Source organism: Cryptomeria japonica, chromosome 3, assembly GCF_030272615.1.
Source record: "Cryptomeria japonica chromosome 3, Sugi_1.0, whole genome shotgun sequence".
NCBI lineage: Eukaryota > Viridiplantae > Streptophyta > Pinopsida > Cupressales > Cupressaceae > Cryptomeria > Cryptomeria japonica.
This window is the reverse complement of record NC_081407.1, coordinates 16,396,552-16,540,730: the sequence shown is the minus strand read 5'-3', so window position 1 is coordinate 16,540,730 and position 144,179 is coordinate 16,396,552. Positions and strand designations below refer to the sequence as shown.

Sequence of the window (144,179 nt, the reverse complement as noted above, 5' to 3'; positions counted from 1 at the left end):
CATTTTCGACACTTTTCCAGGTTGTAAAATAGCAGTTTCAGGTGCAGTTTCAGGAGCAGAATCAGGACAGTGGCGCCCACGTCCCCGTCCCGAACATTTTCACTCAGATTTTAACTCTGGGTACACATCTACATTCTTGTCTTGTCCTTGTGTTTGCAGCTTTCCATTGTTTAACTTCAATTCTGCAGTTTTGTTATTAGTTCATACTTGCACTCTGAGGTTAGGAATTGAACTTGTATCATTTTATCTTTCAATTACAACAAAGGAATAGAAACCCTAATAGGTAGCCTGTGGCTCTCTCTTTCACAAAAAGAAGTAGCCAATTGTGTGATACCTCTAGGCTCTTTCGTATTCCATAATGTGTATCAAAAGGTAGGATTAGGACATGTTAGCTTAGTCTCACTTTTTCCCCTACACACTAATAATATTGTATTTTCAATAGTCCACACCTGCTTATATTTCAGTACATTTCAAGACTTTTGAAAAAACCTGAGTACTAAATTTGAAAAATAACAACTATAACGTCTTTTTAGCAATTTCCAAAGCCACAAAAGTCTCCAGCATTTGATGGCAGATTATAACGTATTTCTCTGGTAGATTGGAATGTTTCTAAATAGTAATTCTACACTATGATTGTAAATAAATAAATAAACATTCTTTAAAATAAAAATAAAAAATTAATAGATTACTCTTTTTTAATTTTTAATTTTTTCATAAATTATTTATATTGAGAATTGGATATCACTATTGTACAAAAGTTACATTAAAATTAATATAAGTGGCATTGAGATTGATTTGCCACATTTTTTTAATGATGATTCATAGTAAAAATTTTATATGAAAATTTTATATTTAATTGTTTTTAGATCAATTAACATTTTTAACATTAAAAAATGTTTTTTTATAGATGAGATGCACGTCTCATTTTATCATAACAAAATTTATGCTATAAAATATAAGCTATTTGGACCACAAACATAACAAGTTGGATACAAATGTTCTCTCAATGTTTCAAATAGAGAGATAATAATGTCATCCATGAATTTTAAGCATGGGACACTCCATGTTTTGTTGAGCCATAGAATTCCCATTACAATTGAAAAGCCAACTACATAACCTGTTGCCACTCCCACATCCCATCATATATCATCCTCTGAATCTTCATTATTTTCTTCATGTACCTTCGGAGAATTAGGAGGGCTACTTGAGCATGACACATAGATTTGTAGACCACGTAGGCCTAAATTGTTGGAGAAGTATTTTGAATCAAATGTCATCATCTACCCTCCTTGTGGTATCATCCCTGATAGATTATTATAGGACACATCAAAGTAACTTAAGGATGTGAGAAGTTGTAGCTCAATAGGAATAGCCCCTGACAAGTTATTTTGTGAAAGATCAAGTGATTCAAGTAGTGTCATCTCTCCAATAGATTTAGGAATCTCACCACTAAAATGATTTCTTGAAATGTTAAGGATAATCAAACCTTTGAGGGATCCAATGTTCTGAGGAATGTTAACTGACAAACTATTACTGGATAGATCAAGACATTTTACTAATCTCAAAAATTTCACAAACTCCATATCTTGTCCTTTATTGTAAACTGTTATTCCATCTATATAATATTTTGCTTCCAAGAGACCACCAGAAAAATGCTCAAGGATTTATATCTTTTAAGATTGATTTGTCATTGTGGTTAACTTCATAAAGTCCTTTGGAATGACCCCTGAAAATTTATTTTTTGACATATCCAAAATTTGAAGATTTTGCAATGAAATTGTACCCCTAAAACTATTATTTTTTAATATCAAATTTTGAAGATTGTGCAAGGTTTTAACCCAATTTTAAATATTCCCTTGCAAATTATTGTTTCTCAAGTCAAGGATCTGTAGATTTCTACATTTTCCAAGAGATAATGGAATATACCCTTCAAATGTGGTGTCCCCTAATTTCAATGTCTTGAGAGAATTCATTCCCTTACATATATTTGATATCATCCCTTATAAGTTATTTCTCTCTAGATTAAAGACAGACAACATAGAGCAATTCTTCAAACATTGGGGAATCCTACCACTAAACTTATTATCTGACAAATCTAAAATATCCAAATTCTGCAACTTAAAGATAGAATTTGGAATAGAGCCACTAAGATTATTTTTGGCTAATGAAAGAAAACGAAGACGTTGTGCATAATTTTTAATAGATTGTGAAATTGATCCATCAAATAAGTTATCTGAGAGATCTATGTACTCAATATTTGTGAGTCCCCAAAGCCAATTTGGAATAAGGCCGCTAAGAGAATTGTTTGACAAATCTAAATATTGAATGGAATATTGAGTTGAAATAAATGTAGGAAAATTTCCTCCAATATTACATTCATGTAAAGCTAAGTATGTAAGCTTAAATTTGGGGATGGTGGAGGCACTGACTTTTACGGTCAACATATTCGTAAAGAGATCCAAAATAGAAAGTTTAGGGCAATGGTTCAAAACAAAAAAATGAGAAATTTCTACTTAATCTATTGTTGGCTAAATCAAGCCACTCTAGCTTGGATAGCTTAGTAAAGAAAGTTGCGATTGGACCACTCAAAGAGTTATTCTGTAATTCAAGAACATTCAGGACTGAGAGATTGCCTAGCGTAAGCAAAATGCTACCATTTAATTTGTTCGAGTCGAGATAAAGATACTCTAGATTGGAAAGATAACTCAAAGAGTATGGAATAAAACCTTCCAAATTGTTCGAAGAAAGATCGAGATGTGACAAAGGGAGAACTCCAAGAAAGGCAGGAATCTTACCTCCGAATGAATTTCTCCACAATCCCAATTGTTGAAAGTGTGAAATATTTGTAAAGAGAGGAGGAATTTCTCCTGAAAGCCCACAATTGCTCATGTAGAGTGTGGTGAGATTGGTGAGAGAAAGCAAGTATCCTTCCAACCAAGTATCTTGTGCCATAGTGAGAGTCATGTTGTTGAGTCCAAGATGCTCCAACCCTCTCAAATGTGTTATCCACTCACCCAACTTGTTGCTCTGCAAATCATCATTCCAAGAGAGGTCAAGGAATTTCAAGGTGGAAATGTTACCCATCTCCCTTGGAATGCCACCATGGAGACGATTTTTACCGAGGTCCAAGTGCTCCAATTGATGTAGTTTAGTTAACTCTCTTGGAATTTGGCCACTAAATCCACAGAGAAATAACTTAAGGTACTTCAATCTCCTCAGCTCTCCAACTTGTGGACGGATGGACAGAGAATCGAAGTTATTGTGAGAGAGGTCGAAGTGCTCCAAATGTAGCAGTCAGAATAGCCCCCCTCGAACTTCACTCCAATGAATGGAATAGCCACTGAGAGCCAAGGTGATGACATGGGCAGTGTGTGGGTGGCAGCCCAATCCTTCCCAACTGCAGATCTCAGAGGTTTCTCTTCACTGCAGACAAAATGGGCTTGCAAAGTGAGGCAGATTTATAGCCCATTCAAAGTGCAAACATGCGGAAGGTTAACAAAATGTTTGGTCAAAGTTACTTGTCAGACACGACGTTAAAATAAGATACATCGTGCCATAATTTCTCATGCTTAAAGTGGAAAATGGGCTGAAGTTGTGCGATTTTTTAACATATTATTCAAGTGTAGAAAAATAAATCATGGCCGACAGACTGTAAATGAAAAATAGCAGTGTATTTTAATCTAAGAATATGTATACTAGTAGTTGCACGCTTTATTTTGTGCAGCATAAAGCTGATAGGTGATCGAGCATGCAAGGCTAAGGGTATTGATAGTGATTTGGTAACATAAAATAAAAAGCTTTTGAATTTTACGAAAATAATTTATATACAATAACAGTTTGCACTATCAAACATTTAAAAAAAACAAGCAAAAATATCAAATATCAATTGTCAATTGCAATTCTTTTATATCTATTGACAAAGCTATATTTTTGTAGCAATTCTTTTATATTTATTGACAAAATTACATTGATAAAAAATGTACAACATCAAAAGGCTCATCCACAATAACATGGTTTGTGAATAGATATGCACTATAGTTGCACAACTCAAAGCTAGATTTGTTAGTCTTCAAAATTTAAATGTTGTTATAAATAGATGACTAGTGTCATATGCAATTCAGTAATAGATATCAAGACACACAATGCTTGAAAAGAGATTTGTTAAAGTGATATAATATCCAATTATCATTTGATAGCCGAAAAGTGGCATGTTCGTAAGGGAACTTATATAGAATTCATTATTATGTACATTTCTCTAGGCAATTTGATATCAAAACTTCAAATATTTGGAAAAAGTAATTTGTCGTCAATAATTTGCAACATGTCATACAGCTAAGGGTCTTCAACGAATAGTCTTGCAACAGTAAAATTTCCTTACATAAAATATAAATGATCTACTAAGTATGATTAAATTCCATTGAAACCTAAAAATTAAGTTTTACAAAAAGAAATTCATCTGCTTCATTAATGAGTAGCATTGGATTGTATTGTGTTAGAAATTGCATTTTATTTATATATAAACACTACGAACAAATTTGTATCACACTAAGAGAAAAATGGTCTACTGAATTTTTATAAAGCCTAAATTTATATTTTGCATGTTCTTGGTTCATAAATATCACTCCAAAAGTATAGGTAAAGAAAAATATTTAATAGTTTAACTGCCAAGTTATGTATACCAAGCACTATGAAGGATCAAACATTGAAAAGTAATGCTTAACAGTTATAGTTTATTGCTTGTATCCAATCTAAGATACATTTCCTTCAAATCACTTCCTTACGAGAAGCGTAGAAGAATGCCTATAATTTTGAAGCAAAGCTAAAAAATAAGTCCAAAGATGATAGGTCCAAGTTATTTCAGAAAAATGCAAACAAGTTACTAAAAGCAATCTGAATTGATTAAGAGATAGCTACAAGAATGCATATAATATTTAAGTGAAGCTCAAAATTAAGTCCAAAATTTATAATTCCAAGTCATTTTACAAAAATGCGGACGAGTCTCAAAACACAAATTTTGAATTTGACCAAGGAAGTACAATGGAGAATTTTGATAGACCTTTGTAGAAAACAACTTTGACCCACCAGATGGCCCATTAAGAGCCTATTTATTGCAAATGTTTTACTTTCTTTTTATTTTCTTTACATATAAAATGATTAAATTATACAAAATTGCATTTACCAATATAAAGGTACAACAAACTGACATAGACATAAAACCTATGAACATAGCAAATACATGACTATCAAAACTCTTTATCACTCACACAAATACAAACAATTAACATTGAAGAAATTTATCAAATAATATTTCAGAGTCCCCCCTTCTTTGAATCAGATTCCCTTGAAGCATTTATCGCATGAAATGTAATGATTTTTTTATATTGCACTAGTGAATGAGAAAAATCTAATGAAATATTGAATCCACTCATATATCCACTTGTTTGAAGGTAGTGTTTCAATAGCTTTGTTCACTATGAAGTATTTTGTTACCTATGACTATCCAACATAGACGCTTCCTCGAAACATATCTTCCACCCTAGATCACATAGAACACAGATGTCAACAACTGTCTCCAATTTCTAATACGCTGACTATGATCACTGTTTTTATTAAATGCTACATAATGAACTATCCTACCTATTGTGGGAATATTGCCACCATCAACTAGGGCTTCATACCTATCCAAGTTTCTAGGTCTTTTTTCTTTCAAAAGTTGACATAGTCTTAGAGTCCTTTACATGCTTAGTACTATCTCTTTACTCTTTATATGCCTTACTAAATCTCTTTGCAAAAGCATTATTTTTTATTTTTTTCCTCACAGTCAACTCCCTTTGAGACTATATTCTCAATTCATTGCATGGTTCTTGTTGTCCTCTGTTGTGGGATTTAACGCATGCATTGCCACTATTTGTGTGTGAACGAACTAGTAGGCCATCAAGTATTTAATCTCAACAGTACTAATCTTTCCCATTTTGTCTATGAAATTCGTGTTATTTGATGTAGACCTTTTAACCAGTAATGTACTTTAATTTGAAACTGTCATCATGGGTTCAACAATGCACTTTGAAAATTAGACCTTACCAATATGATCAATATTTCTTCATATCAAGATTATGAAGTTTTTTGGCGAATCCTTCACAAAAAATTTCTCATGTGTAGCCAAGCACTTGTAGATAAGGAAAAATTCCAGTGTCTGCAGAGAAAATTTTTTAAAAACCTTACCGGAGCAGACATAATTTTAAAATAAGATGAACCAAAAAAGCAACGTCGTTGCAAGAAAAAATAAACTCTCGATGAACCCCAAGGCAACCCATGGCAAGTGACTTACCTCAAGGTTTTGTAGAAATTGTGTTCTACTGTCAACGACTTCGTTGAGAAAAAAATGAGCAGAGTTTGTAGGAAAATTAAGAATAAGGGTAAAATGGGGCGTTACCTTAGAGGGTGGAATGATAAACACAAATTTGGGGCAGAAGAACAAATTAAAACATATGAAAGAATCCAACCTTTATGTCAGGGGGCAAAACAAGGGCTATGCAAAGCAGAGAATATCCCTCCCAATAGTCTGGCATATAAGCATGGGTGAGGGGTCTTTTGGCAAGTGCATCCTCCTCCTCCTCGCTCGACTTAAAATAATAAAAATTAGAATATAAAAAATCTCTATTAGAGTTCATCAAGATAAGAAAATGGAGGCGTTTCCGTAATCACCAATGCTCTACTCGCTCATGAAGAGAATCTTGAACTTGTCTTTTCTCTGCATTTGTGATAAATGCAATCAAGTGGTACTACCGCCAACTGCGGGAAAACTTGGCATGCGTGAAAAAAATGTGAAAACGTGGATCGGAAAATGTGCCCAGAAAAAGTGTCGAAAAAGATTTCACCGGAAGGCTGACAATTTTCCGAGCTAAAAAGCCCATATTAAAAGTCTATCGGCTTAATTAAAAAAATTATAATTAAGTTAAATTAATTTTAATAATTGCACCTTATCTTGATTTAATAGGCGAGAGCTTGTGATAGTAGAGGGAATCTAACAATGGGAATGGTAGTTGAGAAAAAATGAGTTCTTTAGTGAAGCTTAAAGTGAAAAATGGACTAAAGTTGTATGATTTTTTAATATTTTTAAAGTAGAGAAAAATAAATCATGACGGACAGATTGTAAAGGAAAAATAATATAGTATATTTTAATCTAAGAATATGCATATAAACATTATAATTAATTTAAATTAATTTTAAAAATTGCACCCCATCTTAATTTAATAGGGGAGAGCTTGTGATAGTAGAGGGAATCTAATAGTGGGGATGGTAGTTGGGAAACAAATTAGTCTTTTAGTGGAACATAAAAAATGTCACTTGGATATAAAAATATTTTAGTTAATTGTAAAAAGCTATCAATTATGTGATGTCACATTAGTGTACCAATAAACATGACTTTGTGTACAACTATGGGTTTTACTTTTTTGGGGATCATTTTGGACATCTTAGCAAAATGAGATGGAGATTTATTATCAAAATGCTACAATGGCTTGGGTTTAGTCCTAAACTATGCAAGCATGTTCAAATGTTGTTTCAGGATGCGAATGTTGATCTTGTGATTAATAATTCACTCACTAATTCCTTCTTATTACAATGGTCTATCAGGAAAGGTTGTCCTCTATCACCTATCCTTTATGTCCTCACTGCAGATGCCTTGGGTTATTTATTGCACAAAATTAATCAAATGAATCTTATTAAGGGCATCCATATTCCTAATAATATGACAGTGATCAATTCCCATTTTGCTAATGACAGTTTGTTATTCATTCAAAACTCTGAAACTGAAATTGCTAATGTCATGTAAGCCTTAGATCTTTACCTGTTCAATTTCGGGATCTAAGCTTGCTTATCACAAAACAAAATTCCTTATGATTAGTTCTGATCCGGTTCCATCTAAGATCCCCAAACAGTGGAAGCAAATCAAACATGGACAAATCACTAGATACATGGGTATACCCTTTAGCTTGGGAGTTTCACTGGCAGATATGTGGAGTTAGTTCATTGTTAAACTAAAAAGCGAGATCCTTAATTGGGAAAACATATATTTATCACTTGTTGATAAAGTTCAAGTAGTTAACAAAATATTTTTGGTTTCCCATGTTTATTATTCCTCTTGTTGGATGCCCTTTAAAAATTGTTTTGAAGAGCTCAATAAATTGGTGCGGAAATTGGGATGGTCAATTCGATTTTAAAGCTTCATCTTGGATCCATTGTATACAACCAAAAAACAAAGGTGGGCTAGGGCTTCTAGATCCTAAGACTCAAGGTACTTTTTTATCAGCAAAGTGAATTATTACAGTGATAAATGGCGATGAATCGTGGAAAATCTTGGTTTATCATCGGATTGCTCTTGTTGTTGCAAACAATAAATGGCAAGGTGTGGGATGGATTAACAAGACATGGATGGTTGCTTTCTTTCATTTAAGAGCCTCATTTCCTTTGCAATCCATTTGGAAGGCTTGGCAACAAGTTTGTAATTTTCTAAAATGAAAAAATTCTCTGCAACATGGATTTAGCTTCGCTACTTCTTCTATTTGGTGGAATAGATTAGTATAATACCATGGACACCCCCTTGCAGTTATCTTTCCCAAACAAGCCTTATATTTTTTTAAGAAGGAGGTTCAACAATTTAGTGATAGATGGGACTTCAATTCATTTGATTGGGCTAGATGGCAGAACACTAGAATGTCCTTCAGGTTGAAGAATAAGTCTAAAGGGTTTCTTACATTTGTTAAATCATTGGTGCCTGCAAATTTGCTCATGAAACTTTTCTCTCCTCTTTAATGTAATGTTTCAAATGACTAGCTTTGGCTTGGGAAGACTCCCTTTTACTATTTCCCATTGATGAAGGTTTACTTAACTCTTCTTCCAAGCTTAAAGCTTAATCCCAGGTTGAACAATAAATGGGGTTGTAAATTCAAAGAGAAAAGATGGAGAAACTTTAGTGCTCAAATTTGGAAGACCAAAGCTAAATCAAACGCTCAAATCCTAACTTCGAAAATTTTGCATCACAAATTGCATGTAAGGGACAAATTGAGATATTTAAAGATTGCTCCAACTCATTGTCCTTTTTGCCAACGTTTTGAAACTATGAAACATATTTTTTGGGGCTGTTTTTGGGCTAAAATGAAATGAAATGCAATTTTTAAACATTTCCCTGCTATTTTTTATCACGAGCTTGGTTGGAAAGAAACATCTTTGGGTATTGGTTTGTGTAAGAATGTTATTGTTGATTCAATAAGACAATCTATTTTGCTCCACATCTGGAAAAGTAGGCGTTTAGCTATTTTTTCTAAGCAAATTACTTGTCAGGAAGTGGAAATGCTATAGTTTTACCGTGACATTATGTTACAAATAGTTTCTTTGTGCTCTCAGTTGGAGAAGAAGGTCGAGTACAGCAAGCTTTTAGAAGAGATGAAATATTAGTTTGTTCAAATGTGCGTTGATGATGTTCAATGCTCTAGACAGCTTCAAAAGCTCTTCAAACTCCAATTATAATTTATGAACAACATATGTACTTTCAGAGTAGATGATGTATTTTTCGAACAACTGATGTTAATGCTTTTGTACATGATAGTATTAGATTTTGGGCTTTTTTGTGTTGGTAATGTTATTAGGAACAACTGTTGTTTTTTATTGTACTTGTTGATACAAGTCACTTGTTGACTATGTTTCTTTTATTCTCAATCTTTTTCTTTTTCAGTTCCCTTTGAACTGCTTATTTTTTCATTGTAATTTGCTTTGTTCAATACAAAAAAAAAAGCATGTGTACTCAAAACCAATAATTTTAAGTATGGAACTTATAAGCAAGCAATTGTAATAAATTGAGAGTGATTTGAAATATCCACTATTTGGCAAATTTTGAGAGGTGAGAAGATAGGGTGCCCCACTATAGGACCCTCTCCTCCGATATGTATATAAATATATAATTCATTTAAATTAATCAATGCTAAGTATTTAGAAATTTCTCTCAATTAGCAAACCAAAATAAATATATAATTCATTTAAATTAATCAATGCTAAGTATTTATTGATTAATTAATGGTAAATATTTAAAATTAAGTATTTAAATATAATAAATTTTAAAAATTAAAAAATATGAAAATATAAAAATAAATGTATTGAGTTTTGTAATTAGAAATAAATGTAATTGGGTATGTTTTGAAATATAAATACTTTGAAATTAGAAAGAAATAATGATAATTTTTTGTGTTGTTTGTGCTTGCAAAAATATCGTGTACCTATGGAAATAATCTGGTAATCTATATAATCTTACTTTTAGTGTTGTTTGTGCTTGCAAAAATGTCATGCACCTATGGAAATAATCTGGTAATCTATATAATCTTACTTTTTGTTTCGCTTGATTTGTCTTTGTTTCTTCTACCTTTTTGAATATTTGGAGACTAACTGTTAGGACCCAGAGGCAACTAAGAGGGGGGGGGGGGTGAATCAGTTGTCTATTAATTTCAACCCAAATATAGCTTAACCAAACTTAATGCATACTATCGGTAAACCAAACTTAATGTCAGTTGACAATTTAACAGTTAATAACAATACCGGTAAAGTTTAATGCATGAAATAGAAAGACAAATAACATCCACAACACATAACACACATATTTGTACGTGGAAACCCTGTAAGGGGAAAAACCACGATGGGAAACCTTACCCACAATCAGATGATACTACTGCAGATATGTGAGACATGGACCAGCTCTGATACCATGTGAGATTTTGCCAAGATCAAGAGGCAATGGAAAGCACAAATAAGAGAGAACAAAATAGATGATAGAAATAAACTGTATTCTATCAAGATGAAAAATATGATCAACTGGATCATTAAGCATTCGTTTACATACAATGAATATGAGCCTGCTTATATAGGCAAGGCTATATGGATATGTGAGCACACAAACATGACATGTGGCTCAATAAGAAACAAGGGTAGGTAGGAAATAGGTGTGGATAGGTAGGAGAAACATTATAATAGTCCACATGAGGTGGATCACCCACTGAATGTGGAGTGTAACAACAAGATCAACACCATAAAAGGTGGAAATTCTCCTACACACACTATCCCAATATGGCACAAACACCCAAGTGTCTCATACCCAAACTACTGTGAAATGCATGTACCTAAGTAAACTTAAGTAAGGTGTAATAATATGCAAGATGAATAATTATTTACACCAACACCCGCCCTTAAGTGCAACTTAGGGGAATGTACTTAAGTCTACAATGCAACTAAGCAATGCAAGATGGGTCCGGGCTACTAGGCCATGTTAGTTACCCATATACAAATGCAAATGCATGAAAACCAATGCAATGAAATCTCTCACAAAGTGGGGAAAGAGAGAAAAACCCAATGGGAAAAAAACCTCCCCCAAAAGAGAGATGAAAAACATACAAGAGAACTCTCATAAAAGAATGTGAAGAACAAAACCCCATGTGAGGAAAAAGTCCCCCCCATATGAGAGAAGAAGAGAAGCTAGGAAGCCCCCCCTCAATGTGGAATTTGCACCAATGAGAGAAGCTTGATGTATGAAGAAATTGCTCCACGAACGTCGAACAACATTCCTCCCCTTAGGAAGAAACAAAACCAAAGGTGTATCCATGAAGTCTCCCCAATCATGAAGGGAAGATGTATGAAGAAAACTCATGATGAAAGGAATCTCTAAAAAACGCTCAAGTGTCCCCATGTCGATGCTGAAAGATACCCCCTCCAAAGGTGGTAAACTGTGCCACACTACTGAAAAAGGCACTCCAAGATCTACTGGAGATGGATGTAGAACATGTCCCAAAGACTCACATGTCTCCTCAAAAGATAAAGAGACCTCCTCCAACTGTTGTACATAAGTATCCATAATCATGTCAACCTCGAAAGAATGATCATGTAGAGAATGAACAAGAGGGTCAGAGTGTTCCCTCGCAACAATTGAAGAAGGATCATCTTCATCAAAGAGAAGATGAATGTCATCAATGATGTCTCCCAAATCTGCAATGTAGGATTCCATAAACAAACTTGCAATGTCTGTCAAGTAACCATCCCATGAATTTGAAGCTGGAAGACAATGAATATCCTGTTGCACTAAATCACATGAAGGCAAAACTGTCGCACTATCTGTATCATTGGGTGCAATAGGTGATGTGATATCAATACGAGGAGATGAAATGCAAGGCTCAAGAACGGGTTCACATGTGAGAATCCCCATGTTCAAGTGCCCAAAGTTCTCCTCAAAATTTGAACCATCACAAGAAGTCTAATCATCATGTGTAGAATCATCAAATGTGAAATCATCATCATCAACAAAATCTGAAAAGGAGTATAACCGAGATGCATGATCAACCACCCCACTCGCAATGATAGCTCTAGTCTCCAAGTCTCTAATGAAAACTGACTCAGGTGTGAACTCCACAACTCTCTTAGTTGCGCCATGTGTGATTTGATAGATAGAAAGGAGATTGTTTGTCAAGTGGGGTACACACAACACATCATTGAAGGATTTATCCCCAATGTCAATATATCCTTTCCCAATCACGTCCATGTATGTATGATTGTCCATCAAAATTTGTGGCATGGTGCAAGGCTCAAATGTAGAGAACATAGACTACGAAGATGCCATATGATGAGAAGCCCCTGAATCTAGAAGCTATCTCTCTGAATCATGACTGTTAGTAGCACAAAGAGCTTTTCCTTTTCTTGTCCCAAAAGAGTGATTCTTCCCACTTATAGAAGCCATGAATGCTTGCCCTTTTCCTTTTGAATGTGAGGAAGTGGAAGTTGATGAATCATCCTTCTTGTAGACATTAGGCAAATCAATGTTATGCTTTTTGATGATATGTGTAAGCTCATCAATCTTTTTAAAATGGCAAAAACGCTCCTCATGACCAACCTTTTTACAATAGGCACAAGTAGGTCTCTCCCTCTTTGGTGAATTATCCCTCTTGGAAGAGGATGAATCTCCTTGTTGTGGAGAAGATGGTGCTTTGTCCTTAGGCTTTGATTGCAATTTCTTCTTATTTGAGTTGTCCTTTCCTTGATTTCCTACGTTCCCTTGATTTGCCACTAATGCTTGAGACTTAGAAGCCTTAAGAATTCCCATGCTTATCAACTTAGTTTGTTCCATCATCAGCATTTCATTGAAAGCATCAAAAGTAGGCATTGTGTAGCTTGAACCCATTGTCATCCTATGGGTTTGGAAACTAGAAACAAATGTTGCATATTCTTGTGGAAGCTTGCCTATCAAGTTGAATATCAATTGAGTATCCTTCTTATCAATGCCACAATCTTTGAGTTGTGCCTTCAACTCATTTTCCTTAGTGACATAATCTTGTATAGTATCAAAGTTCTTGGGATCTAACATGGTGAGATCACTATCAATTTGATATCCCCTAATCTCATCAACTTGACCATACAAGTCTTGAAACTTTTTCCAAGCATTTTTTATTAGAGTACATTTCTCAATATGAAAAATGAGATCCTTTGATACATACTTTCTTAAGGTACCAATTGCCATGATATTTTTAGTAAGCCAATCCAAGTGACCAACTGGATCAACCTTAGGATCAGCGGGAGCAACAATAGTTCCATCAATGTAATGAGTGAGTCCTTTTTCCATAAGTTTACTCCATGCATCAATTTTCCAAGTAGCATAATTATGAGGAGTTAAGAGAGGAAACTTAGAAGAACCCATAGCAGCAAAAAGGAAGGAACACAAAAGTACAAAAGAACAAGAGACACCCCCCAAATTCACTCAATCAAAGTACCCCCCAAAATAATGATTTTGGCACTTTATATGTAGTGCATGTACAATAGGCCACTTGCAAAACAAGGCAAAGTGGACTTCTGATTTCAATTTACAACTTCTCAAAATGAGATCTAAGAGACTTCAACAAATACTGCTAGTGATCTAAGCTGAGATCCAAGCAAAATGCAAGTAACAAATATGCCAAAAATGGCCAAATAATGAAAGTACAATTTCTACTTAAAATTACTGCAAACAAATGGCAGATTATAAAAGTAGATGAAAAAATATGCACTTTAAAAAAAATGGCACCTGAAAAGGAGTCCATATGAGCCCAAACGAAGCCTCAAAAGTTGTAAAAATTGGGATTTCGTGATTTCCAAAAAACCTGTATCCGAAAATTAGAAAACTCCTGCACCACTGTATAGATCACAAAATTATACCCCAAAACAAAAAAAATTGCTCGAGAAAACGAGTCCAGATGAGTGAAATATCGCTATTTGAAAAATGCCTGCAAAATTATAATTTCTGGAAAATTTCCATCGCGGCTTCAAACTTCAAATGCCTCTAGATTTGGCCTCCGAAGTCCGATTTGGATGAAACAAAAGGTAAAACTGACTTTCTTGGACCTCCTCAATCCAATGATAACCTCATATTTGACCTATCAAGCTTCAATAAAAACCTGCAATAGAAAGATCCAAAATGCAAACCCCAAATAGCATCAAATTTCTCTCAATTGGCAAACCAATGACACTCTAATGGATCTGATACCATGTGAGACATGGACCAGCTCTGATACCATGTGAGATTTTGCCAAGATCAAGAGGCAATGGAAAGCACAAATAAGAGAGAACAAAATAGATGATAGAAATAAACTGTATTCTATCAAGATGAAAAATATGATCAACTGGATCATTAAGCATTCGTTTACATACAATGAATATGAGAATGCTTATATAAGCAAGGCTATATGGATATGTGAGCACACAAACATGACATGTGACTCAATAGGAAACAAGGGTAGGTAGGAAATAGGTGTGGGTAGGTAGGAGAAACATTATAATAGTCCACATGAGGTGGATCACCCATTGAAAGTGGAGTGTAACAACAAGATCAACACCATAAAAAGTGGAAATTCTCCTACACACACTATCCCAATATGACACAAACACCCAATTGTCTCATACCCAAACTACTATGAAATGCATGTACCTAAGTAAACTTAAGTAAGGTGTAATAATATCCAAGATGAATAATTATTTACACCAACATATGTGTGTACAAATGGGGTCTGCACATGCAGAAATGCCAACTGCCTAGAGCTCACTGTTCAATCACAAAATGGGAGTCACACTGACTACAATTGGATGGTTAGATCCAATGATAATGTACTGCTCAAAATAGCATCTTCATATGATGGATTCATTGTAGGTTAAGCTCTGATTGTCTTCTTCATACCTTCCTTGAATCTTCAAATGATGTCTGTATTTATAGCTCTGCTTATATTCGCATATACCTTATTACATCCCCTTTCACACCTTCTACATAATCTCACAAATGAGATCTTACATATATACCAAAACCTAAGACCAAATATGTAGGTCGGCTTACTAAGAATATTGCAATTAAATCAATTACAAATGAATCAATATGTGATGCATCATGTCAGCTCAATGTATTTACAATAATATCCAATCAATAAATCATCTCCATAACGTGTCGTGCTGATCTGGAATAGATAACGTTTGCCGGTCCATAACCTAGACCTATTTGCTGGTAACAACAAATACACAAACTTGATTAGACCAATAACTAAATCACCAAAACCAAGTGTCCAAACAATGTCTTCTACATAGCCAAGTAATCTCCAGATGATAACAGATCATCCTCAGTGTTGGTGAACATATAACCTGCCGATGAACCAGATACCGGTGACTGTGCATTAGTCACTAAACATGCCGATGAACATAACCAAAGATCTCCAGTGTTGATAAGTGTTCACAAGTGTTGATAGGTGTTGACATCAATGACAAAACCAATGCAACACATCCATAATACCAACACTAACACTATTTAAAAGTACCTTTAGAAGATTAGCAATATCTAAACATAAGAATATGAGCAAGTTATCATGTGAAATATAAGCAATAATAAATGCATCATGTAGTTAGCATGTAAACATATAGGATAACAAATTATTCAAAATGCATATGTGCTAAAGAGAGCATTGGAGAATGTAGGTTGCCCCAAAAATGGGTAAAAGAAATTGGTAAGGTAACCATCAATGTTCATAAACACCTATATAAGTTTGAAAAATAATAGAGCAACATATGGCCCAATGTAACATCCAAAAGGGAAAAACGTAACTTTAGACACACAATGCATATTTTATATGTAAGAATATAAAACTTAGGATGCAAATAAATCACATGGGCACAATAGTGCAAAATGGGAAGGTATAACTTTAGACACTCCCTAGTGTGGAAACAAGACCACAACACAAAATATATGTGAAGAAAACCCTTTTGAGAGAAAAACCCCACACTTCAATGGTTTGCTCAATGTATTAAGATTAAACAATGTTTTTTCAATCACTTATAGAGCAAGTCTTCTTCACAAGAGTTTATATTGTTGATTCCTAAAGCTATTCGGGTAGCATAACAATACCTACAAAATACACTCCAAGACATCCAACATATAAAGAATACAAGTGTGGAGGTAGCTTCTAGAGGAATCTACAAAAGATGGCCATCCAAAGCACTTGGTATATTTTCTAACCACCTCCAATCATGCAAATGGCACTTGTACGAGATTCTTTGACTTCTCAGTCAAACCTCCAAACTTGGGCACCTTATTTTTTGCACACCTTACAACTATCATAAAATCTATCATAAGTGAGAACACTTACAATTTTAGGAGAATTTGTCATAACTAAATGTTAATATTTGATTTTCTTACAACCTATCACTACCCAATTTGGGCACACACGTTCTCCATACAAAGATGTTCCTTAGCTCTTGTCCAACTTCTAATAGAATATGATTTTTATGCATCATAACTTATCATACAATAATTACAAGATGTTAACACATGGTAGATAATCTCTACCACAAAGTGGGATTCCTTCCTTCGCATGTGAGGGCAAAGACATTCCTGTCACCTCTCGGCATGATGAAAACTCAATGCCAAGTCATAGTAGATGACAAAATAAGATGAGCAAGTAAATACAAAATAAGCATAAATAAATACATTAATTAATTAAATCAATGGTAGGAAATACTAAGGTTGAGACACGTCAATTCCCAACACTTTTTGGATACCTAAGGGTGCAGTTTCTTTAAAGACCAATTTATATGCAAAAAAGATAATAGTATGTCACTATAGAATGGACTACATAGGTGAGAAGGGTCTTGGTACCCTTAAAAATAAAAATCATGTTGAAGGTTTGAATGATTGTGCTCTTAGTTTAATTTTTTGTGAAAAATGCATATATAGTAGATAAAACCACATTCAATTCTACTCAAGTTCTCATAAATCTTGAGGCATTAGATCTAAATCAATTTGATATTTTTGGTCCTATAATTATTCATTCAATTTTAGAATCTTTATATTTTTATCTTTCATAGATGAATACTCAAGACAGACGAAGGTGTATTTCCCTAGATGTAAATATAAACTTTTATGTGATTTCAAAAAGTTTAAGACTCTTGTAGAAAATTAGATTGATTAAAAGATTAAGGTTTTGAAAAATCCCAAAGGCAACAGGTTTTATTTAGTAAATTTTGACAAATTTTGTAAGAAGAATATGATAGAGAGACAAAACAAATCCATATACCTAGCCATACAATAAATTTGTAAAGAAAATGAACAAGACTTTGATGGAGAGGGATAAGAGTATGTTTAGTGGAGCTAGCTTAGAATTTGAAATTTTGGACAAAGCAATTTTGGATTAATAGTTCTTCTACACCAAGTCTTCAGGATAAGACTCCTATAGAGGCTTTGTCAAGCCAAAAAAAATCATTACAACGTCTTCATGTTTTTTTTATGAGGTAGTTGTGTTGGTTGAAAATTTTATAAACTTGTGAGGTTTACAAATTGATGGTTTCAGCCACAGCACGTGAGATTGAATCTCTCCTAATTGTAAGGGAAGGCTCCTCCTTTACTTATTGTAGCGTTGTAAATTGTCACTGACCCAATTTACACCTTATATTTGTGCCCCTACTTTAGCGCGTCTCCCTCTCATCTCCTTTCCAGGTCCACTCGGTGCCTTAACTCCAATTTTGATGCCATATACAACTACCAAATGACTCTTTGGAGGGGTATGTGAGATTTTGCAAAGATCTAGAGGCAATAGAAAACACAAATAAGAGAGAACAAAATGGATGATAGGAATAAATTGTATTCTATCAAGATGAAAATACTGATCAACTAGATCATCAATCGTTACATACAATGAATATGAGCCTGCTTATATAGGCAAGGCTATACGGATATGTGAGCACACAAACATGACATGTGGCTCAATAAGAAACAAGGGTAGGTAGGAAATAAGTGTGGATAGGTAGGAGAAACAATATAATATTCCACATGAGGTGGATTACCCACTAAATGTGGAATGTAACAACAAGATAAGTCCACAAAAGGTGGAAATTATCCTACACACACTATCCCAATGTGGCACAAACACCCAAGTGTCTCATACCTAAACTACTATGAAATGCATTTCCTAAGTAAACTTAAGTAAGGTGTAATAATTTCCAACATGAATAATTATTTACACCAACACCCCCCCTTAAGTGCAACTTAGGGGAATGCACTTAAGTCTACAATGCAACTAAGAAATGCAAGATGGGTCCCAGCTACTAGGCCATGTTAGGTATGTTGGCATTATAACAGACATTAAGAGATTGTTGGCATTTCAATTAGGATATTGAGAAGGTTGTTGATAATTATGGATATAACATATTTAGGATGTTTACTGTCTTCACAATATTATTTTGTCATTGATGTCAAGAAATTGATTTTCTGATTTAGTGCAATGTTGCCATATCTTAAGAAGTATGTTTTGAAGAGAATTAAGATGTCGGTAAAAGACACAAAAAGAATGTGATGAATAAGGGGAGGAATAAGTTATTCAATGGGCAACTATTACCGAGTTAGACAATGATGAGATCATGTTGTTTAGATTGTTTGATATCCTACATATGTTATTGTTTGTAAGGTTAATACTATACTATGTTACTGAGCAAGGAACCTAGTCGGTAAACCCCAAGGTTATCTCTATCGGTTAATGAAGGCAAAATGTCTACCGAGTGAAGTTTAGTATTTACCGAGTTGCAACCGAGTAATAACAGAATGCATTGGATGTATACATGCATTATTTAATGATGGAAGCTGATGAGCTGGATATGATTAAATGATTGATACAATGTGTATGAAGTTTGTTAAGGATCTATGGTAATGGAAGATCGACAGGAAGATCTATAGCTTAGATTGAACCACAATACCCTAACACAAGTGCCAAGAAATGTATGCAAGTTCCAAGGTGATGTAAAACGTTTTCAGATCGAAGGATACATTAAACCTGGTCAAGATTGAAGATCTGATGGCTATGATTGATCATGGGAAATGTGATCAAAGAGATTAAGCGGTTAGCAAATTGTTTATAAATAAGGAACTATTGATAAACAATGCATGCGGGAAAGTGTAAGTACAGAGATGCTACATAGTGATTACCGAGCACAAAAGCTTGAAGACCTGTTTGAATAACAGAGTAAGGAGCCCAGCAGAGGGACAAGATAAGTCCTATGACTATATTGTATTGAGCAAATAAGAATCTTCTTTAGCATTTTAGATGCAAAGTTGCAGACATACTCATTACTGTTGTTTATTTGTAAGTGACAGAAAATCTCTTAACCGAGTGGACTTAACAGTCTTATTTGTAAATCCTCTAGCAAGGTTACATTCGGATTGAGTGTTTGAAACCCTTTAACAAGGTCACTTCTAACAAGGTGAAGATCCTAATAGAACTGAGGGAAATCCCTTAACCGGGTCACATCTAGCAATGTGTTTGTAATCTTTAACAAGATTTGCTTTTAACCGAGCATACTCTAGAAGAGTATATTTCTTAGTGGGTCCGAAATACCACAGTGGTTTTTCCCTATTTGGGTTTCCACATTAAATCTGGTGTTGAATGTGTTGTGATGTTATCTGTTTATGAGTTTGCATGTTTTATAGTTTTGGTTACATATATCTGTTAAAGCTACTGAGGTTGAATCTGTTGATTTCATGGAAGTTTATGTTTGTATGATTCACCCCCCCCCCCTCTCATCTTATTATCTTGACATCTGTACTTAACAATTAGTATCAGAACTATCAATTGGTATCAGAGCTTTGGACTCCGGAAGAAAAGTTTAAAGGTACTTGAGGAAAAGATCCAAAGATGTATAAGAGGGATGCACCGAAGCTGAATAAGTCAAGTTTCTCTACATGGCAGAAAAGGATGAAGTTGCACCTATCAGGAGTTGGAGAATATGTTGTATATTATCTGGAGAATGATTTCATTACACCTATCACCTATCCATTGACAATGGAAGAGATAAAGGCAAAGCAAGAACATATTCAAGCAATGATTGAAATAACATCTGCATTGACCGACTCAGAGTTTAATGATCTAGAAGACTGCAATGATGCCAAGGCAATGTGGGACAAGCTCATATCTATGTATGGTGGTGATGAACATGTTCAAAGAGCAAAAGTGGATAGTCTAAGAGAACAACTTGAATCTATGAGAATGAATGAAGGTGAGAATATAACCCAGTATAGTACAAGGTTAAAAGAGATTGTCAATCAAATCAAAGGAGCGGGAGGAACCATTGAAGAGTAGGATGTCACAAGTAAGTTATTAAGAACCCTTCTACCTGCTTATGCAATCCGAGTCTCTGCAATCAATGAATTGAGGTTTGTACCCAATATGCCATTTTCTTTGGATGCTACTATTGGTAAGCTACATGCATTTGAGTTAAGTAACTTTGATAGCAATGGGTCTTCGGTAAATAAAATTGAGTCTGCATTTAGTTCTTTTCATATTGATGAATCTAATAATTACAATGATAGAAAGTATAAGTACTCTGAAGGGAATCACAGTGGAGCAAGTGAAAGATTTCGCAAAAACATGGAGGAGGTACACAAACTTTATGAAGAAATCAGAAAACAAGAAGAGTTTGAAGCACTATTAGCCAAAAGGCTACCGAGAGGAAAAGGTAAGTACAAAGGAAAGTTGCCTTTGAAATGTTTTAACTGTGATAGAATAGGACATATGGCTTCTAATTGTCCTGACAAAGAATCCAGTGAAAAGAGAGATTACCGAGATGACAGACAAAAAGATAATCATTACAGAGGACACCAAGACTTCAGAAGAAGAGATAAAAAGACATGTCTAATAGCTGATGAGGAATCTAATGATGATAAATCAGATGAAACTGATACAGAAGAAGTTGTTTATGTCGCTATCAAAGATGGATCAAATGAAGAAAGGTACGAAGAAAAAGCTTTAATATCTCACATAAATACTAATGATTCTTGGATCATAGATAGTGGATACTCACATCACATGACAGGTGATAAACACAAGTTTGTTATGTTAGAAGATTATGATGGAGGTTATGTAAGATTTGGTAATGATGCACCATGTCCAGTGAGAGGTAAAGGATCTATAACACTTCTTGACAATGCCAAATGTATGTTTTTTGGGTTGAAGGTTTGAAATACAATTTATTGAGTGTAGCACAGCTAAACAATACAGGTTATCGAATAGAGTTTCAGAAAGGAATTGTCAAAGTTCATGACAAGCATGGGAAGTTAGCAGCTGCCGAGACACAAACAAAAAGTAACACATTTCACCTTGACTCAACTCGGAATAAGTGTCTATATGCAAAGATAGATGATACCTAGTTATGGCATAAAAGGTTTTGTCATGTAAATTTTGATAATCTGATCAAAATAAGTAAGAAGCACCGAGTAAGAGGACTACCGAGTCTTGAGAAACCTGAGAATGCTATATGTCGAGGATGCCAGATGGGTAAGATGACAAGATCAAGCTTTACAAGTAAGTCCTACACTTCTAAGGGAATTTTAGATCTTGTGCACACTGATCTTTGTGGTCCTATGAAAGTCCAGAGTTATTATGGTGATAAGTACTTCATATTATTTGTGGATGATTACTCAAGGATGATGTCAGTAATGTTTTTAAAAGAAAAATCAGAAGCTTTTCAAATATTTAAATGGTACAAGGCAAGAGTTGAAAATGAAACAGGAAGACAACTGAAATGTCTTAGATTTGATAGAGCAGGAGAGTTCACCTTTGACGAGTTCAACTTATTCTGCAATGATCATGGTATAAAAAGGCAAGTCTCTGCACCAAGAACTCCACAACAAAATGGAATTGCTGAGAGAAGAAACAAATCAATTGTGGATTGTGCAAGAACCTTGATGATAGAAAAGAAGGTACCTCAAACATTTTGGAGAGAAGCAATAAGCACTGCAGTTTATACCCTGAACCAAGTACAACTGAAGAAAGGAACCTTGAAGACACCATATGAAATCTGGTATGAAAATAAACCTAATGTAAGTTATTTTAAAATCTTTGGAACTAGATGCTATGTTCACAAAGATGACAGAAATGGTAAGTTTGATCAGAAAAGTGAAGAAGGAACATTTCTTGGTTATTCTTCTAGAAGCAAAGCATTTAAATGTCTAATCAAATCCTCTAACAAAATAGTAGAAAGTGCAAATGTGAAAATTGATGAATTTGCAGAAAGAAATGATGAAGGAAACTCCAAAGAACCAGAAGATTATGAAGGATTTGTATATGTTCAACCGAGAAGTCTTACCGAGAAAACTATTGAAAGAAATGAAGAGAATATCCAGTTACCGAGTGATGAAGAAGATCATACAGAGTCTACCGAGCCTGTATTAGCTAAGTATGTCAGAAGGAATCATGCATCAAGTTAGATTATAAGAGATAAAAATGATTCAGTGATGACAAGGAATAAACTGAGACAGAAAACATGCCTGATATCTGAATTTGAACCGTGAATAGTAAAAGAGGCATTTAACAGTGAAGATTGGATGAATGCAATGACAGGAGAGATTGATCAAATCAATAAGAATGACACATGGACAATGGTCCCAAGACCGAAGGACAAAAATGTAATCGGTACAAAGTGGATTTTCATAAACAAGTTGAATGAAAAAGGTGAGGTCATTCGAAATAAAGAAAGACTAGTTTGCAAAGGTTATGCTCAAGAAGAGGGAATTGATTATGGTGAGACTTTTGCACTTGTGGCAAGACTTGAAGGAGTAAGAACATTGTTGGCATGCGCTGCTTACAAGAATTTCAAAGTATATCAAATGGATGTCAAATCTGCATTTCTGAATGGTATATTAGAAGAAGAAGTTTTTATTGAACAACCTGAAGGATTTGTTGAAGGAGAGAATAAAGATCAGGTATGTAAATTGAACAATGCTTTATATGGTCTGAAACAAGCACCCAGAGCATGGTATGAAAGATTGCACTCTTATTTAATCAAGATTGGTTTTATAAGGACAAGTGAAAACAACAATATGTACATGAAGAATGATGAAAATGGAATACTGATCTCAGCCATATTTGTTGATGATATTATCTTTTGTGGAAATGACTCTTTATGCAAGAACTTTGGAAATGAAATGAGCAAAGAATTTGAGATGTCATTAATCGGCGAGATAAAATATTTTATAGGTCTACAAATACTGCAAATGAAAGATGAGATTTTCATTACTCAATCCAAGTACATAAAGGAAATCTTGAAGAAATTTGGAATGGAGGATTCAAAACCAACAAGTACTCCTATGACTACCCACTGTAAACTATCAAAGAATGATGAATCTGCATCTGTTGATGAGACACTTTACTGATCTATGATTGGAAAGTTGCAATATGTTGTTCACAGCAGGCCAGACACAACACATGCAGTAGGTATTGTAGACACCTAAAATTGTCATGTCTAATTAAATAAATATTTTATTTATTTAATTATCTAAGCCTAATTCTTCTATTAATTAAATAAATTTTTATTTATTTAATTAATTCATTTATCCTCTTCTAGCCTTATTTCTCATTTAAATAAATACATTTATTTATTTAAATTATCCCTTTCCTAAATTAAATAAATACTTTTATTTATTAATTAAATAAATCTTTATTTATTTAATTAATTCATTATCTTTTTCTACACATGACACATGTCATTCATCTCTTATTTCCTACACTACCTACCTCTTTCATTATTTTGGTATTTCTTATACCTACCCTCTAATCCTAGCCGACCTCTCTTTTTACACCTCTCAATCTTAACCCTCCATTTCTTATTGTGTCTTCTATTTAAGGAGATGCTTTCTTCATTGTCAAACCCTAACTACTTGATCAATTGACTACACTACAATTCCACTTGCAACCACATTCCGTTCTTTGTTGAGCTCTTGTGCATATAAAAATCTGAGAGCAAGTATATCAAGCAAGATCAATGGAGATAGGAAGAATGGAGATCAAAACCCTATTGGACATGTGATGGTATAATCTTTGTGATTTTTGAGTTATTTACATTGTCTTAGGTTATCTTCATATGTTATGGTGGATCTTTGTTCATTGTTAGGCTAGGGTTTGGTGGTTGAATCCATTTTAGTCTTTCAATATTGTTGTTTATTGTTGTCCATTTTCACCATATACAGGTATACTTGTAAGATTTTCTGCAGATCCCAAGGAAACACACATGACAACAATCAAGAGAACTTTTAGATACTTGAAAGGTACTGAGGATTATAGCTTAGTATATTAGAAAGGAAATGACTTTGATTTAAAAGTTTATACTGATGCTGATTGGGCAGGCAACATAGATGGCAGGAAAAACACAAGTGGTGGAGCTTTCTTTTTAGGAGAAAGACTAGTGAGTTGGCTTAGCAAGAAACAAGGATGTGTTTCACAGTCAACAACAGAAGCTGAATATGTTGCTGCAGCATTAAATTGTACCAATATAACATAAATCAAACAACTGTTGGAAGGCATAAATGAGAAATTTACCAAGCCAGTAACTATATTCTGTGATAATACTAGTGCCATTAACATTTCAAAGAATCTTGTTATGCACTCTAAGACAAAACACATCTCTATCAAATATCATTATCAGAGAGAAGAAGCTCAAGAGAAGAAAGTGGTGTTGGAGTATGTTAATTCAAAGGAACAAATAGTGGATATTTTCACCAAGCCACTGCCAAGGGACACTTTTGAGTATCTCAGAAGTAAGTTAGGGGTCCTACCCCTATCTTCTACTCACTGACTGACTTCGGTGAAAGCATCAATTCGATGACTCTAAAGAATATCTTTTAGGAGTTGATGCTGATTTACAGACTTTAAGATGTTTTCTAAAGGTGTACAGGAAACAAAAACAGGGAACAGGAATTGAAGATAAAATGCTCCAACCAAGATAGTTGATACCGAACAACAAAGGAATTACTTCACACAAGAAGAAATTATGTATTAGTTTTCTTTTGGCATTGTTGTCAAAGGGGGAGAAGACTAATGACAGGGGGAGAGCATTTCAACAATCTGAGCAATCACAATCACAACAATCTGAATTCAAATCTTTTAGGTCAAATCAATTGGTTTTGCCATCAATGCCAAAGGGGGAGATTGTTGGCATTATAACAAACATTAAGAGATTGTTGGCATTTCAATTAGGATATTGAGAAGCTTGTTGATAATTATGGATATAACTGATTTAAGATGTTTACTGTCTTCACAATATTATTTTGTCATTGATGTCAAGAAATTGATTTTCTGATTTAGTAGGATGTTGCCATATCTTAAGAAGTATGTTTTGAAAAGAATTAAGATGTCGGTAAAAGACATAGAAAGAATGTGATGAATAAGGGGAGGAAAAAGTTATTCAATGGGCAACTATTAGTGAGTTAGACAATGATGAGATCATGTTGTTTAGATTGTTTTGATATCCTACATATGTTATTGTTTGTAAGGTTAATACTATATTATGTTACCGAGCAAGGAACCTAGTCGGTAAACCCTAAGGTTATCGCTATCGGTTAATGAAGGCGGAATGTCTACCGAGTGAAGTTTAGTATTTACCAAGTTGCAACCGAGTAATAACAGAATGCATTGGATGTATACATGCATTATTTAATGATGGAAGCTGATGAGCTGGATATGATTAAATGATTGATACAACGTGTATGAAGTTTGTTAAGGATCTATGGCAATGGAAGATCGGCAGGAAGATCTATAGCTCAGATTGAACTGCAATACCCTACCACAAGTTCCAAGAAATGTATGCAAGTTCCAAGGTGAGGTAAAATGTTTTCAGATTGAAGGATACATTGAACCTGGTCAAGATTGAAGATCTAATGGCTATGATTGATAATGGGAAATGTGATCAAAGAGATTAAGCGGTTAGCAAATTGTTTATAAATAAGGAACTGTTGATAAACAATGCATGTGGGCAAGTGTAAGCACAAAGATGCTACATAGTGATTACCGAGCACAAAACCTTGAAGACCTGTTTGAATAACAGAGTAAGGAGCCCAGAAGAGGGACAAGATAAGTCCTATGACTATATTGTATCGAGCAAATAAGAATCTGCTTTAGCATTTTAGATGCAAAGTTGCAGACATACTCATTACTATTGTTTATTTGTAAGTGACAGAAAATCTCTTAACCGAGTGGACTTAACAGTCTTATTTGTAAATCCTCTAGCAAGGTGACATTCTGATTGAGTGTTTGAAACCCTTTAACAAGGTCACTTCTAACAAGGTGAAGATCCTAACAGATCTGAGGGAAATCCCTTAACCGGGTCACATCTAGCAATGTGTTTGTAATCTTTAATAGGATTTGCTTTTAACCGAGCATACTCTAGAAGAGTATATTTCTTAGTGGGGCCGAAAACCCACAGTGGTTTTTCCCTATTTGGGTTTCCACGTTAAATCTGGTGTTGAATGTGTTGTGATGTTATCTGTTTATGAGTTTGCACGTTTTACAGTTTTGGTTACATATATCTGTTAAAGCTACCGAGGTTGAATTTGTTAATTTCATGGAAGTTTAAGTTTGTATGATTCACCCCCCCCTCTCATCTTGTTAGCTTGGCATCTGTACTTAACAATTAGTATCAGAACTATCAAGGTACCCATGTACAAATATAAATGCATGAAAACCAATGCAATGAAATCTCTCACAAAGAGGGGAAAGAGAGAAAAACCCAATGGGAAAAAAACCCTCCCCCAAAAGACAGATGAAAACTAGATACAAAGAACTCTCATAGAAGTATGTGAAGGACAAAACCCCATGTGAGGAAAAAGTCCCCCCATATGAGAGAAGAAGAAGAGAAGCTAGCTAGCCCCCCCTCAATGTGGAATCTGCACCAATGATAGAAGCTTGATGATAAATGAAGAAACTGCTCCACGAACATCGAACCATGTTCCTCCCCTTAGGAAGAAACAAAACCAAAGGTATATCCATGAATTCTCCCCAATCATGAAGGGAAGATGAAGCAAAAATACTCATGATGAAAGGAATATCTGAAAAAATGCTCAAGTGTCCCCATGTCGATGCTGAAAGTTACCCCCTCCAAAGGTGGTAAATTGCTCCACACTGCTGAAAAAGGAACTCCAAGATCTAGTGGAGAAGAATATAGAGCAATATCCAAAGACTCATATGTCTCCTCAAAAGATAAAGAGACCTCCTCCAATTGCTGGACAAAAGTATCCACAATCATGTCAACCTCTAAAGATTGATCATGTAGAGAATGCACAAGAGGGTCAGAGTGATCCCTCGCAACAATCGAAGAAGGATCATCTTCATCAAAGAGAAGATGAATGTCATCAATGATGTCTCCCAAATCTGCAATATAGGAGTCCACAAACAAACCTGCAATGTCTGTCAAGTAGGCATTCCAATCAATTGAATCCGGAAGACATGAAATATCCTACTGCACTGAATCACAAGAAGGCAAAATTGTTGCACTAGTTGCATCATCAGGTGCAATAGGTGATGTGATATCAAGAGAAGGAGATAAAATGCAAGGCTTAAGAACGGGGTCACAAGTGAATCCCCAAGTTCAAATGCCCAAAGTTCTCAAAATCTAAATCATCAACATAGGAAGAATCAACCTCATCAATAGGACCAAAATGTGAAAAAGAGTACAACTGAGATGCATGATCAACCACCCCAGTCGCAATGATGGCTCCACTCTCCAAGTCTCTAATGATAACTGAATCAGGTGTGAACTCCACAGTTTTCCTAGTTGCCCCATGTGTGATTTGATAGATGGAAAGAAGATTGTTTATCAATTGGGGTACACACAACACATCATTGAAGGAGTTACCCCAATGGCAATAGATCCTTTCCCAATCACATCCATGTATGTATGATTTCCCATCAAAATTTGTGGCATGTGGCAAAGCTCAAATGTAGAAAACATAGACTGCGAAGATGCCATATGATGAGAAGCCCTGAATCTAGAAGCCATCTCCCTGAATCATGACTTGTAGTAGCACAAAGAGCTTGTCCCTTTCCTTTATCTATCCCAAAAGAGTGATCCTTTCCTTTATCCTTGGAAGAAGCCGATGTAGACATTCTAGAAGGTAGGTTGATTTTGTTCTTCTCAAGAAGATTCTTCAACTCGTCAATATCCTTCTTATAACAATGATGTTCATCGTGTCCTGCCTTCTTGCAGTATCCACAAAAATGATTGTCCTTATATGATTTCCTCTTAGGTGAGAATGGTGAATCACCTTGTTGTGGAGAGGAAGATTGTGCTCCATCTTGTTGTGGTTTTGACTTAGGTTGCTTTTTATTCTTGTTTTTTCCTTGATTGCTTTGATTCCCTTTATTAGCCACCAAAGCTTGTGACTTTGAAGATTTGAGAATCCCCATCGTGGTCAACTTAGATTGCTCAAGTATCAACATCTCCGTGAATGAATCAAATGAGGGAGAAGTGTATGAAAAACCTTGAGCTAACCTATGGGTGTGAAAGCTAGATACAAAGGTTGCATACTCTGAAGGAAGCTTGTCCAACAAGTTATAAACCAATTGAGCATCCTTTTTGTCAATTCCACAATCCTTTAGCTTTGCTCTTAGCTCATTTGCTTTTGTGACATAATCTTGGATTGTATCAAAATCCTTGGGATCCAAAGTTATGAGTTCCCTATCAAGCTTGTAGCCCTTAATCTCATCAACTTCACCATACAATTTCTGAGAAATATCCCAAGCCTCTTTAATTGTAGTACACTTATCAATGTGAAAAAAGAGGTCATCTGATACACACTCTCTAAGAGTTCCAAGTGCCATAGCATTCTTAGTAAGCCGATCAATTTGAGCATTAGGATCAGCCTTAGGATCAAGTGGTGTTGTTATAGTTTCATTTACATAATGAACGAGTCCTTTTTCCACTAGTTTACTATATGCCTTAATCTTCCATGATGCATAATTATGAGTTAAAAGTGGAAATTTAGGAGAACCCATAGCACCAAAATGAAAAAACACAAGATAGAGAGTGGCACAATCACACAAGACACCCCCCCAAAAAAATACTCAATCAAGAACCCCCCCCCCCCCCAAAAAAAAAAGGTGATTTGGCACTTTATACTTAGTGTGTATACATTGGGCCACTTGTAAAACAAGGCAAAGTGGACTTCTAATTTCAATTTACAACTTCTCAAAATGAGATATAAGAGACTTCAATAAATACTGCTAGTGATGTAAACTAAGATCCAAGCAAAATACTAGTACCAAATAGGCCAAAAAATGACCAAATACTGAAAGTACAATTTCTACTAACAATCACTACAAACAAATGGCAGATTATGAAAGTAGACAAAAAATTATGCACTCTAAAAAAAACAACAGCTGAAAAGGAGTCCATATGAGCCCAAACAAAGCCTCCAATGTTGTAAAAAATCGGGATTTCATGATTTCCAAAGAAATTGTATCCGAAAAATAGAAAACTCCTGCAACACTGTACGGATCACAAAATTCTACCCCAAAACAAAAAAAATTACTCAAAAAAAGTTGTCCGGATGAGTGAGATATCACTATTTGAAAATTGTCTGCAAAATTATAATTTTTGGAAAATTTCATCGCAGCTTCAAACTTCAAATGCCTCTAGATTTGGCCTCCCAAGTCCGATTTGGATGAAACAAAAGGCAAAACTGAATTTCTTGGACCTCCTCAATCCAATGGTGACCCCAGATTTGGTGACTCCAGATTTGACCTAACAAGCTCCAATAAAAACCTGCAATAAAAAGCTCCAAAATGCAAACCCCAAATTTCTCTCAATTAGCAAACCAATGGCACTCTAATGGCTCTGATACCATGCGAGATTTTGCCAAGATCTAGAGGCAATGGAAAGCACAAATAAGAGAGAACAAAATGGATGATCGAAATAAACTATATTCTATCAAGATGAAAATACTGATCAATTGGATCATCAATCGTTACATACAATGAATATGAGCCTGCTTATATAGGCAAGGCTATATGGATATGTGAGCACACAAACATGACACATGGCTCAATAAGAAACAAGGGTAGGTAGGAAATAGGTGTGGGTAGGTAGGAGAAATAATATAATATTTCAGATGAGGTGGATTACCCACTGAATGTAGAGTGTAACAACAAGATAAGTCCACAAAATGTGGAAATTCTCCTACACACGCTATCTCAATGTGGCACAAACACCCAAGTGTCTCATACCCAAACTACTATGAAATGCATTTCCTAAGTAAACTTAAGTAAGGTGTAATAATATCCAACATGAATAATTATTTACACCAACAGGGTATCCTCCTCTCTGGTCCTAAAATTTAGTCCTTGATTGGACCTAGATGATAGTGCTCTGGTCCCCCTCAATGGGGCCCAATTTTCAGGAGAGGGAAGAGACCTATCTCTCAGATGAGAAATAAAATTGCTAGCTCTATATGACCATTGGAGGTTAGCCTAATCGGTAAATTGACCTTGGATCTCATATATAAAGACATTAATCAATTTATTTCAATCCTAAGTCTCCATATCCAAGTAATCAAGCACTCAAGCATTGAAGCATTCATCATCAAACATTTTCAAAGATCTTCAAGGTTGCATATTCTTCATTCAACCATTGTGGAGCAAATCTACATCATTCATATGTAAGCATGTGTGTGTGATTAGGGTTTTGTCATGTTCATGTCATTTCATACAACATATGTGATTACATTCAAGAAGCAAATAATCATTATCAGTCATTACAGATCTAAGATACATATTTCTATTGTTTATTTCAATATTTGCAATATTTCATTCAAGGTTAATTCCTAAACCGAGATTTGACTTAGGCAAACCCTATTTCCAACATATTTTCCCTTCTCTAGTGTGCGCAAGAACAGGTACAGAGTTGTGATCTTCAGAATTGGCTTTATTTATAGTGACAAACATATTCTCATTTGGACGACGAAAAGTGCGGAGGACTAGTGCAACAAGCATATCGGTCCCGACATTTCAGGAGCTCCTTCTAGGAACAAATCCAAATACACTTACATTTCTCAAATCCAAGTGTTTTGCTTGATCTGACGACTATAGCTCACTATTCATGCATAATTACTTCAATTTTGACACATTTACCCTAATTTCAACATTTTATAATTCAACTCAAAAGAGAGAAATCAATCCAAATCCAGTAAATCTAATAGAATTCTCAGCCCTATCCTTGTTGATTTGTGGCTAGATCTATTGGGTTTATTCCTATTTAATGTAATGGTCCCTAAGTCTAAATATTAGTGGTTTTCATATATATAATGGTGGAAACCCTAATATTTTTCACCATTACACTCATTTCTCTAACTTTCTTTAAAAAAAATTCCACTTACTAATCCTATTCTAAGCTTGGGTGTTACTTCATTTCATTCTCTTTTTTCAGAATAGATGTTTATCCTTTTCTCTCTTTTCAGAAAGGATATTACATTTTAGATCGGTAATAATTTAAACAACTTCTAAGTTCCTAAGAAATAACCTAGGAGCACAAATATGAAATTTACAAATAAAGAAGCAAAGTTTCAATGAAAGCACAAAGTCTTTCATTGCTTCTTGGGACGAGAAAATAATGTTGAAGCTCAAAGTCTTCAACTCACTATTATCTTAACCTTTTCCAATAACTTTTTTAGCCCAAAACAATATTTTTCTGAAATGCCAAAATAAAGTTCAAAGTCTTTATGGTGCTATTTTTCATACAAATTCAATACAGAAACTTAAATTCATATACTAGCTATAAGACAACAAGATGAAGCTGAAAGTCTTTATGATGCTATCCTCCAAAAATTTATATTGTATAAATTTTGAAATTTAGCACAAAGTCTACACACCAATTTTATTCTACTCTTTCACAATATTTCTACAAACTGCTTTTACTCAATAAATTCAATTTCCATACTTGAATTGACATAAGAACACTCTAACAATAGAACATAATGAACTTAACACAAAGTTTGAGTGCCAAAGACGGTGTCTTTGTTGATTGAATTAGCAAAACCACAAATGAACTCAAAGTTTCACTTTGCCAGAGTCTAGTTGCATATATATAAAAGATGAAAATTACAATGAGCTCCCTCATATATATAGGAAAGGGACTATGAGAAAAATTAGGAAAAGCTCAAGTAACTATGACTAAGTCAAAAGAAGAGTTCTATTTGAGTTAGGACTTGTGCAAACCTACATGTCAAACTGTATATACAAAACGACACCTGAAGTGTCGATTGTCCACTACAAAAATGCAGCTATAGCTAGAAAGCGTGAAATATGATTGTGTTTGGATCTCCATCTTGAGTATCATCATCTCCATTTTTCTTCAAGAAATATTCAAACTTTTGGAGATCATCTTGTACTCTTGAATCCAATGGTTCATCAGCATGGCCTAAGATGAATTGAGCTCGTGTGATTGAATCTGTCAAACTGGAGTAATTTTCTTTGCATTTCTTCAAGATCGATTCCAGACTATCCAAGATCACTTGGATTACTATCAATTTGTCAATCCATGAGAGTGAAATCTACTCTCTCAACCTCAGCATGAACAAGGAAGTTGAACTCTTATATGGCTGAATCTAGAGGTAATAATTCATGATCATGATCAAATAAATCACAAGGAAGTTCATCAATCTTGTCAGTGATCCTTTTCACTGTCTTCTCACCTAGGCCTTTTGCTCCTTCTAGGTCTTTAATTGGTTGTTCTATAAATTCCATGTGATGCTTTAGTAGTTCCTTATGTTGAACATACCTTTTCTTAGAAGGGATCACATCATTGTCAACCAAAACATCTACGAAGAAGTCCCTGAGCTTCATCCAGGCATCAAAATTATTTTCATGTGTACACATTTCCTCCAAGAAGACATTTAGTGTTGCACCTAAGTCAAATTTAACACTTTCCTCATGACTAATCAATTTAGAAGTAGAGCTTAGAAGGTGTGTTCCTTGACTAAGCATTTTGTCCATCTACTCACCCATTTCTCTATCTCGTGAGGTAACTCGCTCGGCATGTTTTATGACATGCTCATCAACCAATGAATTCACTAGCTCAATAAATTTTGAAGACTTTGTTATCTTAATTAACACATTGGTGAGTTGTTCCACTTGTGCCTTAAGTTTATATTTCTTGACCTTCTCTTCATTGTATCTTGCCACAAGAGCATCAAAAGATGACTGAGCATCTTCCATTGTACCTTCATGAGTTTGTTTCCAAACCTCAATCTTTCTTATCACATAGTCCTCTGATTGGACTTCTACACTCTTGTTTTTAGCACTACCTAAAAACAAGAAAAATGTTTCTTTCTACACTCTTCTTTTTGGCACTGCCTACCTTATCCCTTGAGAAGGTTTTGGCTTTTTTTAAGGTCTTTGGTTTGACAAACACCATTTGACTAAAATCAAAATCATCAGGTGAAATAGCTTGCTTCTTCCTCTTGGGAGTGTTAGAAAGTAACTAATGTGGTAAGATGGAGTCATCATCAATACCTATAGCCAATAATTGGGAAGAAGTTCCTTGACCTTGAACAACAGTGGTTACAATTGGGGGAATGGAATTCATAACAAAAGATGGGTTTTATGCAATTGACACATAGGATAAGGTACCCATATCCGACATGAACTTATCAAAATCTTCAAATATGGTCATGGATACTTCAGATAAATTTGAAAAAGTGAAAAACACATTCTCAAAGATATCCTGAGGGGTAGCCAAGACAACTTCATTTGTAGCAGAAGAAGAGATAATAGGAATGGTCACACCAGGAGAATTTGACACATATGAAATAGTGGACCCAAATGGTATTGATTCAGAAACATGAGTCTGTGAAGATGTAGTAATTGAAACAAGACTTGATACCTGGGAAACATGTCCCTATGTGTCTTAAGTTTTTGTGCTCCCGTGGATTTTTCGGTAGACCCTCTTCATCAAATTCCTCTTCTTCTTGTTCTTGTTGTTCTTCAAGATGATCTACATCAATAGGCTCATCCTCACACTCCACTTCTTCCAGTTCTTGTTCTTTCTCTTGTTGAGAACCGGAAGTAGAAGATTTTTCTTGTTCCTTCCCTTTCCTCGTTCCTACAGTGAACTTGTATTTAGGAGCTTTAGGCGAAGCAACAGGATCTTGCTCGTTCTTTGTCCTTAGTTCTGATCTTTTTCCAACAAGTCCAAAAGTATTATCCTTTGATCCAGTAGTAAATGGTTTCAACAAGATTCCTTTCTATGTTAGCCAAACATTTGTATTTGCAAGAATCCTTTGAAATTTGGCTCTTATAGAAATCGCCTCCTTATGAGACCATTGGATAAACGAAAGAGGAGTATTTGCAATCTTCCTGCTTTCATAAACAGGATCTAGGATATTACCATCATCAACCAAGTCATCATGAACATCTATCAAGTTGAGATTGACCACTTGGTCTTTGGTGAGGTGACATTAATCAAGTCTCCTGATATCTTCCTTGGTTTTGCATTCTGCCCAAATATCCTCAATTCTATGAGCATGCGTGTAGCTCTTTTTCAATTTGTTCTTCATACCTCTGTAGTCAAAGTCATTCCTAGACTTGAATTGTTTCATTATCACTCCTCATTTCATCTTCCATAGCCCTTTCTTTGAAAATTGAATTGATAGAGTACCTTCTGATAGATAATAAAAATTTGAAACCTATTCTATGAGAACCTGATTGTTTCTCATGTACCACCACCATTTGCCTTGTCAATTCCACTAGAACATTCTTGTCATATGGATACCTTGGGAGCATGAAAGGTTGTTCATCATAACATCTTATCCTTAGATAGGTGAAGGTAGGAAATTGCAAGAACATACACCCATATTGATTGACGACCTCCCAGGATTCATCAGAAACTCCATTCTTCTCAAGACCCCTGTCAAATATACACAAATAGGAGTCAAAGAAGGAATCATTAACTCTTCTAAAATGATGTAAACTCTCCTTAAGAGTTAACTGGGAATAGTGTTTCCAAATTGGGACTTGTCCTCTATCTCCTTCTGAAGATAAACTTGTGAAATTCCTCATAGCGACAACAACATACACCAAGTAAGAAGTCATAAAGAATTTCAAGGTGGTAGGTACCTTAGTGAGTTGTTCTCACAAGGCATCACTAATATACTTACCCTAGAAGATATTATTGTTGTTTAGTCTAATGATATGAATGTATAGATACATCATTCATAATAAGTATTGGAAGTAGGAAGCCCTTTTACTCTGCTGAGAAGAGTAATGAAGTCATTCACTTCCTCCTTGAAGTCACTTTGAGGGAAGGTCTTGGGCCATCTAGAAATTGTAGGCCTAGGAGTCTTCAACCTATTATCATTAATGTTCCTCATGCACTTCTCTGAATGTTTCTCATAATAGGCCTCAACGGACTTTATATCTATATCTGCATATTGCCGTATACTCGGACACTTGAACAAAGAATCAATGAAATCCTCATTCAACAGTCACCTTCTTACGATCTACATCTTTCACATTTCGACTTACAAGATCAAAATGATTAGCCACTGCAAGCACCAACTCTAGATTTTGAGTTGACATAGGAAAAACTACAACCATATAAATACTACTATTGATGGTGGGTTCCATTAGATAGTAGTGTGGAGGTTTCTCGACTCATCTTAGAAACTCATCCATATCCACGTGGCCTATTTCAGTGTCCCTGATGTTTGTGATGTTTGATGCCAATGCAACTGGTGGAAAGACTGGATAGGGATCTTGCTTCTTGAACTTCATTGTCTTCTTTCTTGGAGATGGCTCTAACATTTGTAAACAACTTGAACTGCATTAGAGTTCAAAAAGGCCCCCAAAATTAGATGAAATCACCATCATGGAAAAACACCCTCAATATTGATAGATCTTCAATATTAGTGCAATTTGTATACCTAGAAAAAATTCTAAGTATCAAGTGTAAATCGGGTATACAAACTCGAAATGTACATGACAAACTTGGGCACTCATTGTTTAAATGCAAATCGAGCCTATGAACTTGATTTACACCTAATAATGAGGGGTGTATGTATTATGTATATTGGGTTTTGTAGTGTCATAAAATTGTGACCCTAGCAATTTTCAACCATATTGGGGTTATCACGCATGCGAGTTCGAATCCCCTAGCCTAATCGGAGACCGTAGATTGCTCAACCCTCGAAAATAACTTCTCACTTGCCCTTCGCACCACCCTGTATGCACTCTGTCCTAGAGAAAAGGGCAAGACAGGGGCATGGCGCCCCTATCCCTACCCTATTTTGGGGTAGGATCCTAAGTCTACATTGAAGGTTGTGCAATGAGCGGGAAAACTTCCCCGATGTCGGCCTGTGATGAAAAGCAGTTTCATTAACCCTAATTGACAAGTATTTTAAGTCGCATTTCCCCTTCCATTTTGGTATGAGACAGATACATGAGATCATGCATTCAAGCATTCAAGAGAATTCAAGCATTCAAGCATTTATTTCCAGCATTGAGCATTCTCAAATCTCCCTTCAAGGCTAGGTGTTGCATTCAAGTCAAGGATTCAACCATTGAAGAGGAGATTGATTCCAACATTCAATTCCACACAAGCATTTCTATCAACATTTCTATCACAACCTCCCTTGAGGTGATTTACATTACAGTCTTTCAATTACATTTACTTGCAAGTACTTTCTTTCATTACTTGGTTAATTCCAAAACTGGGGTTTGACCTGAAGGCCAACCCCCAATCCCAACCCCTTTTCCTCTCTTTTATGTGTGTAGGTTGCACGTGCACAGCTGTACTTTCGGATTTGGACTCCATTTGCAGAGGCGAAAAAATCATTTTCGTTTCACGGATTTTTCAGAGGACCATGTACACTTTCGCCACTGTCTGGGCAACTTTTCCTAAAATTTGCAGGGTGGCTTCATCTCGACATATTACTGCCAAATCCAAGTGCACAACTTCATCCCACACTTTGATCTCAATTTATAATCAGTTCTTTGTCACTTTTGCACTTAGTCTCTATACATAATTCAATCAATTCCTTTCCATTCTAAATAGAAGAGGGGATTGACTTATCATTCTCATTTCATTCAGAATTATATCTTCTACTTTGGAGATGGAATCCAGTCCAATGCAATGCGTGAAAACTGTTTGAAGGGAAATCCGTAATGAAACTCTCATCTCTCCTTGGAGGGAAAGGGTAGCTTTCCTCTTGATCTCTCATTCACACATTTTTCACCCACCATTACATTTTGGTGAACCCGACGTCTTGCATGCTTTCCTTTGAACAAAATTGCATATTTTTCATTTGCAAGTTTCAAATTTATGCAAACTTATTGGTTAACTCCTTAAAAACCCTAGTTTTAAAAATTAAAATTGAACTTGTGAATGGTAAAAATTGCTTCTGGTTATCTTAGATCTAAAAATTATTTTGTTTTTCAAATTCAATTTCCTCATTGTCTTGTTCAATTTGTAAATCAAATTTACAAAATTAAATGGTTACTTGTTAAAACCATAATTTTCAAAAATCATCTTGAACTTGTCCAAAAATTGGATTTCCATTTAATTTTCAGATTTCTAAGTCTTCTCGGACTTGTTTTCATTACTACAATTCAAATTTTCAATTTCCCTCCTTTTTCCTAAAATTTAAATTTCAAAATTATGTGGGTAAGTCATAAAACCCTATTTTTTACATTTAATTGGATTTTGTGCAAATTTCAATCAATTTCATCCAAATTAAGATAACTAAACATTTTCCAAGGTGTCCCTATCCATTAGGTTTGACATTTTTCAAATTTGCAATTCAATTCCTCTTTTTCTTCAAAACCCTAATAGGGTCCTATTTTTACATTTGAACCTTAATTTCGTCCATCTAGAAATCATAAAATTCGCCATTTTGGGGGGGTTGGCTTTGAAATCATCGTAATATTCATCACTGAAAATTTTGAAAAAAGTTGGTTGGACCATGTGCATTCTCGCCACGGTCCTTGGCTTTTTTCTCAAAATTTCGGGAGATTGTTATGACTATATTTAATAGCTTAAATCCAGAAGATTGGCTGATTTTATCGATTTTTTATCCCTCTAGAATTGAAAATACCTCCAAAATTCAACATTTCAAATTTCAAGAAAGTTTTTAAAATTAAGAGGTTAATTATAGTTTGCCTTGATTTTAAAAATTCTGATTTTAAAATTAAGTGGTATTCCCTTGGCCCTAATTTTAAAATTCCAATTTCCTTTCATTTTTGGAAATTGTGTCATCATCTTCTTCCAACAAAGTTCAAATTGTTTAATCAGTATTTTCTTAAATTTTGCATTAATCAATTTTGTAAGCTTTGTTCTAAATTCAAAATTTCAATTTTCCCTTTAGTGCATGAGTTTGACCACTATTAGTTCTACCTACACTATCGCCATTAGACAAAGCATTAGAATTATGGCCTCCCAAGGTTTAATTACCGAGGAGATGGAGCCTAATTTGGGTGACTTCTTTAATGAGGATTGTGTTAATTCTTCCCATCCTAATCATGTGCCTATTCACCCCATTGATGAATCCCATGATGAAGAAGAAACTTTAACTAGAGTCTCTATAGATCAACTTTCCACATTGGACAATCAATTTGATAACTTTCGACAATGGATGTCCCAAGAATACCCTAACAGTGAAGCTCTTCCATTAATTGAAGGCCTTAAGCGCATCATTCAAAGTGATAAGAATGGAATTGATATATTGCAAGCCATTGCACATATTATTGATTCTAATGTCATGCCTATCAAGAGTTGTGCTGAAACCCTAGGTTATTTAAAACCTTCAACACAAGTCAATCCTTCAATTCCTTTGACTACTCTTATGACTAGTATTCCTACTTTTACCTCTGACATCTTGGCTACATCAACTCAAAATGTCATTCCTACAACCATTGGTCATGGGGGCAATCCCTCTTTTTCATTTAATCCTCCATCTTTACCTATGTCTTCCATAAGTATTCCTATTATTCCTCAACCAATCAATGTGACACAAGGGGGCAATTCCTTCAACAACTTTGTTCCTCCTTTCAGTGTCCATTTTCCTACCCAATCATCACCTATGCCTACTTATCATAATGTCCCACCACCTTATTCTCGGTCCATGCCTTCTTTCAATAACATCACACCACCTTCTCAATCAACTATGTCTAACATCAATTCTTCTAACGAAGCGACAATTAACAATCTTGCTCAAATTGTATCTTCCTTACAACAACAAATTGCTTCTATGAGTCAATCCAAGATTAGTGTGCCCACCTTTGATGTTGTGAGCCCAATCTCTCTTGATATTGTTAAAGTTCTGCCACCTAAACATGTTGAGGTTCCTCAATTAGAACTCTATAATGGAAAAGGTGATCCTCTTACGCATGTCAAAACATTTCAAACCTTGTCTACCGATTTTGCTTATGATCAAAGATTGCTTACAAAATTGTTTACAAGAACGCTAAGAGATAAGGCTTTACAATGGTATTGCTCTTTGCCTTCTTATTCTATCACTTCCTTTCAACAACTGGCAGATGCTTTCATCCAACAATTTCAAAACAACATTGGTCCTAAAATCAATTTGACTGATTTAATGCATTGTAAACAAGGTGTTAAAGAAAAAGTGACTAATTTCATTGGTAGATATAAGAATTTATGTGCTCAAATTTATTTTCATGTACTTGATAATGACATTCAAAGAATTTTCATTTCTAATTTGCAAAAAGATATCAAGGAAAAGCTTATTTTGTCTGAGTTTACTTCCTTTCTGCAGTTGTGCGCAACACTACACAATTACCAACTGGTTGTGAGTCAAATGGAGCAATCCACTCCTATGGCTCCGAGTGATTAAGGGGAGAGTGTTTGACAACCGTTTGCAAAGTTCAAACCAACAAAAAGCTTCATCAAATTCAATGATACAATCAACAACAACAATGTGAATGCTACAATAGGTGTGCCTTCTATGTCTATTTTTTTCCAAAGAGAAAGACAATTTACTCCTTTGAATGAATCTTTACATAGTATTATGTCTCAGTTGTTGCAAAGAAATGTTATCAAACTTCCTCGTATAAAACTATTTGATCCTTCTAAACTTGCATCCCCTTTTTTTGATAACAATTCGTTTTGTCAATTTCATCGTCAACCTGGTCATGATACTGAGAAATGTTTTGCATTGAAAAATAAGATTCAAGATTTGATTGATAATAATACTATATATGTGGCAGGTGTGAATGATAAAGAGAATAAATCAGTAGCTCCTCCTAATCAAAATCTTAAGATTTTCACTGATCCCTTGCCTTCTCATACCTCTAACGTTATTGAGATTGTGCCTACTTCTTTCTCTTCTGAGGAATTCACCTCTATGGCTCCGAACTTGGTAAATCTGGTAGAAAAACAAGATACGCCTAAGGATCCTTGTATTACATTTGACCCTAGTGAGACCATTAGAGCACCCAATGGCCCTTTATACATAGTTGCAAAGGTTAAGGATATACCTTGTCGTGGTGCCCTTATTGATCCCTCTTGCGTGGTTAATGTCATAACTGAAGAGTATCTTTTCACTTTACGATTACACAAACCAATTTATGATGCTTCTTATGTAGTGGTGAAGTTATTTGATGGATGCTCTTGTCCTACCATTGGCTCTATCACCCTTCCTGTTGAAGTTCATACTAAATTTATGGATGTTGACTTTGTTATCATACCCTCTTCCGAGCAATTCCCTGTGAAGTTGGGCTATCCTTGGCTATCTTCCATGAAGGCTATTGCTTCTCTTATCCATAAGTGTTTGAAATTTCCTCACAATGGAGAAATCATAACTATGAACCATAGCTTATTTTGTCCATCCAAAAGATGTCATAGTGTTCCTATTGATTTATTTTGGCCTAAGCCATTTAAATCTCTTCCATCAAGGAGTGATGCTCTTTTTCAATCTTATCAAAAATGGAAGAAAGATATGATTTTATCCTTAAGTCAACCTAGATCCCCAACACTTGACATTCCTATCATACTTGAAGATAAAGTTATTCCCCACGGATAGAACTAATCTCCCTCCTAAGGAAGATTGTCAACCTATTCCTATGGATGTGACTATACCTTCTCCTAAGAAGAACAACAATATTCTTCCTAAGGTTAGACATGTACCTCCTCATGATGGACCTGGTCTCCTTCCTACACCTAATATTCCTCCTTTGTATGGCGCAGTTCCACCTCCTTCCTCTTATCAAGAGAAGAGGTTTGCTTCTCCTCTTGTTCAACCTAAAAGACCTCAACCTAAACCTTCAACTATCAAGGAGAGAAACATTCCTACTTTTTCAAGTGTTCCTCCTCCTTCTCAGCTTTCCACTAAGACTTGACGAAATCGTTGTGTGAGAGAACATCGACAAAGACGTCGTGTTCAATCTCGTGAAGCTATCCCTCAAACTATTCAATCTCCTAGAACTCCAACAGTTGACATGATTCCCTTTTCTCCTAAGCAAGATGTTCAACCTACATCTCCAAATCACAAGTTGCACAAAACATGTGATGGCTTTATTCCTATTCGTGTTCTTGCTCCTCTTTCTTTGAATTTTGATGAAGAAATGGGTGAAAATGTTATTCATGATGGCAATACAACTCCTAATGCTTCTGCTAGTGAGTATGAATATGTTGATGTGGACAAGCATTTATCAACTGAATTTTCACAAACCCTAATCCTACCTCCTAGAATCGAACAAAGTAACTTACAACATGAGCATAGTCCTTGTTTGGATCTTGTGATAGCTCCATCTACTGTGCTCGATGTCGCTCCTTTGGCATGTTGCTCACCTTCCCGAAATAGTGATCAGCAAGATCGGGAGGCGGATGTCATGCTAGATTAGCAATATTAGCACTATAGATCTTCTCTCTCTCTCTCTCTCTCTCTCTCTCTCTCTCTCTCTCTCTCTCTCTCTCTCTCTCTCTCTCTCTCCTTTCTTGCACTTTTGTGACCATTCTTCTATGTGTATCCATGTTCTTCTATTGTTCCCTTAATGTCTATTTGGGGATGATGCAAAGCATTGAGATCTTTTCTTGGTCTCTTTCATGTTGACTTGAAAGACATCCTCTCTTCCCTTTCCTCCAAGGTAGTGTCCTTTGGGGAATGACAATTATTATATGCACATACATATATGATATACATGAGTTATCATACAACATACTGACCCCAAGGAAAACGAAACTACCTCGTGTTTTGGGTTCATTATCCTTGGGTTTATTCCTCGATTGGGTGTTAAATCCTTGCGATAATGTGCTCCCTCTTTTCTCTCTCTCTTGGGTGTATCCTACCTTAAAGAAATCACCCCCGATAAGGCACACGTGATTGCTTTAACATGAGGGCATACACTCCGCTCATATTTTCCTTCTTGATACTTAGAATTACTTAGTGAACTTTGTTGCTTTGTAATCTTTGGTATCCTTGCTTTCATGAATCAGAGTGAGGGGAACTTTGCTACTTGCAGTCATGGTTCTCCCCTTCTCGATCTTCCCTTTTACTTTGTCAATCGAAGTCGTAAGATCCTAAATCCACTGGGGGCTTGGCGCATCTTGCCTCCTTGACGTGGTAAAAGTTTTTCAGTCTTGTTTCCTTGTACTTTACTGATAGTATTGGCATACACTTATACTCCCACTAAAGTGGGGGCTAAATATAGTGTCATAAAATTGCAACCCTAGCAATTTTCGACCACATTAGGGTCCTCACGCACGTGAGTTTGAATCCCCTAGTCTGATCGGAGACCGGAGAGTCAACCCCCGAAAACTGCTTCTCCCTTGCCCTCCACACCATCCTATCTGCACTATGTCCTGGAGAAAAGGGCAGGACAGGGGCATGGCGCCCCTGTCCCTGCCCTATTTTGGGGCAGGACCCTTCCTAAGTCTACATTGAAGGTTGTGTAGTGAGCGAGAAAACTTCCCTGATGTCAGCCTGTGACGAAAATTAGTTTCATTAACCCTAATTGACAAGTATTTAAGTTGCATTTCCCCTTCCATTTTGGCATGAGACAGATACATGAGATCACGCATTCAAGTATTCAAGAGCACTCAAGCATTCAAGCATTTATTTCCAGCATTGAGCATTCTCAAGTCTCCCTTCAAGGCTAGGTGTTGCTTTCAAGTCAAGTATTCAACCATTGAAGAGGAGATTGGTTCCAACATTCAATTCCACACAAGCATTTCTATCACAACCTCCCTTGAGGTGATTTACATTACAGACTTTCAGTTACGTTTACTTGCAAGTACTTTCTTTCATTACTTGGTTAATTCCAAAACTGGGGTTTGACATGAAGGCAAACCCCTAATCCCAACCCCCTTTCCTCTCTTTTCTATGTGTAGGTTGCAGGTGCATAGCTGTACTTTTGGATTTGGACTCCATTTGCAGAGGCGGAAAAACCCTTTTCGTTTTGCAGATTTTTCGAAGGACTATGTACACTTTCGCCCCGGTCCAAGCAACTTTTCCTCAAATTCGCAGGGTGGCTTCGTCTCGACATATTACTGCTAGATCTAGGTGCTTCATCCCACACTTCGATCTCATGTTATAATCAGTTCTTTGTCACTTTTGCAGTTAGTCCCTATACATAATTCAATCAATTCCTTTCCATTCCAAATAGAAGAGGGGATTAACTTATCATTCTCATTTCATTCAGAATTCTATCTTCTTCTTTGGAGGTTGAATCTAGTGAATGTCCCCCCCCCCCTCTTCCAATGTAATGCGTGGAAAGTGTTTGAAGGGAAATCTGTAGTGAGACTCTCATCTCTCCTTGGAGGGAAAGGGTAGCTTTCTTCTTGATCTCCCATTCACACATTTTTCACCCACCATTACATTTTGGTGACATTACAAGTTCGTAGACCAAATTTACACCTTGAAAAACAATGTAAAACATAACGTGGGTTCAGGTGTATAGGTCTGAACAACACTGAACATTTGGGTGTGTTTCGAGTCTATGGACTCGAACCACACATTTGTGTTAGAACTTTGCAAAAACTTTAACTTGTGTGGTTCGGATCCATTGATCCAAACTACACAAGAGAACAATATTTAGGTGTAGTTAGGGTCTATGGACTCGAACAACACCTAGAGTTTGAAGGTAGAACGATGGTGTGGATCAGGTCGACAAACTTGACCACAACACAAGAGACAACGATTGTGTGGTTCAGGTTTGTCAGCCTGATCCACACCTCATTAACATGACATGATGGTAAATGGTGGAAATTGTGTAGATAGGGTCGACCGACCCAAACTACACCACAAAATATGTACATTTTGGGCCGGTAGGCCCTAGCTACACATAACGACTGCCATGAACAGACAAACACAGCTTAGGTCCATGGATTCGAACCACACCTATGAATTATGGTGCGATTTGGAGCCATGGGCTCAAACGATTTGTGAAGGATTGCATTGTGAGATGAAGAAAAAAGGAAACCGAAGCCAAGGAAATTCAGAGCCATGAGCCCGAACTGAAAACAAATTCCCACACCAAAAACAAAGAAACAAAAATAAAAGAGAAAGAAAAAGACATACAAGAAGATGAACGATGAAAACCTTGACGAGAAATGCAATGAACAAAGCTCTGAAAATCGAATGGCAAGGGTGAAAATAAAAACAAAAAGCTTAAAAGACAAATTTAAAAGAGGAAAAAGAGACCTAATAAAACTTGAACTTGGAACATAAATGCTCACGTCATGGGAAAGAAATGAGATGCATATCGGGTTTGCAAACTTGATTTGCACTCAAATGTGCATTTCGGGTTTACAAACCCGATTTGCACATAAATGACAATCCAAGTGTAGAGTCGGGTTTAAAATCCGACAATACTCCTAAATGACCAAAAATAAAACTAACTTAAAATTTGATACCAAAGATGAATTAATTGCTTTGAATCAAAAAGAGCTTAGAGTTTATGGGCCACGATTTGGACAAAACTCTTGGGGGCTATCCCAAAATTTCGCTTAGCTGAAATTGGTATAACATGTTGAAATTGGAGAAGAAGGTAATTAAGTGTATCTTTATCAATTATTGTGTTGGTGTGGAAGGTACAAGTTTTAGGATCATATGCTAGAGATAGTTATGTACAACATTATTGTTATTCTTCAAGAGATCAAACCTTCTCCTATAACTTAGCAACTAAAAGAATATAAGAAGAAATATGTGTTTCAATTAACCTCCAAGACTAGGATGATTGAACTAAAAATTCATGATAGAACTAAAGAGAAGAACTTAGATAGTTCAAATAGTTCGTAAGAAGATGTAGAATATCCACATCAATTTTGAAAGAGGCCCACTCAACATAGATAGCAACCAAACAGATATAATTCTCCTAATTAGAGGTGTATTTTTATTTTGGTCACTAACATAGATGAGCTTAGAATTATGATAGATGCATTGAGTATAGATGATTACTAGTTCCAAAGTGTAACCATATATAAAGAAAGGTTGCATTGAAAAAATCACACATGGGACTTGGCACCTTTTCCTTATCATTGCAAACCTATTACTTATAAATGGGTATTCAAAAGGAAGATCAATTATGATGGCAATGTTGAGAAGTATGAAGCTTAACGTTGTGAAGGATATTCTCGAGCTAAGGGAATTGACTACGGAGATTTTTTTTCTAACTAACATCCAATTAATTCTTATTATCAATTGTGATAATCTTTGATATTGAGATTGAGCAAATGGATGTAAAGACAACTTCAATCCGTGTGATTTGAAAAGTTCTACATAATACAACCAAAATGTAAATAGAAGATTTAGAACAATAAATTAAATTAATAATAAATACTAATTCCTATAATAAACCAAGTGCAAATATTAAGAAGACAAAGGAATTTGATTCTACCTTCGATAAAATGTGGATGCACAATGAATGTGCAAGCTTTTCTAAAAAAATGTTGATAATTTTCACTATAGATAAATTCATGATCAAGAAGATTTTATGCTTTTTGGATCTTAAGGATGAATTTGTAGAATTTTTGGGTAAAAAAGGGAACGATTAAGATTGATTTGACCAAATTTAGAACTATTCATTGAATTAGATTTAATAAATTTGATTGATTAGTTAACTCAATTAATTAGTCAACTAACCTAGTTGACTCGTTAACTCAACTATTGGATTAGACAACTAACTTAACCAATTAGAACAAGTAGTTTAAATGACTAGCTAGCTAACTAGATTTTTTAATCAACTAATTTGATTTAGAGTTAACTCGATTGACTAATTAGTTCACAAATTTGACATGAAGTGGAATGCAGGTGAAAATAATTAGAATTGTTTGCTTATTTTAATTAGATAATGTGTGCATAGATTAATTAGGAATTAAATAATTAATTAATTGTGATTAATCTGGTAAATTAAAAATGATATGATATTATGCAAATTTAAATGAGACTAATTAATTAAACTAATCGACATGGTAAATTAAACATTAGCATGATGACATTAATAAGTCAACAAGATTAATAGGTGAGAAGACAATGGGATGATGACAGAATTAGTCTCCAAGAAGAGAGTAATTTGGAATTATGATATCAGGACGATAAAATCTAGTTCTCTACACTAATCACTAGGTGGAAGAAGGTAAAGAATCTTTGATTTGTGAGTCGAATTTGTTTTGTTATGATCTCAAACAATTTTCTAGAATGAGATACCAAAAGTTAAATTCATTAGTGTTGACATTGAAATTTTTAAGATTCAAATTGGATTATTGTATCTATAATAAGATGGATGATTACTGTTTTTTGGTAACATCATTTACATTGATGAAATGTTAGTCTGAAATCAAAAGGATGTGATTTGTGACTTGAAGCCTCATTGTTCAACATAATTTAAGATAAAGGACTTAGGAGATGCAAAATATATTTTGGGTATGAAGATTATAAGAGATAGATTGAATAGAAAGCTTTTGTTAAGATAGAGAAAACTCGAAGTTGAGGTGATTCGACTTGGCATCTTACAAACTATTATGTTCTTATCTCAATGGGACCCAAATTATCTATAGAGCAGTATTTGGCTTCATTTAGTAAGATACATGACATAGCTTAAGTATCTTTGCTGATGTTGTTGGGAGTTTGATGCATGTTGTGGTTTGTAATAGACCAAAGATTGCCCTAACAGTGGGAGTCCTTAAAAGTTTAATGCATAATCCTTGACCAAGTTCATTGGAATGTAGTTAAGAGGGTCTTAAAAAAATTGCTCTAATCTATTTATTATCATAGTGATTCTACATGGGACCAACATCCCATTAATATTTATAGATTTAAATGGGGCAGGCAGTATCAACAGCAGGAAATCCACTAGTGGTTACAGTTATACTCTTTATTCAGTGGTGCTATCAGTTGGATGAGCAAATGCCAGCTTGTGGTTGCCTTGTTCACTGTAGAAGTTGAATACATGTCAACTACCCATGCTTGTAAAAAACTAGCTCATCCACAAACATCAAAATTATGCCATTATGGTGTTTGATTCCTATATCCAACTCATATGATGCCTAAAAAGGTTCCATTCGATAGAATTTGAGATCGGTACAGCACTAAGATCCCTTTCAAGAAGAAAAAATAATAATTTAAGTCATGCAAAATGTTATGTAGAAGTGACTATCAAAACCTAATAATGCCATGAACTCCTTACAAACAATGATGGTCTATAATTTTGGCAGAGGGGGTGAAAATGGGATCTTAGATTTAAATTTCAAAGAGGGTTTATAGTACGAACTGTTATTACCTTCAGCTGAAATTTTGAAAGCATTTGAATCTCAGTATTGTTCACAATGGAACAAAATCATACTTATCTAATTATGCCTAATTGGCCTCTAGACTGAGAAAACCTATCTTCTGGCTTCAAGAATGTATAAAGAATAATCTTTTATTCTTGTGGATCTGGGTTGAGTGTTGCGAAACACATTCCCTTTGTTTTCAGATGCACAGTACCATTTGAAATGTAACTTTTCATCTATAGTAATTTTTTTAATTTAATCTTAAACAAGGATGATTTGCTTGTACTAGGCATCCATATTTATTCAATGATTGCAATCATCAAGCACTCTCAACTGTATGAATTAAATTCAACTTATTGTCCTAAGTGAGACAAAAAGCATGGCTCTTAAACCAAGCTGGAAACTCTTTTAAAACTCATTAACATCAGAGGAATATGTTTGAAAAGCTCAAAAGCATGGTGCTAGAGGGCAATCGATCAAAGCTTTGAGGCTTATCACTTCAATCATATTTGAGTTCTCTGCCATCTTTGACAGCTAATAATTCCTAGATGTCCTTATCATCTGGGCTCTTCTCAGCATTAATGATGCCACTGAATCGAGCGTCAAAATGCTTTTTTGAAGCAGTTTCTTATTCTCAATACTCAAGGTCTCTATTAATTCTCTCGTGTAAATTCATTTTTTATTATCAGAAGATGTACAATATATTTTAACTAATGATTGCATAAAGTCAACCATAAGAGTGTAAGCCAAAGGCAGTTAAAAAAGAGAAACAAGAGAAATTATGAAACCAGTCAAAGCTTTTCAGAAGAGTGAAAAATAAACTTCTGAGACAAGAAAGAGACACAAAGTGCCTTATGCCTCACCTGATTGTGCTTCCGTTAAGTGAAAAAACAAAATAAGCATATAAAGAAAATAAATGTTGCTAATATAAGGCCATGTACCTGCCATAAAGATCAATTCTATCACCTGCCTAATTGTGGATAATCAAGTACGAATTATTTAAAATTGCTTAACTGCGTGTAAGTCATTCAGGTCCAGGATAATATGACAACCCCCCAATCTTCTTCGACTACAACCAAAATATCATTTCGCAAGGCCTTAAATGATCATCTTTTAGAAGCATGCAATAGGTTGCCTAAGTCACTCTGAGTAAAGGGCACAAAATGGGCTGCTTTACCTTTTCTCTGTACACAAATATTATCCTTAAATTGTCATGCCACAGGCTTTGAAGTAAAGCCTGCATTAATTGATGTTGATGTTAAAGTTAGTATCTATCAAGTCTAGAACACTGCCCAGAAAAAATTTCTAGCAGTACTCTATTACATTGCTAAATCTCCATCCCTCATCGAATACAAAAATAGAAATAAAAAGAAAAAAAACCCCAAGCCCTCGTATACATGAACTTGAAAAGAATTGCAAAGGAATAGTAGAGGAAACGATGCTGGGCATGCACAAAGTTTCCTCTCAGCATCAATGATTTGACTCGTATAATTTGAATTTCTGTGTGAAATAAAACTCATGTCTAAGTTCACCTTTCTTTCGATTGATTGCTATGCACTTAACCCCATCTTACAATGGCGGAACCCCATGTAAGTCCAGCTCCAAAACCTGCAGTTGCCACGATATGACCACTTTGCACTTTTCCACTTCGAACAGCTTCATCAAGAGCCAAAGGAATAGATGCAGCACTTGTGTTACCATAATCAGCTAAATTTGAAATTACACGATCAGGTTCAATATGCAGCCGTTCAGATACAGCTGAAATAATCCTTTGGTTTGCCTACAGAAATCCCAAGAATTAGATGACTGCATTCTGTTTGCACATGCCTCATAATTCACAAATAAACAAAAAAGTCTGGGTCCAAAAAGTATTTTGAACCTCACCTGATGGAGCAGTAACCAATCTAAATGTGATGCAGTCAATCCAGCTTCTTCCATAGCTGCTTCAATTGTCTGTGGCACACAACGTACCGCAAAACGGAAGACCTCTTTTCCATTCATTTGAATACAAGAATAAGATGAATTGCTTGGGGGCACAAGTGCTGCACCATTTGAACTACTTGCATCCTTCACTGCACCACTTCCCTTGACAGCCACACTCAAGTGCCTGCACAAAATGATTAGAAATTTAGAAGGCCTTCAATAGTGATAACATTCAGGTAGTTGTATTTCATTAATAATTTGCTACTCCCAAATAGACCCAATAAATTGACAATAATCTTCAACACTATTAACCTAATATCTGCATCAATCAGCAAAAGTCATAAATAAACCTTTTCACAATACATTATTGATAACGACATAAAATGTTGTAAAGCAATATGATCATTACTTTTGGCCATGCCCATCACTGTGCAGATCAAACCCAAGCAAACCATCCTCATGTCCATCAGCTGCCTGTGGAATGTTCACACAAAAAAAAAACACATTAGATCAACCCCATGAACTTTTTTTGACTCGGTCCTATCCCTCACTCTTTCTACTCATTGTATCGCATGATGATATCTCAAGTACAACATAAAAAAGAAAACATAAGCATGGATTAAAGACTTGATATTTCCAAAGTCCATCACTTGTGAATTGGAAAGCTTCTGGTAGACAACTGTGTTAAAAAATTTGTTTAATGTTTTGGATCACAAAAATCTTTACACAGTTGTCTACCATAAGTACTTCAATTCACAACTATGAATTGGCTACCGTATCTAGGAAAGAAAGAAAAACGGATTGTGAATGGGTATGACAGAATGGTAGAAACAATACTTGACACTTAAAGCTAAAGAAACATTGAGACAATAAAGAAAAGTGGTTTGTGGATGGGTATGAGAGAATGGTAAGAAGTTAGAACAATATTGAAGATTTACGAATTTTACAAAGAAATGTTTTAGACTGTTTATGACAAGGAATACCACATGACAACAATACTGTAATGCAGTTGTTTTGTAGATATCTCAATGTATCCAGATAGGCAAATCCGTATCCAGCCATTAGTCTACTACTTCAAGAGCAAGTATTTAATCACATCTCAGTCACCATATTGTGTGTCTTCTCACAAAGTATTAAAATTTAGCCAGTTTTGGTTTTTCTGAACACATTAAGGTCTTCAAAAGAACTTTATAGTTATAAAATCAGTAAAACTTGATGTTCAATAGAGAATACAACAGTTAGAAAGTTATTCATTCCATTCATAGCAATGAGAATATCAAGATCTTAATACATTTGAAGCCATAACAGTTTTTGGCTTTGCAGTGATAACACTACCAAAATGGGATGGAGAGTTGTGACATTTTCACACATCACCCCATTGCAAATGGGGACCCCCCACATTTTCGCTTTTTAGGGTAGATGTTTTGCTTAGGTTGCCTTGGTTTAGCAGTAGTTCCCTATTTTTAGCCTTTGCTTATGAGAGGGTGTGATGTTGAGATGCAAAAAGGTGTTAAAATTGTTAAAATGATCTGAAGTGTTAGGTTGCCTTAGAGTTTTGATTATTCTTGCTAAGTGCTGAGTTTTGATTTTGCCTTGAAATGAGAGCATAAAATGATAAAATGTTGTAATGTGATTTTTGTGCTAGAGCATCAAAAGTCCCTATAGGAGTTGTTTTTTCACTCCTAGGGGGTAAAACAAGTTAAAAATGCACAAAATCCTAATGAACCCCTATTTTCCCCCACTCAAATCCAATTAAAATGATGCAAATCCCGATGCGAAATGATGAAATTTGATAAGTCTGGGCATTTTTAGTGCGAAAATCATCATAGTCCCGATGGAAAACATGAAATTAAGGCCTACAAATGAGTTGTCCCGATGGAACATGTTTTTCCGCACAATGTGTCCTGATGGACCACGTTTTTCCACTGGAGGAAAAATTGACTAAGTATGGTACCACAATGTGTCCCAATGAGGTGCAAATTTCCCCAAGGATAAAAATAAAGGATGCAGAGTTAATTGTGGACAAAATTACCTTGTCCTGATGATGTGCGTTTTTCCCTTGGACAAATTGAAGAAGTTTTGGCAAGTTTTATGTGTCTAGATAGAGGCCAATTTTCCCCAAGGATCAAATGTGTGGGCAAGATGAACAAATGAATGAATTTTAATTATCCTGATTGATGTCACTTTTCCCCAAGTTGAATTTTTGGGACAAAGTAAAGTGAATTGATGTGATTTTAAGTGTCCTAATAGGGTACGTTTTTCCCCAATGGCCATTTGTGATGAGTTATGATAAAATTTAATGCAAACTTTTGTCCCAATATGGATCGATTTTCCCCAAGAGGCCCAAATTGAATGCAAGTGAAAGATTTTAAATGACAAATGTGCCCAAATTTAATGATTTTTGCCTTGTTACAATTATTTAATGATCGGCAACAATTATTTAATGGCATATATGCAAGGTTACCGAGAGACGAGGTACTTGGAGACTGGTACCGGCACTCATACGGCTAATTTTCAAAAATAGGAGACGGGGCTACTTCAAGACACCAATTTTTTCTACTAATAATTTAATAATTTCTAGAAAATATCATGACATAGAACTTTGAAAACATAAACAATGGTAAAGTTTAACATTAAATTTAAAATTGAACAAAAATTGAAATTAAAATTGCTTATGATACTGGTACCATAGCCAATCTAAGTGGCTTGTGCATTGGGAAGTTTCCAGAGACATTTCCGGTACCGGAGACGCGTCTTCGGTACCAGTACACGTCTTAGGGGGTAGGAGATGGGTCTCCTAGTAACGTAGCACATATGTGATCCCAAGGCAAATCAATTTTCCACCGAGCTATTATGAATCAAGTTTTTTAATCCCACATTGCTTGTGTAGTGAAATATCAAGGTGAAACCATGAATAAGTATGCCCAGCCAGCATTATATTATTATTATATTGCCTTGATGTGACAGTTGGATGTGTGATTGAAGCCAAATTGAAGATTCCAACTGAGCGATTTATGTCTAAGTGTCATCTAGACACCATTGTTGAAGGCAAGCTACAGATTGAAAGGGGCGACTTTGCCCAATCATGCCTAGCGCCACCATTAGAGGGAAGTGACAACAATTTTTGTGTGGCTAATTGAGCCACAATTTTGGCAATTTGGAGGAACTTCATGTTTGGCATCATTGTGGGAGAGCTGCGACTTCATCCAGATTTGAGCTTGACGCCATAGCTGGGCACATTTATGACATTATCCATGGACACCATTGCTGGTCCTTACCTAGGACATTTCATTTCCAGTATCATTGCACAAAGGCGATTTTGTTTGGACACCATTTTTGAGGATTAAGGACATTAATGTGAAGACACCATTGCTGGTACAGGGCTGAAGCTACATTCCCAGCATTGTCTTCAAACTGATTTGACATTTCCAGCCACCTAGTTGTGCCCAGGCCTGGCCATTTTGGGGCTTGGAAGGGTGAAATAATTCAAGTACAAGTGTATGACATGGCTGTGACCACTTCCAGGCACTGATATTTATCATTTTCAGTGTCTTCAGACTTATGGAGGCCATTTTCAGACCTTAGAGGGGTGTACTGAGAACATTTTCTGAGTTTACAAGGGTGGCTTCAGACTTATTTATTGCAATCAGACTCATCCTAAATCTGAAAATTAGGTTTTATGAGGACAAATTTTCCAGATTTTGATCAAATCTCTTGTATTATCTAGAATTTGTGTTACCTAATGTTGAATTTCTGATTTTCATTAGCTTACAAGTCTAAAAACTATTTGAAATCAGAACCTTAATTATTTTTGGAAAATTATTTGTGAGGACAAAAAGAGGAACATTGAAGTGTCCTGATGGGGTTCAAATTTCCACCCCATCAAATGGTGATCAAATCAACAAAAAAATTTCAAGGACAATGAGTACTAATGGGGGTCGGATTTCCACTTGAGGTGCGAATTACAAAGCAAGGGACAAAGTAGTCCCTATAAGCATCATATTTCCACCGAGTGAAGAAATGGACAAAGATAATGCAGATGTTTTAGGAATTGAACTGTCCTTGTGATGATCGATTTTCCACCAAGGTTGAAATAAAGTTTATCCCATAGGTGTTTGATGCAATGTTTGTTTGTTTTACAGGTCTGTTAACAAATGCGGATGGGGAAGATCAACACTTCAAAGATTGGAAGAGGATTTCAAGACAACGATTCCAAAAGCAAAGATGTGGACTAGCTCAAACATGAAGAAGAGTTCACCTTGACGGCGAACAAATGAAGGAAAGCAAGTTCAAAACATAAGCACAAAGGCTTTCACGTTAAGGAATCGGGAACTACACCAAGGAATCTCAAAGCCAAAGAACGTTAAGGAGGAAATAGCTCAAGGAGAATTCCCTAACATAAGGGTGAAATGCAAAGTATCACAAGGAATTCTAAGCATCATGAAGAATGTTCAAGGCAAATTGATTAAGTCTACAAGGCAAGCTGAGGTGGTATCCCAGTCACCATTTGTTCAATCAAAGGGTACCAAGTCAGCATTCATTCAAGGAGGGAATAGGTGACACGTGGCGCTACATCAAATATTATTTATCTTACCTACCCTCATCTCTCATTAGCCAATGTAATGGTAGTTGTAACAAACCCTGATTAGGGTTTTATCTTGTAATCTTGGCCATTGATCTTAAATCAATCCGAGCCATTCATTGTAATGAGAAGTCTATATAAGGCTCGGTGCTCTCATTTGTAAAGGTTAATAGTTAGTAGTAGAAGAGTAGTTGCTAAGGCAATTAGGAATTAGAATTTAGAGTAGTAGGGTAGGAGAAGAAGAAATTGTTGCTAAGACTTGTAAATGAATATACTCTTTTCATTGAAAATATGGTGAAATGTGTTGTTTTAACAAGTTGCATGGTTTTCAATTCTCATTTGCTTTTATGTTGATTAGGTGAATGAAAGATTTTGTAAGTGATTAATGGTGAAATTCGTTTAGTCCATACCACTAGCTTCTTGTTGATTGTAAGTTCGCTTTGCATGGTCAACTGGAATTTTATGTGAACTTAACTTCAATTATTGTTTGTCCATGGGTATGCATTGCTTTGATGGTATTGATGTTGATGGTAGTAATTTGAACGTCATATATCTACCTTAGAAGATTGCACTAGCTTTGTGGAGTTGTTCATTGATGTCAAAACAAAGTCTAGTTGAGTCTCACCAAGTCATCCACTACATCCTACATTCTTATAATTTTTTTAATTTTTTTTTACTCCAGAGGTATCCCCGCGCCTAACCCACCTTACCTTGGTCTTACTTACTGCCAACCTAAATTCTTAGAATTAGATTAGACTCTCTACACCCTTTCCTTTTGATCTTTCTTTGTTAGATGAGTTAGTCCCACATTCTAGCAATGTCTAAGTATTCAAGCATTTATGTAGAACGTAAGTACCCTTGTGATTCCAGCAATATCACATCAACCATTGAGCTTATCCACAAGTAAAGACCTGACATTTCGGAACCTTGGAGTCTTCCAATTGATCACAAAGTTTAGCATTTGAGAGACTGTGTTCAAGAGAGGATAAGATACCTTGGTATTTTATTCTATGTTCGTATGTGCATAAAACATACATCAACAAGAGTAAAGGAAAGATCAAATACAATTAAGTATGTAAATTGAAAATCAAGAAAATAAAGAGCATAGAGTTTCAAATGGCACCTCTAAGATAATATGTTTTTAAACAAATACATCAAAAGGATAAATAACAAAATGTTAGAATTGTAACTAGGGATGCGTATGCCAAGAAATAAATTTGACATGTAAAGCAAACATCTTTCTTTCAGTATGTATGCATGTGTGTGTGTGTACTGGTATCATACATGCTTTTGGTAATTTCAGCTATTTTTGTTCTGTACATGTCATGGCATTCATTACTTGCACTTTAAGTCAGTGCAATGATTTTCATGAGTTTCAAAAGAAAGGTGAACTCATGTTTCATACCAAAATGAGAACAGATTTCATCAATTCTGTGTGTATTTATGTAATTCTACATGTCAATGAAAAATAACAAATAGGAATTGATCATGTATAAGTTATTACATCAAAATTTGTTTATGTGTTGATATTATCATCTAAGAATAAATGCTCCTCTCTCTACTTCTAAAGAATGAGATCAAAAAATGTAACCTTAAATTGGTCTGCGAAAATTCAGGAGGCCCAAGGGAACTATTAACAATGAAATGACTGTCATAAGAACTGATAGCATAAATTTCATGAAGGATGATAAACAAATCAGGTATGTGTTCCTCTATGGCATTCAAATGCAATTTAGTATACACATCTCCTTGTGTTTCTAACACTTTGACAACAGGTTTTAAATCCCTGATAGAGGAACAAAGTGAATTGTTTAACAAATGGACCTACGTCTTGAAAGTTTCTTGAGTTGTTTTTGTGCACAGGTTTCATGCAGGAAACCATGAAGAGAGCAGAAAATGTAGAATTTTTTTGTTTTGAGGCCACAGCAGATAAGTGCATATTTCCTAATGAAATCAGATATTTTTGTTTTAATGAATGAGCTGATAATTCTAAATTTTTATTCATCAGATCAAGTTGATATCAGAGAAATGTTATTTTGCATAAAAAGTGGCATAACTTGAAATCCTTTTAGCCACTAATTTGTATAGTGAAAACTAGTAAAGGCTACCTAAACAGAAGGACAAGTCAATATGGCAATTAACAGCAGAGATACATACTTAACTGGCTACTTTAATTTGTACAGCCTATGAGAATAGGTATTACCTAATCTCTGAGAGTAATATTGAACACTGTCAATATTAAATACCAAACAATAATCTGCAACTGAATGGTCCAAATTTGTGTAGTTTCAAACCAATTAAAACTAAAATTGGAGCATGTGTTGTTGACGGTCTAAATTCTGCCCAATGAGAATATCTGGCACATATCCATTAGTAATATGTTATTCTTACAATTGATTCAAAGACAGGCAGAGAATGATTATTAATGAATACAAGCATTTCCATGCAATAGAATGCCGATGGTCTATGGTAAATATAGATGAGTTTAAACAGGTAGCGAAGGGGGTGTTCTTCCTACCCATATGCAAAAGAAATCTGTTGCTCCAATGGGACCATCTGAGACATACGAAAAACAAGATGAAAGGCAGAATACATACCAATAGATTCCTTCAATTATCCATAGAGATTAATACATTAAAGAAATGTCCACTGAATGAACAGATCAAAGCTGCAATAAAAATTCTGTGGTAAAAAAGTACTTCAGCATCTCAATTAGCTGACTTGCATTACATAAATACCCCAATGTTGCCCTATGCAGCATTCCCACAAAAGACAAAATCAAAAGTGTATTTGGCTGCACAATGGTCTCAAAGGAGAAAACAAGAAGCTCCACATCCATGTTTAAAATTTACAAATATAACCAACAAATTATTAATGTTAATTATGCATCACCAAAATCATGAGAGATTTTGAAAAAGTTAGTGAAAACTACAAAAGAAAAAATATCAGAAAATACATAATTGTGGTGCAGTCCATTATCAATATAGTGATGTTGTGTATCGTGTCAAGTGCAAATTCTTGTGACCCATTACCTGTTTAGCTTGCGTATAACTTCATATTCTTACTAATCAGCACATTGGTAACCACACATGAGAATCATGTGTGCAATCTCCACACATAAGAAAATACATCAATGTGGAGCTGTCCATTATCAATATAGTAATGTTGTGTATCATATCAAGTGGAAATTTTGTGGCACGTTACCTATTTATCTTGCATATAACTTCGTATCCTTACTGATAAGCACATTCGTAACCACACAAGAGAATCACATGTACAATCTCCACTCAAAACACATCACTCTCACATGCAATGAATTCATTAAAGAATCCGTACGGAGGAAAAACAATAAAATGATGGCATGGTTGCCACCTTATCATAGTAACTTGTGATAGATTACATTTTGTTTTGTGTTTGTATGTCCCAATCTACAATTATCAAATAAATAACACCATGTTCAATGTAAAGCAGGAAAAAATGTGGTTGTAAACTTGCATACAATCAGTAATCATGCAATTTTGTGTGAAGATCTATACCTGCAATAACACAGCACCTGCCGCATCTCCAAACAAAATGCAAGTGCCACGGTCAGTCCAATCAACATATCTAGAAAGAGCATCTGCTCCAATCACCAAAATATTGTCGAAGCCACCACCTGTCATTATTCCAAGAATTTTCAGCAATAATAGAACAAAGAAGCTTAAAATAATCTGGAGGTGGCCAATTACAAGCACCAATCACCTTTTATAAAACGTGTGGCTGTTACAAGCCCCAACACAAATCCACTACAAGCAGCAGTGATGTCAAAAGCCAACGCATTTGTGCAACCTAGATCCCTTTGCACCTGATGCCAACATTTTGAAACATTTTAATTTGTCATTTATTATACCATGACTATGAATATAAGCATTAAGTCCATAAAAACTTTAGAAAAAAATACATTCTTAGTAAAAGATATACAGTATGCAGAATGATCAGGTCATTGGACAACTGTTTTGTTGCAGGAAAAAGAGAAATGGTTGTATACTTTGCAATATATTGAATCCAGGTTATCAAATCTTAATAGTCTCATGCAATTTCTTGATTATAGGGATCACTGGCACATCATCCCAGTTGTATCAAATTCATTTATCACATTTGACAACCTCTTGACAAAAGATAATACTGGAAAAGGAGAGGCTCACGAGATCTTCCTAAAAATTAAACCCCAAGATCATCACAAAATAACACGATCTTAATTAGGACTCCTAATTCCTTGAAAGAGGTAAAATTCCACTGAACCATGAGGATGCGTCTCCCCCTCCCCAATCCCCACATTTCTAGGACAAGGACATTTTCAAGACGTGGGGACTTTTGGGGAAACATCCCCCTGCTACACCATCACCATTGCTGAGACATCGGGGATGTCGGGGGTGGCAGGACATGCAAAGGACTTCCAAGAGTCTCCTAACCATCTCGGGGATTCCTAGGAGTCTCTTGTGGCCCTCAGACCCCATGAGGGTTGCTATCCCTTGACCCTGCTTGGGGTAGACCTCCAAACCCCCACAAGAGGCGTTGCCCCTTGACCTCACTAGGAGCTTTGCCCCCAAACCCTTGCAAGGGGCACTACCCCTTGACCCTGTTGGGGGTTATGGCCCAAACCCCCACAAGGGGCACTGCCCCTTGACCCCAAACCTCCACCCACCATTGTTATTGTTAATGCAATCATTGCCATGTTTTTTTAATGTTTATTAGTTTAAACTTAGTATGCCAAAATTTCATTTGTAATTCTTATACTTATTCTTGGTTTGCTACCAAAGGTCCAAAACTCTGCCCACCATTGTTAATGTTCAAATTTCAATGCAATCATCGTCATGTTTTTAATGTTTATTAGTTTAAACTTTACATAGTATGCCAAAGTTTCATTTGCAATTCTTATACTTATTCCTTACAGATCTTTTTATAACTAATTTTTCAAGTACTATATGTATTTGTGCCACCCCCTCGCCATCATCCCCAAACTTAGGCCCTTGGTCGCCCCATCGCCCTATCAAGAAACTTTGTGGAACTATGTAAAATTCTGTTTGAAAAAGAAAGGTGATATCTTTCCTAACCTGTATGGGTTTCCTATAATCTTTCATCCACAATTTTTTTTTAATGAATAATGTCTATATTATCATTTATAAAAGTGTTAAAAATATTCACAAAAAAAGGTGGGTGGAAATGGTCACACCCCTAGAATCCAAATGAGGCTACAACCAAAAATAGAGAACATCATAACAATAAGCACACAAAGTGGCGAGAGCAACAGCAAATGGGGGAGGAGGGTCTTGGTCATCCAATTTACCCCATACATCAAGGGGGTCCAAAGTGTCCACAAGAGGGTCCCATCCATCATTATCATCTTGTTTATCTTCAATGGCAATGCAAACAAGAAAAATAGCAATAGTCAACCAAGGAAGCTTACAGGCATCTAGCCAACCCTAAATTCCAACCACTGAGTGGTGGAGAAGTAGAGCAGTGGTTAAGAAATTATGACCAACTTCATTGAGCACAATCTCTTCTTACAAGAGGTGAAGAAGCCTAAGAATGAGTATTCTAATGTCCAAAATCTAACCAGCTGCAGCCTTGACAACACCCATGAGGCAGAGACTAGCCTGTAATAGAGGTGGGAAATCAAAGGAATCCTGACAATAGCACAAGGGGCATTACCCAGTGATTCAACAAAACCTGTAAGTGAGCAACCTCAAGTTCAAATTTATTGTGTTGCACTTGAATCTGCATAAAGACATTAGCACATGTAATAGCTTTAGTGTAAAGCAAAATATTATTTATTTCATTGCACTTGAATCTGCATACAGACATTAGCACATGCCATAGCTTTAGTGTAAAGCAAAAAATAATAATAAACTATATAGCTAGAGAAAATAGAAAAGTTTCATCTTTCCAAACGCAAAGAAAATCTCCACCTTGAAAGTATGCCAAATCTAAGTGTATCTGGAAGAAATCTAAGCAAGTCCCTTACTAACACCATATGCCAAGAGAAAGGCTTGGGCTTAAAAAGCTTGAGAAAATCATGAATCCAAGTCCAAGTAGCTTGAGATCTACGATAGAACCAAAAGAGATGTTTAAGAGACTCACGATGACCATAGAAAGGACATCAAGGATCTAGAATCCCCAAGTGAGCTAACCTAGAACAAATGGAAAGGCCTTAGAAAAAAATACACCAGGAAAAATGACTCAAGAATAGTGGACCAAATGGTGCAAAACCTACATTGCCAAACTAAAAACAACAATTGCAAGAGCTATCTCTAGTTCAAAGCCAGCACCTTGGGCAAATGAGGCAAAAGCCAAGAGTAGCCTTTATGAGGCCTGTACTTCTGAAATGTTGTATCGGGATACAATTTCCAATCCTTCCACCAAGATTTGTGACATTGAACTCCAATTTTGAGAACCATATCAATAGGGATGGTTTCAAGAATTGTTTCAAAAGTTTCACAATCCTAATTGGAAAGATGATAGTTTGCCTTGAGTTCATTCAAGGATAAGAAACTCCGAGCAACCTTGGAAAAAAGCTGAAGGAGGGTTTTGCCCCCCATTTTGAAAAGCCTCAAAGCACAGACCCAAGGGGTAAAATAGGAGACCAACAAATAGTTTGTTGATTGATAGAGAGACTAGTACAAAAACCAAAACAATTCCAAAAAGCCAAGATTGGTAGCTTCGCAAGCTTGCTAGATGCTTTTCATCACAAATGTCTCTTGGAATTGAACAAAGCTCTTTAATTGTAAGGAAGGTGTGAAGACCAATCCCCTTCCAAGCTAGTCTCCTATCAAGACGGCTAGAGGAAATGTATTGCCAAACTAAAATTTTCCAAGCCTCATTACCAAGTAGGGAACAAATGATTCATTTGGCACATAGAGCTAGGCCTCGACAGTGAGTGGAAAAAGCCTAGATCACCTAAATAATGAGGGAGACAACAGTACTCTCAATCCACCTAGTGAAAACCTCAATGATTCTTAGAGGAAGCCCAAAGAAAATATCTAAGAAGCTCATTTAGCTTCAAATAGAAGGCTATAGAAAGCACCCAACAACCACAAGAAGAATAAACATGAGAAGCTACAAGAATTATGAATAGATCTGAAATTTCCCTACCAGAGATAGAGGTTTAGTAGCCCAATATGTCAACTTATTCTCATTTTTGGCCAATACAGATTGCAACAAAGCAGCAAGAGAAGCTTGAAAGGCAAAAGGAATGCCCAAGAATCTCAATATTTCTCCATGCCCAAACCATTTCCACCTACAAGAGCTGAGCCAAGGAGGCTTAAGTAGGAATGATTGCCTATGACATTGATTTTTTTCCAATTGAATATCTAAACCCAAGGCTTTACCAAAGATATCCAAGCAATGGAGAGCTTAGCAAACATTATTTTCCTCTACTATGAGAGAAAAGGATCATCAACAACATGACCATTAACAAGTTGAGCAAAGGAATTAAATAAAGAAATATCTTTGACTAACCCATGAGAAATGAAATGAGCCAAAACGTATCTAAAGCCTTCAACAACAAGCACATACAATGCTAGAGCTAAAGGGCATCCTTGGTGAAAAGATCTGAAAGGGCCAAAAGCACTAGATTGTTGTGGCTATTGACATTGAGGCAAGCTGAAGTATTTGAAAAAAGCATACAACCCAAGTGAATGAATTGCAGACCAAATCCTAGAGCCTAAAGCATTGTGAGGATAAAAGGCCGCTCGATGCTGTCATAAGCTTTAGCAAAATTAATTTTGATGAAAATGGTATATTGATGGGATCATCAAACCCGTTTCATGCCTTCCCAAACATCAATGATATTGTCTAGGATTATTTAGACTAAATAAAACCAGTTTGCTCAAGCCACACAATATGAAGAGGAAGATGGCATAACTTAAACACTAGGGCTTTGGCAATGATTTTGTAGGAAACATTGAGTAAAAGTGGTTAGATGCCAATTACAGATATCTTCAAGATCACCAAACTTAGGTATGAATTTTATATTTCTTTGTTGATATTTTTTTGTAATGAATTAGAATGAAAGGCTTTAAGATAGACTTTATAAAGATCCCCCCCTACACAGTCCTAGACAGTTTTGTAAAATTCACAAGGAAAACCATTATAGCCAAGAGCTTTGTTATTGGCCATAGTAAACACTAATTCACAATGATTAGAATTGGAGAGCAATCAATCGTAGAAGGTTTGCTGAGAAGAAGAAAGCCAACAAAAAACAACCTTGAGGCATTCTTGCAAGGTGTGGTCTTTTTTAGAAGAGTTCTCCTAAGCTTTGAAAACCTACTCGTGTTCTTTCCCAAGGGTGTCCCCTACATCATTAATTGCTTGCCTTGACCTCTAGTTGTTCTTTGTTTGGTGAAGGAATTGTCGTTTATGCATACATAACCCTTGGTCACCCCTTCTCAACATTGTTTGTCCTTTTACCTTCTTTGTTGGAGGTTTTTTAACAAGAAATAAATGGCATTAAAATTTACAATGGTTGGCTTTATTGCCTCCTTTTTCTTGGACAATAAGCCCATCAACCGGTCAAGTGTGCTTTCCAATTTTAGCAATACTTCACTTCTCTAATGTTAAAACTTGTTGACAAGAGGTCACATCTATAGACTGCACAAGAGGCAATTGGTAAGATGAGGAGAAAACTAGGATAGTGTGAGAAGGAAGAGGAGATGAGACAACTAATGAGGAGAGGACAAAAATGGAGAATAATGAGGTGTAAGAGGACATGGAGGGAGTGTAGGTTGCTTTGGTCAGGGTGAAGGAAGAAGAGATGGATATTTTATTGGGCTTGTGGAAACAATGGCACTATTACAAAGATGGGGTACTGTTGTGACCTTTTCACACATTGCCCCATTGCAAACGAGGACCCCCTCTTTCCTGCTTTCCGCGTTGTTAGTTTAGGGTTTTTCGCAACGTAGCTGGCAAATTTGAGCTTCAGTGTCTGAGTCTAAAGTTTTGAAATGTGATCATGCCTAATTGCTATTGGGGTTTTGAGATTTTGTATAGGATCAAGTGTGTAACATGTTAGATGTTGTAAGAGATGCTAAACTGTCGGTGATATTTAGATGCCTTTAGGGGTTGTTTTCGCTCCTAGGAGGCAATTCAAGTTAAATTCGCACTTTATCCCGATAAAATTCCTTTTGTCTCACTCAATTTTTTGTAAATTTGCCCAAGTCTCGATGCGTTTTATTGAAAATTTGAAGTGTCTAGATGATTTTGAGTGGTTAAATCATTAAATTCCTAATGAAAATCCATGTTTTGAGGGTCTAAACATCAAAATTCCTTATGGGAGGCGCTTTTCCCCCCACATTTCCAATGACCCATGATTTTCCCCCACTCAAAACCCTGATGGGATATGAATTTCCACTAGATTTCTGATGGACCCCATTTTCCCCCCTTCAGATTCCTGATGGAGAGCGATTTCCACCAGGGAAGGTCAAATTTGACTAAGTGTTGGGAAATCCTCCTGATGACCCACGTTTTTCCCCTGGGAGTGCAGATGACTTTAATGCAGATAAAATTCATGTTCCTGATGCAGATCGATTTTCCCCCCAGAGCAAATTTTAATAATTTTAATAAGTTTTGATTGGGCTTTTCATCCCAATATGGGGCGATTTTCCACAAGGGGTTAAGATGAATTAAATTTTGAAAATTTTAATAAATCAGCCCCAATATGTTTTTGCAATTGTTGACGATTATTTAAAAATCAAAAACAATTTATTAATGATTAGATAATTTTAGAAGCAAATCGATTTTCCCCAGGCAAGTATAAAGGCAAAGTTTTATCCCACATTGCTTGTGTGGTGAAAACTCAAGGTGAGAACTAGTTTAAAGGAGGTTGGCCAGCATTATAATATTATTATATTTGCTGATGGTGATGGTTAAGTGGCTGAGTTGGGCGATTTTCTCTAGCTAGGCGATTTATTTATTTTGAAGTGTTTTTTGACACCATTGGAGCTGAAGATTGTTTTGAAGATCATTTTTATGCCCAATCAGACCTAGATGAATTTTTTTGAGGCCATTGGAGCAAGCTTGAAGGGAGAAATTTCTAAGTTGGGCAATTTTGGGAGATGGTGCCATTATTGGAGCAGGGCGATTTTGGTTTGGAGGCTGAATTAATCCATTTTTGTGACATTTCTTCCATTTTGGTTGGCTGCCATTATTGTTGCTTGCTGCAACTGTTCTCAGACCTACATTTCCCTTCATTGCTGAAGCTGATCGAAACTCCATTGCTCGCTGAAAACACATTTTCAGACCTATTTCTTCACATACCAGCGATTCCACATTAAGGCGATTTTGATTGCAGACTGTTTTAATGAATTTTTTTGTGGAGTTTTGGAGGCTGCCATTGATGTTGCAGGCCTGAAACACCATTGTTGCAGACCATCCTCAGACTTCACTTCATTTGCAGCCAATTTCTATGTTGGGCGATTTCATTTGGAGGACATTTTTATGCCATTTTATGATCATTTTCTGGGTTTATCATCATTGTTGAAGTGCTGGTAAGTCTGAAACTTCAATTTTCAGACTTGTCTTCAAACTAATTTTCTTTTACCAGCCCTACATTCATACCCAGAATTGATTGTTTTGACCTTGGGAAGGTTGTTTTCATCAAGTATTTGCATTCTTCATGGCTTCAACCTTGTTCAAATGACTGATTTTAAGTGTTGCAAGTTGTCTTCAGACTTATTGGCAACCATTAGAGGGCTTGGAAAGGTTTCTTGAGACATTCTTTGAGTTAAAATCAGACTTTTCACACCTTTCCTAATACATTTCCAGATTTGGTATACTCCTATGACCTAGATTTTCAATGAATTTTCTAAGTATCCTAGTGTCTTCAGACTTGGTTAAGTCTGAAAATGATGATTTTTAGAGGTTTTATGAGGGTTTTGACCCTATCCTTATCATACTTATGTTCTATTTTCAGAAATCGTTAAGAATGCAGATGAAATTCCTGATTTCCATTCCTAAAAGTATCTTAGTAATAAGAAATCAGAACTTGTCTAATTCTGAAAATAGCTATCAGGAGGATTTTCCGAAGTTATTGACTTCCAACTTCGTGCAGGTGCAATGTCGAAATACGGAATTGGAATTCGGAAGGAGCAACAGAAGATAGTTCAGGAGGGATTCTATCCAGAATCCAAGATGTCATCCAGATGGAAGGAGATTACCGACACAAATATGCATTTCCTGAACATGGACCAGATGCGGCAACGGATGTTCGGAGTTGGAAACCAGATTCCCTCTCCTACCTATGCAAATATCATGAGGAGTGGTATCTATCAGGCCACTGGATTTCCACAATGCAGCAAGTTAGTCCTGGAATGCGCAAGGCATTATGACCCTCTTTCCCGAATGATCAAGACTCCCAAAGGGATCACCATTGCCTTCCTCGCTGAGGATGCAGTTGCTGTGGTGTTTGGAATTCCACGCAGTCCAGACATGAAGGGCAAGACAAAGGATGAGTATGAAGCAAAGTACAAGTTGAAAGCGGATGCATGCAAAACCATAGTAAACAAGGAATGGATGATTGAGCCTAGGCCTCATCATTCCAAGGCACCCAAGACACTCGTACACAGATTTGAAAGAGGAATATAGCGACTTGGTATTCCTACTTAACTGAGTGATAGGAATGTCACAAGGTGCAATATATCATGGATGGATGTTCTATTTTATCCAAGATTGTTTGAGAGGAACGATGATCAATTGGTCAAAAATCATCAGTGACAATTTAGATTTTCAGTTGAGAAATGTGGAGAGATCCAAGTCATTCGCCATGACTTCTTACCTAGTGTATATACTTGCACGACTTCTCACATACAAAGGGTTGATATGCAGAGGTGAAGTCGAGAATGGACAAGGGCAATACAAAAGTTATGAATGTTATCCACAGTTGAATATGTATAGAGTTGAAGATTATAAGAGGGTGAACAACGCATTTACCATGTACATTACAAGGATGTTGCAAGGCGGAATCCACAAGAGGTTGACTAAGGAGACGACAGAGTTGATTGAGCAATACAGATTGCGGTACATACAATTTCCCACTTTCACATACCTTAGGATTCATGGATTTCAATCCGAACCTTACAAGCTTCCTAGGTATCCTCTAGACAGAATGATCCTGTTGGAGGTGGTGAGACAGCTTCTAGAATATGATTCCATCCAAAACAATAAGCATAGAACGGGGATGACATTTCCTATTTCCGTAGGAAAAATATTGGAAGTTTGCCATTTCGTTGTTGCAGCTAGTACGATGATTGAGGAACTTGCATTCTATCGCCTTGGAACATACAAGAAAAGAGAAAGGTTCACACGAGAAGGTTGGAAGGATCAGAGGAGATAGATGCATACACAAGGTGGACATTGAAGATTATTGAGCCAACTTGATGGACGAGCAAGCAGTAAAGAGAAGAATGTGGTCCAAAATGTCTGTGGATCATGAGAAAGTGTGAACTCTTTCTCATTCCTGATCAAGTGTTGGATGATCAAGACCATACCCATCCACAATATGAGAATGAAATGAAGAAGGATATCCTATTGCCTAATTTGTCAGAACAAGAAGTAATAGATTTGAATGAATTGATGAGAGAAGTCCTGAGTTTCTCCAGAGGTTGGGTAGATAAACAGATGAACAGGTTAGTTGATATGGGTGTTATCTTCACATATGATAAGATGAAATAGGAGGAATCCTCTTCCAAGGATGATCAGAGGACAATCAGTGACATAAAGATTCATGCAAATGAGGAGAGTCAAGCTCCAAAGCGAAGGAAGAGTACACCAGGAAAAACCAAGGCTAGAGGGAAGAAGATTGAAGAAGTAAAGAAGAAGAAGCAAAACCTATTATTCCTTTATCTCCCCTCAATGTCTCATCAATCAAGGAGATTAATATGCTAGAACCAAACAGGGATTTTGAGCACTGCTCAAACACAGTGATCTTACAAAAAAATACTCAGGAGTTGCTTGCCACAGCCACATCGACACCACCTAATGAAGATGATGATCAGCCAAGATCTCCCACTATCCTTTTGGAGGTTATCTTGGGGAAGAATGTGTATGATCTGACCAAGGACAATGATGATGATGATGATGATGATGATGTTATCTCAACATTGAAGGAACTTGATCGAGAGATGTGTCTTGATGATGGGATGGAGATCAATGCTATTCCCGATTGGCTGATGAAGAGCATGGAGAAAAGCAAGAAGATGGTAGAGGCCCAACCTATTGATGATATTGATGATTACTTAGCCAAGAGTAATAAGGATAAAGAACCTAAGAAAGCTAAGATTCTTTTGAATATAGCTAGAGATGAAACAGGAATGCGGATTGCATAGGTGGTTGTTCCTATTGGAGATGTTACTAGAGATGCTACTCCCATAGATTTTCAGATCACCTTGGTTGCCCTGGGTCGAACTACAAAAGAGAAAGAGTTCCAGGAACTCAATGATACAGTTTAGGTAATCAATGCGAGGGTGGACAGGGAAATTGAGAAGAAAGAAAAGTACAAAGAGGAGAATATCAGACTTAGAGAGTACATTACAAGGATAAGGCGCGAGAATCCCGCCTTTGTTTCCCCTATTGCAGTTGATCATGGGCTACATGCAGATTATGAGGCAACGAGAGACACCCTCTCGTAACTTGGGAAATGGATTGAAGATGTGAAGACACGGGCGAATGATTTCCTTACTCATTTTGTCCAGGTATTTGATAGGACAACGACACTCATATTCAAGATACAGTATTTGGTGGGAGTTTGGGATGAATTCCGGCCTATCAAGGATAAGACTATTCCCCTTCTCAGAGTTTTGAAGAGGATTCCTATGTCCACATTGATCAGGGAACAAGTTGTGCATGATGGAGACAGATATGATTTTCATGGCTGGTATTGTTCATTGGCCATGAAGAAATCCACTTATGAGCACGCACGCAAGGATTGTGAGGAGATGGAAGGATCAATTCAAGAGATACAATCAAAGATCCTTACATCTATTGAGGAGTTATTGGGAGCGCATGTCAGTGATGCCAACGGTTTACACTTAGCAAAGTTGAGAGATGAGATGAAGTTCATGTACTTCAATCAGTTGGATTCTTTGAAGAAGAATCAGATGGATGATTTGGTTTCCTTGTTGATCCATGTCCACAATTCGGAAAAGCTTATGCCAGATTGGGAGAACACCTTAGATGCTTGTTCCAATGCGTTAGACGTGATTGATTTGCAGTAGGATGCTTTGCCTAGCATTTCAATGGAGTTAGATTTTGTATTGGCTAGATTCCTAGAATATGTTGTGAGAGAAAGAGATGTAGGCCGAAATCTTCTAGAAGATTCCCTACTTGATGGTTAGGCATTGTTTCATTGGGCCATATGTTGGTGGCTCTTTTTTATGTAAACCCTAATTAGGGCAACTTTAGGGCATTGTTGGCATGATCTTGGCCCTTGATTTTGATTAAATCTTGGCCATTCATTTTATTTGAGACTCTATATAAACCCCATTGCCTCTCATTTGTAAAAGATTTTTGAGAATTGTCAATATATGCTGCAATTTTGAATACAAATCATTGTTTAACTTGATGGTGATTTTTGTTTAAGTGTTGTGTGCATTTGAAGTTCTCATTGCCTCCAAGTTAGATTAGAAATTTAGATTAGAATTTGCCTTCAAGTATTGTTAGATTGAATGAAAGGATTTGTTGAATGCATTTGTGTGGAATCCATTAGTCCATACCACTAGCCTCTTGCTGATTGTAAGTGTGCCTTGCGTGGTCAATTGGAATTTCTATATGAGTTTAACTTCAATTGTTATACGTCCATTGTTTATGCATTAACTTGAATGGTAATCAATGTTTGATGGTAATGATTTGAACATCTTTGAATTATACCTTAGATGATTGCACTGAGCTTGTGTCAAGTTGTTCGATTTGATGGTAAGACCTCGCGCAGCAGGATTCCATTACATCATTCACCCTTTTTTTGCATTCTAGGCTTTAGAATAGAATCCCTAAACCTTATTCCTTTTGCCATTTTTTTTAGAAATCCTTGTTTGAATAGATCAAGAGCTTAATTGCAAGATCCTAAGTCATCAGCATAGCCTATCCACATTCATGATAAGCTCAGCAAAGATTCGAACAATTATGTAAGTCCTCGAGTGAGAACAGCATATCACATTAAGCCATTGAGTTACCCACATGTCAAGAACTGACCGTAGAAACCTTGGAATCGCAATATGATCTTCCTCGCAATCATAGCATATTCAGTAATTTTGTTCAAGAGAGGGTAAAATACTTTGGTATTTTATTTTGTGCTCGTATGTGCATAAAACACACATCAACAGGTACAAGTAGATGTTGTGCCATTGGATGTAAGTGATGTGATTTTAGGCAGTCCTTATTTGTTTACTTTAGGTGCAAGAATCAGTAAAAGTCCAATTAAATGGAAGGACTTTACTCTGAATTCATATGTTGGTAGATCCAAAGTTGTTGCTACCACTTCAAAGACAAAGACACTAATCAGTGCATATAAAGGAGTTGATTGCCCTTTGCTTGTGGATCAGACTGTGCATGCAAAGGCTGTCGATGGGCCTGGTGTAGAGTCCCAAACCTATATGGAAAAGCAGGCAAAGGGGCAGCAGATCCAACCAGGTGCAGGGCTGTCACAAGAATGTAAGCACCTTCATTTTGAGAAAGATGAAAAGTATGAGTTCAAGGGAAACCCTTCACATGTGAGTAGTCCTTTTCCTTTCAATTTTGTAGATGTGATACAAGGATAAAAGTAAAGGGGCATGTTGGTGTCCATGATTGGTTCTCATATGCATAAACAGGTTGGCTTATGTGTTGCCAAGACTTGTGAAGAGTTCTTGTGTTGGTACGAGGACTCAAGATTTCTTCGTTTGGTACCAAAAGTCTCCTATTGGCAGATGTATGAACTGAAAAATTAGGTCTAGACTCTAAACAAACTAGAACACTAGGCTCAAGGTTTCTACATTAGTGAAAAAGTTGTAATGGGATAGGAGATGGATTTCATCATCAAAAACAGAGGAAAGCATTTGTGATGATGATTGAGAATGATGAGAGGTGGAATGGGACATCTCCAAACATCATCAATCAAAGTTGCAAACCTCAAAATGACCCAAAAAAAATGTTTTTATTTAAATTGCCACTTGTCTCGTGTGGCCAAAACAGCAAATGCCACAATGACTATGCAAGTGACCCTAGCGGAACTGGCAAATTTGCCACTATGCAGACTGTTAATGTGTTTTTTAGGCACAATCAAACACAGAATAAAATACCAAGGTATCTTATCCTCTCTTGATCAAAGACTCTCAAATGCTATGTTTCGCGATCAAATGAGACAACTCCAAGGTTCCTAATGTCGGGTCACGACGTGTGGATAAGCTCATTGGTTTGATGTGATAATGTTGGAATCACAAGGGGACTTACATTCGAATACTTGAACGCTTGAATTGCTGGAACTTAGATTCCTAACTACTTGCTTGGGGAATAAAAAAGGGCAAAATACATAGGGTTTAAGAAGTCTAAGAATGTAAGACCGATGGACAATCTTTGGTGTAACTCGACTAAGCCTTTCTTTGACATGCAAAGCAACAACTCCACAAAGCTTAGTGCGATCTTCTAAGGAAATTAGATGATTTTCAAATCATTATCAAGCATAGCCACCATCAATTGAATGCATATCAATGGTTGAACAACAATTGAACTTAAGCTCGTTCAAGTATTTCAGTCAACCACGCAAGGCGCACTTACAATCAGCAAGAGGCTAGTGGTATGGATTAGGAGTTTCACCATAAACCATACACAACGTTCTTTCATCCACCTAATTATCATTAGCTAATGTGAAGATCCATCAGGAAACCATGTAAGTGTAAAAGAAACAACACATTCCACCATAACTTCAATGAAAAGGAAGTTTATTTACAACTTAGGCAACAATTTCTGCCTTCTCCTCCTAGTCTACTCTAGCTGCTATTTGCTACTAAACTATTAACTATTCTCTATTCTATTCACCTTTACAAATGAAGAGCTTGAGCCTTATATAGAAGGCTTATTACGATTCAAAGGCTCAGATCAATTTGAGATCAATGGCCAAGATTTTGCAATGAAACCCTAATTAGGGTTTGTTACAAAAAAACTTTATTCTGGCCAAAGAAAAAATTACATTTAGGTTCAATGTTGAATGTGAACCAATAGAAAACGAGGGTAGTGTTGTGACATATTCACACATCGCCCCATTGCAAATGGGGACCCCTGCTTTTTGCTTTCTAGGGTTTGTTTTCTAGGTCTTTTAGGGTTTTGTCTGTTAGCCTTTGCAGGATGAGTGTTGTCGAGGGGATCGTTGGATTACAGGCTTTGCTTGAGCCAGGGTGAGTCCACTGGGCCCCAGAATTAGGGTTTCTTTGAGAGTCTTCCTTAGGGCCTGGTTTTGCTCTCGTTGCTAATTGTGTCTTGCTTTGTGAGTGGGTATCATTCTTGAAGGTCCGAGCTAGGTCGAGTTGGTGAGTGATGAAGTCTGAAATGTCATCCTGATCTTCAAATGCCCTGAAATTTGGCTAAGTCTGGAATGTCCTGATCCTGAAATTTGGCTAAGTTTGGAATGTCCTGATCCTGAAATTTGACTGTCTGGAAAACTGAAGAATCCTCCAAAAACTAGATTTTGCAATATAACTCCTGGAGGTCCGAAACCACTCTCAAACATCCTGAAAGTATATATGGAATATAACTTAAAGTATAAGAAAGAAGAATTCCTTATATCTTTCTTCTTTCTTATACTTAAATGTTATATTCCATAAAATGATCCTGACGGAGAGTCCAAAATGTCAAATTTCGCTCCTAACCCTTCCAAAGGGTCTAGAGCGAAATTCTCCATAAGACATTCTACTTTGACCAAAACCTAGAACTAACGCATTCCTAGGCTTGAATGAAGGCAAAAGCACTTGTTTGAATGAAGAAATGCAAAAAAATGAAGTCAGGATCATGGCCTAAGGTGAATTTCGCTCCTGACCCTTCCAAAGGGTCTAGAGCGAAATTCTTATTTCCTCTATTTTTCTCCTTAGCTTGACCAAGTTTGTAGACTTTTGAGGCATAATTGAGAAGGTTTGATGCAACTTTGCCTTGGAGAGGAGATTTTAGACCTTGGGATGATGGATTCTAGCCTGGGAGAGGAATTTCGCTCCCGACCCTTCCAAAGGGTCCAAAGCGAAAATCCTTATAACTCTCATTTTCCTTCCTTGTTTTGGATGGGCGTTGGTTTATTAGGCTTTGTGTGTGAGTCTTGATGTGTTCTTGCCTTGAGAAGTGTTTTGAAAAGTGAGGATCATGTCCAAAAATAGGAAATTCGCTCCTGACCCTTCCAAAGGGTCCAGAGCGAAATTCTTCATAAGCCTCATTTGCTCCCTTGTTTTGGATACCAACCTTGTTCCATGGGCGAATTTGGGAAGGAAATAACATGTCTCTTCCTTTTGAGGTGATGGAACGTAGAAATGTGAAGGATTTTGGCCAAGATTAGGAATTTCGCCCCTGACCCTTCCAAAGGGTCCAGAGCGAAATTCACTATAATCCTCATTTGCTACCTTGAATGGGCTTAAAACCTGGTTCCTCAAGTGGAAAACAATCTATATTTGCCTCCAGGAGAAGATTGAAGTTTGAAAAATGAGCAATTAAAGCCTAAATCAAGATTTTCGCTCCTGACCCTTCCAAAGGGTCCAGAGCGAAAATCAACCTAAGACTCATTTCTGGCCTTATTTGACCAAATTTTGATTTGCAAGGCATTTTGAAGGGAAGAGTAGACATGTTTGGACATTGGAAATGTTTAAAAGCTTTGAAAAAATGAAGGATTCTAGCCAAGAAGGTGAATTTCACTCCTGACCCTTCCAAAGGGTCCAGAGCGAAATTCCTTGCAAGCCTATTCTTTTGACCTTGTTTTGGCTTAAGACCTTATCCCTTGGGTGAAGGATGATGTTTAGTTACCTCTTGAGGTGATTTTGAGTTGGAAAAAGGAAGAATCAAGCCCAAATCATGATTTTCGCTCCTGACCCTTCCAAAGGGTCTAGAGCGAAAATCCTCCTAGACCTCATTTCCTTCCCTATTTGACCAAATTGTGATGCCCAAAGCATGTTGAAAGGGGAAATGGACATGATCTTGCCTTTGAGAGTGTCTGGAAGTTGTGAAAATGAAGGATTTTAGCCAAGAAAGGAAATTTCGCTCCTGACCCTTCCAAAGGGTCCAGAGCGAAATTCCTTATAAACCTACTTTTTAACCTTTCTTGGACATGAAACCTTGTTCCTAGGGCAATGAAGGATGAGATTCTACCTTGCAAAGAAGTTTCAAGTTGAAAGAATGATGATTTTGGGTCAAGAATGAGATTTTCGCTCCTAACCCTTCCAAAGGGTCCAGAGCGAATTTTCTCAAAACCTCTCTTTGCTATCAATGTTTTTGCTGGATCAAGTGTGGGCTAAGGTAAATTCAAGGAGAAGTTGCCCCTGAGAGTGACTTTAAGTTGCTAGAAACCATGAAAGACGAAGGAATTGAGCCTAAAAATGATTTTCGCTCCTAACCCTTCCAAAGGGTCTAGAGCGAAAATCCTAAAAACCATCTTTTCTTCCAAAATTTGGGCAAAGTCAAACCTGGACAAGGGTGAGAGAAGTCATTTGGATTGCCTTAAAGTGAATTTTGGTCGCCAAGAATGCAAATTTTGAAGCCAAACGAGAATTTCGCTCCTGACCCTTCCAAAGGGTCCAGAGCGAAATTCTTAAGATCACCCTTTTTCCTTGCAAATCAAGTCATGATTTTGGTTTTTATGACCTGGAGAGGAGTGAGGCAAGGTGTTCTAAGTCTTGGAGGTGAGTTGAAGTTGAAAGGATGGTGAAATAGCCCTAAAATAAGAAATTTGCTCCTGACCCTTCCAAAGGGTCCAGAGCGAAAATCCTAAAATCTACCTATTCCTTTCAAATTTATGCTAAGCTATGCCTAGACCAAGGTAAAAGATGCCCTTGTGATTGCCCTTAAGTCAATGGTTGTCTCCAGAAGTGATGATTTTAGGCCAAAAGAGGAAATTCGCTCCTGACCCTTCCAAAGGGTCTAGGGCGAAAATCCTTCAATCACCTATTTTGCCTTGCAAAATCAAGATAAACTTGGGTTGGATGAGAGAAGAAAAGTGTTTCCTTGCCTTGTGAGGTGGATTGAAGTTGAAATGATGAAAAAAAATGAGCTACAAACAAGAAATTCGCTCCTGACCCTTCCAAAGGGTCCAGAGCGAAAAACACTAAAACCATCCTTTTCTCCAAATTTTGTGCTAAGTCAGGCCTGGACTATGGTGAGAAAAGCTATTTGGAATGCCTTGGAAAGATGTTTGACCTTCAAAAATGTGAATTTTGAGCTAAAGTTGGAAATTCGCTCCTGACCCTTCCAAAGGGTCCAAGGCGAAATTCTTATAGGGTCTGTTCCTGGAGAAAATCTTGGGCAAGTTTCATGTTGATATCTTTTCGTTGATGATTTAAGTTGAAAATGCTATGTTGAAATGAATTTATCATGTGTCCTTAATCATCTTTTTGTTTGTCTTGCAGTTAAAAGGCGACCTTCTCTAGCCCAGCATCAACAAGGACGACCTTCTCCAGCCCAGCATCATCAAGGACGGCCTTCTCCGGTCCAGCATCAACAAGGACGACCTTCTCCAGCTCAGCATCATCAAGGACGGCCTTCTCCGGTCCAACATCATCAAGGACGACCTCTTCCAGTCCAGCATTCGAAGGAAAGGTACACCATCCATCCTCCACATCGAAGACAAAGGAAGTTAAAGCAAGGGTTCGTTGAAGAAGCAGACAGTTTTAGAAGAGTTAATTAAAGCTAGCTTCTCAGCAACATCAAATTGAATACTTACCAAGTTACAAGTGTCAGACAAGGTGGCATCCTAGTCATCACTCCTCTAGTCGGATTGGTCCACCTCAGCGTGTCCAGATTCAATGTACCTGATTCATGGGAGATGGCACAAACTTCGATGTACCTACCCCGGTTCTCTACTGGTCGAATATTCCAGAGAAGACATGTGTCCAAATAATGCAATTATTTCATTGGCCAGAATTGAGTTTGTTGTAACAAACCCTAATTAGGGTTTTCATTGTAAAATCTCGGCCATTGATCTCAAATTGATCTGAGCCATTGAATTGTATTGAGGGCGCTATATAAGCCCTGGCTCCTCATTTGTAAAGGCTAATAGTTAGTCAATAGTTGATAGTAGGTGAATAGTTAGCTAATAGTGAATAGTCAGTTGATAGAATAGCAAGAGAAGGCAAAGATTGTTGCCAAGATGTTGTTGTTAAAGACATGTAAAACTTCATTGAAGAAATGGTGAAATCTATGGGTCGATTCAACAATTTGCATGGTCTTTATACTTCTCAGATTTGATTTCATGTTATTAGATGAGTGGAAGAAATGTGTTTGATTGATGGTGAAATTTGTATATCCATACTACTAGCAGTTTGTTGATTGCAGACTTGCCTTGTGTAGTCAACTGGAATCATTCAGCTTAAGCTTAACTTCAATTGTCGCTTCTTCATTGATATGCATCAGCCTGATGGTGTCTATGCCTGTAGCGATGATCTGAACATCATAAAGCTTTCCTCCGAAGATCGCACTAACCTTGTGGAGATGGTCCTGGGATGTCAAGACAAGACTTAGTTAGAATTTCATCAAAGGTCATTCATTGTTCCTACATTCTTAGTGTCAGAATTAGATCCTTCCCTCGCCCTCATCCTTTTTTCCCTTTTTTCAAAAAATCTAGGCTAGTGAAATCTTGTGATTCCAACAAATCAGACGTTTAGGTCGTCAAGTGTAAGTCCCCTTGTGATTCCAGCAAAAATCACATCATACCACAAAGAGCTTATCCACGAGTAGAGATCCTACATAACAGGAACCTTGAAGCTTCTCTGATTGATCCTCTTGCGATATCTTCAGCATTCGGGAGCTTTATTCAAGAGAGGATAAGGTACCTTTAGATATTTTATTCTGTGTTTGGTCGTGTACAAAATACACATCAACAGGTAGGTACATTGGAGTTTGTGCCCTCATGGACAAGTTAGGTACATTGCATCTAGACATGTTGATGTGGAACCTTCTGATTGATGGAGTGGTGACTAGGATGCCACCTCAACTTGCACTCGTGGCCTAGATTCATCATCATGAATGAGTATTGAATAATATTTCTTGATACTCAACATTATCAAGCTTCAACAGTGATGATGATGGAGGCGTGTTTCCAAGTTGTATCATTTTGTTTGAGCTAATCTTCTAACTTTGATTAACTCTTCTGAAACTATCCTCTTGAATGTCTTGATGTTGAAAACCATGAAGGTACGAGGTGTATACGTTGACTTCCTCTTAGTCTTGAATCTTGATATTGCCTTGGAATGAACCCTTGATGTCATAGCTGTTTCTTCACTCCTTCGAAACTCTTTCTTTGTGATTCCCTTCATGCTGTTGATTCTCCCATACACATCCTTAGATGTGTGGATCATGTTCTTGTATAAGTGAATGCTTCTTGTGTAGTCACATTCCTTGATGCCCTTGTATTTGCCGATGAAATTTTCCTCTTGAAGACATCTTCCTTGTATCTTGACCTTGATGTTGAAATTTCCTCCTTGGGATACTTGTTCTGATCTTCCTCCAACCTGGTCCCTTTGATTTCTTTCTTTACCTCCTGCAAAACAAACAAATGGGTATCAAACACACATGATATATAACCTTTACATACTCTCAATTTGACATGATCTCCTATTTTATGTGTTGCAGGTCTGATAGGCACATCTATAGGGGAGATCGCTCCTAAGAAGGAGCAAAGGAAATTTAGTTCAAATCACCTTCCAATCTGCTCTTAGCCTTGTTTCATCAATTTGTCTCTCTTTTATTAATCATTCCTCAAGGTTTCTCATCCTACTAACATGAAAATGCTTCAAATGATCTCCAAAGTATGCCTTATAAGCCATTTCACTCTCATGAAGGAGCAAAGGAAGGCAAAATCGCTCCAATTGAGGAGCAAAGGAAGTGACATTAATTTCAACCCACTTGGTTATCAATTTACCCTCTTGTGCCTTGAAATGCTCTAAATCATCATTAAAGAGTGCCTAGGAAGGATTTTCGCTCTCATGAAGGAGCAAAGGCAGGTGATTTCGCTCCTGAGAAGGAGAAATGGAAGCACATTTTGCTCCTAAAGGCGAGCAATGGAAATTATTTCACATAGCCAAATTTTCATATTCTCTCTCCACTCCATCGACTCATCCCTTGAGTTTTTAATCCTCATGTGCAAATGTCATTGAATCACCTTCACCAAATGTCTTGGAGATGACTTCGCTCCTAGGATGGCGCAATAGAAGGCAAATTCGCTCCTAAGGAGGAGCAAGGGAAGCAAATTTCGCTCCTCGAGAAGAGCAAAGGAAATCACTCAAATTCACCCTTAGCTTGGTCTTATGAACTCATGCCTTGGTATTTTGCCCTCTATGCGTGTGAATGTGTCAAATTAACCTCAAGGGAGAATTTAGAATCAACTTCACTCCTAGGCAAAGGCAAAGAAAGGGAAATTTGCTCCCAAACGGGAGCAATGGAAGTGAAATTCGCTCCTAGAGAGGAGCAAAGGAAATGACCTTAAATTCGATACTTAACTTGATTTCTTCCATTTACCCTTCATTCCATCCACTTAAATGCATTAGATTACCTTCACGTGAGGGCCTAGAAGCAAATTCCCTCTCATGAAAGAGCAGAAGAAGAGTATTTCGCTCCAGATGAGGGGCAATGGAAGTGTTTTTCGCTCCTAAACCAAGGCAACGAAAGTAACCTCCAATTCACCCTCCGACTTGGTTTCATCACCTCATTCCTTAGGTTTTTTGGTTTCCATGCATAAAAGTCATCAAACAACCTCTCTATGAATGCCTTAGAAGTGAATTCGCTTTCATGAAGGAGCAAAGGAAAAAGGAATTCGCTCCAATTGAGGAGCAATGGAAGCATAATTCGCTCCAATCAGTGAGCAATGGAAGTAGGCTCAAATTTGTCATCTTGGTCCTTTCCTTTGTCAAAATCATGATGCACTTACCTCTTCCATGATCAAAACTGATGCTAAAGGCACTAAACTCGCTTCTTACCATCAAATATGCTCAAGAAGTTCAAATCACTCCAAGGTGAAGGCAAAGGAAGAGGATTTTGCTCCTGAGAGGGAGCAAAGGAAGTAGAGTTCGCTCCTGGAAGGGACCAAAGGAAGTGACCTCCACACTTAGCCTAATTCAAGATTGTTGATCAAAGATTGCATCCACTGCTCAAACAAAGACATCACATGGTGATCAAATGGGGTTTTGGATGTCATATGAGGCTTGGAGAGGAAATTTGCTAAGGAAGCAAAATTCGATCTAAAACTGGAGCAAAGGAAGTGAATTTTGCTCCTAGGAAGGAGCAATGGAAATTTTCGCACAATTAGCCAAATTCTGCCCCTATAACTTACCTCTCACTGAAATATGATCAGATCACTTTGAGGACGAAGGAAATACTTGCATAGTTGACTAGGCTTGAACTCCACCATCAAACTCTTGTTTATGCCATGCAACCACTCCACTTTGATGGTCAAGGAAGAAATTTGCTCCAATGTCTAGGCAATGGAAGTGAATTTTGCTCCAATTGAGGAGCAAAGGAAATGACTCAAAGAACATCGCTCCGAAACACAACCAATAGAAATTTGCTCCTGTGGAGAGGCAAAGGAAGTGCATTTCGCTCCTCAGAGGGAGCAAAGGAAATTTTCATGTACTTAGTCAAATTTTGCTCCTGTAACTGACCTTCCTTACCTACCATGCTCAGATTGACATCACGTAACCTCTTTCCAACCCAAGGAGGGAGAAATGACTCTACCATTGCCTAGCCACCTGAGAAAGTACACTTCTTCAAACGAAAGGCTAATAGCAAAAGAACTTACTACTACCAACAGCTAAGCCGAGACAACTAACCTAGAAAGCGAAAAAGTGGGGGACCCCATTTGCAATGGGGTGATGTGTGAATACGTCACAACACAGACAAAACGTGAAATACTAAGAATTTCCATAATTTGATCTTTCAAATGTCAATTTCACACAACTTGTGTGGATTGGTTCTCATTCTATGGTGGTTTTGGTCCATCTCTTTGACTATTGCAAGTATGTTTATGAGATTATTGAAGATGGAATCGCTGTGACAGATGCTTAAGGAGCTTCAACTTTTGTTGTGTAAGCTCATGGATGTTGTGAGGCAATGTAACATCTGTACGTAATCAATTTTCATAGTGGAAAGGGGATTATTTGCTCTCTAGTGCTGGAGGTTTTTGCCCAATCAAGCTTTCTCCAAGGAAAATTGTGTTTCAGTTTGTTGTGTTTCTCAGTTGTTTTTATTGGTTTGATGAGATCATATGCATAATCCTTCGATATGCACCATTGTCATGTTATTTTGATAGCCACTAAAGGTTGTTTTTAGAGTGTATAGAAGGTTCCTGCTTGGTTTGGTGAGTATTTGTTGTTGAATAACAGTGTGTAAGAGACACGCTCCCTTTTTATGGATGAAGTGGTGTCAAAGCAGTGAATCCTTTGGGTAGTTGTTTGTTGCAAGGGTTGCAACTTGCAAACATACACCATCCACAAATCAAGTGGAGACAAGAATATGCTACCCTTTGAGACTGAAATTGGAACAAAAGAGAGGTTAAGAACAGCAAGAATGACGAGAAGATGATAGAGAAGTGAGGTTCTAGCAACTTGAAAAGGATGTTTCAAAAATTCTTAGCATAGAAGAGGTAGATCAATTGGAGAGAATGATGCAGGTCCTAATCTCCAGTTTAGGATTTCCAAAAGAGAACATAGAAGGAGAAGAACGAGAAAGAAGAGAGATAGAGCAAGGTGAGTTCTCTAAGGGAAGATTCTTCAAAGCAGTGACAAAAATGGATATACAACCCTACAATGGTGAGAAGTTGGACCAATGGGTGTCCCAAATGAAGGAATACTCATTCTTCACAAGTTATCTCTTCGCCAAGACGAATATTTTTGCAAGGTTAAATTTTTATGGGCATGCTCTCACTTGGTTAGTATGAGAGCCATGCTCGCTCTGTGCAGGTTTAGAAAGTGCCACCAATTATTAAGTGCAATGACTTCAAGAGGCTGCTCCATAGGCAATTTTAACCTATATGCCATGAAGAGGAACAAACTATACAATAGCGAAGGCAGGGACACAAAGTGTGCAAGCTTACACAAATAAGTTTAGAAAGAGGGCAGTTCAAATGGTTAAGGATGTCATAGATAAACAAGTTCTTATGAAATACAATGGAAGATTGTTCGAAGACTTGAAGAGGCAAGTCCTCATGGCCAAACCCCAATGTATCAATGAGGTGTGTGCCCAAGCGCACTATATATAGTGGTGCAGTTTGGTGGTAGCAGAAGTAAGGACAGTGGCAAAGGCAAAAGCAAGACAAAGCTATTTCCACTATTAAATTCTAATACAAAGGACAGTAAGAAATGTACAATTGCTCACATTCTGCCAAAGACGTCATTCAAAGGAGAGGTGCTGGAAGCACCTTCTAATGAAAAGAAGGGTAAAAGTGCTGCTTATGTAAATGGGGGCATTAAAGTCAATGTTGACTCTGATGAAAATGAGCATATATCATGTGCCATGCTCAGAAAAGAAATCCAAAAAATTACTGATAGCTCACTTAGAGAAGAAGAACCCGTCCAAATATTTCAAGCAAAGATATGAGGTATAAAGATAAATGCATTGTTTGGCTCTTGTTTGTAGTCTAACCTTGTTTCTTCTAGGCTGGTTAGTGAGTTGAGTTTAGAGATCATTAATCACCCATGTCCATACTCTTTGGGATGGTTGCAACATATAGTAGATATGAAGGTAACGGAGAAATGCAAATTAATGCTTGGTCTACATCCAAAGTTCAAGGAAGAGGTAACGGTAGATGTTGTGCCATTGGATGTAAGTGATGATTTTTGACAGTCCTTATTTGTACATGATGGATACAATTTACTTTAGACAAAAGAATCAGAACATGCTTTAGTTGAATGGTAAGGATTTTACTTTGAGTTCATATGTTAGTAGATCAAAATTTACAATTGCTAGTACTTCAAAGACTAAGAGACCAATCAATACACATGGAAGATTTGGTTGCTTATTAATTGTGGGGTAGAGTGCACATAGAAAGGCTATTGATGGCACTTTTATAGAGTTCTAGTGTTGATATAAGGACTCGGGAGTTCTTCATTTTGGTTTTTCAGTCTTCATAAGCTTTTAAGGACCAAAAGCCTCCTAATTGGTAAGGAATGATCTGAAACGGGTATAAATGAACCAAACCATCAAGGTCAAGGTGTCAACATTCGCAAAGAAGTCATAGGTGTACGAGATGGATTTCATCATCAAAGATAGAGAATAGGTGTTGTGGTGATGATTAAGGATGATTAGGAGTGGAATGGAACATCTTTAAAAGTGTTCGATCAAAGTTGCAGACCTCAGAATGATATGGAAAACACGTTTTGGTAATAACATTGCTTATCTTAAGTGCAAAAATACAATCATGCAGATGACAATACCAAACACTGCAGCAAATGCACAATTGACCCTAGCAGACTCATCAAATTCACCACCATGCAGACAAAAAGAAGAATTCTAAGAGTCTTGTTGATTGATTTCTAATTCTTTGAGGATGGGAGACTCAAGGGAGGCTATATGTTGCTTTCCCACAACTTGCAAGGGTTTGGCCCTCGTTTTGTGGTGAATATACTCCTCTGCAAATATCACAAGCATGTTTGTGAGACTAGCAAAGGTGGGAGTGTTGTTATGGCTGTGTTAGGAGCTTCAATTTTTTTTGTGTAAGCTCACGGATGACATGGAGGCAATGTAAAATCTGTAACCAATCAATTTTGATAGTGGAACAAGGAGTATTTTCTGTCTACAGCTAAAGTTTTTCATCCAAGAAACATTGTGTTTCTGTTTGTTTAGTAATTTTATGTAAAATTTGTAAGCAGTCAATTTTGATGGTGGAATGGGAAATATTTTCTCTATACAGCTGGACTTTTTCATCCAATCATGGTTCTCTCCACAAAAAAATTATCTGTTGATTTTTTTGTTGAAAAATATGTAGCAACGTTCAAATATCTAATTGGCCTAACGGCCTTAGACATTTGTATGATATATTCTTTTATTCCTACCCTTGATCATACTTCACTGAATATCCGTATTCTGATCATAGATCACAATATTATATGATGATCGATTTGCTCCATAATCATCTATATGACAATCGGATTATACATAGCATCGATTATATTTGTTTATCGATTAGCAAGTGCGATGATTAAATGTTGTTTATCAAATCATAGTATCAGTCACACTAATTATACCGATTACAAATTATTTGATTAAACGCTGCTTATTATTATCAATGGTTATCAATGGTCATTGCTCCATATAGGAGTCACGACTCTACGTTGACCATAGAGTGCATATATCATCGGCTCTATTCCATTCGATTGATTGATAAGAGGTAGATATTATCAAGTGCAGCCGTTATTATTAAGAGTGCAGTCGATATCATTGTGGCATAAGTGAGCAATCTGCAATACACTAAGTTTGTGATATTGTGGAGAATATTGTGTGATCTACAATTACATAAATGATATAATTCGAACTGTGAACAGTTCGATATATATAGTGTAATCAGCTTTAAAGGAAATCCTGATTCATATATACCACTGTGCATAATTCAATATTACATTGCAATCTGAAAATTTATCAAGACATTTGTAATCTATATTATATTCTGTAATATAGTATTGGATTAAACCTAAGTGACTATAAATTTGAAAAATACCATATATATAAATCTGATCCAACTTTAACATGGTATCAAAGCAGGATTGAGCAAAGATCAAGATCAGATTGATATAAGCAAGATTATCTTCTATTATTGTCTTCAAGTTCGTCTATTTCTATCAACATCAAGATGGTGAATGGAATTAGAGTTGAGGACAGACTTGAAGTAGCATTAAATTTTGTATCTTGGAAGTTTAGAGTTATGTTTGCCTTGGGGGAAAATGATTTAGACGATTTCATGAAAGATGTCGTACCGGAACCAAAAGAAGAGGATGAGAAGCTTCAATGGAAGAGAAAGAACAACAAAGCAATGAAAATGTTGGTTGATTCTGTGAAAGATCACATTGTGCCAATCATCTCCAAGTTGACGAAGGCATGTGACATGTTCAAGACATTAGAGGAGATGTATGAGATCAACAACACAAGTCGAGCTTTCACACTAAAACAACAACTTAACCACATCAAGATGATGAAAGGAGAATCCATCATGTCTTACTTCATGAGGATTATTGAATTGAGAGATCAACTCTCTACCATTGGACACACTATCAATGGCAAAGAAATAACCATGTTGGCTCTTAATGGTCTTCCTTCATCATGGGAGTCATTTAATCAAGGGATAAGCGCAAGATCAAAACTCCCTAAGTTTGATTGATTGAAGACAGACTGCATTCAAGAAGAGTCAAGATTGGCTACAAGAGGTATTGGTCAAAGCTCCACAAATGAAGATATTCATGTTCTTGCCGCACACTCCTCAAAGAAGGGTAAGAAAGGACACTCCAAAAGAAAGAAAGATGAGAAATCAAATGGTGCTCCTACACACAAAAGAAGGAAGGACATTTCAAAAATCCAATGCTTTAGATGTGACAAATATGGTCACTACGCAATGAAATGTCCAACCAGGACTATGCCTCAAGCCTCCATTGCGGATGTTGGTGAGACTATTCCACAAAAGGATTCAGTTGGATTCATATTCTGATTTGAAAGAGATAAGTTTTCTTTTTGGTTGAATAATGTTCATGAAATTAATATGTAGTTTTTTTTTGTTAAGTAATGCAATTACATTATGCGTGTTATTTGTGAAACAACTTTGTCAGTAGATGTTTGCTTATGACAAGCTGCATTTGGATATCTTGTGTTTTAAATTTCTTCAATGAGAAATTTGTCCCTTACATTTAGGACATCTTTAGAATCACAGTCTGTTGCTTTTCAGCCTATAGAGTTTTGAAGTTCTATTTGTGATAAAGAGATTAAAATTCAAGAGGAATATGCGGAGGACTTTAGTGGAGATTTTGAGATTTTGCATTTCCATTTTTATAAAACAAATATCTACTTGCAAAGGTGCAACAGTTCACTTGTAAAAGCCATAGAGGCACTTGTGTTGGTAATGATAGCATCTAGGGTTACATAGCCAAGATTGAGACAAGAGGGCTCTCTCAGTGAGAGGGAGCATACTGAAAGGGGATTTTGTTCTAAATCTCAAGATGATCATATTCCTGCCTGGGGCTTGATCTTATGATAGTAGATCCATGTTGGTTTTAGATCTAGCACTTCCAACCGTATGAGAATCATACCAAATGATGAGAGTCTCCTAAAGCAAGATATCTTCCATGATTGGGACCATGTGAGCAAGGGATGCTTCCATGACAGAGGGAGCAGCTAAGAGGATGTGCTTCTATTGATATCTGAGGATCTTGGTTATTTGGTTTAGAGGGAGTGGACCATGTCAAGATGGTTTCTCTAGTGATCAATCAAAGGGCTATGATTCATGAGATGGAGACCCATTCATGTAGGCTGGAAGGCCTTTATGCTGACTTCTAGGTCATGATATTCCTGTATAGATGAATACTTGGTGAGCTTGGAATACACCAAGAGTGATGCAGACTCCAGCCTTGTATTTCATGAAAGGTCAAAGCATGTGGAGATCAAGTATCACTATGTTAGAGACATGGTAGAAAGGTATGCTATTCACTAAGATACTATGTGAAAGGCTTTCTAGAGACATGGTAGAAAAGTATGCTATTCACTAATATATTCTTCTTTTCAAAGATGTTTTAAAGTGTAAACTCTTGTGATTGCATTTATCTTTGAGAGAGACTTAAGGTTAAAGCCCTTATCTACACCCTCTGATATGGTTCATGGTGGATGGCATGTGTGATGCCATGACAAACATCACGTGAGAGAGTCCGTGATGATTTTCTTGTACTTGTGTGTTTACCCTTTGGATGAGCCATGGTGAATATCATTGTGAGGTGACGATCTCACAATAATGGTTGATATCACGTGAGGTGATATCTATGAATAAACCATAATGGTGGATGTCACATGAGGTGATATCTATGGATATGCCATAATGGTTGATATCACATGGGGTGATATCTATAGACAAATCATAATGGTGGATATCACATGAAGTGATATCTATGGATATGTCATAATGGTTTATATCTCTAGTAGTAATATCTATGGATATGCCATAATGGTGGATATCATGAGACGTGATATCCATGGATAAGCCATAATGGTGGATATTACATAAAGAGATATTCATGGTGGACTTCATGTGACGTGAAATCCATGGACATGCCATGAAAGTAATATCTTTAGATATACCATGATGGTGGATATCATGAGACGTGATATCCGTGGACAAGCCATTATGGTGGATATTACATTATAAGATTTTATGGTGGATATCATGTGACGTGATATCCGTGGCTATGCCATAACTCCTAATATCACAGTGAGGTGATATCTTTCTCTGACACAATAGATGAAGCTATTGTGTTCACAATATGGTGATATAACTTATTTGAAGGATAGAAGAATTCCTCCCTAGCTAAGAGGGAGTGTTGAAAAATATGTAGCAACGGTCGGATGACTTCAACCGTTCAAATATCTAATTGGCCTAACGGCCTTAGACATTTGTATGATAAATTCTTTTATTCCTACCCTCGATCATACTTCACTAAATATCCGTATTCTGATCATAGGTCACAATATTATATGATGATCGATTTGCTCCATAATCATCTATATGACAATCGGATTATACATAGCATCGATTATATTTGTATATCGATTAGCAAGTGCGATGATTAAATGTTGTTTATCAAATCATAGTATCAGTCACACTAATTATACCGATTACAAATTATTTGATTAAACGTTGCTTATTATTATCGATGGTTATCAATGGTCATTGCTCCACATAGGAGTCACGACTCTATGTGGAACCATGTCGGTTCCACATAGAGTCGTGACTCTATGTTGACCATAGAGTGCATATATCATCGACTCTATTCCATTTGATTGATTGATAAGAGGTAGATATTATCAAGTGCAGTCGTTATTATTAAGAGTGCAGTCGATATCATTGTGGCATAAGTGAGCGATCTGCAATACACTAAGTTTGTGATATTGTGGAGAATATTGTGTGATCTACAGTTACATAAATAATATAATTCGAACTGTGAAAAGTTCGATATATATAGTGTAATCAGCTTTAAAGGAAATCCTGATTCATATATACTACTGTGCATAATTCAATATTACATTGCAATCTGAAAATTTATCAAGACATTTGTAATCTATATTATATTCTGTAATATAGAATTGGATTAAACCTAAGTGACTATAAATTTGAAAAATACCATATATATAAATCTGATCCAACTTTAACATTGTTGTGTATATTTCTTAGTTGTTTTTTTAGTGGTTTGTTGAGATCATATGCATTATCTTTTGACATGCACCATTGTCATGTTATTTTATTAACCATCAAAGATGGCTATTAAAGGGTTAATTTAGTAAGTATGAGATACCCTATTTGGTTATGTGTCATTGGTAATATATATGGCTTTGATTAAAAGCTGAAAACCCAGATGCAGGTGAAAGTGGAGAACTAGATAAATCAATCTCCCTATTCATTGATGAACTTCTTTGCCACATTCAGATTCTCAGCACATATGTTGCATCTATAGACTTGATCAAGTAGAATATAAATGTGTCGCTGATTTTCTTGTAATGGATGAGTGATGACTTCTACTGTAGCTAAGGGAGAAAGCTATAAATTACACAAGTCACACTATAGTCTCTATCCTATAAACCCAAGATGACCTTCACCCTTGCAAGGTCATATATAATGTACAATATCATATAAAATACCTTTTTATCTTCACCCTGCATAGTTTCTGACGAGTGTAATTACTAATCAAGTTGCGCAATCTACGTTTCCTTCTACAAAAGCAAATAGATTTCAGGATGTGGATGTACAAAATGTTCTAGCCTCTTATCATCTTGTTACCCTATTAAAAAGAGCAATCATCCCTTGTCGGTATTCCTAGAACTCCTTACCAATTTCCTCTCCAAAATGCCAATTCCTTGCAAACCTACTTTTGACATTCGTCCAAAATATTGTTCCATTGGGTCATGCAATCTTCCAAGCTTAGTTGTATTATTGTTTCCAAAGATCTTCCAAGGAATTATCATGTTCCCTCTACATCTTGTCTTGCTAATAATTGTGCATCAAAGCTTCTTATCCCCCTTGTCTTCCAAATGTAAAATTTAGAATAAGTAAGCACTAGTTCAAGACTTTGGGCAAAACCCAAGAATGTAGCAATTGTAGTAGACCTAACCCACAAATCTCTATGCAAATATGTCCCAATTCTTAGACTTCTCTTGTAGGCCCACCCTTTAAATATCAACATAAGCAATTTCTGTATTGCAGATATTGGCTATTGCATCATGGAGATGGCAAGGAAGAGTACCTTGGTACTTGTACTTCATCTCAAACAATCCCAAAGACATTAGTTTTAATTTTTGGTTGAGTGACTTTGAAGTCTTGGAAAGTATATAGTTTACTCTAAAAGCCCTAATTGCAAATAGTTTTGCCTTATTCCAACTAAAAATCCTACATTTTATAAGTGGAAGAAAACAAAGTAGTAGATCGAGATCACTTGACACTAGCAAGGAATGTTAGAGATTTATTTGAGACCTTTGTAGAAATTACGGTGAAAAACAATCCTCAAAGCTGTAAAGTCCCCAACTCAAGCCATGAGGGCTTAACTATGCATTGGCTGTCCTTTCCTTGGATTACCCAAGAGGAAAAGGACTTGGAGCATCACTGGGTTAAGTGTTAAAGTCTTTGGCTTGCTCTGTATTCTATTATTAAGTTGTAGGCACGTCTTTTTATGCACATTAAGCAAAGTTCCACGGGATTTGGGGACATTTCCTCGAGGGGACGAGGGGACGCGTTTCGAGGACGGTGGCACTTGGGGTCTAAGTTTGGGAACATCAGGGGGATAACGGCAGGGGGGCAATGGGGGAGCGGTGTTGACATAATACATATAGTACTTGAAAAATTAGTTATAAAAATATGTATAACTGTATAAGGAATAAGTAAACATATTGAAATGATTGCATCAAACTTTGAACATTAAGTTAGTAGAAAGATTGTGTTGGAATATCTTAAAAGGATCTAACCCTAAAGAAAGTAAAAGCTCTAATTACCCCTATCATTTCAGCTCAAGGTATAGAAATAATAGCATAAATATATTTCAATTTTGTCATCATGAAAAACATCTCTATACAAGCATAAGAACCATGCAAATTGAAACAATGCTATCTTTGCTATTAAGTACTGATAACAATTACAAGCTGATACAAATGTTGGTACAAGGTAGCACATTGACAAGACAATTTCTAGATTGCCCAAATTGCATGAAACTAGCACCCAATAGAAAACAATAAGGGAAAATACCTTGAAAAGACAGCAGAAATGATCACTTTAGGTAGGGAACACACATTTTGATTTATATTATTGAATACGATAATGCAGCTATGATACAACCGGAAAATATGTTGTAGGTCTGAAGCATCACCATTGTAGGTCCAAACAACCCCTTAAAGCCTCCTAAAACTCGCTCTATGCAACCATGTTCGCCCCCAAACAATGCCAAACAGCCTGAGATAGACTCAACGATACCAATCAGTCTCAAAAATTTGCAAGTCCCCTCCAAGGTTGAGGGACATTTGGGAGTCTTGGGGACATCACAACGTCCCCTTTGGCGTTTTTGACACAAGAAACTTTTGAGAAACGTCCAGACGTACGGAGGAAACTTGGTGGTGGTGGAGGGACGACGAAGGGATGTCTCGAGGACGTCCCCGTCTCGGAAACACCAGCATTTTCAAGGGGGACGTGTCCCCGTTGAACACTGAGATTAAGTGATTTTAAGTTGTGGGCACATCTTTTTATGCAACTTAAGTGATGCTTAGCCTAAAAACTTAATATTCCGCCCTTTAAAGTTTAATGACTTAAGAGACATGTACTTATAAGTGGTTATTATTAAAAATATGCCAAAAAGGTCAAGGGGGCGTTGGAAAATAAGGCGCCTATTGGCTCATTTTTAGGGTTTAATTTGGAGCATTGGATTGGGCTTGCAATGAATCTCAACCATATTAGGGTGCTCTTGGAACTCATTATGTTATAAGTCTTTTCTCTATTGCTGCTGCAATCTTTGGCTTAACGTTTGAAACCCTTGAGAATCCCTGGTTTTGGAAAGACATATAAGCTACCCTTAGTCAGAAGGGCGTGTTTCGGTGGAAGGGCTTTGGTCTGTGATGGCGTAGCACATTTTTTTCAGGGCTACATTTCTTTATCAGGTTTGGAAGCCATTTTGGAGGTGAGTTTCATAGTATCAAGATCAGATATGGATAATCTACAGCAATGTGTCTTCATGTTTTTTAGCATCATTGAAGATAACAACAGAAAGGGCAAGTGGGACAGACCTAGCGTTGGTTTTCTGGGATTTTGGCAGGGTCAGCTAGGGTTTGGAAGAAATTTCTGAGGTATTTCTGCATACTTCTAATCATATTCATCTCGAAAAATTAAGAGAAAATCAATGTAAGTCATTTCTAAAAATTCTGGGCAGATTTAAAGTGTTTTCCTGTAACTTTTCTATACTCAGAAATATTCAGCAATTTATTTAATTTAGCAGAAAAATCAGATCAATAATCTGAGTCTAAATCTGAATTTGTTGAAGGATATCTTATTTGCAAATAAAATTTCAGAATTTTTTGTTGCATATTTTGGAGATATTGTTGTTTTTTCTCAATTCCTATTAGCGAATATTACAAAAGCACTTTGGAAACCCTTTTTTCAATTGCAAACCACCTCTTCTCAAACCCTAGAAAAGAGCAAATGGAGAAAATAGTTTCCACAAAAATCTGGCCTCCAAGGAACTTTGTAAAACATGCCTTTTAAAAATCTGGTTTTCACTTGCAAAACATGAACATATTTTGGAAACCAATCCCAACCCTCGAAGCACAAAAATTCCTTAAAGCACACCATTTTGGAAGCAGATTTTGCTCGAAACTCTAGTTCACTAGTGTGAACAGAACACTCTTCTTATTGGAGTGTTTGTGATTGTGAAAATGAGAAGGGTAAAATCCTTTTTATGAATTCCTTTCTTTCTAGGCATGCTCCTTGTGCCCTTTTCTATTTCTGTTGATACACAAGCATGCCTAGCACACATTTTTTTCCATTTTTCAATGTTGAAAAGTGTCGGAGAGGCATGTTAGAGTGTCCTTTTTCCATCTCTCTTTTTTGCTACTTTTTTCAAAAAAAAAATTCACTAGTTGGGCAGAAGCAAATGCTATGCATGCTTTTGCCATTTAACCAAAGTTGCAAAGTGAGCATGCTATGTAAATCATTTTATTTCTCATCCCTTTTTCAACTTTCAATGATCCTCAGGTGAAAAGTGAGCATGAACCAAGTGTCAAAAAGCCCAAAATGCATCACACTTTTTCAGCAGTTTTCTTCTTTTTACCTTTTCATCTTTTTGAATTTTCTTTTTCTTTTTTTCTTCAGTCATTCAATTTGACTCTATCAAATCAAATTTCCCAAAACATTGCTTCAGATCAGTCCCACGTATATTCAGCATATTCACATGCATGGCTTGATTTTAAAACGTCATTTAAATCATATACATAATGGTGCTAGAAGTGGATACCATCTAAAACCAAGATATATAACAAGAAGCTTGGATATTCATTAAAAGGATTCAACATATTCATTCAACAGTCAAAAACATACTGGGCAATCAGCAGACATATAAAGCATGGCATGATCAACACCAATAGGCAGTTAAGCTTTCAGTTGAGTATGATTATATTTAAAAAGAAATTGGCTTAAAAAGGACCAAAACTTTCAATGAAACAGGCATAAATCCTATCAAACCATCAAATAGGTCAACATCAATGCTTTTAAGTTGTTCCTTCTTTAGCATCTTGGTATTCATCCGATTTTCAATGTCAAACACTTACATCTTTTTGAGCACTTGATTTTGGACAGCCATGCAAATGAATTACACCACACTATAGCTACGTCAATCAATGAGTTGGTTCATAACAACAATAGATGATTGCTTCCTCATAAAAATCTTGTAGACCAAAACATAACAAACTCACAATATTAACAAGTAAATTAATCTCAAATGATTAAAGGGTATGCCATTGTGCAAGGACAACAAAATCTTTTGAATTGAGACTTTAACCAGAGACCAAAGCACCAACAACCCCAGCATCAAGCATTGAGAAACTGGCATTTCACTGAGTAGATAGGCCCGATTTGGAACTTAGAGATTTCCTGCACCACATCCTAAAGTTGGTGACAAGCCTCAAGACTTGGCAACTTGGCATCAGATTTTGTAAAGTATTGCCTCAGCTGTCAACATGCATAAAATCACACAACTTCTCAGTCTGGCATCATCACAGAGCACTAAGTGAGCACTGTTTGCCCTCTCGGCTGAATAACTTAAAGCACACAGATAAAACACGTAATGCAGAATAATAATGCCATAGACCAAGTTCAATAACTCAAGATTGATGGTCAAACTCCTCTGGCAGTAATCCTATCTATATAAATGCACACTTTGTCAACATAGAAGACTTATTCTGCAAAGATTCAGACTTCAATCTTGAGGGTTCATGTATGGTTTAAAATTGATCAGTCCACTTCAGTTAAAACTTTCAACCATACACTCTATACTCAGATTTTGTATATGCATGTCCTCCAAGGAGCATTATCTCACAAGAACCAATTTGGGTCGGAATAAGCATCAGCAACCACATATTACTTTATTATAATCCCCATGGCCTTGCAAGATCCTATACATCCTACTTCTGTTACAAAATGAAGCCTAAAGCGTATTCTGCACTATAGGAGTGTACAAGCCGAGTTAATTTGTTAGAAATTAGGAAGGACATCTTGCATATTTCTACCTTCCTTGGGCTTGATTCCAATATTGAAAAAGGCAAATAACCAGGTGCAAATAGAACATTTTGTTAAATTCTTTCAAATCTTAACATGTGAAGGATTTTAGTCATAGATCAAACAATATATATAGAATGCTTACCTGGGGAGCACTTCCAAATAGATCATCTGGGCTAGAAGTGCACATCAAAACCAAGTGAACATCTTCAGGCTTGACTTTGGCCATTTCAAGAGCTTTTCTGGAAGACTCTACAGCAAGACTAGTCAGTGTTTCATCACCTGTAAAGCACAGTGTGTTTGTGTCAGAATTGTTCCTATGATAAGTTTATAGTTTTCTTCAAGCAACACAAACTCTAATTCTAATCATTCAATAGCTATCAGATCAATCTGTTACTCTTTAGAACTCATGGAAGAAAATATGATAGATGATGCCAAATTTTTACAATAGATCTGGTCAAATTAAGGGCGATAACTTGCCTGAAAGAATTCGGCGATTGCGAATCCCTGTACGAACAGAGATCCATTCATCTGAAGTCTCAACCAATTTGGAAAGATCGTCATTAGAAACAAGAAGTTTCGGCACTGCTGAACCAGAACCTATCAATTTGGAACCTCTCCCAACAACTCTGGAAATGCCCAATGGAAAGAATAAAAGTTATGAGATGTTGATTAGTGACTAACACATCTGAATAGAATTATGTGACACTGACCAGCATAGCCAACTTGTCAAAATCTTCTCTAGCAGTATGTTACTTGTCTTCTGAGACCTCAAAAATAATTGAGGAATGAAATTTCAAAGTTAATAAAGTTTATATCATTAGAGAATATTTAGAAAATCATAGTTATTTGCATGAGTTCACCATAGCAAGTTATTCTGAAATATTTTGTTTCAATGCAACTATTTACAATTTAAAACTATGATAGTGTTGTTGCTCAGATATTGCAGCCATCAGTCTGTTAAACCAGATACACCCCATACCTCTGCCACATAGAGAACACAACAATAGGAAATGCTGTGAGTGAGACTTGATCCACAAAACAGCCTCCAGGGTTTTTAAGGCCGGTTCATTGTAAGGTTTCAAGAAGTTCTCACTAATCTTTTGCAGAGGGAAAGGGAAAAGGAGGAAGTAGATGAACATAAAATCTCAATCTAACAAGGACAATGCACAAAGATTACGAGAGTCTCTATCTGTTTCTGGAATGAAATGAATCAATAGTCTACAAACAGTATAATATGGAAATTGCTAATAATGGAGAAGGTAAATACTAAATAATCATCCACAATGAGAACTGGCAGAAAGAATAGATTGTCACAACTTCATGCATTAATGTCTTGAATACATACACCTTTGTAACTTAGAAAAGGCTTAAATCCCTAAACACGTGAAATAAAGTTTGAGTACTGTTGTGACATCTTCACACATCGCCCCATTGCTAATGGGGACCCCCACTTTTCGCTTTTTAGAGTAGAAGTTTTGCCTAGTGCCGTCTAGGGTTTTTGAAGTTATAGGATCAAGTTGTTAACATTGATATTTTAATGATCCTAAGTTTTGTCTAAGTGTTTGACCTTTTGAGTGTTAACGTGTTTTTAAACACGCGCATCAGTGATTTTAAAGTGCCAAGGTATTCCAAGACCTTTTGGAGTTGTTTTCTCGCTCCTAAGGTATTATTTAAGTTGGTTTCGCACTTTATTCCAATATTTTCCTAGCCTTTCGCTCATATTTTTGGAAAATTAGCCTAAGTCCAGTGTAAATTTAAAGTTTCTAAGTGATTTTGAGTGGTTAAAATGATAAAATCCTAAGGGAAATCCTTATTCCAAGGGTTAAAGGGTCAAATTCCATGCTAGAGGTGCTTTTCCCTTCACATTCCAAACTACCCAACCCATTCCCCCACTCAAAATCCATACTACACATGGGTTTCCCCTAGAATCCATACTGGCTACTATTTTCCCCCATTGTTTATCCATAACCAAGTCGAATTTCCCCTGGGAGTGCTAAAATTTGGCTAAGTGTCAGGATTTATCCAGACTGCCATCGATTTTCCACCAACAATGCGGACTGGAATGCAGACAACGTTGAGGATGATTCCATGCCTGGGTCAATTTTCCACCAAGATATTTGTGACAACTAAGTGAGGATTTTTGTCCGGATTTCCATCCAGACAGGGATCGAATTTCCCCCTGAGAGCATTTGTAAGGATTTTTGTCCGGATTTTCATCCAAACAGAGGTTGATTTTCCATTGGGAATATTTTGAAGTGTTTTGAGTCCGGATTTTCATCCAGATTGAGGTCGAAATTCCACCAAGGAGGTTTTTTCCAAGTTAAGTGAGTTTGAAGTGTGGATTTTTCAATCCAGACTGCCATCGAATTTCCCCTGGGGGTGATTTTTTGCAAGTAGAGTGTTATTTTGTCTGGATTTTTGTCCAAGCTCATATCAATTTTCCCCTAGAGGCTTTTGTGTGCAATTTTGATGAATTTATGCATGGATTTTTGTCCAAGCATGGGTCGAATTTCCTTTATGGGACAAATTTTGACACTTAAATGATTTTTGAAGGGATTTTTCAATCCCAACCTAAGTCGATTTTCCCCTGGAGGCTTAATTTTGATTTAAATTGAAATATTTTAATAAGTAAGCCCCATTTTAATTGCTTTTAAATAATTATTAATGATTATTTAAAATTTAAAAGCAAAATTTAATAACTTGCAATAATCATTTAATATTTGAACCTTCTAGAAGCAAGTTAGGTTTTCACCAAGCAAGTATTTAAGCAAGTGTTTTATCCCACATTGCTTGTGTGGTGAAAGTGAAAGGTAAAAGCAAGTATATGAGAGGAGTCTCCAACATTATTTTATTATTAAATCTGCCAGGTGTCTCCATGAAAGGTGATTTTTCTCTCTTATTGGCGAATTTTGGCAAAGTGTTGAAGTGAAGTGTTGGGTTGAGGATTCTTTCCTCCATTTTTTCCATCTTGGTTGTTCCAACCTCCATTGTTGCAGATCCGAGCTGCCATTGAAGACATTTTCAGAATTTTGGAATGGCGCCATAGCTGGGAAAATTTCGATTTTTATTTGGGAGTGCTTTGTGTCGTTGTTTGGGTTGATTTTCTTCATGCTTGGTGGCTGCCATTATTTTCAGACCTTGTTGGACGCCATTGCCAGGAGTGATTTGACCTCCATTGTTGGCTGGGAACACATTTTCAGAATTATTCTTCATTGCCCAACTCATCCACACTAAGGCGATTTTGGTTAAGGGCTGTTTGGAGGAGTTTTCAGTGCGTTTTCAAGGGCTGCCAATGTTGTTACAGTCTGAAACTCCATAGTTGCAGGTTGTCTTCAGACTGATTTTCATTTCCAGCCACTTGCCAACTTGGAAAATTTTACTGGGCGTCATTTCTTATGAGTTTTTTGGGTATTTGGTGGAGCTTCCATTGCTGATCTCAGTCTGAAACTTCACTTTCAGATTTGTCTTCAGACTTAGATATTTTTTACCAGCCCTTTGTTTGTACCCAGATTTGACAAACTTCACTTTGGGAAGGTGAAATTCATCAAACACACGTGTTTCCTATGACCGCGACAAGTTTAAATGACTGATTTATTAAAGTTGCAGGTTGTCTTCAGACATTGGGCAGCCATTGTTGGACCTTGGAAGGGTGTCTTCAGACTTCAAGAACTAAAAATCAGACTTTTCCACACCCTTTTCCAAGCATTTTCAGAATTGTGGTATACTTCCGGGCACCATTTTTGACATTTTTTTGAGTATACCAGGTTGTCTTCAGACTGAAACTTCATTTCCAGCCACATAGTTGTGCCCAGATGTGACCATTTCTAAGTTTTGAAGGTCAAAATAATTCAAATGCAAGCATGTGACATGGCTGTGACCACTTCCAGCCATTGATATTCATCATTTTCAAAGTGCCTTCAAACTTTTTGGAGCCATTTTCTGAGTATTTTCAAACATTGGAGGGCGTATTCAGACTTTGTCCTCAGAAAATCAGACTTTTATTACAACTTTGATATAAAAAAATCAGTCACTTTCTGAGTGTTTTCAGACCTCCAAGTGATAATTCCAGACCTGGACATTCGTTTTTGGGCTCCAAATACTTGATTTTCTGAGTTTACATGGATGTCTTCAGACTTAGCAATTATGATCAGACTTATCCTAAGTCTGAAAATTGGTTTTCTTGAGGAGAATTTTCTAGATTTCAATCCTGACCTTCATATTTTCCAAAGTTGGTGTTACAATTTTCTAAGACTACCTATCACATGTTGGGACAAATGTCAAGAACAAAGTCCTGATGGTGTTCGGATTTCCACTCCATGGAATGGTAATCCAATCGACACAAGATTTTCAAGGACAATGAGTCCGGATGAGGGTTGGATTTCCACTGCAGGGCAGAATTACAAAGGAAGGAAGTTGTCCAGATAGGCATCAAATTTCCACCAAGTGAAGAATGGACAAGGATAATGCAGATGGTTTTGAAGAATGATCAGTCCATATGTGGATGAATTTCCCACCAAGGTTGAAGTTAAGTTTATCATACTGGTGTTTGATTCAATGCTTATTTGTTTTGCAGGACTGTTACGAGGAAAGGAAGCACGATGATCAAGGCTTGAGGTGAAGGAGGATGCATGCAATGAGGATACGAAATATCAATACTTCAAAGATTGGATGGGGATTTCCGGATAGAGATTCCAGAAGGTGAAGATGAGGACTAGATCAATCATGAAGAAGACTTCACTTTGATGGTGAACAAATGAAGGAAAGCAAGTTCAAGAAATGAACACAAAGGATTTAACATCAAGAAATCCAAAACTACATCAAGGAATTTCAATATCAAAGTGCGTCAAGGAAGGAAATATTTCAGGATTTAAGGAGGGAACAATTCATGGAATTCCTTAACATAAGGATGGAATGTAAAGTATCATAAGGGATTCCAAACATTGTGAAGATGAAGAATGTACAAGGCAAATTGGTTAAATTTATAAGGCAAGCTGAGGTGGCATCCTAGTCACCACTCGTTCAATCAAAGGGTACCAAGTCAACATTCATTCAAGGAGGGAATAGGTGACACATGGCGCTACATCAAATATTATTTATCTTACCTACCCTTGTTTCTTATTGGCCAATGTAATGGTGGTTGTACAAACCCTAATTAGGGTTTTATCTTGTAATCTTGGCCGTTGATCTTGAATCAATCTGAGCCATTCATTTCTTTTGAGGCTCTATATATGCCTCCTTGTCTCTCATTTGTAAGGGAGAGTTTTTGTAGAATTGTTGGTATATGCTGTAGCTATTTGAATCATAATCATTGTTCAATTGTTAGTGATTTTGCTCTTCAAGTGTTGTATTTGCATTCATGGTTCTCAATTCCTCCAAGTTAGATTAGAATTTTAGTTTAGAATTTATTTTCATGTATGTTAGATTGAGTGGAAGATTTGTTGAATTGATTTGTGTGGAATCCTTAATTCATACCACTAGCCTCTTGCCGCTGGGAAGTGCGCCTTGTTTGGTCAACTGGAAATTTAAGTAAGCTTAACTTCAACTATTACGCGTCCCTTGACAAGCATCAACTTGGATGGTGTCAACGTTTGATGGTGATAACTTGAAAATCCTTAAGTATACCTTAGACGATTGCACTAAGCCTGTGTCGAAACCTGATTGTGAGACCTTGCCTGGTTTGATTCCACTAGATCCATTCATCATTTCCTACATTCCTAGGCTTAGAATAGATTTCCTGAACCCTATTCCTTTTGCTCATTTTTTAGTAAGAATTAAGTTCGGAGCTTCATTACCAAATCCTAAGTTATCGGCATACTTATCCTGATCCATGATAAGCTTGTGTATTCATGTACAACGTAAGTCCCCTTGTGATTCCAGCATTATCACATCAAACCACTAAACTTATCCACAAGTCAAGACCTGACGTTTCGTAACCCTGGAGTTGTCTCATTTGATCGCGAAGCATAGCATATGAGAGACTTTGTTCAAGAGAGGATAAGATACCTTGGTATTTTATTTTGTGTTCGCATGTGCATAAAAAAACATCAACAAGTACCAAACTCAACAGATAAAGAAAGTGTGATTAAAGTTTAGAGTCATAGCATGCTTCTAAGCATGAGTAAAATTTCCATCCTAAACAATGAGAAAGAAGCTCCTATTATACAAAAAGAGGGAAAGGTACAATCAATGTCCTATCAGCTGCATTCAAATATTCGTCAGCAAATCACAGGACATGGAAGACTTGGCTCTGAAAATTATCACATTGAATATATGCAACCACAAGAATTCAGATTCAGAGTAGAAAAGTAGTTTCATTTCCTGAATCTGCCAAGAAGTAGTAAATATCTCAAATGCATCACCAAAGATTGGATTTTCAAAACCCAAAAGTAAGCATTCAAATTTCTTTTGCTTGCACTCCTAAAGAATCATGGCTCACTAGGCTAGATAAATGCTAAACACGCTTTCAGTATTTATAATTGCTCCCAAAGACTCTAAATTGTTTATCAAAGCTAATTGAAAGGCTAGTGGGCACTCATACAAGTTTTCATTTATGTCACCCTTCGGCTCTTGCAACCCATTGATATACAGATCTGACAACTGGTAAAACGCTTAACAATGCAAGGCTTCAATTTCCATTGCCTCCCACTAGCCATTAGAACTACCATGATGCTGCTCAATAGCTTGAGACTTGCCAAAGTGAAAGCCCACCAATATTTGGTGCCATTTAGACTTCATTTTCCTTAGGTCCTCCATGGATCATTAGATCATTGAGATGGATGCTCAATGAAAACCCTAGCATCAAAAGAGCAAAATGAACCTAACTCCTTGAGAGTTGTTAAACAAATGAGAAAGGTGGCCTGTGGGAGACCCAAAACAAAAGTGATACAATAGCATCCAAAGCTCTCACAATCCTACACACCCAAAACAAAATTGTTCAAACAGTTTTGGTTTTCTTTCTAATTTTGTTTGTGTTGCAGGTCTTGTTTGGTGTTTAAATTTTCCCTATCTATCTATGTGGCCTATTTCATTTCTATTATTTACCTTGTTGATTGAGGGGACCACCAATACCTATAGAAGATCCTACATTCCCCTTGTCTACTAAGACCCATAAATTCATCTTTGGTTGGGTTATATTCTACTATTGGCATCCATCCTGGCTGCTAGGATGAGGTAATTTGACAGTCTTGAATTTCCTTCAGAAATCCAAGAATAGTTGTCAGTACAAATAAGGCTGAGGAATGATACAACATGGAGGTACCCTACACACCAAGGCAAGCTTTTCAAAGTAAAGTGTAAGCATCAAGGTCAAGTACGTCATGGACAAGGGGTTCTACATCAAGCATAGACATCATATGGTCTACATCAAAACTTCATCAAGGAGGAAAGGCAACACAAGGGGGTAAATTAAGCAACATCAAGGTATTCAAGGCTAGTACAACATATATAAACCCCTATATCAGGCATATATTTACAAGGACTACCAGGAGGTACGATGTTCAAGGAGTAGTATATCACAAGGTTAATTTTCCCAAGTTAGCAGATTGAAGCACAAGCATGATCAAGGAAGCAGATAGTTTCAGAAGAGTTAATCAAAGTTAGAAAATTTGCTTGATCACTAAACTGATACAATTTGGGAATATGATCTATCCCAATTACCATCACGTTGAGCAAACTAGATAATGTTGAGTATCAAGAGATGTTGCTCAACCACGATCACTTCTTTGTGATGATTTACATCATGTAGCTGAGGTGGCACCCATTCATCATCAAGCCAATTAGGTTCTTCCAAGTCAACATATCAAGGTTCAGTGTACCTGACTCATCCAAACGTGGAGCAAGTGACACATGGCGCTTGATCAAATACTATATAAAGTACTGTTGTGACGTTTTCACACATCGCCCCATTGCAAATGGGGACCCATGTTTTTTTTTTTGCTTTTTAGGGTTTGTTTTTTTGGTCTTTTAGGGTTTTGTTAGTTAGCCTTTGCATTTTTGAGTGTTGTCGGGGAGATCAATAGGATAGCAAGTCCGGCTTGAGTGAAGTCCTGATCCTGAAATTTGGCTAAGTCTGAAAGTCCTGATCCTGAAATTTGGCTAAGTCTGAAAGTCCTGATCCTGAAATTTGGCTAAGTCTGGAATGTCCTGATCCTGAAATTTGACTAAGTCTGGAAACTGAAAAACCTCAAAAAACTAGATTTTGCAATATAACTCCTGGAGGTCTGAAACCACTCTCAAATTTCGCTCCTGTCCTTCACTGAGGATCCAGAGTGAATTTCACTCCTGTCCCTCTCCAAGGGACCAAGACGAATCGCTCCTATCCCTCACCAAGGGTCCAGGGCGAAATGGCTTATTTGAGTCATTCCTGACCTTGTTTGGTCAAATTGAAACATCAAAGACACAATGAAGGACGAAATGAGCATGATAGAGCATCAAGACAAGACAATGAAATGATGAAGTTTTTTGCCTAGAAGGTCAAATTCGCTCCTGTCCCTCACTGAAGGACCAGAGCGCTTTTCTTTATATGCACAATTTTAGACCTTTTTTGGACATTAACTTTTATTCATAGCATGAAGTAAGGTGAAATCTTCCCTAGCAAAGGAAATTTGAGATGAAAATTGTAGTGATTTGGCCTTGAGGACAAAAAATCGCTCCTGTCCCTCACTGAAGGACCGGAGCTTGATTTTCAAATTTGCACTGTTCTTGCAGGATCAGGACAATTTTATGATTGGAAGAGATCAAGGAGGGCATGTTTTGTCCATTGAATATAATTTAAGCAGTCTACAAAGGAGTAAATCAACCCAAATGACAAAAAGTGCTCCTGTCCCTCACTGAAGGACCGTGCCACTTTTTCAAGTTTCTCCTATTTGTTTGATATTTTATGGCAAAACTTGACTTGGATGGGAAGGGCGAAGGATGTTTTATGCCTTGGACGCAATTGAGAGATTTAAAGAACAAAAGGGTACGCCAAGATGTCAAAAGTGCTCCCGTCCCTCACTGAAGGACCGTCCCTCTTTTCTAAAAATACAAATTTCTTGCAAAGGCAAGGCAAGTTGCGTGATTGAAATGAATGAAAGAGGGCAAGATTCATCCATTGAAGATAATTTGGAAGACTAGCAAAGGACGAATTGGCTTAAAAATGAAAAAGTGCTCCCGTCCCTCACTGAAGGACCGGAGCTTGAATTCCAAATTTGCATTATCCTTGCAAGATTTAAGTGATTTCGCGATTTGAAGAGGTCAAGGGAAGTGTGTTTTATTCGTTGAATATAACTTGAGTGGCCTACAAAGGAGAGAATCAACCCAAGTTGCCTAGGCGCTCCTGTCCCTCACCAAGGGACCAGGGCGAAAAACACATTAACAAGCCTTCCTCCCCAAATTGGGACGAATCCAAGTCAAGGCACAAGTTTGGAATGATACTTAAAGTGCTTCAAGGTGGAATGGAGTTGCGAGAACCACAAATTTTAAGGGCAATTAGCTAAGGCGCTCCTGTCCCTCTCCAAGGGACCAGAGCAAAAGTTATCAAAATTCATTATTTTTTTGCCTTATTTTAGCAAATCGCACTAGATGCCAAGTTCGCCCAAAACTTCGAAATATTTTTAAAAAATTTAATTAAATTGGCATTTAATGAAAGACGCATAACATTTAATAATTAATTTTGGAGCCTTGGAAAATCGTTTTTTAAATTAATTGAGGCATTTCGAAATTAATTATTATTAAATTAAAGTTAAAAGAAGAGCGCTTGAGTTATCCTTTTTATTGCTTAATTAAGTCGGCCTTATTCTTTTATTAATTTTTGTTTATTTTGGCCTATTTTCACCAAGTCAGCCTATGGGAGATGTAGAAGGTGAGCGCTCTATATATTGGAGGTGTTGTTTCACAATTCAAATCATTCAATCATCCTTTCAAGTGTGAAATTGGAGAGCAATTTGAGGAGCAAAATCTAGAGGAGTGGAGCGAATTTCTACTAAGTGTGGAGAAGCTAGTGGAGGGCGAAATTCATCTTGAAGGCTATTGGAGAGGCGTATTTCTTGCTAGTTTGGAGGATAATTTCCAGATTTTTGAAGACATTTGAAGGCGAATTTCCAGATTTTTGAAGAGGAAGATGGAGTTCTTTTCCAAGCTAAGGGGGGCGCATTTTGCTAAAGGGAGTCTTGATCTACATTTTGCCTAGCGAATTCTCCTATTTTTGCATCATTTTTTAGAATTAATTCCCAAGTGGAGGTATGGCGTAATCACCTTGGCACCATTTTTGAAGATTTAAATTTTGCTTTGAAAATCCTAAATTAGGAAATGATAACTCAAGATTTATCATGAGGTTTCCTAAATTAAAATCTTGAATCTTCCTTTTAAAGTTTAATTTTTAGATTTCAAGATATATTATTAATTGTGGAATGTTGTGTAGGTATCAAGATGGTGACTCCCAAGCTCGAAAGATCTACAAGTCGAAAGACTCTTCTCAAGGAAAATCAAGCCAGATCAAGGACGGTCTCATCAAGGACGATCAAGCAAGGACAAGGGCGACCTCCTCCAGTCTAGCATTGACAAGGACGACCTTCTTCGATCCAGCATCATCAAGATAAGGGCGACCTCTTCCAATCCAGCATTCCAAGGCGAGGTACATCATCATCCTGCAAATCAAGGACACAAGAAGTCAGAGCAAAGGGTTCATTGAAGAAGCAGATAGTTCCAGATGAATTAATTAAAGCTAGCTTCTCAACAACATCAAGTTGAATATCTACCAAGTTACAAGTGTCGGACGAGGTGGCATCCTAGTCATCGCTCATCCAGCCAGTGTGGTCCAACTTAGCATTTCCAGATTCAATGTACCTAACTCATGGAATGTGGCACAAACTTCTATGTACCTACCCCGGCTATTCATTGGTCGAATTTTCTAGAGAGGACATGTGTCCAAGCAATACAATTTTATCATTGGTCAAGCATTAAATGTTATGTAATGGTTGTAACAAACCCTAATTAGGGTTTTCATTGTAAAATCTTGGCCATTGATCTCGAATTGATCTAAGCCTCGAATTGTATTGAGGGCACTATATAAGCGATGGCATTTCATTTTGTAAAGGCAATTAGAGAGAGTTAGAATAGTTAGTACGCAGTTGGAAGTATTAGAATAGCAATTAGAGTAGAGTAGAGAGAGAAGGCAAAGATTGTTGCCAAGATGTTGTTGTAAAAGACTTGTAACTTCATTGAAGAAATGGTGAAATTTATGGGTCGATTTGACAATTTGCATGGTCTTTATACTTCTCATATTTGATTTCATGTTAATAAATGAGTGGAAGAAATGTGCTTGATTGATGGTGGAATTCGTATATCCATACTACTAGCAGTTTGTTGATTGCAAACTTGCCTTGTGTAGTCAACTGGAATCATTCAGCTTAAGCTTAACTTCAATTGTCGCTTCTTCATTGATATGCATCAACCTGATGGTGTCTATGCCTGCAGTGATGATTTGAACATCATAAACCTTTCCTTCGAAGATCGCACTAACCTTGTGGAGATGTTCCTGTGATGTCAAAACGAGACTTAGTTAGAATTCCATCAAAGATCATTCATTGCTCTTACATTCTTAGTATTAGGATTAGATCCTCTCCTCGCCCTCGTCTTTTTTCCTTTTTTCAAATCAAAGCTAGCAAGAGCCTGTGTTCCAGCAATATTCAAAGCAGATCAGACGTTCAATCATCAAATGTAAGTCCCCTTGTGATTCCAGCAAATCACATCATACCACAGAGAGCTTATCCACACGTAGAGACCCTACATACAAGAACCTTGAAGTCATCCTGATTGATCCTTTTTCGCGATATCTTCAGCAATCAGAGGCTTTACTCAAGAGAGGATAAGGTACCCTTGGGTATTTTATTCTGTGTATGATTGTGTACAAAATACACGTCAACAAGTACCTAACCTCAATTCTCATTGGTTAGAAATCAAGATGGACATGTGTCCAATTCATTGTAATTATTCCATTGGCCGGAGAAGAGTTTGTTGTAACAAAACCTAATTAGGGTTTTATCTTGTAATCTTGACCATTGGTTTGAAAATCAATCCAAGCCATTGAATGTATTGAGAGCACTATTAAAGGCTCAAATATCTCATTGTAAAGGTTAATAGTTCATAGATAGCAATTAGATAGCAAGTAGAGTAGAGTAGGAGGAAAGAAGGAATTGTTGCCAAGACTAGTTGATTTTAATACATGATCTTCATTGAAGCATGGTGAATTTCTATGTGTAACGTCTACATGTTGCATGGTTTCTTGTTACTTCTCAAGTTTTAGTTGAAGTTCATTGATCATGATGGAGAAGTATAAACCTAAGATCTTCCAAAGTTTCTTGATGATGAAAACCCTCTCGAGGTTGCTAGTTTCGGGGATGAAAAACCCCCTAGCTAGTTAGAGTGGTTTTGTACGGGAATCATGATTGAGTTACAAAAGGAAATTTCAGATTTGGTTGCAATCATGTAAAATTTTGATGTGTTTTGAATCTCTAATATTTTTAATGTCATTTTGAGAGATTTGTTGAAGCTTTAAAGGGCAATTTGGAAGTTCTCTTGGCTGGCAATACCATTCAGTTTTTGCAAGCTGTACCATTTATCAATGCTTGGAAATCCAAATATCTTCATGTGATATCAATTTTGGGCCTTTGTCAAGTATGGAGGTTGTTTTTATGCAAGTCGTACACTTCTTGCAGGAGATTATTGCTATTTGAATCTGATTCCTTTCATTGTTGGGGCCATACCATATGCTGATGGGTGCCTATTGGCTATGGCATGAGAATCTCTAAGTGAAGTGTTGCATTTTTTGGGAGTTTTTCGTGCTGGTTGGTGGCACCTAGACCCATGGACGATAGTTGCACATGTTTTGGGTTGAACTTTTAATGTTGGCATGATTACAGGAGGTTGTACATGAAAAATACATATAAGTCACATTTATACTTGGACACTCGTTTTTTTATACTTTTTAGTTGTATTTCATATATATTGTCAAGATGTTTGAGATGGGTTTCAGATCTTTAGGAGTTACAATGCAAATTCTAGTTTTAGAGGATCTTATAGGTTTTCAGACAGTCAAATTTCAGTGATCAGCAATTTCAGTGAGTTGTTTCAAACCTGTAGTGGCTGTCATTTCAATTTCAGTTTAATCTATCATGTTTACCAGTGATTTTGAGGTGTGGTTGGTGGAGTTTGAAGTGATTTTCCAGTAGTATACTTGTGGGTGTATTTATATGCTTATTTTTTGAGTTTCCAGAGCAGCAATAGCAGTGTATCAGTTCTGATTCGTCCGAAGTACAGCAACAAAAAGGATGTTTTCAGACCTGTATGTCATATTCCCATGTAGACAGCAGGCAATGATTAGAAACATTAAACAATACATGTACATAAATATATATTTTTTCAATACATAAATTATTTATACCGCTTAAAATACGTTTTATTTTAACTAGTGGGAGTAATGAAAGGACGCATCCATTCCCAAGCCACCTCCGGAATAGACGCCATGTTTCAAGGGGAATCGCGTGGTTTCAAAGAGGTATAAACCCATACCCCAAGGAAACATAGAAGAGGAGCTGACAAGGAGAGAAGGGCAAGAAGAAGCATCCAGCAGGTAACTTCATTACTCAGTAATAATATTTATTTCAGTTTTCATAATTTATGATGCCTAGACAACCATGAGGACTGCCCTGGGAATGCATCAGTCAGCAGACGATGTGAAAGGGCTAGGTGCTGGTTCTTCCCAGCGATGAAGGACCAGCGCCTAGTAAGCATCCCTCCCCATCGCCAACAGGCTGGTATGTCCCCAGGCCAATCCGCTTAAATGTCGAAATGATGAAGTATGTCTTTGTGCAAGTTGTATTAAATCTGCTTTCATTCCTCATATAATAGTAATGAATATAATTTAACTAGTGGCCTAGATTAATTGCTAAATCGGTTCCATGCCTAAAAAATGTCTTGCCAAATGAACTAAGCACATTTGTAATGTACAAAAGGGTAAAATGAACTTAATCTTCACGCCAGATAGGTAACCTGCAATATCAGGTTTAGTATGTTGCATTAAAATACACTTTAGTGACAGATAGAAGAATAAAAATAATTCATTCATTCTCAGACACAACTAATAAGTAAAGAAAAGGAATGCTAATTAATGATAGTCATGTTTCTGCAACTAGGCACAAATATAATGAATTAATCCCTACAAATTTATATATAATGGATAAATGTTAACCAAGTAATATAGTCATGAATCTATGTTTTATGTATGCATTTGTTATCTTCCTGATATCCTCTGTTTGTTAGTACATTCAAGATAATGAGTGCAAGCCAGGGGTATGCTAGGCCCATCCTCAAGTGGCCCTATTAGCCCTAAGAGACGGGATGGGTCTGGATGGGTAGCCCAGCCAACCTGGAAAATCCTCAAAATCTAGAATGGGTCGTGTATGTATTTTGTGCTGCAATAATTATGCCACTGATCTAATATTACTGCTGACATATAAAATAAAATATCTAAATGTTGCAGGAAACCGTAATTTACTTTTGTGGCCCTAAATCCAACCTTCGGTGGATAGATCAGGCCCTAATTATCAGGAAGGCGAGGCAGGTATAGCAAAGGTTCATTACACTGTACCAGCCTTTTAATTCATCCATTCAAGGTATCACATTGTTATTTCATAGCTGGGTTATTTAATACACGTTATTTGGCACTAATGTGGGGTGTTTCAGCAGTTATTTTACATCAGCACTTTATACCAGCAGCTAATCCTCATATTTTGGTGTTCACAATGCATGTGTACTAACCTTGTAATGCTTTGGACGGTTATATTGCCAAAAGCTTCAATTTCTATGCACTTTTTTTGGTAAGCACTAGATGGTAGTACAGCTATTGGGTTTAAATTTGTTGTTGTTGATGTACTTACTCCACTGAATAAGTGGTAATGTTGTAATCACTCACCATTGGATAAGTGGAAGAAGCTAGTTTCTACATTTCAATATTGTAAGCTTTCCCACTGAATAGTGGATGTGCCCCTTCATTCACCATTGAATAAATAGAAGATGCATATTATAATTTCCAGTAATGTATATATACCCCACTGAGTAGGTGGTTTTAGCTGGCTTGCAGCCAGGTGCTTTCCTTTCAGTTTCAGTTGTCGCATTTAGTTATTACATGTCCCAGACCACCATATGCTCTGACCTTGCCCATTTCGGGATTTGGGCGATCAAAAAGTACGAAGGATTCTGCACTGCAACTTACTTTCAGCTAGAAAATATATAAAAAAAAATTAAGGGTGTATATTACATCAGATATTTATGACAAAAATTATATGTTATCAACTGTTACATTTCATATTTGTATTTATAAGCGTTATCACTACTATTTTGCATCAATCTTTGTATTAAAAAAATTGTCAAACATTTATGCAAAACTCATTAAACTTTGCAAAGCACGAAAACAAACATCATACAAACACAAAGGAACCAATAATCTTTAAAAAACATGCAATGTGTTCATTGCTCTCAAACGCTCGCAAATAAGTAGAGTTATCTAGGATTGTTGGCCTTATAACTGATGTGACGTTTTCACACATCGCCCCATTGCAAATGGGGACCCCCCACTTTTCTCTTTTTAGGTAGTCATTTTGCTTAGTTTGCTTAGCTTGGCAGTTGTTTCTTAGTTTTTTAGCCTTTGATCGTGAGAGGGTATGTGTTGTGAGTCTAGGATTCGAATTGAAGGTGTGATTGTGAAATTGTCGATAGTATGGTGGGAAGTTGCTCAATGTTGTAAAACTTGTCAATCTTGTCAAAGATGCAAGATAGGTTACAATAAAATTGTCAAGACAAACTGGGAGTAGAAAAGTTACTTGCAATTCCGTCAGTAATTGCAAGTGTTACACGCAACCTTGATATTAATTGTTTGAAATTAGTTTGAAATCACTAAGGCAAGTTGTTGCAATGTTGTCACAAGATGTTGAAATATTGCATTCAGTGTTGAAATCTTGTAATTGCAAATTGAAATGTTGAACAAGGTTAAAATTCGCACTAAGGCACAAAAGGTCTAAACTCTGATCAGCATAAAGTGCAGAAATTGAACAAACTCCAATCTTGCAAAGTGCGCAAAAATTAAAGTGATCTAAACTCCGATTCAAAAATGTCAAAACATGACAAAGTCCAACATCAAGTCTTGCACAAATTGTAAAACATGTTTCAAACTCCACCAATCTTGGTCAGAATGTTAAACTCTTGCAAACCCCGCAATTGAAGAGTGAGGAAATGAAGTAAACCCCCCCATTCACTTGCACAAGAATGTAGAACTTTTTCAGGTTTGATTGGAGAATGATAGTGAGGAATGAGGATGCACATTCAAGTATTTAAGAAGGTTATACATTCAAGACTACAACATGAGGATGAAAGGTTTTGCAACAACAAGAGTGATCGAGACTAAGGATTTTACTTCATGAAGGAAAGGGACATCATGACATCAAGGTTTTCAACATATCAAGTGAGAAGACTCAGCAATGCAACATGAAGAAGAATCAACATAAGGAAAGGACTTTACCACAATCTTGAATTTCCGCCGGAAATCCAAGAATCAAGGCTACGTCATACACAAGGATGATCAAGCATGAACAACATGAAGGAGCTCAAATCACGTGTTGGAGACCAAGCCAAGTGTAGAAGAGTCAAGTCAAGCATAATGAAGGCAAAGTACTACACAAGGAAGAAGGAAGCTTGAATATCAAGTTAGAAGAATGATCGTGATCAAGCAAATAGTTTTAGAAGAGTTAAGCAAAGTTAGAAAGTTTGCCTGATCATCCAAAGACGATACAATTTGGGAATGTCCCACTACCATCATCACATTGAGCGACTGGAAATGTTGAGTATCAAGAGATATTGCTTAACCACAAACACTTTGTGATGATTTGCATGATGTAGCTGAGGTGGCATCCAATCATCATCCAACCAATCAAAGGGCTCCATGCTATCATGTCTAAGTGCATTAAACCTGACTCATCGAAAGGTGGAGCAAGTGACACATGGCACTTTATCAAATATTGTTTCACATACCTATTTTCTCATTGGTTAGAATTCAAGAAGGGACATGTGTCCATATTGCTGTAATTATCTCATTGGTCAATGTAAAGTTAGTTGTAACTAACCCTAATATGGTCTGATCATGATATCTCAGCCATTGATCTTGAGTTAATTTGGGCCATTCATTGTAATTGGGATGCCTATATAAGGCATTACCTTTTCATTTGTAAAGGTTAATAGTGGATGCTTAGTAATTAGCAGTTAGTAGTAGAGTAGGAAGAGGAAGCTAGAGATTGTTGCCAAGACTTGTGGAAATAAATACTTGATTTCAATGAAGTTATGGTGGATCTTTGTGTTGTTCTTACATGTTGCATGGTTTCTTATTACTTCTCAAGGTTAATTGGAATTCATTGATCATGGTGGATGCTTATGAAGATATTGTGATGTGTTCCTTGGTTCATACTTTTTGCAGTTTGCTGATTGTAAGCTATAGTGTAAAGTTAGTCTGAGCCTAATCATTGTGCTAAGTTCGATTGTGGATTCTTGTTCAAATTGCACCAACATTGAGTATTTGGGTGATGTATTCGCAATGTGAAAATCTTCCATTTCTTTAGAAGATTGCATCAAGTTAGTGTAGTTGTTGTCATAATGGCGAAGCAAACCTTGTTTTGAGGGAATTTGTCTATCTAAGTATCATCCATTGTTATCATTGTTCTTAGGAGTAGTATAGGCCTCTAAACCCTTATCTCTTTTATCTTTATTTTCCAAGCAAGATAAATTAGATTCCACGTTCCAGCAAGAGTTCATAAACGTAAGTCCCCTTGTGATTCCAGCAAAATCACATCTAATACACTAAGTCTATCCCAAGCATTAAGTCGCATTGTAAACCTTGGAGTCATCTCATTTGATCATATTCTTAGCATATGAGGTTTCTTTGTTCAAGAGAGGATAGAATACTTGGTATTTTATTTTGTGTTCGAAGTGTCCTAAAAAACCTATTAATAATAACCAGCCATAAATACTACTCATTTTGTAGTAAGTGATCAATAGGCTGAAATTGGGAGCCTATTACTACCATTTAATCAATCTCCACATTCTAGGTTCTAGGAAAGACAAGGAAATTCATTGCTTCAAATGACAATCAAATCTCAAATCGTACATCTATGATTCCATCAAGAATTCTTGGCTAGACATTGGGACCCTACTTATTTGATCACCAACTCAGTCTCACTAAAGACTAGCAACAACTTGACGCCTTCCTTTTCTAGAAACTAAAGGTCATGAGTCAAGGTCTCATACTCTACCACATTGTTTGAACAATTGAATTGCAATCTTATATCTCCTTTGTGAGAAACTAAATGCACACCAACTATAGCTCCTATTTTGCACTTAACATCGTCAAAGAATAGCTTATTAAACCCCTAAATGTCTTCTTCCTTCTTCATAACTTTGGGGAAAACAAAATTCCTATCATGGATACGTGCATTGCTATACCCATCTCCTCAAAGATGTCATAAGGATCACCGGCCTACTTCTCCATTGCCCATTGATCTAGTTGTTCATTATGTTTATTTCATCCATAGACGTTGATTGCTCTCCCTCATCAATGAACATTAATTATGCTCAAATGGGGCAAGCAATCTTCTAAAGGTTGGGCATGGCTCATTAAGGGCACATACTTCAACATCATCCCAAGAAACCAAGGCTAGATCAAGGATGGACAAGCTTGTTCCCATAGACATCTCCTGCATCGAAGCGTTAAGAGCATTGACAGTGACTTGATTTGAATTGCCAAATTTTGTTGACAATTGCCTTGAAGGCAAACACTAGGAGCGTGAGCCATTGAGCATGGGTACAACCACAAGTTTGGGTCCTCTACATGTTTGGGTTAAACTTGTTGAATAAGGCATCTCCTAGATCATTCCAATTGTGTATTGAATGAGAGAACTTCTACACTAGTCTAGTGCCTTACCCTTAAATGATGCAACCACCAGTCTTAAAGACACATTTTTCTCTTCAATATTATGAATGGCACATTGGTTAATGAAGTTGTGGAAATTAGGTGTGGTTGCAATGTCCCCTATGAAATGACGAAGTCACCTTAGTGCTACATTTAAGAATGGTCCATTACTATAGGCAATAAAAAATAACCGAGGACCTCTAGTGTTCCCAACAAGAGGAGGACAAACCTCTATTGGAATCCTTTCCCATGTCTTTTCGAATCTAGTATTGAAGTCATCAAGGATCCCCATGGGTGCCCTCTTCATGTTTATTAGTTGATCCAAAATGATGCACCATCTCCTTTCTCTTTAAACTTGTTGAATAAAGCATCTCCTAGCTCATTCCAGCTATGCATTGAATGAGAAGACTTCTATACCAATCTAGTGTATTGTATTGAATAAGCCATTTTATTCCCAATCTAGAAGTGTTGTATACCCAGGCCACACAAAGAGTACAACAAAGGGAAGTTCTATGAGTGTGGAACTTGATCCACAAAGCAGCCTTTAAGATTTTAAAGGTCGACTCCTTATAAGATTTGCAATGAACTCTCATGCATCTCTTGCAAAGAGATGAGGAAATGAGAAAAATGAGAAGTACATGAAAATAAAATTCTAATCTAATGAGGGGGATGCGCTATCTATCACTAGAGTGAAATCAGACACATGAATCAATGGTCCACAAACAAAAAAATAAGTACATCAAATGCAAAAGGTAAATATTCATCCACAATAAGAACAAAAGTAGGACAAAAAGTTATTTTTGTATAAGGAATAGAGCTAGGGTAGGGGGTTTTCTTCCTGGTTCTTTCCCCCTACCGCTCTCACTGAACCAGGCCTTGTATTCACCCATTTTTTATTAATACAAGGGTGCTGCCCCTCTGCAGCTATTTACTTATTTAAAAAAAAAAAGTAGGACAAAAAGAATAGATTATCACAACTTCATCTATTAATACTTTCAATCCATAAACATCTACAACTCAAAAAGGCTTGAATACCTAGACACATGGAACAACTGAGTTCTAGATTTAACAAATAAAAAAAGTGTGATAAAGTTTACAATCAAGGCTCACTTCTAAGGATGAGCCTACTGTTGGTTCCCAAGAATGGACGGGTTTACACTGTGTTGACGTGTATTTTGTACACTATCAAACACAGAATAAAATACCTAAAGGTACCTTATCCTCTCTTGAGTAAAGCCTCTGATTGCTGAAGATATCACGAAAAAGGATCAATCAGGATGACTCCAAGGTTCTTCGTTGTAGGATCTCTACGTGTGGATAAGCTCTCTGTGGTATGATGTGATTTGCTGGAATCACAAGGGGACTTGCACTTGATGCCTGAACTTCTGATTTGCTTTGAATATTGCTGGAACACAAGCTCTTACTAGCTTTGACTTGAAAAAAGAAAAAAAAGACGAGGGCGAGGAGAGGATCTAATCCTAACACTAAGGAATGTAGGAGCAATGATTGATCTTCGATGAAATTCTAACTAAGTCTTGTTTTGACATCGCTGGACCATCTCCACAAGGCTAGTGCGATCTTCGAAGGAAAGCTTTATGATGTTCAAATCATCATTGCAGGCATAGACACCATCACGCTGATGCATATCAATGAAGAAGCGATAATTGAAGTTAGGCTTAAGCTGAACGATTCCAGTTGACTACGCAAGGCAAGTCTGCAATCAACAAACTGCTAGTAGTATGGATATACGAATTTCACCATCAATCAAGCACATTTCTTCCACTCATCTAATAACATGAAATCAAATATGAGAAGTATAAAGACCATGCAAATTATCGAATCGACCCATAAATTTCACCATTTCTTCAATGAAGTTACAAGTCTTTTACAACAACATCTTGGCAACAATCTTTGCCTTCTCTCTCTACTCTACTCTAATTGCTATTCTAATACTTCCAACTGCTTACTGACTCCCTCTAACTATTGCTAATTATATTCTAACTCTTTTACAAAATGAAATGTCAGGGCTTATATAGTGCCCTCAATACAATTCGATGGCTTAGATCAATTCGAGATCAATGGCCAAGATTCAACAATGAAAACCCTAATTAGGGTTTGTTACAACCATTACATAACATTTAATGCTTGACCAATGATAAAATTGTATTGCTTGGACACATGTCCTCTCTAGAAAATTCCACCAATGGATAGCCGGGGTAGGTACATCGGAGTTTGTGCCACCTTCCATGAGTTAGGTACATTGAATCTGGACATGCTGAGGTGGACCACACTGACTGGAGAAGTGATGACTAGGATGCCACCTCGTCTGACACTTGTAACTTGGTAGATATTCAACTTGATGTTGTTGAGAAGCTAGCTTTAATTAATTCATCTGGAACTATCTGCTTCTTCAACGAACACTTGTTCTAACTTCTTGTGTCCTTGATTTGCAGGATGATTGTTGTACCTCGCCTTGGAATGCTGGATTGGAAGAGGTCGCCCTTGATGACGTTAGTCCAAAGAAGGCCGTCCTTGTCTATGCTAGGCTGGAGGAGGTCGCCCTTGTCCTTGTTTGATCGTCCTTGGAGGAGACCGTCCTTGATCTGGCTTGATCGTCCTTGGAGGAGACCGTCCTTGATCTGGCCTGATTTTACAACTCCGAGATCTCCATTTGATGCCTACACAAAATATTAAAATTAGTAATATATCTTGAAATCTAAAAATTAAACTTTTAAAGGAAGATTCAAGATTTTAATTAGGAAACTTCATGATAAATCTTGAGTTATCATTTCCTAATTAACCATGTAATACTTAGATTTTTCCAAAAAATGTCTAAAAAATCAAACCTTGAATAAGGGTGTCAAGATGATTTTGCCATACCTCCTCTTGAGAATTAACTCTAAGAAATAATGTAAAAATAGATGAATTTTGCTAGGCAAATTGTAGATCAAAGCTCTCCCTTGGATAAAATGCACCTCCTTTAGCTTGGAAAAGAACTCCACCTTCCTCTTCAAAAATTTGGAAATTTGCCTTCAAATGTCTTCAAAAATCTGGAAATTATCCTCCAAATGTCTTCAAAAATCTGGAAATTATCCTCCAAACTAGCAAGAAATACGCCTCTCCAATAGCCTTCAAGATGAATTTCGCCCTGCACTAGCTTCTCCACACTTGGTAGAAATTCGCTCCACACAAGCTAGATTTCGCACCTCTTCTTTGCCCTCCAAATCGCACTTGAAATAATGAGTGAATGATTTGATTAAAATCGCTCAACACACCTCTATTATATAGGCGCTCACCACTTCACTTACCCATGAGGCCGACCTTGCAAATAAAGGCAAAAAAATAAATAAAATTAAAAAAAGAAGAGGCCGACTTGATAAAATGAATAAAAATAATACCTCAAGCGCTTCATCTTTTAATTTAATAATAATTAACTTCGAAATGCCTCAATTAATAAAAAAAACGATTTTCCAAGGCTCACAATTAATTATTAAATGCTATGCTCTTTTATTAAATGTCAATTTGATTTTTAAAATATTTTGGAGTTTTAGCGAAATTGGCATTTAATGTGATTTGAAGGACATTAGCATTTAGGCATAGTAAAAATATCAATTTGTTAATAACCTCGCTCTGGTCCCTGGGAGAGGGACAGGAGTGCTTTTTTATTTTGGCCTTGTATTCCTTGCTTTCACGTTCAAAATCTCTTCCTGGACGTCCAAAATGGGATTCTTGTTTGGAATTTTGAGTTTAATCTATTCGATCTTTGGAAGGAGTGTTCCTTAGGACATTTTCGCCCTGGTCCCTTGGTGAGGGACAGGAGCGCCCTAGCCCTTTTCATCAAGTTTTGTGGTTTTTTTCAACTTCGTTCTTCCTTGAAGCATTCCAAATATCATCGCCATCATGTGCCTTGGCCTGGATTCGTCCAAGTTTGGAGGGGAAGACTTGATAATGTATTTTTCGCCTTGGTCCCTGGGTGAGGGACAGGAGCGCCTATTGCAACTTGGGTCGATTTTCTCCTTTGTAGGCCACTTAAGTTATATTCAACGAGCAAAACATACTTCCCTTGTCCTCCTCAAATCGCGAAATCACTTAAATCTTGTGAGGATAATGCAAATTTGGAATTCAAGCTCCGGTCCTTCAGTGAGGGACAGGAGCGAATTTTGTCTTCTAGGCCAAAATGCTTCAATTTTCATTGTCAAGTCTGGATGCTCTATCATGCTCATTTCGTCCTTCATTGTGTCTTTGATGTTTCAATTTGACCAAACAAGGTCAGGAATGACTCAAATAAGCCTTTTCGCCCTGGACCCTCGATGAAGGACAGGAGCGAAAATGCCTTGGTCCCTTGGAGAGGGACAGGAGCGAAATTCGCTCTACATCCTCAGTGAAGGACAGGAGCGAAATTTGACTTTTTGAACTCTCTATCAGGACAATTTTTATGGAATATAACATTTAAGTATAAGACATTTCTTATACTTTAAGTTATATTCCATATATACTTTCAAGATGTTTGAGAGTGGTTTCAGACCTCCAGGAGTTATATTGCAAAATCTAGTTTTTTGAGGTTTTTCAGTTTCCAGACTTAGTCAAATTCGGGATTAGGACATTCCAGACTTAGCCAAATTTCAAGATCAGGACTTTCAGACTTAGCCAAATTTCAGGATCAGGACTTTCAGACTTAGCCAAATTTTCAGGATCAGGACTTCACTCCAGCAGGACCTGCTATCCTATTGATCTCCCCGACAGCACTCAAAAATGCAAAAGCCAACTGACAAAACCCTAAAAGACCTAAAAAAAACAAACCCTAAAAAGCAAAAAAAACAGGGGTCCCCATTTGCAATGGGGCGATGTGTGAAAACGTCACAACACACTGCCACTGGGCAGAGACCAAGCTGATTCCTCCAAATATCTATGGAGAGCCACCTCCAACTATCAATATCTGTCAGGCTTGGACCAACATTAACAAGGACACAAAGTCCTTCTGCACTTTAGGCTCTGCAAAACCAGGGAGGGTGATCCCTTCAGTAAATTTCCTGCTCTCTGCAACGATACTCAAGAATTTGCTGAAAACAAAGCAGATTATCTCATGAAAAAGACTTAACAGAAAGGGAGAATGCTCAAGGATGGCAAATCCCTCAGTGATCCTCAACCTTAAGCTGGAGTATGAGAAGGGGCAGGACAACTTTCAGAAAATACATAAAACTTAACAAATGATATTCTGATATTTGTGAGATTTGTAGTGATTCATCAGTTGAAGACAAAACAAGACCGATAAACAAAACCGGTTACAAGCATTGATTAGTGCCTTACTCCATTGGGCATCTAAAAGACGTGAAACATAAACCTGAAAGTGCGACAGAAATTGATCTGATAACATAAGATCTTAGATGATAGTGCCTTACAATATATCCCATTTGTAATCCTAACCCAAAACTACTTATCTAAAATCCTTGCATAAGTCCTATCATTCTGCAACTCCATTTAAGCAATTTAATTGACCCCTTGGGCCCAAGCATAAACAGAAAGCTACATAGATCATAACAATGCACTAAATGAAATAAACCCTTGATTTGTTACACTTAAAAACTAATAGAATCATGTTTTGGAGAGAAAAGGTCAGATTTCTATTCTTATAAGTAGATGCTATCTTTGTTACAAGATAAGATTTATGCATAACTCCTTTAAGAACCTGTACAAAATTTGACACTAAAACATTTCTTTATTTGCTCTGTAAAAGATTTTATAGTTTGTTTGTTTCTCTTTGACTCACTACTAGAAGCAAACTAGGAAAAACCCAAGGAACAAGAAAACTGAACCTACAAGACATTTCCAACAAATTTGAGCCCTTCTTCTGTCCATGATTTCCCTTTGTATAGAATTAAAGGGAGCGACAAGCTTCCGGCCAGAAGACACATGTTAACAGCAAATTCATTCTTAACAATTAGCCCTAAAGGCCGTATGCAATTCTGTTACAAAAATGTTTACATGTCCATGCGCTGGCACCTGTGAATCATTGTTCTTAACTAAAAAATTGGTAGGGGCAAAAACCGTTTGAGCCATGCCGTTATCGCCCTGACACCTTCGGATGGAGTGTGAGATATTGCGCTTTTGTCCTATTGAGCGTTTCCTTTCTAGGGGTCCTGGCAAGAAAAAAAGTCGCCTCTAAACTAGAGGAGGAGCTTCAACCTTCATGCCCAGGATCAGAGGCAGTGGGAGGGGGAGTTAGAGGGTAAACATAATATGCTAGGGAGGGGTCGCAACTTCCATGCAGCTACATGGATGGATTGCTGCCACTTCCTACCCAAACATGTTCCTTTTTCATTCCTATGCAGGCTCTCTCTCAGAACCCCCTGTTATCCAGTAATAGAGTAGACACAGAGGTTGTGCCATGCGTGGCCTTTCTTCATAAGAAAAGGCATTCACGCCCCCTCTGGCAATCCTCCCCACTTTCACATCCCCTATGGCAATAGACATTCTCACACATGAGAGAAAAAATCCATCCAGTATCACAGAGTATATTGCAACTCCATCTATAAGCTTGCTCAAACATCATTCCCTTTGCAAAAGGAAAAACTGCATTCAAAAAATGAAAAGGCTTCATACTCTCCTACCAATTTGATCACCACCTTGCTGTATTTATAGTTGAACAATACTTCATCAAGTAGTGGCTGTTCATGAAACATCATCACTCTGGTGTTCTTAATTTACTCTGCCAGCTATGGACACTAGAATTCATGCATATCACATCTACTGTATTCTTCTGTCAAGGTTCATCTGTTGCGAGTGATTTTATTCTTCCATGGATGTACATTCTCCTACTTTAGGATCTCTGCCAACAGACAAATCTCTGAATTCTTCAGAGAACTCATGATCCATCACACTTGAACCGGAAGCTTATCCAAATCCTTTCACATCTCTGGGCTATCATCTTTGACTGTCTAATCAATTCTGAGTCGACAAGTTTGTATCCCATTCATTATGCCTTTCCTGCACAATACGACCAGTGCCTTCTATGATCCCTCCTAATTCCTTATTTGAAAATAAGCCGCAGATCTCATTCAGCTTGGCAAATCTAACGGTCATTATATGCCAATGCGGCATTTGTCCTTCCATCTGTATCGACAAACCCATCAAATCCCGACTAAACAGTGCCATATCATCTTTCAATCAAACTCCGTCAGCGGCCCCACCATAAGCCTTCCTGGCCAACCTGGGACACGTGGCATCATCTCGCGATGTCGCGGTCCGTAACCTCCTTGCAACTTCCATCGCGGGAATACGGGGGCCGTCAGATCTGTTCAAACTTTACCGCTTTTCACAATGCCCGTTAACTCCTCCAGAATTAAAAATCGAGCAACTTTTACCTCAAGACAAAACATCTCCGTTCATTTTGAACACGTGCAAATTGATGGAACTATTAGTAGATCAACCTTTACCACCTGAGAACCAGTAACACAATGCTTCGACCGGTTATACTGCCAAAATCACCGGTTTCTGCTGAGAACACGTGGCACAATCTCGCGGTGTCGCGGTCTTTAAAACCCTCGCATCTTTGATCACGGGGAAGCGCGAACCGTTGGATTCAATCTGTCTTTAACAACCCGCCGAACTACATAGGACTTTCGGACTTAGGGAAATCATGGGCGCAGATATTTAAAAAGAAAACCGGTCATAAGGAAAAAAAATTGCGACTTATGAAAAATCATTTTTCATAAACCAGTTAACCATCACTTAACACTTAGGAAATGAAATGGCCCCGCCCATGGTAAACAACCCTTGGATTTAAGTGGGAAAAAGTAACAGCAGAATATATCATTGCTAGGGTTTTCTTCACAAAATGTAAGGAATCTTGATAAACCCTAAACCCTAGACCTCGGGTCATTTACAAAGGATACAAATAAAACCCAACAATCAATATTTGAGCTCAAAAATTAAAAATTCCATGCAATCAATTTTCAGAGCTATCACCTACAACATTCCATCTTGAACAATGAGCAAGAAGCTCCTATTATTAAAATTTAAAAAGGGGGAGACAAGAAACCAAAACAGTCAGCCCAAACAATGCCCCATAAGCTACACTGAATATTCCTCAGCAAACCACAAGATATGGAAGATTTGGCTCTAAAAAATATCCCATTGGGTACACACAACTGCAAGAATTCATGACTGTCACTAAAAAAGTAGTTGCATGCTGTGAATCCATAGAGAAGTAGGTGATCTCATGAATGCAGTGCCAAAGATTTGATTTCCAAAATTCGATCAGGCCCAAATCCATTTTCAGGTTTCCTTAGCATGCACTCCTAATTGCTGGGCAGAATACATGTTGGCCACCAAACTCCTTTTCTCTATTTGCAACTAGTTTTGGCTCCCAAAGACTCTTACCATTGATCGCTAATAGGACAACTAGTGGGCATTCACAAAACTTTTCCTTCATGTCTCCCTTTGGCTCCTGCAACCTGTTGGTGTAGAGATCTAAAGGCTGGCAAACCACTTGACAATGCAAGGTTTCAATTTCCATTGCTTCCCACTAGCCAATAGAACTACCACAATGTCGTTTGGTGGCTTGAGACTTACCTATACGACTTTGCCAAAGTGATGAACAACCACTAAATAAACTAACCAATAATGAGAGCCAGTGTTGATGGACTTCATTTTCTGTAAAGTCCTCCACAGACCATAAGGTCCTCGAGATGAACAGTCAGTAATAGCCCTGGCATCAGAAGAACAAAATGGAATTTGCCTTCTGGGCTGTTAGATGAATGAGATGGACAGTTCATAGGAGCCCCAAAACAAAAGAATTCTTCTGCCTGAACAGGCTGTAGACATTTTGAACAAGGCACCCCTCGGCAAAATAAACCCAAAATTGGCAAAATTGTTGAAATTTAGTGATTTCACACTACAGGTAGGAGTTATTTAGTCAATGTGAGTAAAATAATTGATGACATGCATAAATTTGATAATATATTTTAATGTTCCATTCAAAGGTTACGCTAAGAAAAATGCAGGTGAGTATGTTTGATGTAGAATTTGCAACTCCTAGCACTACATGTAGAATCTGCAACTCTTAGCACTACCAATGAATTTATGGTAGCAGAGATCCATCACTACTGCTAAGACTTACTTAAACATGAGCCAATATTTCACTGTAAATTCCATGTAAATTTTGACATAACACTGATCCGTGACCAGTATAACTCAGTGCATAAGTGAAAATATCTCATATTTTGCTTAAATCAAAGCAACTTATACTTTTTTTTTAAATATATGATCCATGATCCACAACTGCTTGCAGAAATCAAAATTACTCAACTCGCTTTGTCTTACAATTTTAAATTATTTAAACAAGAAGTTTGGCCCTCAACATTGGTATACCTTAAATATTAAGCACAGTCTTTCCCATAACTCAGACAACAATTATGCATTGCCCAAACTTTATAATTATTAATGTTACATCATGACAGGACAGCTATTTATGGAAAATTTTCCTAAACTAAACTCAAGTAGCTGAGTTATGAACCTCTTAAGTCCATTACTACTGCTAGGGAATGATTAAACATGATATCTGCTCTACCCCTGAAGATGGATACATTGGTCAGATACAAAACATTGGACACTAATTCTCAAATATGATTGTTTCCAGAAACGTCTAATAAGGATTACTGCTAATTGCAAATTTCATGTAAATTCTTTCAAGAGCAGTCATCTATGATCAGCAAGACTGCTTGCAGAAATCAAAATGTCACAGCTTGCCAAATGCAATGCCATTTATAGCTTTAAATCATTACTACCCACTGCAAGACTCTTACAAGATAACTTATTCCACAAGAAAAAATAGATAAGCCTAATTATGGTCATCCATTGCATAATTGGTACTATTTATTCCTATGTAACATCGTGAACATTTTCTTAGGGGTAACTTCTAAATCTCATAGTTTTTCACTGTATTCATTTCTTATTTCCAGTAGTAGAATTGGGACTCAGTTAAAACTGACTGCCCAATAGCTCATTGTAGATATCATGTAAATTTTGCAAATTAATGGCTTCTAATAATCAGCAAAACTGTCTGTGGACAACAAAATATGTCGTCTATTATATTAAAAGCTATATATAAGTTCAACTCATGAAAAGCGACCGCAAGATCTCCCTTACTTTAATTACCTAAAACAAATTTGAGGCAATTGGCATCCAAACTAACATAAACACAAAATTCAAACTTAACTCCATCTCTAATGCCAACACTTGGTGATCCCTGCTCATTGTAAAGTTTAAGGAAAATTCATTTGAATTCATGAAAATTTCATGCTAGTTATTATTGAATCACTAATCTGTAATAATTGGCAGAAATGTTTTACCCCATCATTTAAATGCAAAACTGCTTATAATCTTAAATTATGAGAGACTGCAGCGAGATCTCTACAAATTTGAAGCAACCTAATGACATTCGAATTTCACATCATCTCGTTGTGAGAGTCCAAATTGATCCAAATAGAAAACTCAAAATTAACGCAAGAAGAAAAAACCAAAACTAGCTCCAGAGCTACTGCAGCGACTCGGTTAAACACAATCACTGCTCATTGTGAATTTCAAGTAAAATCATGTTAATTTCAAGTTAATTCATGTCAGAGTCATGTAATTTCTTGTATAAGCGCCGATCTGTAATGATCAGCCAAACTGTTTGCAAAAATAAAAACACCTCATTATTTAGCTGTAACGTCTTTACGAGAATGAAAATTAGAATAAACTCAAAGTAAGAGACAGAAAATTCAAAATCAACATAAAAAAGATAAACAAAAATAAAACTAACCAGGCAATCAAATCTAGCTCAAAGACAACAACAACATCGTTTCCTGGCGAAAATTTTTACAATACAAAAAACAATAAAACAAAAAAAACACTAAATAAGAAAAATACCTGCGAGGCGTCTGAGCAGAAGGCGACGCGCTCTCACCAGCAACTTCAGCCATGGTGCATTTCACTGAGAACCTTCTACCAGGAAATTTGATAGAAACACAGACAGCAATATTACCGTTCAGAGACACAAAATCTCTTGTGCTTGCAAGACAGTAAGCGGAAGGTAGAACGCATGCCCTCGCCATTTTTCCGTTCTGGTTTGTCTCTAAATTTAGCAGAAATTTGAAATGAGGATATTTTGAAGATTATTGAGCCAAATAATTTAAAGAGCTCCAGCTGGAAACGCACTTGGCTTTCATTAAAAGAGTTGAATTTGGCGACATCACCAACTTGCTTTTGGTTGTGTTCTTTGGGGATTCCGCAGAAGATAGTTTACAAAAACTATATATCTTCTGCTGACCTACTCCATTGCATATATTAATTAATTGGTAGGTGGAGGAGGAAAAGAGAGGGGACTTTCGGAGATTTCTTTTGGTTAACATCTTATACAAAGCCATGTTTTGTATGCTTGTGCTTAAATATACAATGCATGTTCCTATGGTACAATTTTTTAACATGTTTGCTAAATCTTGAGTTACATGTATTTTTTTTATTTGAAATCTATGCTCGGGTGACGCTTCTAGGGAGCGTTAAACATGGATCTTGGTTTTTTACGTTATGATGTAATGTTTTTTTGTCCGGGTACATTTTAGAGTATGAGTTTTTTAATTTTGTAATTAATGTTGTTTTATATAGAATTTTAAATGTTTTTTGGTTTATTTTGTGACGTTCATTTTTGTGTGGATGAATTTTGGTATTTTGTTTTGTGTAAAATAAGTACAAAAAAATTTAAAATTTGAATTGACACAATATAATGAAGTGAGTAGTTTTGTTCAATTTGGTGTTGTCTTGATATTTTAATCTATGTATAATTTTATGCAATTCATGTTCTCGTACATCAACTTAACATAAGATCTTCTTGTGCCACATTTTCTTCTTGTGTGCACAATAGAACATCAAGATGTTTTGTGCATGAATGAGATTCTAGCATAATGGCTTTGTGCACTACTCCATAAGCACAAACTCAAATAGCTCCATGAAATTCTATGTAAGACTATCATGCACACACTCTTTAGTCTGTCACACAATTGCCAAAGTGTATTTCGACTTCAACAATAGCATTTATAACTCCTATGTCAACCTTCTTTGCATTTTATGTTGCAACCTACATATAGACACCACATATGCATACACCAATATAATTAGTTTAGTTGCATATGTTTTCAACACATGATCTTATATGCCCCACATGATATTGCTAACTAAAAATATATGATTTTGACATCTAGCACAACTTGGCCACATGTGACCCACACCATATGCATGACATTTGTCAACATTTTGTGAAAAGCTTAACTAATAGCATGTTGCATAAATACAACTCATTGTACATTCTACACTCTAGTTTGCCAACCAATAAACCATGTCACATAATTTGGCTTAGTCTAATTGTACTCTAAGGTATTTTGACAAATTAGATGGATATTTTCGCACTCCCTAATTACAAGGGCCTACGTTCCCACCATCACCTTTATAATTATTTGTATATTCACACAAAATTAATGAGTGAGAGATAACATATTCTTCATGTTATTTACATGGATTATTAATTTTTGTCATGCTTCTTCTAAAGTTGTCATATTCAAATGATTAATAAACATAAGCATATCTTTGTTAGCATTATTCCATAACTTTGTTGCTACACGCAGGGTTGTCCTATTCATTTAGACTAAAATCATATAATTAATATTGAAGTGTAAAGGATTGTTCTTGTTGAGAAACAAGGTGAAGAAAGATTGCAATATTAACTTTCTTATGTGATTACAAATTTGAAAAGATTACAACAAACTGAAACTAAATCTGAAATGAACATGTGATTTCAACATTCAATATAAATATTAAAATAACCATACCAATAAAGACACCACATTTACGTGGAGAAACTCTTTTGGAAAAAAACTCCACCAAAGAATAAGGACAAGTATATTATTATCCTTCAATAGAGAGAACAATGAAAGTGATCTTGCAACTACATGGAAACAATAACCAACTAATGATTAAACAACTATGCCTTGGCTCCAATTTATAGCCAAATGGGAGAGGAAAGCCCACTATTGTTTTCCCTAAACAAAGGGGCCAAAACCACTTGCAAAAACCCATGCCTTGGAGAATGAATAGCCAATAGAAATAGTAAAATAATAAATGACTTTTCAAGTGACTCCTCATGGGCACCAAACCCAAAGACACTTAGTCTTTACACAATTTGAGTGCTCTAAAGCCTGTGATGATTGTTCAAAACCCCAAATGGACATCTTCTCTCCTCCCGTAATTGATCTCCTTATGTCTAACCCTTCATATCCCGTTATGGACATGGGGAGGAATTTTGATTTATATTTATCATCTCTTCATGTTCACCTCTTGAAAATCATGGGTGCTTCACTTAGTGAACCTGGGTTATATCACGTGTGTTCATGGCATACTAAAGAATCCCCCTATTTTCAAAAAATATTTCCCTAAACTCCTTCCTTGTCACCTCCTCCCAATACACAACCCAAATTTTTTTAAAAACCCTATTTTCACCAGATATTGTATGTATCATTTTTTTCTTTTTCATTTTCATACCCTTTATATTTCTATCTTATGTTATGATAAAGAGTTTGTCATGCCCACATTTAGATACTTAGTTCACTTGTATTAGTTTGATTAGAAAATTCACATCTAAAATTGGCATGATTGATAATGAACTAGCACATAGAGGCTTCATTTAAAAATATAAGGAATTATTTAAATACAAGTTTCCATTTTGTCATCTTAACCATGTTGCAAATACTAATATCATTGATCTGCTCTAGTGTATTAGTCCACATTCCTTTTTATCAAGCTATAAAAGTTGATAATCTATCTTGTTTGTGCATAAATCTATAACTGATATTACCACAAATGTCTCTCCCAGCTCTATTTCAAGAACACTATTATATATCTCAATAAACATAGTTAGAAGACCCTATTGAAGAAGATAGTCCAAGTATTGTAACTGTATAAATTAGTTGTATCATTGATCAATCCATTGCCTAAACCAAAGCGAAATCTAATCCAAACTATTACACCTTTTAATATTCATCCTCAACGCATGGAATATGGTTAATTCAAGGATAGGCTTACAGATATGGATCACCATTGGATCCATTAAAAGGTGGAGATGGAGGACATCACTTCAATCTGACCATGAGGACCATGTGGTGCCACACCTTACCCTAGATGAGATAAGGGGCACACACTAGCTCACCTAAATATAGCATAGGTTAGCTCAAAAAGGAGTTCATCATGCTCCTCTCAGCCCCTATTTATGCTAGTGGGCCCTCCTCTAGAAGGGAGGGTCAACACTAGGGAAAAGTTAACATAACACAACATCACAAGAACAACTACCATGAAACATAACAACCTAACTTGATGGTTTTATGCATGACACATAAACAAAATATCTCATGGGAAAATTCCTATTTGATACCTACATCTCCTATACCTCCAAGGGTAACCCTATAACAAGAACTAGTAGCATTAACATAACGATTACTAGTTGCATACATGCCACAACATATGAAAACTACACAAACATACTAGTTAATTCCACAATATTGAACACGGGCTTCTATATTTGTTTACTATTGCAAGAATATAAAACCAACATTTACTCAACTCACTTACATTTAATCATGCATCTTACACCATTATTGTTTTAACATTGACCACTAACTACATGGTCCGACTATGTTTTCTTAGTTTGTTCATTACTCTAGGAATAAGCCATCTTTAACAAATAAAAAGAGAGAATCAATTCTATGTTTAACTCTGCTTGTTTTCTACATGTGAGCATGATAGAGTTCGTTGGGTTATAAGCAAAAGTCTAGATTTAGCGGAAGGTGTTGATATTAATTAATGGGTTCTAAACTAACTAGAGCTACTATTTATCTTGGCTTGGTTTAAAGTTGGAGCCCTAGACACATTGTTGGGACTATTTTTGCAACCCTTGGGTTTAAGGTTTCATAAGATGTTTTGAGCTTGTGCTTTTAAAAAACCTTTAGATGGGCTTTTGTTCTAATTTTATGTTGAGTGTCTCATTCGGTAAGTTTTCTTCTTAAGTTGTCTCTAAGGGTTCTAAGTCATTGCATTAACCGACCCCATGCCTAAGCCTTTATTTATTTTGTCAGTCGGTATATTTTCCTTAAGTCTTCACGCAAATGTTTTTATTTTTCCTTAATCAAGTATTAGCATGTTTTGGTCCCCTCTTATGTCCAATTAACTTTGTCTTTAAAGCACATGCTTTAAGTCACCTTAAGTCATGGTCCCACATGGGATTCATTGGGTTGTCGTTGAAGTCTATATTATATTCCACTAATCCATAGAACCGATGTGAAAGTCCACATCACAACAAATATATAAAAGAAGTAGTTTTTCGTAACATCGGTGATACCCTCATCAAGGCTTCAACAGCCTAATGGTTTCCACCCGTCAATAAAGAGTCAGTGAAGGAATGATGTCAAAGGTTCGTTGGGAAATTTATTAGATCCCAATGAATTGACAATGCTAGTGTGGACAACATTCAAAGAAGGAGAAGGCTTGTTGATGAAATTTGTGTCCCAGAGACATTCAAATTTCATCTTGCCAACTCACCGATGCACATGTGGATGGACACATCAGAAGGACTGACCATTGGAAAAATCTTATGTTAGAGCTAAAACTTTTTAAATACCTCAACGACCTAGCGAGAAGGTTGCAAGTGACTTGGTTGTAGAAGAGGAAGCACAGGTGGATGTCCATGTGCACATAGTAGATGGTGAAGATGATCCTCAGAACGTCGTTGATTTTTCTTATGCATCCCAACAACTTAGCGAAGGAGAAGGTTGTTGGACCATAATAGACATGTGGCATTCACATTAGCAAGTAGAGCAAATAAAAAGATGATGCAGGGGGATAATTGCACAATCATTGAGAGATATTTTTGGCTCCGATGACCCATGGACAATGACACATATGAGAAAATCCTGCATCTAGCTAAGATAAAATGTCAAATAGGGTGGTGTTTCTTGATTAGTTTTTGGTGGAATCAAAACTCATCGGTGATGGTTTTAAAATGTTTCAACTATTTAGTGACGCCAAGTGTTATAAAGTCAACCATTGGTGAAATAAATTCAAATTCTACCGACAACCATTGATCAAATTAAATCAATGGTGGAGTTTTAAAATTGCTCAACTACTTGTTCCAAGGAATGAAAGCTCGCACGAAGGATATGAATAGCAGATAGATAGTTGATAAAATTATGATAAAAGCATCAATTCAAGTAGATTTTTTCAATTTTGAGCAAAAAGAGGATTGAAGGAAAAAGAAAAGGCAGCTCAAGCTCTAGAGATTATGTTGCAGTGAAGTGGAAGAAGAGTTCTAGGCAAGCAAATTTGAACAGTGAGTTGGTTCCTATCTTGTTTTCTTGTATCTGTCTATAATTAGAAACCCTATACATAACATTGATTCAATATTTAGGGTTCTTCCATAAAATTAAGAAGCTAAAAAACATGTCAACCTCATCTAAAGCCTCTGTACCAGAGGCCCAAAATCCAAACGACAGAAGAAGGAATGGAACTTGTGTGATGGCCTAATTGCCCAATTACCAGGGTCTTCTTAAAGACCAAGAACTCATGGGCATGCAGGGAGATTTCATGACTCTCAAAGGAATTGCAAAGAAGCTTATATGCCAATTAGAGGTCACACATTTTCAAAAAAATTTATATCAAATCAAATAGGGAAGGGCTTGAGTGTAACCCATGAAGACTAGGCCTGGCTTGATTGGTAGTCCCAAATGTCTTTTTAAATGTAGACATAATTATAACAATTGCAAAGCAATATGATGCCAATACAAGGTGTATTCGGTCAATTTATGGGAACCTGGTTGAAATCAATAAAGCCACTATTTGTCAAGTGTTTGGCATGGAGAATGGAATAGGTAATGGCATGGTTATCAACTTGGGTAGCTTGAAAGTAGAATATCGTAGTGTAGAGGGGATAACAGACTTCAAATGTTTGAGAAAACAAACCTGCCACCTTATAGTGTTGAATTATTTCACAAGTACTTTCAGATGACTTATTATGCTCTGTGTCAAGTGCTTGGTTTTGAGGGACATTTACACATGCATGAGGTACTTATAGTTTTTATTTTTTATGTCCAAAGTATTGTTGAAAATATAGACCTTTTGACTATCCTCGCTTTGTAGCAGAAGGGATTCACAATTCCCTAATCAATATTCAAAGGGATAGTTCAATTGTCACATTCAAATGGTATTCCTTATTGATGCATATACTGCTATTTTTTGGACAAATGAATTGATTTTAGAGTAATGATTTATGAATTAAGGTCTCTGATGATAATAGAGCAAGGCGGCTTCCGTAGGAATGGACATCTATTTGGGAGTATGGTTATAAACATGTCTAATATTTATGTTTTGAGGAGCATTTTGTTTGAAAATTGTATGGTTTATTTGGTCATAACCCTACAAGGCTATTAGATAAGATCATGAAGTTCTTGAGGCCTAAAGGAAAGGAACATGAGATAAAGGTTAAAATAAACCATAATTGGGCTGATTGGTACATCATAGAGAAGAATACTTACATAAGATTCTATGGATTTTGAGGGACAACCACATTCATTGCCTTTGATAGTTCTTGATAGATTGGCATATCTAGAAATAATCAAACAAATTCATGAGGCAAATTCTCTATTGATAAGTTGCATAAGGGTTATTTTCTCAATTCTTATCTTCATATTGGAGATTTTCAAGTTTCTTCATCACATGGCTTTGCACAAGCCATTGATCTCTTGAATAGCCATAAGTTACCCCTACATTTAGAGGGAAAGAAATTCGATCCAGAATAATATATCAGTTCTGCAATAAGGTTTGTAGGTTTGGGTGCATACACTCACAATTTTATGCTCAAAGAGGAACTAGCAACGAATTGCCCCACATATGAAGCCACTTTAGAAACGGTAAAAGCATGGTAAGAATCCAAAAGGCTGAGAAAGCAAGAAAGCAGGTTGACCCTACATACAAGGGTGCATTTCCAAAAGAGGATGATGAGGTCACGAGAATGGAGTTGTTACTCCAACATGAATCTAGGTTGACATCAAATATGTTGATCATTTCCCCATCTTCACCTAGTGTCTCATCCATCAGGGTGGAAGGACATAGGGTTTTTTCTCCTTTAGCTCAAATGTCTCATGCTCCATCAATAGGAATAGAAGAATCATAAGATGTGGGAGAAAGTGCAAAACCCCATGAGGAAGAGGAAGATGTTATGCAACAAGTGCATGTGCCGACTTACTAGCCCCCAAATGATCAAGATGGCCAAATTGATGAAAATGTTGATTTCTTAACATATGAGGTTAAAGCTTTGGCTTCTAAGAAGTTTGTATATGATGATGATTTCATCAATACAAGTGAGTTCAAATTATTTATTAATAAATTAAAGGAAAATAAATTGAAGGAAAGAACTCTTAATACCTCCCCAGATAAAAAAGATGAGGTTTTCAAACAATTTTCAGCGGAGGTTGATGAGATGAGATATTAGCTCTTTTATTCCTATAATTGATAAGTATTTGTCATGTTTTAATTTGTATAACGGGATAGTGTTTGAGTCATATGATGTATTAAAGTTTGACTATGTGCATTCTAGATGATAACTAAAACCATTAAATCCTGTTTTGTTTTGACCTTTTATTCCTGTTGCCATGCGAATTATTCTTGTTGCCATGCAGATTATCATAGGTGATATCATGTGTGAATGTATAAGTGTTATGATTAATTTATATATATATATATATATATATATATATATATATATAGTGTGTGTGTGTGTGTGTGTGTGTGTGTGTGTGCGCGCTTGTATGTTCTATCTTTTTAATTGCAGGAATAAATGAGATGCTGCAAAAGCAGTTATTGTGTCACGTCATAAAGGCAGTTGGATATATTCAAGGAGCGGTTAAATATTCAAAACAACAAAGAGAATAGTGTGTGTAAGAAGCGGCAAAGGAATAGAAAGGTGCTGCCAGACTCATTCATGTTTGTCTTCAACAAACATCAATCTTGTAACACCGCCATGCTATATTCTTGGTTGCGGTTTAGCAGAGATCCATGTCATTAACTCCTTGTGTTTGTTGTCATAAATATTTTCCGCCTCATTTCATTGGCATGACCTAGATAGTAGGAAGTTGTTATAGTTTTCTTATAAATAAGAGCTTGCGCCTCTTCTCGAAGGTTAGAGACAGGGGATTAGAAACAGAGCTGCATAGTATTTTTAGAATTAAAATCATTTTCTTTCATTCTACATGTGTTGTATAGACCTTTGAAAACAATGAATAAAAATGATGCTATTCTGAGCATATAGAATTATTTTTGAAGTATGGATACACTCATCCAAGGGGGACCACTTGGTGAGTAGTCCTATGCATTCCTTAGATTCAGTTTTCCTTTTTGCTGCAGTAGATGTTCTAGCAATTGATTGTTCCTCTAGCCACTGGAACCAGATCCTGTGACTGTTCCTGCAGCCAAAGCAAACAGAGTAATTCCTATTTGTTAGCTCTGAACTTAGTTAACAATTCTTTTATTAGAATTTTTTGTTAATGCTAAGCTTTCCTGTAGCCATTCAGTTATTATGATTCTTGCTTGTTTATTTCAAATAGATTTAGTTGTTGCAATAATGCATAATAGCTATCGCAGGAACTTAGTGCATATATAGTGCAGACCCATTTCAAGTAATACATCCCTGGGTTGACAAATAAATAAACTTCAGTTATGGAGATAATAACTACACAGAGTGAATGACCAATCTTTGGGTTGAGACTTTAGCTCTAGTTATTGTTCCTATTGGTGAGGCAAACATTTTTGGCGTCGTTGTCAAGGATGGTGTCAAACTAAGAACCTGTTATGGTTATGAATTTTTAAGCTTTCAATATAGTTGTTTTTGATAACTCAGTTTGTTTTAAGTAATTCTCATGAATCTGCATGCATAGACAAAGAAGAGATCCTCAAGGTAGATTCCTTCCTAACCATCCTAATCATACAAGACTCAATCCATATGAACCCCAAGATGTAAATCCTTTTGTTGCACTTTACCAAGCCCTAGATAATTTGAACCCCCTTGAATTTGAACTTTCTGAGAACAACCTTCATTTCCTCTTTGGACCTTCTGAAGAGGAACTTCGTTCAATAACTTCTCCTCAAAGACCAATGCAAGGAAATCCATCCCCTGGTGGGACTTGTGTGTGTGAAAAGTGGACTAAGAATTTGTATCTGCAAGACACAACACTTCAATCAAGTCATTACATGCATGGTTAATCAGATATAATCAATGAATAATAAACCATAACAAATCAACCCATTGCCTTCTAAAAGATGCGAGTATAAGATTGCTCTCAGATTATCAGCAATACCAGTGACTAGACAACATCAAGACGAAGGATTTAATCTATATGAGCATGATGTTAAGCTAGATGTATGCAATATTAATCTAACAAGATTTTTGCAATATTAAGCTAAATGATTAAATCAATATGAAACAATTAATATGCAATATGTCAATGAATCCTAGAGCAAAAACAATATAATAACGATATATTCTCCAACCTCCTTTTGAATGAGAGATGAACCTGAATTTATAGAAAATTTAGAAAGAAACCAACGACTAAGATCAAACGGATGATGAGCGGTCAAGATTTTCCAAGAGGAAGCACAATCCAGGTGAATTGATGTGATTGGATGCTTTTATCAATTTTAAAGGAAGTTGAACTAAATTTAAGATTAAAATCAGGAAAAAACTGATTTATTCTCTATTTCATTCAATTTTAATATTTAATGGTTTTAATTGCTTTCTTTGAGATTATCTATCAATTTTTAATTTGTTTTTTTCAAGATTATCTCCAATTGATTTATTTTCTCATGTTTTAATTCTTTTTTGTCAATTAATTTGTTTTTTTGATTTATTTCCATTTTTGAAGATTTGTGCTCATAATTTCCAATTCCTCTTTCTTGATTTGTTTCCTTTTTTGAAGATTTGATGGCAATTTGATTTATTTAATTAAATTAATTCCTCTTTTTGATGATTTAATGGCAAATTGATTTATTTAATTAAATATGCTAGGATATTTAATTAAATAAATAAGATAATTGTTAAAAATGATTTACTTGGAATGATTTAATTAATATTGAGTGATTGATTTTGCCATGTGACATTTGATGATTAAAGAATTAATTGTGTGCTCAAGATTGATTTAATTGTCTTTGGTTAGGACCTTGGTGATGTTGTCGAGAATGAGAATGAGTAATGCAATTTTTTTTTCGTTTTTCTATGCAATAAGATGAATGCAAATGAATGATAGTGAATGTATGAATCTATATAATATGCTTATGTATGCAGCTAAACATCTCAAAACACAAGCACTTGATCAAAGAAATGATGAAAAGAGACCACTTAGCGAAGAAATGATGACGCTCCAACCCTCATTCAGCAGACAAAGAAAAAGCATTGTTACTATACCGAAATCACTCCAAATTCACAAAATGCAGAATGAAATGCAAGATGAGATGCAAAATGAGATGCAACCTAAACCTAGTCACTAGACTTTGAAAAGCTTAATTGTCATCATTGAGCGTTTTACAATTATAGCAGGCAAAATAGAGTTCATTTCTTTTTATGTGCAATATTAATTATCTTGTCTGCAATGACCCTTTTTTTGTTCATGTCCTTGGACAAATTATGCATGGACCTAGATTGCACAATAAAGAAATTTCCTCAAAACAGACAAAGAAATGATGGGAACCTCCCTATAGCATTCAAACAAGCGGAGTCGAGGTATGTGTGGCGATTTCACCTTGATGTGAAGGCTCTTATCATAGACACCCAGCTAATTTAGATGTTTCCAGATCATTGGAATCATTCCTTCAAGCAGAAAACAAAGAAAATATTATGCCCCCAATCCTTGCTCCTCTTAGTCACAATAGACTTCCTCGAGTTACTCAGAGGGATAATAATCGAAAACCAATATAAAAGATAGCACACAAAGAAAATTTCCATGCATATCTCAAACAGTTTAGTGATTGTTTTCCGTTATGTTGTTTTGCTTGTTTACTCAGTGATAAAACTCTTCAGTAGTCAGGAGACAGGTAACTGACTTGGAGTGGATGACCAGGTTTCACTGACGTAAGATTTACTTGGCTGACACTGCTTAGGACATGTAAAGTGCTCTGTCGATTACCCTACGACTATGACAATGATCAATTTCAAGCCATGAGGGTTCCAACGAACCAGGATGTCACGAAAGTGACCAAAAGATATGTACAAGCGAAAGCAAAGATGCATGAAAGCAGGAATGTCAACGTTGCATTGATAGATGGAGCACTTGAGTACAAGAGGCGCCTATTTGCCAGGTTTTCACCTACTTGGCAAAGATGCATATATTTTTTTTTACCAAGGTGCCTGTTTACCAGGTTTTCACCAGGGCATTTTCTCTCTCTTTTTCCTTTTTTTTCTTCTGTTTTTCTTTTTCTTTTCTTTTTTTTGAATTTCTTCAGGACTTTTTTTTATTTTTATGATTTCTTCAGGGCTTTTTTTGATTTTTAGGATTTCTTTCGGACTTTTTCTGATTTTTAGGATTTCTTCAAGACATTTTTTTATTTTTAGAATTTCTTCAGGACTTTTTTTTATTTTTAGGATTTTGTTTCAGGACATTTTATGATTTTTTAATGTTTTCCCCTAGTGTCTAGCAAGGCAAAAGGGATTTTGAGTACATGAATGGATAAGCAAATGATGGTGGACGCTTTCAAGGACTATCTCACAACATTAATCCAAGCACATGTTCCAGATATAGCAATATAAACCAAGGATTTTAGCAATGTAAAGAAATGATATAGTGTAACGAAGCCATATGGTCCATATAAGTGGCCATGTCAAGAGGTTTGTGGAAAGCATATTTTTGCATTTTGTCCATAGTGTTGATCAAGATCAAGGGATGGATTTGGATAGGGGACAAATAGGATAATCAAGATCAAAGGTGGTAATGAAGGATGTAAGTGAGCAATGGATAGGAGCTAAAGGGTTTGGATCAAGTGCAATATATAGGACATACAAAACCTGTAAAGATCCTTAACCTTGTTAAGATCAAAGGTGGAAAACGGATATGAATGTAGATAGAGCGAATGCGAGATAACGGAGGATAAAGGATAATAGATGGATGTACATGGATGGAACTTGGCCCCAGTGTAAAGTGCAAAAGGATAATGGATTACGCATGATGCCTGTTTGCCAGGTTTTCATCATGGTACTTGCCCAAGGTGCCACAAGAAGTGGTTTTCACACAAGGACGAATTTATTTCTCTTTACTTTTTTTTCTAATTTTTTTTTTTCACTTTTTCATCATTTTTTTGGGGGGGAAGATAATGGAGGCATGATAGGGGGTGGAAGAAGGACCCCATCTTCTCGCTTCTTTGGATGGTACCCTTAGAATATGAGTTGCAATAGACAATGGCTATGAAGGTATGCTCAAAGATGTTGGCAGGATAATGAAATGAAACTAGGCCATGGATTTATGCAAAGGATTGGATAAGAGGGATGGAAGAGTGAAAAAGAGGTGTTGGATAATGGATGGGATGTTGGAAGAATTGTGTATGGATAGATGGAAATGATGGAATGATCAACATTGGCACACATCTTGAGGGATGGTGGACATATGGAGGAGAAGTGAATCTTAGATTTTGAGATTTGGATGGAGGAAAGGTTACAGATTTCGGGGCATAAGAACCCAAAATGGATGAAGGAGGTGATGGAGGAATAGACTTGGAAGGTTTGGATGGAGGAACAACAATTTTAGATGCCAATTTCGATTTTTCTTTAGACTGTTGTGCTTCAAGCAGCCGCTTAGGGATCCACATGGTTTTTTATTTTTCATGCTTTTGTAGTTCCTTAGAGTGCATTGCTTGTACAAGTGCCTTAGGAACCCATATAACTTTTGACTTTTCTTCTTTGTTTGTGGGCCTTTGTGGCATTTTGTATTTTTCTTTTTCTTTTTGGATCATATTTTGCTTTGTTTTGACATGTCGATTAGATGGGACATGTTGATCTTTGAATACATGTGGATTACTTGACTTATGACTTTTATGCTTGGCATCCAAATTGCTTGGAGGGAGATGCGTGGATAGATAGGAATGATATGGAGGTATTTTAGATGGATGGAAGGTACTCGAAGACATGTGCCTTTGTTGATCCCACATAAGGGATGGAGGGATATAGGTACCTAGAATGGATGGAAGCGATGATGGAGAAAGCATATATTTGGATTTAACTAGAGAAATGTAGGATTTATGAGAGATACCAACATCTTGAGAGTGAGAAATGTAGCCATTATAATCAAGATTTTCTTTTATAGCAGGGGGTTATAATATACCTTGTCCATGAATGTCTAACCCTTTTCTTTGATAATGCATGCTTTGAAAGATCTTTTTAACAAAGGGTTTCTTCTTACTTTTGATGCTAGAGGCAAGTCCATTTTGAGGTGGAGGTGGCTTGCAAGGTATGATAGGATCATGAAGTGAACATGTAGGATTATGACAAGGAGATGAAGGGATACTTTGATCTTGACATGGAAGAGGACCATTGGATAAGGTGTTTGACTCTTCATTTTGAATAGGATTGTTTGAAAAGGTGTAAGAGGCATCATGATCTTGCTTAGGAAGTGGATTAGGAATGGGATTTGGAAGGATGCTTTGTTCTTGAGATGGAAAGGGATCATCTCGGAAGAAGTGAAAAGGTATAATGGGATCATCATGGGATTCTAGTGAAATAGGATATGTTTCAATCATTAGATGGGATTGAGGAGTTTTGGTGTCTTGATCTTGATTTATGGTAGGACTTATTTTTTTATCTTCCAGATTATCCTCTTGACATGGAGTCACTTCTAAGGAAGGGATAGGATTTTTCATAGGCGTAGGGGATTCTTGGAAGGTCTCCATATTTTGACATGATGGGGAAGCATTTTGGAAATAGCCTTCTAGAGTGGGTACGTTCGGAATTGAAGTGTATGATGGCATAAGATCTGGGATTTTTAAATCTTTAGAGGAACTTGTATCACTATTGGCATTAACTTGGATTTCCATAGGAGATAGCCCTTGAAGGTCAACATGAGAAGTTTCATTGTTTGAAGGAGATGGTATGGATTGTTGCTGAGAAGTTTTAGGCTCGTTGTAGACTATTTTAGACAATTTTGACTATTTTGACTGACAAGATCAGGAATTTGTATGACAGAGGATTGGACAGAGACGAGATTCTGATAGACAAAGTTTCAATGACTGACGATTATGATTTTTTGATAAGGATTGATGTTTCGATGACTGACAAAGACCAGTTTGGACACAGATAGAGTTTATCACTGAATTGTTTGATATTGTTTCATTTGTTTTCTCCAGTTTTAGTATTTCAGTTTTAGTTTTAGGGATGAAAACATAGAAAACATGCAAGATATATAATAATTCAATCACAACACGCTAACCCTATGGAAGTTGGCTTAGAGAAGAAAAGCTTTGCTTACTGACTTAGGTACACACCCAATAGCTAATCATAATATGGTCATTGAGTCTCATGCAATGGATTCTCAACGTCGTATTAGCCGACTCCAAACACTAATGGGGGCACGATATGGCAAGTGTCTTGGGAGAGTTACTATCTCTTTTGCACAAAGATTATCAACCTTTCGGAGGTGAATCAGGTAGCTTCTATCTTATAGTTCTTAGTCAGGAATTCCATTTGAAATTACCCCTTGAAGTCACGCAAGCATGATTGAGGCCTATAGCCCAACAAGGTACCGAAACAAGATGTAGTCATGTAAAGGTGATTGAGACCGCGAGGCCCTACAAAATGCTCGATATGAGAGATCTCAAAGAGAAAACTCAAATAATCCCATCCTTTGAGACTTTAATCACCAGAGGCCTATTTATTATAGTGAGTTGGAATGCTCAGGTCTAGCTGTACTCACTTGGGTCATTCTCACAGGGTGATTACTTTTTCCCACTGTGACAGGCCCGCTAAAGGTACACAAATCTCAAAACTTAGAAAAAAACTTTGAGGGTCTAGATTTTTGATTGTCTATAAAAGACAAGAGCATACTCTCCTACTTCTTAGATTTTTTTGAAAACACGAAAGATAGATTTGTTCTTTAACCAAATAGAAATTTAAGTGCCTAAGAAAATACTAAATGAATACACAATGTTTAGTCGATTCTCCTTAGGCAACCTGCAAAACCAATATGTCAGTAGTCATTTTCTTCTTGATTCTTTGGTAGGCGTATGTTTGATTGATAGATTCTTTGACAAGCATCCTGAAAACATTAAAATCCCAAAATTAGTTTCCAAAATAACGTAAAAAATAAATATCAAAAGAAAATTCTAGCATGCAAACTATAAATTAAACTAATCTAACAAGAATTTCTATTTTTTATGACTATCCTAGTTATGACAGTTTTGATAGTACTGCACTCTGTCATTTATAACTTTTGAACCAAAAATAATCTGGAAAATCGTTTCGGTGGAAATGTGGAAAACTTTAGTTTAAAAATTATATTAAAATTTGGGTTAGATCCAATGGTTCAATAAAAAGTTATTTTCTCTGAACCGAGACCATTTTTGACTGTCACAGAAGAATAAGTAAAATGACAGTCCTGCATTCTGTCAATCATAACTTTCAAAATAAAAATCTTTAGGAAAATCCCTTCGGTGAACCTGTAGAAAATTTGTTTTACACAACATATAAAAAATTGGTTTAGATCCAACAATTAAATAAAAATTTATGCCTTCCAAACTGAGACCATTTTTGACTGTCATAGAAGAACAAACAAAAAGAAAGATTTTTATCTGCAAATTTAACACATGTTTATTAGTTATAAAAACCAAACATTAAATTTGTTCAAGGAACATTAGATCTTGTAGTTGTGGGTTCAAGCCCCACGGTGGGCGCCAGAGATGTGTGTGTGAAAAGTGGACTAAGAATCTGTATCTGCAAGACACAACACTTCAATCAAGTCATTACATGCATGGTTAATCAGATATAATCAATGAATAATAAACCATAACAAATCAACCTATTGCCTTCTAAAAGATGCGAGTATAAGATTGCTCTCAGATTATTAGCAATACCAGTGACTAGACAACATCAAGACGAAGGATTTAATCTATATGAGCATGATGTTAAGCTAGATGTATGCAATATTAATCTAACAAGATTTTTGCAATATTAAGCTAAATAATTTAATCAATATGAAACAATTAATATGCAATATGTCAATGAATCCTAGAGCAAAAACAGTATAATAATGATATATTCTCCAGCTTCCTTTTGAATGAGAGATGAACTTGAATTTATAGAAAATTATGAAAGAAACCAACGGCTAAATTCAAATTGATGATGAGCGGTCAAGATTTTCCAAGAGGAAGCACAATCCAGGTGAATTGATGTGATTGGATGCTTTTATCAATTTTAAAGGAAGTTGAACTAAATTTAAGATTAAAATCAAGAAAAAACTTATTTATTCTCTATTTCATTCAATTTTAATATTTAATTGTTTTAATTGCTTTCTTTGAGATTATCTATCAATTTTTAATTTGTTTTTTTCAAGATTATCTCCAATTGATTTCTTTTCTCAAATTTTTAATTCTTTTTTGTCAATTAATTTGTTTTTTGATTTATTTCCATTTTTGAAGATTTGTGCTCATAATTTCCAATTCCTCTTTCTTGATTTGTTTCTTTTTTTGAAGATTTGATGGCAAATTGATTTATTTAATTAAATTAATTCCTCTTTTTGATGATTTAATGGCAAATTGATTTATTTAATTAAATATGCTAGGATATTTAATAAAATAAATAAGATAATTGTTTTAAATGATTTACTTGGAATAATTTAATTAATTAAATCAATATTTAATTAATATTGAGTGATTGATTTTGCCACGTGACATTTGATGATTAAAGAATTAATTGTGTGCTCAAGATTGATTTAATTGCCTTTGGTTAGGACCTTGGTGATGTTGTCGAGATTAGGGGCTCATGGTTTAGATGACCATTTTTAGGGTATTACAAGAATAACCCACCTCCACCTATGAACCCAACATTTGAGTTCCCTATTTCCAATCTGCATGATAATGTTAATCTCAAGAACATCCTAGCTTCTTCCCTTCCTAAATTTTATGGATTAGTGATAGAGGATCCCGACACTTTCCTGTTTGAATTTGATGTCCTTTGTAGGAGTTATGATTATACTACAAATGCCCATAGACTCAAAATATTCCCTGCCACTTTAAAAGAGTCAGCTTTGAGATGGTTTATGAGTCTAGGGAGTAGCACAATCACTACATGGGATGAGATGAAATGATTGTTTCTTGTGAAATATAAGGATTATTGTAGAGGGACTGACTGCCATGGGGATGATATTTTTAGAATGAAACAAAAGGAAGATGAGAGTCTAGAAGATTATCTAATGAGATTTCTATTCAGTGTCAAGAAGTCCAAGCATAGTACTCTAAATGAAGATTCTCTTAAGTTTATATTTTTAAGAGGAATCAGTGATGAATGCACATATGCCTTGGATATTATGGGAGGAGGTGATATAACACAATCAACATGGAATGACATTGGACAAATTTGTCAGAAGTATTCCAGATCTTTTTCTAAGAAGAGTAGACGTTTCAAGCCAGGAATTTCTTCATCAACATCTAGTAATGGAGAATCTCGAATGGAGCCTAGCCATCTTTTGAAGGATTTTAAGGAGGATATCATAAACAATATTTAGACACACTTTCAACTAAGAAGAAGCATGAGGAAGCTAATGCAATTCTTGCAGAATTCTGCCCACATTGTAGATAGAAGAAAAGAGATTGCAGATGTAAGATGGTTGCAAATCTTGAAGTTCCTAATTCAAGACAATACAAGGAGATGATGAACAAGTTTTCTATGTTGCTCAAAGGATGCCAAATTTTCCAAGACAAGGTATGCCTCCCGATCCACTTTCTTTTTCTGGTTATAGTGGAAATTCCTATGCACAAAATAATCAATGGCAATCTCCATATGCTCAAAATTTTGGAAATGATCAAAATTGGTATAATCCTCAAGGCCAAGGGCATAATTTTGCCAATCAAACTCCACGGTGGCAGCAACCACAAGGAAATTGGTCTCAGCCTCAAGGACCATGGCAACAATTCCAAGGGAATTGGCAACCTACCCCTCGATGGAGAGGAGGTCAGCCATGGACAAATCAATCATCTGGTTATCAGCAACCTCGGTAGCAGCCACAAGAACCTGCTATAATGCCTCCTCCTCTTGCCAATATTGTTCCACCTAAACCTACACAGCTGCCCACTCAACCCATGCCAAATCCTAATAGCAAGCCCCAACAACAACAACAAGTTTATTCAACTGATCCTAATCAATACCCAACTTATTCTCTTTCTATAAGTGATATTCACTTTAGATCTGGGACAACTTTACCTAACCCGTCCCCTCCAATTATAATTGAGATACAAAAGGAAAAGAAAATATCTAGCCCGGCAACCCAAATACCTCCATTTCCTCAGAGGTTGCAAGCTAAAGAGATTTTACAGGAAGAGGAAGTAAATTTTGATATCATAGATCGGCTGAAACATGTGTTAAAATTCCATTATTTCAAGCTATTAAGGATGTCCCTATTTATGGTAAAGAAATTAAGGAGACATGTTTAAAGAAACCTGGCAGAAAGAAAAAGGATTTGCAAACAATTCATGTGATGGGTCAATTGGCTGATATTATGTTAGGAAAGGTTTCAATTCCTAAATATGTTGATCCTGGTAGTCCTATTGTGAAAATAGTCATCGATGGCACTCAGATAAAGAATGCTTTAATAGATTTGGGATCAACCATTAATGTAATGATAAGAGATATTATGCAGAAACTTGACAAAACCAGTCTCAAGCCTACACTTGCAGTCCTGTAGCTTGCTGACAATTCCACGGTTTGACCTGATGGTATGATTGAAGATGTAGTTGTTACTTTGGATTCTTGGGAATATCTTGTAGATTTTATGATCATGTCTCCTAAAGCCACATTGGGAGGATATATGGTTATTTTGGGGAGACCTTGGCTTGCTACGACTGATGCATATATTGGATGTCGGTCAGGGGATATGACTATTTCTGATAGAAATACTACCAAAACTCTGGCTATGTATTCTCCTGCTCAACCCCAACTTGATCAAGAGCAAGCCATTTGGCCTAATGTGGGAGAAGAATTTGAGGAAGGAGTCGACTCTGTCAATCATCTTATGATGATTAACAGAGAATTATTCATACAAATTCACGTTGATGATTCAATCCTCTATAAAATTTTGGCAAATCAGTTAAAACAAGAGCAATAGTCACAGGAGTTAACATCAAATATTATAACATTAGATTTTCCTGCAGCCACTAACATATTGCATACACTGTTGCCGTAGGAAGTCTGCACTTCTCGTCTTTCTGAGGCAACTCAGGTTGATCTTACTGTCAAAGTGGAAGTTGATCCAAATAAATATTTGAATATTAACAATCAACTCACAGAGACTCAAGAATAGCACTAGTTGAGTTGCTTAAATGTCATCAACATGCTTTTGCATGGGATTACAAAGACATGCATGGAATTGATCCTATAGTTTGTACCCACCATATTTATATAAAAGAGGACTGTAGACCACTTAGACAACCACATAGAAGAATTAATCCTGCATTAAGAGATGTAGTTAAAGAGGAATTACCGAAATTATTAAATGTTGGATTTATCTATCCTATATCGGATAGTCAATGGGTGTCACCTCTAGTCATAGTTCCAAAGAAAGGAGGTAAATGGAGGATATGTGTGGATTATAGAGCTTTGAACTTAGCAACTAGGAAGGATCATTTTCCATTACCATTTGTGGATCAGGTATTAGATTCCTTGGCAAGGAAGCAGTACTTTTCATTCATGGATGGATTCAGTGGCTACAACCAGATTCAAATTGCTCCCGAGGATCAGGAAAAGACAACATTTACTTGTCCTTGGGGAACATAGGTATATTTTGTTCTTCCTTTTGGGTTATGTAATGCTCTAGCTACTTTTCAAAGAGCAGTAATAAGCATATTTTCAGATATTTCCTAGGACAACATGGAGATCTATATGGATGATTTTACCATTTATGGTTCAAAATTTGAAGAGACATTGAAGAATCTGAAGAAAGTTTTGTAGCGGTGTGAAGACTACAATTTATCATTGAACAGTGAAAAGTGTTTTATGATGATGCAGGATGCATAGTTCTTGGTCATCATATTTCTATAACTGGAATACAAGTTGACCCAACCAAAATAGAAGTTATTCAAAACCTTCCTACACCTATAAAGCAAAAGGATGTCAGAAGTTTCCTTGGCCATGCTGGATATTATAGAAGGTTTATCAAGGATTTCAACAAAATTGCAGGACCTTTATATTGTCTTTTGACCAAGGATATGGAATTTAATTGGACCTCTGAATGCCATGAAGCTTTCTTGAAGCTCAAACATGCATTGACTCAAGCACTAGTTCTCAAGGGTCCAAACGGGTCATTACCTTTTCATATTCATATAGATGTTAGGATAACTGGTGAACAACTGAGAGTGGGGGTGAATCAGTTGTTAACACTTTATAACTTTTAATCCACAATATGACCTTAAACAAATCAAGTATCAGTAAAGCACAGATAGATGCCGGTAGGAACAGATACCGATAAACAATACAACTTAATAATTAACCAAATAATCAACGTAAAACAACCATACCACATAACACCATGATTTGTACGTGGAAAACCCAGAAAGGGAAAAACCACGGTGGGAAGCCTACCCATAGTCAGATGATACTTCTGCAGAAAGTATGTGTTACAAGAGGGGCCCACACTTGCAAGAAGGCACATTGCCTAGAGCATACTGCTCATTACAAAAGGGTCTCACTAACTACATAGAGGCTACAACCATCTCAAGATAAATGGACAACAATCCAATAGAGTGAATTGCAGGAAATAAAATCTACTATGCCTGATTACAGTCCCAGTTAAGCTCAATGTCGGAGGACTAAATCCTCTTATGAATCCAATTTGATCACCAATGGTCCACCAACTCCTCTGCCTGAATGATATTACAATATTCGCACATTACATTCATTGACCATGAACTTTCCAATAACCATGATAGTTTACAAAGAGTTTCTACTTATTATTTATACAAACCCTAAGGCTTAAATCGATTAGGTCAGCCAACTAAAGATATTAAAATAATATCATTACATAATTCCATTTACAATGATATGCCATGTCGACTTAAGACTAAAGCAATAATAACAAATCCATAAATCATCTCGAATCATCCCGATAACATGTAGAGTACACATTAGCATGATACCAGTCCATAACCTAGATAGG

At 36.4% G+C, this 144,179-nt stretch overlaps 1 protein-coding gene across 2 annotated transcripts; it reads right to left on the bottom strand.

Annotated features, from left to right (window-relative positions):
• Positions 1-49,037: 49,037 nt before the first annotated feature.
• LOC131049108 (beta-ketoacyl-[acyl-carrier-protein] synthase III B, chloroplastic) lies at positions 49,038-123,112 on the bottom strand. Of its 2 annotated transcripts, XM_057983131.2 has the most exons (9): positions 122,629-123,112; positions 93,210-93,358; positions 92,875-93,011; positions 58,310-58,412; positions 58,105-58,223; positions 50,396-50,460; positions 49,948-50,170; positions 49,596-49,843; positions 49,038-49,300 (listed from the first exon to the last, which is right to left on the bottom strand). In XM_057983131.2, the coding sequence occupies exons 1-8, from the start codon at positions 122,811-122,813 to the stop codon at positions 49,622-49,624; spliced, it is 1,203 nt and encodes a 400-aa protein (XP_057839114.1). In that variant the 5' UTR covers positions 122,814-123,112; the 3' UTR covers positions 49,038-49,300; positions 49,596-49,621. The 2 variants fall into 2 exon arrangements, with proteins under 2 accessions (XP_057839114.1, XP_057839112.1); XM_057983129.2 differs by having other exon boundaries at positions 49,038-49,843.
• Between the last annotated feature and the right edge of the window lie 21,067 nt (positions 123,113-144,179).

Excerpts from the sequence above, each read along its gene's own strand:
- LOC131049108 (XM_057983129.2), bottom strand. The coding sequence starts at position 122,813 with ATGGCGAGGGCATGCGTTCTACCTTCCGCTTACTGTCTTGCAAGCACA. Across the intron at positions 93,359-122,628 it reads TCTGCTCAGACGCCTCGCAG|AGTTGTTGGGAGAGGTTCCA; the intron begins GTATTTTTCTTA and ends GGGCATTTCCAG. Across the intron at positions 49,844-49,947 it reads ATTGGTTACTGCTCCATCAG|GCAAACCAAAGGATTATTTC; the intron begins GTGAGGTTCAAA and ends GGATTTCTGTAG.